The sequence below is a fragment of the Prosopis cineraria genome, unplaced genomic scaffold (assembly GCF_029017545.1).
Source record: "Prosopis cineraria cultivar Desert tree isolate PC_DT_omini unplaced genomic scaffold, ASM2901754v1 PC1, whole genome shotgun sequence".
In the NCBI taxonomy this organism is placed as follows: Eukaryota; Viridiplantae; Streptophyta; class Magnoliopsida; order Fabales; family Fabaceae; genus Prosopis; species Prosopis cineraria.
In genome coordinates, this window is record NW_026555332.1 from 5,195,985 (window position 1) to 5,309,642 (window position 113,658).

At 31.0% G+C, this 113,658-nt stretch overlaps 6 protein-coding genes and 2 pseudogenes across 12 annotated transcripts; 3 read left to right on the forward strand and 5 right to left on the reverse strand.

Annotated features, from left to right (window-relative positions):
* The first annotated feature begins 1,559 nt into the window (after positions 1-1,559).
* On the forward strand, positions 1,560-7,106 carry LOC129293626 (mannose-6-phosphate isomerase 1-like). Its single transcript, XM_054931689.1, has 5 exons — positions 1,560-2,246; positions 2,668-2,835; positions 4,336-4,548; positions 5,023-5,289; positions 6,462-7,106. The coding sequence occupies exons 1-5, from the start codon at positions 1,923-1,925 to the stop codon at positions 6,777-6,779; spliced, it is 1,290 nt and encodes a 429-aa protein (XP_054787664.1). The 5' UTR covers positions 1,560-1,922; the 3' UTR covers positions 6,780-7,106.
* Positions 7,107-10,385: 3,279 nt separating this feature from the next.
* On the forward strand, positions 10,386-12,887 carry LOC129285716 (40S ribosomal protein S7-like; annotated as a pseudogene).
* A 1,878-nt stretch (positions 12,888-14,765) lies between these two features.
* Positions 14,766-22,033, reverse strand: LOC129295622 (uncharacterized). The gene is made up of 9 exons (XM_054934160.1): positions 21,932-22,033; positions 21,399-21,842; positions 19,666-19,710; positions 19,414-19,543; positions 17,888-17,957; positions 17,730-17,778; positions 17,548-17,645; positions 16,224-16,362; positions 14,766-15,129 (listed from the first exon to the last, which is right to left on the reverse strand). The coding sequence occupies exons 2-9, from the start codon at positions 21,762-21,764 to the stop codon at positions 14,974-14,976; spliced, it is 1,053 nt and encodes a 350-aa protein (XP_054790135.1). The 5' UTR covers positions 21,765-21,842; positions 21,932-22,033; the 3' UTR covers positions 14,766-14,973.
* Positions 22,034-24,465: 2,432 nt separating this feature from the next.
* LOC129315549 (uncharacterized) lies at positions 24,466-31,682 on the forward strand. Its single transcript, XM_054959340.1, has 11 exons — positions 24,466-24,756; positions 25,379-25,571; positions 25,703-25,788; positions 26,365-26,449; positions 26,935-27,013; positions 27,160-27,290; positions 27,385-27,471; positions 27,633-27,745; positions 28,265-28,395; positions 30,001-30,114; positions 31,223-31,682. Exons 1-10 carry the CDS (start codon positions 24,704-24,706, stop codon positions 30,111-30,113), a joined length of 1,071 nt encoding a protein of 356 aa, XP_054815315.1. The 5' UTR covers positions 24,466-24,703; the 3' UTR covers position 30,114; positions 31,223-31,682.
* Positions 31,683-31,905: 223 nt separating this feature from the next.
* LOC129315557 (protein ABA DEFICIENT 4, chloroplastic-like) lies at positions 31,906-36,361 on the reverse strand. Its single transcript, XM_054959352.1, has 6 exons — positions 36,082-36,361; positions 35,221-35,422; positions 33,138-33,238; positions 32,721-32,849; positions 32,531-32,619; positions 31,906-32,229 (listed from the first exon to the last, which is right to left on the reverse strand). The coding sequence occupies exons 1-6, from the start codon at positions 36,127-36,129 to the stop codon at positions 32,082-32,084; spliced, it is 717 nt and encodes a 238-aa protein (XP_054815327.1). The 5' UTR covers positions 36,130-36,361; the 3' UTR covers positions 31,906-32,081.
* Positions 36,362-43,130: 6,769 nt separating this feature from the next.
* LOC129286100 (pentatricopeptide repeat-containing protein At1g62914, mitochondrial-like) lies at positions 43,131-54,219 on the reverse strand (annotated as a pseudogene).
* On the reverse strand, positions 53,976-59,818 carry LOC129307850 (putative pentatricopeptide repeat-containing protein At1g12700, mitochondrial). Of its 5 annotated transcripts, none has more exons than XR_008592493.1 (3): positions 58,056-59,818; positions 56,392-56,790; positions 53,976-55,142 (listed from the first exon to the last, which is right to left on the reverse strand). XR_008592493.1 is itself a non-coding variant. In XM_054948781.1 (2 exons), coding segments are annotated over exons 1-2 (1,671 nt in total). In that variant the 5' UTR covers positions 59,726-59,818; the 3' UTR covers positions 53,976-56,789. The 5 variants fall into 5 exon arrangements, 1 of the variants encoding a protein (XP_054804756.1); XR_008592496.1 differs by having other exon boundaries at positions 53,976-54,238; positions 54,964-56,790; XR_008592494.1 differs by having other exon boundaries at positions 53,976-54,257; positions 54,964-56,790.
* Positions 59,819-84,895: 25,077 nt separating this feature from the next.
* Positions 84,896-90,124, reverse strand: LOC129290654 (caffeoylshikimate esterase-like). Of its 3 annotated transcripts, XR_008588493.1 has the most exons (10): positions 89,873-90,124; positions 89,480-89,673; positions 88,456-88,485; positions 88,033-88,159; positions 87,791-87,937; positions 86,901-87,031; positions 86,129-86,266; positions 85,848-85,946; positions 85,571-85,696; positions 85,254-85,386 (listed from the first exon to the last, which is right to left on the reverse strand). XR_008588493.1 is itself a non-coding variant. In XM_054927510.1 (9 exons), the coding sequence occupies exons 1-9, from the start codon at positions 89,925-89,927 to the stop codon at positions 85,153-85,155; spliced, it is 1,155 nt and encodes a 384-aa protein (XP_054783485.1). In that variant the 5' UTR covers positions 89,928-90,110; the 3' UTR covers positions 84,896-85,152. The 3 variants fall into 3 exon arrangements, 2 of the variants coding, with proteins under 2 accessions (XP_054783485.1, XP_054783494.1); XM_054927510.1 differs by lacking the exon at positions 85,571-85,696 and having other exon boundaries at positions 84,896-85,386; positions 89,873-90,110; XM_054927519.1 differs by lacking the exons at positions 85,571-85,696; positions 85,848-85,946 and having other exon boundaries at positions 84,896-85,386.
* Positions 90,125-113,658: the final 23,534 nt, after the last annotated feature.

Here is a 113,658-nt window from a genome sequence, read left to right on the forward strand (position 1 = left end):
AAACGTCGTCGTCTTGTGAGAAAAAGACCGCGCTTTTTTCAATTTCTTGCGAGATAAATCCCATTCACGTGCCCATCATCATCAGACGTGGCTGTCCCTCTGCCGCTTTCTCAATTATCTCTGTTTTGGAAATGGGATTGAGGTCGGTTTTCTCGTTGGGAGCACATTTAAAAACTCCTTAAAAAAATTATTTACACAGATTAATACAAATTAAATAATTATTAAAATGAAAAAATAAATTATTTTTTAAATGAAATTTATTTTTAATCATTATCTGTGAATAATTTTTTTTTGAGGTGTTCTTGAATGTAATTCTTCCTTTCTCGTTTCTTACTCCTTTTTTATTTTTACAAAAAACTAGAATTTTTTATTTAGTAATATTACTCTGGCAAAAAAAAAAAAGAAATATAGTAATATTACAGTATATTGATTATGACTTAGTTCTAGAAACATTGTAACATGAACAAGAGGACATGAATGAACTAGATGAAATCTTGTCTGAGCTCCTTAAATATATAATTGAATAATTGAAAAAGCATCTTTTAAAAGACAGATCACATCTTAAATGAAAACCCAATATTCTTACACACTTGTGTTGGATGTGGAGGATACCAAAAAAGGTTAAAAAAATAACATTTATAGAATTTTTTTCAAAACAAATTTGTAAATTTAATTATATTTTAAACTACAATTTTTCTTTCCAAAGGTTTACAATATTTTTAAGTTAGAGTAATGAACTCAATATTCATTCGTAAATTCATAAAAAAGCTTGCTTGCACATAGTGCCATAATAGTACCTCCTTTTTAGTTAGTTAATATATATATATATATATATATAAAATAATGTAATCAAATTATATAATTGAGAGTTGATTAGGCGAGTAAAATGTCGGGTCTATTTTAATATTTTCGTTCTTTAACCCTTGTGTAATATTGGGATTGCTCTTTTATTTTTTGATTTGAACATGGGCTGATCTACTTGTATCAATGTTTCAATATTCTTTTTCTTTTATTAATATATTGCAGTATATTAAGTGCGTGAAATATAGTAATATTACTCTGGCAAAAAAAAAAGAAATATAGTAATATTACAGTATATTGATTATTGACATAGCTCTAGAAACATTGTAACATGAACAAGAGGACATGAAATAGATGAAATCTTGTCTGAGCTCCTTAAATATGTAATTGAATAATTGAAAAAGCATCTTTTGAAAGACAGATCGACGTCTTAGATGAAATCCCAATACTCTTACACGCTTGTGTTGGAGTGGAGGATACCAAAAAAAGTAAAAAAAAAAAACATTTATAGAATGGAAAATAAGTTATAATTATAATATAATAAATCATATTTTTTAATTGCACAAATAATTTTATTCAAAATATGAATGGACCCTAAATTCTTCTAGTCGATTTTAAACGTTGGTTCCTAAATCACATTATTTTATTATTATTTACTTCATTATTTAATTTCTCAATCTGGAATCTCCGTTATGCCCGGAGAACGAGCCTAGCTCTGTTTGTATAAAAGTCTAATGTTGTATATATAAAAAAATAAACAGTTTCTTTGGACGGAAATTTCCCTGGGAAGATTTATACTTTCCCTGGGAAATTTTGCGCCTATCGAGCAATCCGAGGGAAGGCCATGACATTGGATGATTGGAGATAAGAGAAACTGAAACTGCCTGAGGATTATACCCCACTTGCCCATTTGCTTTATCTTTCGAACGTACGATTCATCCGTCGCTTTCTGGCAAAAGTTTTCTTCTAATGGCAGCGTTCCAATTCCAAAAGCTTAAAAGAGCAAGAAGCAAGCAATGACGAGCGTATACCCACATTCGCATTCTATTCCATTCCTTCAGAATTCTTATCACTAGAATTTCACAGTCCTTTTCGATTTCACGGAAGCTGCTGGTTTTGCAATGAAGAACCCGCGGGAGGAGAAGCTTCAGAAGCTTCAATGCTCCGTCCAGAACTACAACTGGGGTCGATTGGGTCGAGACTCTCAAGTTGCTAGGCTCTTCGCTTTGAATTCTGGGTCACGATTCGAACCTGATAAGCCGTACGCCGAATTATGGATGGGTACCCACGATTCAGGGCCTTCGTTCCTGGTTGCCAACCACAATAACGGTGTCGTAGATGGTTCAGAGGATGTGACTCTTAAGTCGTGGTTGTCAAGGAATCCAAATGTGCTAGGGGAGAAGGTTTTGAAGAAGTGGGGTTGTGATCTACCTTTCTTGTTCAAGGTATGATTCTGTATCTTGTGTGTCACAAATCGGAAAGGAGATCGGAGAAGGGCGCTGTATTTTTGTCTTTCAGTTGCTTTGGGCACGTATTTTGTGAACTTTTGTTCGGCCTATTGCTGCCTGATCTTGAGGCAAACTTCTCTCATCAATTTTCTGTGTCCCAGACTAGAATTAAAGAGGGGATCAGAAAAACAGATACTGGGCAACGTTTCTTCTTCTTCTTCTTCTTCATTTTAATCATGGTCAACTTTAATGACCGAAACAAAGTCAAGGTCAACTTTGTATGGACTATTCCTCTTCAATCATATGGCGTACTGCCCTTGTGGCAAACTTACGATTTTTACTCTTATAATGCTACCTCCAAGAATGATTGCAGGCCAATTTATGGATTCTGTGCTTATAGGTTCTGTGCGTGTGTCAGGTACTCTCAGTGTCAAAGGCGCTATCAATACAGGCTCACCCAGACAAGGAGCTGGCCTGGACTTTGCACAAGTTGCGGCCTGATGTTTATAAAGATGGAAATCACAAACCTGAGATGGCTCTGGCAATGACCGACTTCCAGGCCCTGTGTGGGTTTATCACTCTTAAGGTGATTCATTTAATGTGCGGAATCTTTTCTATCAAATTTTTTAATTATATAAACGTGTGGTTTCAGCCAGTAAGTTCTAGATTGACATTGCTATAAACAATTCTTCGATCATGTTCAGCATAAAAAGAAGTATTGCTATTCTGAATTACGGTTTGGTGTATTTGCATTTTAGTGTTCTTGATGGGGTAGAAATTATTTGAAGTTGGAAACCCTTTTACTTGACTTAATTGGTTTTTGTACTTTAGATGATTGGAAGAGAACGTTCTCAATCTTCCATAATGATGCTACTGGGTCATCTTTGTTCCTTAAACCGTTCGTGAATAAGTTAATCATGTAACCCTTGTTCACCTGCACTTTTCTGATGTAACCTTTGATAGCCAACCAGACAGTGCAGTTAGAATATCCCGTGAGCATATTGAGTCACAAAAGTTTGAGTTAATAACTTAATATAGGAAATAAGAATCATGTACAGTGCAGAAAATGGAGTTAATAACTTAATATGAGAAATAAGAATCATGTACAGTGCAGAAAATGGAAGCTTCGCCATGAACTATAGATCTGTTAACGAGGGCCTTCCAGACTATTAGATTGCTTTTGCTTGCACGTTCTATTTGATGAGACTTACCATTGGGATTTTTTTTTTAATGATGTATTTATTAACGTGGGCCTTCTAGACTATTAAATTGCTGTTGCTTGCAGTTTCTATTGGATGAGATTTTTTTTAATGATGTATTTATGTTATGGTGGTTGACCTGGACCACCATTTATGCCCCCTGCTTTATTTGTATGTACAGATTGGTGTAATCACTGGAAACCTGGAGAATTTGTTCAAAATAGTTATTTGGCATGGGATAATGCCGCTACTGTGTTCTATTTGTACATTTCTTCTAGAAAGTCTATTAGTTCAAAAGAGCAAGATGAATGCCAAGCTTGGGTTGACTGCTTGAGCTTGAGGACCAAAATATTCAATTTAGAATCTTAGTGCAGTTTAACATGGATTGAGTTTCATTATCCTAATCACGTAGATAATTCACATATCTGCTTATTGTCCTGGAAGGCAAGTGTGCCATATAAGGTGCTTGGATTCTTCCAGAGCATATCACTGAATACGTTTTAAGCGCCCCCCCCCCCAAAAAAAAAAAAAAAATCCTAACTTTTTATTTTGTATTTATTCCATGGTTTTAGGCTCTGGGCTTTTCTTATTTTTTAAGATGCTTGTATTTTTATTTTGTATTTACTTTGGACATTTTGAAGTGCATAGTCATTTCCCCCCTGAAGTTTTAGTTGGTTCTGGAGTACATATGTATCAGGCTGTTCATGAGGCCATATTGTCAGGTAAAGAGCGGTTTTATTTCTATGAGCCACAGATTAGTATTTTTCTTTTTCGGGCTACATCTTTCTTATGGTAAATGTGCAGACATTTGTTTAACTTTTTTTAAATGCATACTTGTGCTGTCATTCACTTGGAGCAAGTGAGCTATAACTGTGTTTTCTATTCAGGAGCTAAAGGCTGTGCTTCATACTGTTCCTGAGGTTGTGGAATTAGTTGGCACTGCAGGTGCAAGCTTGGTCTTAAAAGTTAGTGATCAGGACGGTGAAGGGAAAATAAAAGCGGTTTTACAGGAAGCTTTCACCAAACTCATGTCAGAGAGTAAAGAGAAAGTGACTGAAGCAGTAAATAGACTGAAAAGTCGGCTGCATAAGGAAATTCAGGTTGGTAGATAACATATTCTCTTTCTTGTTACAATTTACAAATATATCTTGCATGCACAATCAAGCTTTTGAATGCAATGCACTTAATCCCATAGAATCAGTTCGATGTTATAGCAATTTTGTAAAACCAAAGCTTAAAATTTACCTCTATCATTGCCAGATGACATTACCTTCTCTTTAGAAAGGACCAGAAGTTTGCAGTCTTGTCTGTTATTATCTGAGAGTGGTCTCATTGATAATTGGATACAATCAGGCTGAACTCCTTGCTTCCTATCCTCCATATTGTGCGTTACAAAGATATAGGGTGTTAAAGCAGCTTTAATATCTAGCTGACATTGCCTTGCAGATGCACTAATCTCTTTAAAGTATTATGAATATTATAGATTGTTATTTTAATGATAATGTCTTTATGAATATATGTTGCCAGCACGAACAACTTGTATTCCATACCATAATATTCTCGTTTTGCATTAGGTGAGGCAGTTGACAGATAAGGAGAAGCTGGTTCTGCAGTTGGAAAGGCAGTACCCAGCTGATGTTGGTGTCATGGCAGTCTTCTTTCTTAACCATGTTAAACTCAATCCTGGTGAAGCATTATACCTTGGGGCAAATGAACCACATGCCTATTTGTGTGGTGAGTGCGTTGAATGCATGGCAACTTCAGACAATGTCGTGCGTGCTGGCCTTACCCCAAAGCACATTGATGTTAGCACTCTGTGCTCCATGCTCACTTACAAACAGGTAAGTGATAGATCTACACTGTGCTTGTCACTGGAGTTTTGTTATAGAAACTTTAGTTTCCTTGTAAGACTTTATCACAAGCGCTGGTGATATATGGCCCAAACATTGAGAATTGCTTGCTAACCATTTAATCCAGCCTTAACCCTGGTAGGATGATACATGTTAGGGATCATTTGTCTCACTAGGCTGAGGAATATGCGGAGACTATTCAGTTCTTTAATTTTATTAGATTACAGAACTGTGAAGCAGTGTGTTCTGAATGCTTCCTTTCCTTTTCCTAGGGAGGTGCAGGTGGGAAATCAGTTTTGTTAGCCATTTTTTGTGTTATTTTTTCTTTATCTAAAGAGTTAGTTTGCATAATTTGATTTTTGTTGAGTTGTACAATTCACTGTTCAACGAAGCTCCCCCCCTCAGAGGAACGGGTGGAATAGTATGGTTCTAGAAATTTTATTCTTTTTAGATTTGTCTTTTGTATTAGTCAATGCAAGTTGGAAAATATTTGATTCTAACAACTATGCTCTGAGAAAAATGGGATGATAGAGATCTTTATGGAAAGATCCCATGTCAGGAGCCAGTGTTCAAAATTTGTACATTCCTAGCATCTTGGAACTCTTTTTTTTTCCCCCTGATAATGAGAACTAATAGATAAATCAATGTAGACACAATATTTGTGGGGCTTTTGGTTCCTCTGATTTTTTATTTTTCAACTGAGCCTAGGTTTCTATCGGTTTGTCTGCATTGCACTTGGCAAAGAAGCAATACTTACTGCTGTGTCTTCAGAACCATCAGTCGGAAGGGACATAAAAGAGGGATTTTGATCTTCTCAGAATTTAGAAAATTGACAGTGTCTTTTTCAAAGAGAGGGGAAAAAAACATACACTGGACATGTACTCATCATCCTAAGAAACTAAAAGTGGGCATGCATTGCATAAAGTTCAAGAATTGACCTGTATCGTTTCATGGCTTATGAATGGTGTAGCTTGTTGTATATTTTACATTGATTGTGAGGATCCAAATCCCAAAAAAGTGGGCTGTCTGTTTTACTTTACCAACTTGCTCAAGCCCACAAAGCTTTGTTGCGAATATTGTCTCATTATTGATGTGAATTATGGCGTGAATATGTTGTGCTAATCCATTGATTTTCATTTTTCCTGTGTCTACTTTCGCTGCAGGGTTCTCCTGAGATTCTGCAAGGAGTTGCTCTAAATCCATACGTGACGAGGTACATCCCACCATTTGACGAGTTTGAGGTTGATTGCTGTATTCTTCCTAAAGGGGAAACAGTGACCTTCCCTACAGTTCCAGGTCCTTCCATCTTTTTGGTTGTGACAGGGGAAGGACTGATGAGTGCTGGCTCACTCGAGGGGCAAGTAGTCACCGAAGGGAATGTTCTCTTTGCCGCCGCCAACTCAGAGATTCGAATTACCAGTGCATCCAAATTGCATCTGTATAGGACTGGTGTTAACAGCAGATTTTTACAAGCTTCATAAGTTGCAATGCATGGCCGTATAGTTTTTGTCTGGGGAACTGGTAAAGCTTGCCTCATGCTTTATGCAGTCTGTGTGGTAATAGTGAATTTGGATTATAGTACTATTAGTTGCAGTTTGGTGTATATTCAAGGGCAATGAGATCATAGTATATTGAGTGACAAGTTCGTTATAGAGAGAAGGATAGGTGGGTTTTTTTTTTTTTTGGGTCCTCTTTTAGATGTTTTCGGTTTTGTTTCCCGCTCAAATTTGTTTCTTGTTTATAAAAGTGTACTTGATATGCCTTTTCTATGTAACGTGGTCAGTAAAATAAAGATTTACCCTTATGCATCCCCAATTCCTCATATATTTTGTTAATTGTGTGTGGCGTAATATTTTTAGTAGAATGCTTTGTCTTCGATTTTCTTCAAATTATATGGATTTTCTTCTATTTAACTTGCTCAGATGCTGGCCTTTTGCTATTAAAAGAAGTTTTCCAATCAAATTTGTCATGATTACGGTTTGCAAAATAAAATTATTTGTAAATAATTAACTTATCGCAACCTGTCATCTCCTTCCTCCTGCTTTCTTGTTTTTCTCCTAAATTTTTCGATATAAAGAGTGAGCAAATCTCTTTCCCCAAATTGAGAAAACAAAGTCTCTTCCAACACATTCAAATTTCTTTTAATGCAAGGGCACAGTAAAAATTATACAAAAAATAATAGTAATAATAATAATAAGGGTTAATGAGTAAATAGGATTTTACACTCTTACTTGAAAATCATCCTAAATCTTGAACCCTGAACTTTTAAAATATGCAAAATAAATTTTAAACTTTTAAATTTATAGCCAAAAAAAACCATGATTATTAACTTTTTTAAATACCGTTACTATCCATGCAGGTACTGTAACATTCAAGATTAAATTTGAAGGAAAATGAATTCTGAATAGTACTTGCATGAACAGTAACAACATTAAAAGTTAATGGTTAGGGTTTATTTTGCTATAAATTTAACAATTTAGAATTTATTTTACATAACAACAACAACAACAACAACAACAAGCTTAAGTTATATCTATGTACAAATGATTTCTACAACTAAGTAGTAGGATATAAAAAATCTGAATATCAATATTATTAGTAAAGGCTTAGTGAATATCAATATTATTGGTAAAAAATGTGAATATTACTAAATTAGTGCAGTTTTATAAAGACATGTTGGAAGGTGATTGCTTAGTCTTGTAACAAGCTTTCCGATTTTGTTGATAGTTTTAGTGCATGGATAATTTACAAAGAACTTGTTACAGATAAGCATGAGTGCTTTAATAAAGTTAGAATAGATATTGACTTTGATGAATTTTTCATTCTAACAAATGTTAAGATTTTTAAGAATACCCATGAGCTTCACGGCTTGTAGTAGTGTTAAGATGATATCCAAGATATTTAGAGAAGTCTTTAATCCAATTTCTTTGATCATTTTAAATGAGTCCACCACTAGCAAATACATTATAGTGGCTTACTAATTCATCAATATCAAATCTAACTCATCTTGCTTTAAGGAGGCACCATTTTTCTTTAAATTTGCCACTTCGAAGATTTAAATATTTGAGTCTTGTTGATTGAAGGTTAATATAACTAAAAATATTTTAGATACTCGTAAAAGTAATGTCTTTGTTGAGAGTGCTTTTTTCAAAATAGATGTTTTTACATATGTCTGTTCCAACATACATGGATGAAGAGTTTGCACCAAGAAATTTTTCTTGCACTCAAACTTCCTGTATCATTATTTGCATTTCAAAATATCAATTCAAAATTAGGTAATAAGTTATGATAATCAAATCTAAGCTCAAGTGGTAAAAAGGGTGGGGTGATATATAAATAACAAAAATAATGTAATAAAAATGTGCATGACCTTTTTATTTATCCTTTATTTCTTTATATCATGTAGATGCAACTGACCAAAACCATTAATTTTAGTAGTCAAGTACTCAAGTTAGATGAAACAAACTTGATTTTTTCTGGTAAGGTTTAGGGTTTAAATTTCATACATAAAAAAACTTGTGGGAAGAGTTACTTCTAATTTAGTTTAACAATACTTAAATTAAATTCAATTGACAAGACTCTTATCAAACAACTGTATACTTAAATTAAATTCAATTGACAGGACTCCTATCAAACAACTGTATGAAATAATAATATTGATTTTTCCCATTACTCTTGAAGTTTATCCTAGATTTGGTATTTTTTGTGTGAGTTGTATTGAATCTAAAAGATAATTAACAATATTTATGATTTATGAATAGTGAGTTTGGTTATAACTTTTATTTTTATATTAAAAATATTGATACTAGTAATATTTAGGGATGCCAATACATTTTATGTTTATATTAAAATTTTTTATTTTTTAGTTTAAATTTCTAATTATGCTTAATTTTGGTTCATTTCCATAAATTAATTTAAAAATCAAAATAAACCAAAAAATTTTTAACCATGACAATATCAAAAGTTTCAATTAAATAATTTTCAACTATTTAAGGTCCTGTTTGTTTAAGAGTAAAAGATAATATATAGTTTATCAATTTTATAAAAATAAATTTATTTTATAAAAATTTTAAAAAAGATAGGAATTATTTTATTTTTAGTTACAATAATAAAAATTTATTATTAATTATTTATTTTTAAATTTCATGATATCTTATTTGATTTTTATTTTATTCAAAATAATTTATTATTTAATTATTTTAAAATTTTATGATAACTTTGTGTATCCTACTTTTGTAAAACATTTTTATTTATTTATTTATTGCAAAATATTATTTTTAAAATCTATTTGAAATAGGTTCTTAAAATAATCAAAAACCTACTGTTTTTAAATTCTAATTATTTTTAAAAATTTAAACAAATATAATAAAAACTTATAAGATATTTTTTAAAAAAAATTAAGTGATTTGTTTTCATAAAATAAGTTGAAATTAATGAGCCCAAAGCCACTTTTTTTGAGATGGGCTAGCCCAAACCCATTTTGAGGAGTTTATAATGGTCAGGTTAAAAAGTTTTTTTATGTTAAAATTTCTCATTTTTCTTAATTGTTACAATCTCTGAAATTAAAATAATAAATTTTAATAAAGTTTGTCTTTTTTAAGAAAGAAATAAAACATTTTATATTTTTTAAAGAATAATAAAACAAAAGAAATGCTAAAAAAGAAACTACACATACATAGATATGCAAATGTTAATTTTATAGGAATTAAAATTTTAATATTCCTTCTGTTTTTATTTATAAAAGAAACCATCACTTTTTGCTTGTTTTTTATACAAGCAAAACCATATATTTCAAATAAACATTTATTACACATTTTTTAAATCACTCATCATAATTTACATTAATGAAAAATAATTAATGCATGTTTGTGTTGATTAATATAGAATATTTTAATTTAATTTTTTTTATTTTTAAACATAATTATTGTAATTAATTAATTTTTTAAAACTTTGTGATTCATTTGTTTTTTTTTATCTCTATAGAAATGTAGGGAGTATGTATGAAAGAAAAAAACTGCAAAAGAATTACACACACCAGGACAGGCCCAAAGCTCATAAAACATGATAAATGATGGTAAAGAGAAGAAAGGAGAGTCCAATATTCGGGCAACATCCACATGATAAAATGCTGTTCATATAAAAGCCTTTTTATCCGGCATTCTCCCGCCTGCTGAAGCTAGGTTTCATCTCAGCGCAAAGCGCATAGCCGTTTACAAGGCCTTGGCTTCGCCGTTTGGTACGTCATCCCTTATCTTCCACCTCTTCATTATTTGTTGTCTTCGCTTCACCTTCTGCAACTTCTTATTATTCTTTTTCTCTTCAAATCTCACTCAATGATGAAAATCGGGCATTTCTGAAGCTGAATTTACAGTTCTGCTAATTTTCTTTTCACTTATTTGGTTTCTGGGTGCCGAACAAAATCTCTTCTTTTCCGATGCCGGAGCACTTCGGGCTTCTTGATAGTTATTTTCGTACTAGGACTGATATTGTTTTAATCTGGTAGGTCTATTAATTGTCTTGTCTGCATGTGTATCTCTATTAACAATATAGTGATTGAACTTACGTTCAATTGAGTGTTTTAATTGTGGTTAAATCATTGTGAAGCCAATTGTATAAACGCTAGTCTGGTTTAATTCTGGAAATAATGGAATTATATGTATGACTGTTACATTCTAATGACTTTTTTTTTTTACGGTGTTCCTTTTTTTTGCATTTATCTGAATTATCTTTTTTCCTGTAAGATACTCCCTCTGAACTACAATGTAAGTTGTTTTCTAGAAGCTTTACTTGGTATAAAATATAAGGCATTGGATATGTGTTTAATATTTTTTTTCAATTACACCCTCTCTTTGTTGAGTAATTAATGAAGTTATTTTGAGTAAGTCAATTGTTATATTTATTACTTTCAAGGCACAATTGGAAAGATGTGGAATTTTTTAGAAAATCAAGATCTTAATCAACTTCTTTTGAGAAACGTAAATTAGTTAACAATAATTTATATTGTGGTCCAGATGGGTAGTAGTTTTTTAACCCTCTTATTGTTGCTTTACCAAACCTAAAGTATTTGATGTAATTTCTATTTAACCAAGGGTCTGTCAGATCTTGAACCAATGAGATATTTATGATGCATTGGTGGCTATGTTTTGAACTAATGAAATGTACTATGAAACAGATTGGCCAATATGTACACATCAAGGAAGAAAATCCACAAAGATCAGGATGCCGAACCCACTGAATTTGAGGAGACTGTTGCACAGGTTAATTTCATTTTATTTTTAGAATGTTTATTATCTCATCCTTTCTGGTTTTCCTCAAAATTAAAACTCTGCAACTTTATGCCTGAGCAGTATCTATTTGACTTGGAGAACACCAATCAGGAGCTAAAAAGTGATCTGAAGGATCTCTACATAAATCAAGCAGTGTAAGGGTGTTACTCCACGCACAGTATGGTTGCACTTGGACAAATATGATCTAGAATTTAGACATATTTTGACTTTTCACCTGCCTGTTTATACTCTAATTTGGCATAGCTGATATATGAATGCATGATCCTTTTCTGAATGTTTGGTTAAACCAGTCTGAGGGGAACTCTTTTCTTGCAGTCAAATGGATGTTTCTGGAAATCGCAAGGCTATTATTATCTATGTGCCTTACCGGTTGCGGAAGGCGTTCCGCAAAATTCATCTTTGACTTGTGAGAGAGTTGGAGAAAAAATTCAGTGGCAAGGTTGTTGGCTATTACTGATGGACCATTTTTTGGCATTAATAAGCTGTTAAACTTTCCTTTATCATTTCTGTTCTATGTTTTGTTATCCAATTGATATTAATAGTTTTCCTAGTTCACTATAGTGTATAACACAAGATTCTACCAAATGACAGGAAGTTGTCTTGATTGCCACTAGAAGGATTGTGCGGCCACCAAAGAAAGGCTCTGCTGTCCAGCGACCACGCTCTCGCACATTAACTGCTGTTCATGATGCCATCCTGGAGGATGTTGTTCATCCTGCTGAAATTGTTGGCAAGCGAATTAGATTCCGTGTCGATGGATCAAAGATAATGAAGGTATATCATTGCTTGTGAAATTAATGTGAATCCTAAGTTCTGGTTCTCTCGTTTGTGTCATATAATGTTTGAGCAACCCATTTTCCGTGTAATTTACCAATTTCCAGGTTTTCTTGGACCCTAAGGAACGCAATAACACTGAATACAAGCTGGAGACTTTTTCTGGAGTTTACAGGAAGCTTACTGGGAAAGATGTAGTATTTGAGTATCCCACCACAGAAGCGTGAAGAGCATCATCGTTTTTTTTTGGGCTGTGAAGATGAAGAGCATCATCATGTGCAGCGTTTGTCTGTTAGAAAATTAGAAGCTGTGTTAAATTTCACCCAAAATTTTGACTTTTTGGATTTCTCTTTATGCCTGTTTCACATCAAAACTAGCATGCAAGAGGCTTTTTTTATTTTATTTTTTTTGGGGGAATTCGAACGAATCAACACCCAACCTCATCCATACCACTTAGGCTTGTGTATTTTACTTATCATGGCACAAAGCTCTAGATTATTATTTTTAAACAAAAACGAGTTTGCCAAATGTATTCGTGAATTAATTTTACTTCTACCTTTGTTTTGGGTGTGAAGAAAATTAGAGTAAAAAGTACTGGCAGGAAAAACTTCTAAAAGTAGTTAATTTTTTTTCTTTTTGAAAGTTTTTACTTGTAGCATTCTTTCCTCTTTGTTTTCCTTCCATTTTTTCTGAACATTCAAATTAAGGTTTTTTCATGTTGATATTGCCACTTTATGTGCGGTAAGCTCGTTTCATTGTGTTTGAAGCGATGTAGTGTTTTAACTGCCAAAGAGTAAATATCATGGTTATTGACTATTTGGATTAATTATTATTATTAATATAATATACTATTTCTTAGCCAAGATTTTGGTTGAGATATGGAATTTATGGTTCCGTGGCCAAATCAATGAATGGGCTTGAGAATAACACCATTTCTTTCAGTAGTAGCGTTCTCATTAATAACAATACAAATGTGTACTTACCAACAAAAGTTATTTCAGTTGCTAAAAAATTTGACCTAATTCAAGATTGTGGGATCAAATTTTATCTTCTATATGAGGATTTTGTTGGTGAATATATGTATCTCAATTTTTTTAAGCCTACAAGTATGTCTTAATATTGTTGAATTTTTAAAATTCAATTCACCTAAAATTCTTTAGAAAAAAAAAACAGATATGTAAGGAACTTTTTTAGGTGGGTTCAAGTTGGCTCATCAAGTTTAATTTAAATTATCAGCTCTAATAAAAATGTATAAAAAATTAAAAATTACTACTTAATAGCATGCTGATTACAAAAAGTTTAAATATTGTTAAGTTGAATTGAAGTTAATTTTTTCCTTGTTATTTTATAATCATAACAAGGTTTAAATCATTGATTTATTTAAGAATAAATCTTTTCAATAATGACCATTAAAAGCTTTTCTTTTTTTGGGGCTCAATATGGCAACTAAAAATTGAATTATTTTTCTTTTGAAAATGATATAAATAAATTAAAACATTATTTCTTAATATTTGTATTTTTTTTGTAAGATTCAAAAAAGTATATTTCACCATATGGAGAAATCTATCTTTTACTCTCACTACTTTGAAAGATGATATGCTATTGACAAGATAAATTGAACTTTCATAAACTTGTTCTTTCTAATCAGATTGAAATGTATGGGTTAAATTTGAGTACTTGACCTGTTAACCTTTTCTAATATATATATATATATATATATTTGAAAAAATATAACTTTGAATTTCTGTACTTTATTTAAGTTTTGTTTTAAGTCTCTATATTTTTTGTTTTTAGTGCTCTAGGTTTATACAATTTTTTCCTAGTGTTTTAGGTCTCTCAAACATTAAAAAATAAAAGTATAAAGACTTAAAATATTAAATAAAAAGTGTAAGAATCTATAATAAAACTCAAGTAAAGTGTAGAGATTTAAAGTTAATTTTTTTTTATTTTTTTTTGAATAGTTGTAATAATGTATGGTAGTGGGTTATACTAGACCCGTTACTTTCTTCATTAACAAGTATCTTTTTATTCATTGATTCATATATTTTTGTCATATGTTTGTTTCATCAAATCCAGCCATTATTTGAATACCATAGCAAAATACATACAAAAACACTCACTTGAATGCTCATAAAAATGGAAATTCATTCATAATTGGCCACAGCTTGGAACTGCATAACCCAGCTCATAAACTCGCAGCTTGAACCACCTTCTACAAACTCTAATGTCTAGTGAGCATGTAATTCTAGAAAAAGAAAAGGTTTGACAGATTGGATTTGAATCTTCTTGTGTGAGAAGGATTACATGAAATTATCATTCTGCTTGCACCTCACTATTTAATTTTAATTTAAAAGGTACACAAATTGATAAAAAGATATCACATCAGATGATGAAAATATTCAGAACTAACAGGCAAAAACAAATTGATACGTATGTTTACGCAAAAACAAACATGCAAAGAGTCTAGACATGATTTAACCAGATAAAAAGGCGAATATTGGAAACCTTAGTTAACAACTGGTGTACTTTTCTAGTTTACCTTCAATTGAAAATAAATAGTGAGATGCAACAGAATGAGGGTAACATGATATTATTCTTTCGTTTGCAATTTCATTCATGCATCCTTCGTACCTAAATCATTTAGCCATGAAAGGATGACTTGTGCAGCCTTGTCCCAAGAAACGTCCAACATCATGTCATGGGCTACAGCTTCAACAAATACAGGCGGCACGCCATAAAAACTTGCTGTTTCTTTGAGACCCTCAGCATCCTGAAACCAAACAAGGATGGTGGAAGCTTAAGCTGAAGCAGTTCAAAATCAAGGCCAAAAAATATCAGTATCATGCAACGGATTTTATTGAAGAATCATGCATTAATAAATGGACAATATCTAGTGTTGTTATTATTCAGTAGGATATTCCAATGTTAACCACCAAAAGGAAGAAAGGGAGGGGGGGGATCTAATGTTGGTTTTACGCGTAATTGGATAAGGCTTCTTCTTGCTGGGTTTATCAGTGCGTACAGCTCTTCATCCTGAGTTTACCGTTGGGATGTGGCTATCTAAAGGTTCAAATTAGGTCTCTGGTATTAAGGTAAAGAATTTTTTTTAAAGTACTTTAAGAACCTATTAAAAATAGGGTAAAAGAGAAAATTGGCCCCTAAACTACATGTTTAGGAGCGTCCGGGACCTTAAGTTCATTTTTTGTACAATGTTTCTCTTTCACTTTTAAAAACAAAATAATCTGGCACCTAATGTTAATAAAAGTTAAATTTGACTGTTAATTGACCAAAAATGATAGAATAGGACTTCCAAAATTTCAAAAAAAAGGACTAATAAAATTTTTTTTGGTCATTTTTTGTAATTTTTATGTCCTTGTTTGTAATTTTTGTATCCTTTGCCATAATTTTTTTTTTGTCCTTTTCTATAATTTTTTGGTAAATTAACTTGTGTTAACAGTTGGTGCAAGTTACACCATTTCCAAAAGTTAAAGGGAAATGTTATACCAAAAATGAGTTTAGAGTCTTAGACATTCCTGAACCTATAGTTTAAAGGCTAATTTGCTTTTTTACCCTTGAAAATATGAATAATTAAATGGAAGTTTTAATATTTATACATCATATATGTCATGATTAATAAACAACATACAGATATAGGATTTCTTCTTTTTTCAATATAATATTAGATATAGATTTCTAAGTACTTTGATAATGAGCATGCCTGTCATGCCAGATAAAATATGCTTTAAGCTATCAAAATGTGGTTTTGGCAAAAGCAACAAGATGGTTCTACCAAAACATGGTTTTGGCAAGGTCCCAATGTGGTTTCAAACATGCTACTATTCATGTATTAAATCTTGCACTTACCACAATGAAGTCATCACTTGCGCCCACAACGAGAATGTCAAGAAACCCATCTGGCACTTTAGGCACTGGAAGGGATGCATTCAGCTTTCTTAAGTCAAACAATGGCACCCTTGAACTTTCTTTCATAAGTTCTTGATATCTGAAACAATAATAAATAATAAAGGAAACCAAAAGCTTTGGGGTCTAAGCAAGCTTGAAGGAAAATGAAGCTGATTTTATTTATAGCATAGAAAGGTCTAGCGATGGTTGCTAACACACACATCTAGACACTGCATTCACTATTTCTTTAAACCTGTGTACACTTTTTGAAATTTTGTCATTTTGTGTGCCGTGCAATATACACAGTGGAGGCTAGTTATTTGCAAAATGATGTACTGTTATAATGATGCCTGATGGGCATATAGTACACATAGACGACAATGTTTATGTGTCGAACTAAAGGCCATTAGTAACCAAACAAATAGGACTGAAACTTGTGTAAAGCAGTAGCGTCAACAAGATAATCCTAATGGCCACATATTACAACAAAGAAACACTTTTGAAACACCCAGGAAATTTCCAGTTAAATAAATCCAGATCAGCCATTATTATCATAGAATTAGAATCTAGGTCTTTTTGGGGTTTAAAAATTTAGTTTCTAATCATCAATTTAGACAAATAATTCTTTCATTATACACCATTTTAATTATATTTACTCCAAATAAACCCATAGTAAACTAACACGTTTCCACTGAAAGTCTAAAACAAAATCACAAGGGTTTCTTCAGTTTTGCATCTTGTACTGGCTCACGTTTTTCAAAAGGAGTCCCTTCCTTCTCTCCCCATTGCCTCTTTTTGAAGCTCTTGTTGCAATATACTCCTTTCGATCCTTATTGTAGGACATTTTCAATCACTTTATGCATCTTAAGAAAAGTTAGTTTTTTTTTTAAATCATAAAAAAAATGAGATGTACTTTCCTTTTTACTTAGTTTTAAATCATGTTACAATTACATTAAATACATTCATGTTAATCAAGAAAGGGTAAAATTTAAAAAAATGGTTTAATCATTACAAGGTGTCTTACGTTTTGGACCAAAATTACTTTTAGAAGATGTCTTATAACTAGGACTAGAGGGAGTACAAGGTCACATGACTTGATTCATTTCCACTATCAGTTTTCTATCGATTTTGTTTTGCCAAGATATTTTAATGTACAAAATCTTATAAAAAGCAGTGGTTGGACCCAAAAAAAAAAATCATATAAAATCCAATGAATATATTATTCAGCATCATCTTTCATTTTCAATAGATTTGTTTGTGGGAGAATTTTTCCAAAAAAGCAAACCTTTTAACCATAAGGTCCTCCATGGTGGCTGAGAAAAATGTCTCTCGACAAAGAGAAAGAGAGTTTTGAAAGGCTTTTGCCGCCAAGCTGCGTGTGACCTGCCAGGTTGGGCACACACACACACATTTTATATAAGCAAATTATTGAAAAATCATATTTCTTACAAAAGCCAGCTTGTGTACCTTAAAGGCAGCAACTGGCTTGGAAAAGAGATACCTCCAGACTAGCCCACTAAAGAATGTAAATAAAACTTCTCAGTCATGGCAATTGCATATACAGATTCTCTTTCTCTCTGTATCTCTAAAAAATATCTAAAAGCAGAGAGAGTTTAGTTAGTCACCTATTCCCAGAAGGTGGCACAGAGCAGATGAGGACAGCTCCTGTAAGTCTTGGGTACAAGTTTTTCATTTCTAGAATCAAGCCCAAAAAGAATTAGCAAAATAACTGAAAAGAAACACACTAAGGAAAAAGTACAGTGAAATTTAATAATACATCCAAAAAAAGACATCTAAACGGTATGTTGGATATGCTAGAATGACTTACAAGGGAATATGAATGAAAACAGGAATGGAAACATGAACGGGAATGGGATGGAATGGTATCACTTAATACCTTGTTTGGTATATTACAGGTAACAATATGAATGATTCCATAAAATAAAAATGCAACAAAAATATAAAATTATGTACCATTAAAATCTAATAAAATAAAGAATCTAATATTCAAAACTGCCCTAAGTATTAAATTGAGTTTGAATAAAATTGCTTTCGAGGGACAAATATTATATACTTGTTCCTTATCTGCACAGTTGATGGGTCTGGGGGAATACTGGCCCTGAGACATTAGCCCAACATTATAGTAGAAGGTTGACAAACAACATGGAGATCAAGGTGGAACCAGATTCAATTTTAAAAACCAGAAAAATGACAGATGGGAGGCTAGAAGTATTGGTTCAATGGAAGAATCTCTCTGCTTCTGACATAACCAATCAACAATTTCCAGATTTTCACCTTGAGGACAAGGTGAAGCTTGTTGGGGGAGTTAATGGGTCTGGGGGGAATATTCGGCCTAAGACATTAGCCCAACATTATAGTAGAAGGAAAAGAAAAACATGAGACAAGTTGGCAGGAAAAGGCGGGGCCAGTGTAACAAATTCTGACATAAAAGTGGTGGGGTGTGTGTGTGGAGGGGTAGGGAAAAAAAAATGTGAGGAGAGAACTGGCCCCTCAAATACTGGCATAAGGTGAGGCCTAAGGTTTCATTGTGCCTTTTCTTTTTCTTATTCTGTTTAAAATGGGTGTGTCCAAAAGCTTTGCATATTGGTTCTAGCCTTCTCCCGCTGAGGTTGAAGGCTTAATCAGTGATTTTGCTTCTATTAATACTATCACAGCATATATCAATATATTTCAGCTAGGTTTCCATCAACAGTTTTATTCCATTGATTTAACAAAAGAATGGTCACGCAAGACAAAACGCAGGCCATGATTCTCCATACATAGTTCTCCTTTCCTTTCTTTCTCATTCAAGCAAACCAAACATAACATAAAGCTCACACAAGACACCTTAAGTATTGAGGACAACAAGTGTATAAAATTATATACCCCATAAAAGAGTAGCTTGTATGCAGTACGAATTGATTGCTCAAGATCTGAGTTTAAGGATTGGCTATCTATGTAATGAGTTACTCATGATAAGAGAGAAATTACTGTCAATACCACAAATACTAAAAATTATGCCAATCCTCCAAAATAATTTCCCAAAAAGCAAAGTGTTTGTATTTTATCTAAGTCGCAAGAATTGATGCTGGGGTCTCATTCGCTATTTGTTTTCATGCACATGAAAGAATAATCTAGAAGGAGAAAGTACCTCCGAGTTGGTCACTGCCTAATGTGGCAATATAATACTGGATTATAAGCCCCCCAAAAGAATGCCCAAGTAATACAGGTGGTGATGTGACATTTTTATTGATGAAATCTGCAACATCTCTTGCGTGTGTCTACTGCAGAATTTGGAACAGACATGTCACCCTAAGCATCATCCATATGCTAATCTGTCCGGTCAATGAAAGTATATTCAAATATGTGAGAAACATGGAAAGTAAAAGGAGAGCTATTATACCTGAAGTGTGCCAGTAATTGAACCTAAAGGTGCATCACTTTCCCCCTGACCATTGAGAATATATGTCAGTTAGAAGTAAAGAATGAAGGGAATAGAGTGAAGTTTCCAAAGGTAGGATATAAGAATTGTGATGAAGACTTGATAGTATGGGATACCAATCCCACATTGAGTAGTATGGGACGCTCAATGGGGTATATAACTAGGTTGGTTCTCCCACTTCAACAGCTAGCTTTTGAGGTAGGGTTATCCATCCCACTTAGATACCCATCAATTGATATCAGAGCCTCATTGTTAGCGATTCTTGAGAGGGCTACCCATAGAGGGTTCTGACTGGAAAGAGACCAAGTTAAGTGCTATGGAATGCAGCCATTAGGATATCAAGTCCCACATTGAGTATGGGATGCTCAATGGAATATATAAGTGAGTTGGTTTTCTCACTTCAACAGCTAGCTTTTGGGGTAGGGTTCACCATCCCACTTAAGTACCCATCAAATTGCAAGTATGTAAATGAAGGTATTAATTTAGGTTTTGCAGCAGCAACCTGTGTCTAATCCATCTAGATGAAAAGATTAACCCTCAATGGTGACATTAAATTTACAGAAAACAACAACAAGAAGCCATCTTGCTCTATCAACACCAAATCTTTGGGTATATTGTTTTATTAAATTTAGAGAAAGTTTTATCAAATTCAACAGTATGTATTGGCATTTTTGAGTTAGCACTATCATGTAAATCAAATTTGATACATGCAACTTCAGTACCTTGCTAGCTACAAAAAGAAAAAAAGAGAGGTGGAATTTTATAACTTTTCTGCTTCCGCAACATTTGTGCAGGAAACCTGAAAACCAAGAGATTCTGCGCTATTTATTAAGACAGTAATGTTAATGTACAGATCACGCCAAACTCTTCATAACAAACGGCAACAAATGGTTGTCATAATGTCACACGCTCAAGACTCAAACTCATTCATCACCTTTGCAGCAGGTCGATTCTAAGATATTTCTTTCACAAGATCAATTCTGCGGGTAAATGTAATATCCTGTACCCTGTCAGACTAGGCATTAATCTTCAACACAAGCAAGACAAGGACACACCTTTTCACTTATGTCATTCCACTCATCAGAAAGTTCAAACTCTCAAGTTAGTACTAAAGGAGTGGATGGGGATCATCAGCTCATTTACAGGTTTCAAAATTTTTTCAAGGTCTCAAATTCTACGATGAGCTCAACTTAATTATTTTAGGAATACAAAGATTTATGCTTGACTTTAGTTCAACATATATCCTCGTAAAGATAACTTTGTGATATTTCACTTGGCAATAATGAAATGAACTGACTGTGCACTCTGAGTTCTTAATTTTAAACTCAGCTTATAATAAGCTTGGGGCTTCAGCAATGCGCAACATGCGGATAGTATGTCTTCATGAGTTACACTAAGACCTGATAAATTCATTTAAAAAGCCCAATTTGAAATGCTACATATAATAAGAGAGGAAACAATCCATTTTAAGATTGATTCTTTAAACCTTGAGACCGCACTCGCACGGTACAAATCCAACTAAGCTAGTATAACTCACATTTTGATTCATAAAATAAGTTCTAAATTTGGCACCGCATTTGGAATTTCCAAGTATTTTAATTATTGAGGAACGAGTTAAAGAAATTGGTATCAAGATAGGATTTTGTTCTAAAATCTACAGATTCTAGCCCGAGAGAGATAGAGAGAAAACCAACCTGTCCTAACAAGCTAATAGCATAACAATCGTACCCAGAAGCAGAGAAGAAAGGCAACCAGTGTTCAGCCCAGCACCAAGCAGCATGGTAGCTTCCATGAACAAACACCAAAGGTGGGTAATCTGTATTCTTGTCTTTTCCCCTTTCTACCTCTTCTGTAACAACACCCTTCTGCACAAGCACCTCCATGCTCAGACCGGAGGGAAGCTTATGAAAAATACGAGATTGCCCCTGCTTCAGATCGTACGGGACCTGCATGTGGTTGGATCTGCTAAGAACAGCCCGAGGCTTGGCGGAGATCCTTGAAGAGGAAACGTTGAAGCCGTAAAGAGAATGGGCTCGGAAGGAAGCAAGAAGAGAAGCCATTGCACAGAAACTTGCACTCCTTCAAAGTGTCGCTAGAATTTCAATGGCGAAATGCTTTCAGAAAATTGTTCTTACTAACTGTAAAATGAGATAGATGAGACAGTGCTAACAATCCAGAAGGAAAAGAATGAAAAAAATATATTTTTTAAACTGTTAAAGTAACTCACAGTCGAAAAAGATTCCCTCTTTATTGAACAGAAGGACACGGAAATTCGTGTAAAAGACTATTATTATGTCATATCTATAATCATGGGTCTATTGCATTCGGGAGACAAATTATCAAAAATACATATATTAAAGTTATGATAAGATATCATATAAATAAGAAGACGAGCGCATTTATTTGTTTTTTAGGGAACAAAAAAAAGATTCCCTCTTTGTGAAACTCCTTTGGCGTTTTTCATGGCAAGATAAACAAACTTTACAAGTGACATGTCTCCCACGCAGTTCCCCAAAAAAAAAAAACAAAAAACAAAAAATTTGAAGTATTGCATGACATAGCATGAAAATTCTAGTGTAAACCTGCACAATTTACTAAATACTTCGTTTATAAGTGGTTTTATCAAGATTCAATTACTATTTTGATTATTAATTCTTAAGCATACTTTAATCAGTTTAGTGACCGATTTGATCGTTCTAGACGCGTGCTATTGTTTATTAACTTAGTGAACAGTAATTGGCTCCAAGCTGCCAAGCTGTAGCTTCTCACATGGTTATGCTCTTTTATTTTCATTCTTTGCAGGGAAGTTAAATTTGAATTCTGAATGAAGTAGATAACAACTGACAACACATATCTTCCGTCCTTATCCCTGTCATATTGACCTGCCATTTGCCCCTCGTGTTCTGGCACCACTTTCTTCCATCCTTTCCTGTACCTCTCGCCAAAAATCACGTCTCTAGCAATATATCCCTCATCTCTCTTTTCCATTGCTCCGATCCTCCCATTCTCTCTGCCAAAATGGTTATATGTTGAAGTCATTAATCAAATGTATCTCCCCCTATTCGCAACTATTCGCCAGGTAATTACTCATAACCTATTGATTTTGTGCCCTCCTTTTTTTATTTAAAACTTCTCATTTTGTGTCAATGGTTATTTTTTATTTCTTTTTTCTTTCTATCTTTTTCTTTCTTGCAGATAGAAACAAACAGGCCTTTGGCTTGAGGATCACTTTCCCATAACATCAGCTTTGAGGATCATTGTGTTCGAACCCCTCAAACCTACTTGGAGAACCAACGATAGGAGCATCTGGCGAATTTTGGCAAAATGCATTGCACAAACTTGCAATTGTTGCCCTTTTAGTAGTGGCCAATTCCATAATAAAGGCAGAGCAAATGCCCAATTTACTGGACCTGATTCTTTAGGCTCAAAATACATATGGCTCGTCGAGAAACACCTCCTATGAAAGGGAACAACATCGCCATTGTTGATAGGTTGCATATTGTTAAACCCATCCCCATGTCTTGATTTAAGATGTGGATCGACTAAATCTTCAGGCTTATTTTTTCATCAATACTCCTTTCCTTTCATCTTTGTTAACCTTTTTCATCCATAATAGCATGCTTACCCTTTTTCTTCCACCAGTGTCTTCCCTTCTTCACCAGTGTCAATGCTTTTATCAAATAGTAACATCTAGCTGTAAGTTGGATCCGCATACTTCAAAGTCAAACTATTAAGCTTGTCTCATTCGTATAGAAGGGCAAATAAAAAATCACTTACAAATGTCATTTACAAATGTTTTCAGTTGCTATATATCTTATATTTATTTATTTTTGATAAAATATCTTATATTTATTTTAATTTATATTATATTGCTGATTTTGTTGATCACAAAAAAAACCTGCATTAAAATTGTAAAATAAACTAATGCAAGTTATGGTTGTGGTGGACAACTTTATCATAAGCCAAAAGAGTCAAACAAATTAGTATATTTTTATTATTGAAATACTAATGAATTAGTCCTCATGCTTTATATTATTTTTTAAATAGATCCCTATAGTTTAAAATTTTTCAATTTTATCCCTATTCAAACTGTAGCAAAGTTCTTGGTTATAATTTCTAGAGTTTGTATATCACTTCTTAAATTGATGACATGACTTAACAGTGTTACTAAACAAATGATAAGGTAAATAAATAAAGAGAATGATAATAAAGTCATAAAACAATAAATTTATGATAGTTAAGTTCTAAAAAATTTAAAAAATCAGTTGTAATTATTGATTCATATAGTCACAAATCTAGGAGTTACAATTACAAATGATACATTTAAATTTTAAATATAACTCTCATTTTATAGTTGGAGTTCCTATTTTCAAGTGTTTCAATCAATATTTATAATTTATTTTTTTATAAAATCTCTTTGGAGATTTAACTGCCATAAATTTTTAGTTTTGAGACTTTATTGTCATTATCTCAAATAAATAATCAAATGTTCTCATTTTCTTCATGTAAAAAAAAATAAGAAATCTGATGCGATTATCACATAAATTAACGTAGCCCAGGACAAGTGACTGAAAGAGCCCAATATAAGCCCATGATACTTTTTTTCGTAGGGCCCATTTGTTGATAGGCTCTGTTTTCTTCTCGTACTGGAACAATGGAACTGAACTGATAATTCACATTTCACAGGGAGATGGATGCCTGAATTCTACCAACAATAAGTAAATAAATAAATAAATAAAAAGATGGATGTCTGAACGCTGCGTTGCACAAAAAAAAAAAAAAAACTGAACGCTGAAACTTCAGACCAGACTGGTGAAGAAGTCTGAACCTTCGCAACCTGAGTTTGAACGGAGAGGCAAGGCCTGATTGAAGACACGATCTGTCCCGTCATGGAGTCTTACAACGGATTAATTTTTTGATTTTGTTTAGTGTTTACTACTTTCGCATGTATGCTACGCCGTGTTCATAGACATCGGCTCAATTTCTAGTGTTTCCCAAAATGATGTCTCCAAACCAACACTCGGATGATCGAGGATCTCCTCCTCATTTCAGGTAACAAAAGGGGAAAAAACACAGAATACTTTCTTGTGTGATGAATTTTGGTTTTGAACGTGAAGCAGTGTGATGAATTTTGGGTATAGTTCTGTTTCATCAGTTATTCTTTGGTGCACGGCATTTTAGTTGTTGTATGGACTTCGCTTTGTATTTAAAGGTGGTGAACAAAAATCTTAAAAGATCTTAGTTGCTGTAGCTGATTTAGTTTCTGAAGCTGTTTTTATAATTTAAAGCTGTCAACTTCTCTCGAGTGTTAGCCTAGTTTCAATTGAGACTGGTATGGCCAATGGGCTTTTATCTGTTTGTTATATTGGTGTTTTTAAATGTATTTGATATTGAACAAGTTTCTTTGGTATCCTTGTAGTTCATATCATAGAGTTTCAGTTTGGATTTTCAAGTACATTTTGCGGTCATTGGGTCCCTTTTTGGATCAGTCCAAGCCATTTCAAGGACTCAGTTAGCTGTTACTTTAGTACCGTACCTTGCACATTACTTGGCTTCTGGGCTGTATGCTTTGATTTTCATCTTTTATTTGTTAACCTAGCTTCTATGGGAAGGTTTGAAGTTTCATAACTTCGTTCATTCTCGTTATGCTGATGATATATTATTTTTCATGGAGGCACACACCGCTGCAGATGATCCATATCATTGCAAATTTCCTGAGAATATGGTCAATATACTCCATGTACCGCTACATATCTCAGACTGGAGCTTCAGTTGTTCTTTTTCTATTTGCTTGCCTGGCTCCATCATCCATCTTCTTTTTGATTTTGCAAAAGCCTTGGAAGGGTAGGCCACTTTCTAATACGCAGGTAAATTAAATTTTTATTTCCTGCGGAGAATATTTGAAAAGTATTAGAGACAAGATTTTTTTTTGGGTAATAAAGGAGACAAGTATTTTTATCATACCGTTGTTCCTTATTTACTTCCTGTTGTTTTACAGGTTGTGCCATCTGTAATAAATGGTGGTATAACAGCGTTGTATCTGATCTTATGGGGAAAGGGACTAAAGTCATGTGGACCAGTTAGGTTGGTTTTGATATGCTTGAAAATAATTATCATATGATAATTTAATGTTTCAGGTGCTTGATCTTGTTATTTAAATTGCTATAATATTGCTATGCATTTTATTCTTAGTGTGCAATATCATCTTCAAAAGTGACATGTTTCAGTTTGTAGGATGTTCATAGAAGCATAACTAACTATCTAGACTCTTGATAAATGGTTTCATTTTGCGGGAAAATTTGAACACAGTGGACATGGTTTAGTTGAAACACATTGTAAAGTGATTGATGGTTTGTGTAGTACCTATATTTTGAGCTCATATATAAGTGTCAAGTTTTAACACAATAGAGTTTTTGGGAAAAATTCAATTTACTAAATCGTTATTTCGAGTCACATGATACTTTGCCAAGAGCTCAGGCATTTTGAGCCCCAATATCCTATTAGTCATATGACAAGCACAATTTATGTTATTTATCACCGGAAACATAACCTGATCTGACCATAATTATATAGATATCTTCTTTAATTGTGCTTTGAGCTCATATTTGACTGTGTACTGAATATATGTGTATTTTGCCTTTTTCCATCTTTATCAAATAGAGCAATATTGGCTGAGTATTCTGGTGCTATCCTTGGAGTATTGTCTGCTGTGTTGTATGGTAGGAGAAGTCATTTGTGGAAAAAGGTAACACTTGTTTTTTTACCATATTCAAATAAATAATACCATGTGCTCCAAGTAAATTAAATAATTATCGTATCTTTAGATGTTCCAATCCTTCCTTGCCATTCATTGATTGTTTTACTGTGGCCAGTGGAAATCTGGTTTTTATCTTGTACTTCAAAACATCATGGTTATGGATGTAAATATGGTTGTTGTTGATTATTTATTTTTCAAATAACATAAAGAAAGCTGCGTCAAGTTGTAGCATTAGTTTTGCATTTATGATAATTTTCAGCCATTGTTTTGACTGATTCATGTCTTTGTAAGATTATTTATTTTCTAATAAGATGAAAATTTCTTATTTCCAACCAGATAGATTGCCTAATTGCAAAGTTGAGTTCTTTTTACCTGTTGTTGGCAGATGTAATTTGTCTTCTGTTATGTCTAATTAGTGTGTTTGAAAGATAATTCCTTCTCTAATGAGATAAAATTTTCTTATTTCTAACCAGATAGGTGGCCTAGTTGCAATGTTGGCATCATTTTACCTGTTGTCAGAAGGGTGGGCCACGTCAACATATTCTCCGTTCTATATCCTTATACATGCTGAGTTCTTTTCTCATGCCTAAAGTGTCTGACCTTTCAAATATCTTTTCTTCTGTTTATTCCTTTTCACATTTGTCATGTGTTTCATGCATTTTTCATATCCATGTTATTCAAACTTAACTGTAAATTACCATGGGAAGATAGAGATGATTCTGAGGCTCAGACTGAACAAAGTTTAGGGCTGAAGGATATGTTGGTTCCCATCTTTGCTGGAATTTTGTCAGCACTAAGAAGGGTGATTGCAAGGCGTGTTTCAATCAAGGTAATAACAATGACTGAAAACAGCTGTGTACTTCTTTGGTGTTAGTTGCTTTGTATGTATCTTAGTTTTGACTCTGAACATCTTGTGTCTTCAGAATCAACTTAAGAGGCGACTGCATGCTTTAACTATTGCATCTGCGACGTGTTTCATGTTTCCTATTGCCATGTGGGACATCATCATAGTGAGTTCTACAATGCTATTCCCAATCCCTTGTTAATTCATGCTTTGTGGAATGTTCACAACCCCCTCTCTCTCTACACGCACGCACATATTTAGTTTGATTGACATTTGATGATTTCTCTAACTCCTCTTCCTTTCCTTCCTCCCCTTGGAGTTCTTCAGGGATCACCTTCTGGCAGCAGTGGAAGATTGCCGTTCTCAACTTGGGCCTTTCTTAGCACTATTCTTTTCGGAAATATATTGATATTCTATGCTGACAGTATTGCAGAGGAGAGGTATGCTATGATAGTCTTGTCATAATAATATTTAAGTGAGTAAAAGGATGGTTTATTTGCATATTCATAATTATTTACCTCTTGCTGTTCTGACAATCAGACAAGGTTCTGCATGATGATTAATTTTCCTTCATCAAATAGTAATTTTTTCTTCATCCTAATTGGAAAGCTGGATTTATTTCTCAGTTTTTATGAATTTAGAGTCCATGCCCATGTACTTTTCACTATATTGTTTCTGAGATTATGCATGCCCAAAGCAATTTTGGTTATAGCCAAAGTCACGAAAGTTTGATCTGGTTAAGATTTAAGTGGTGGTTGAAGTTTGTTTATGATGTAAATAAGATATTGAGATATCATTTGTATATCCGAGTCCCTCCAAGTTAAAAGTACTCTTTTCTCTTCTTAATAAAAGCTCTTTTTAATTAAAAAAAAATCTTGAGATTTCATTTTCAAAGAGGACTTTTGACAGTTCTGAAGCTGGTTGATAGTCTGTCATTTTATTTTACTTTTGATTTGTAGATTGCACATGGTTTTCTCCACGCCAAGGCATTTAATGGTAGCTGTTGCATGTATCATTGTGATGGAGATTGTCTACAAGATGGACTTTTCCCTTTTCGGCTTCATGATTTGCTGCTTGATTCTTGGCTTTGGTATGCCCTGCACTTATTTCTGTTAAATGTCATTGCCGAAATTTTTATAGTTCCCGGATTGTACCTGGAGCTGAACAGTTTGTTAATTGTATGTTGTGCCTTGTCTATGATATATGATTCTTTTTTTTTTTGGTGGGGGGGTTTGTAGATTTTCAATTCAACTAGCCAGTAAGGATGTGGTAAAAGAGTCAAAGACTACTGAAGTGCGACATCCAATAATAATTGGAATTTTTCGTATAAGAACATCCAATTGTTTGGCTTATTAATGATTAACATGTAACTACTACCCATAGTTGTTTTCTTTTCCTTTTTTTTTAAACTCATTTTAGTTGCACAACCCCCGCTATTTTTTTTTTCCCCCGAATCACCAAAAAATATTTTCTTGTGGTTTCTAGCTTAAATTACAATTTAGCTTAAAAGGACACTGTTATTTTAGTTATAACTATAATCTTCTCAGCGTTGGGATTAATTTGCTCTACAAGACATGACTTTTTAGTTTTTACTCTAGGGAAACACTAAGATAAATTGATTGTTTATTGGGAAAAATTAGTGCCTGTTAGTTGTCAATAGCTGGTTAATTTAGTGCTAATGGAATTTCAGGAGACAGAAAGAGGAGGGAGAATTTGAAAGAAAGAGAGAGAAAATAGAGATAATTGAGAGAGAGATAGGAACGGCAGAGTAGTCTGTCTAATTTTCAGTCGGCAAAAGTGAATACAAATGAATAGTCTTAGGGCTTATTTCTGGAGCTCAAATCTTAGCCCTAGTGTGAAAGTGAGAATGTACAATTCTAAGAGATGAGATATTCTTTATTCAATAAAAGATAAATCTAATCTTAAAATAAACTAAACCCTAAAATTTTAAATTTAAGATGAAGTAAACTAAAGTAAACATGGAAGCATATTATTCATGCTAATAGATCTATATCCTTTAGCACAATGGTAATGAAAGTAGATTTTGTGCTCTCCTTCTGTAGGATCCCTTTTCAGGGACTGTTAGGATAAAACTCAAAGTTATCAATGGCTATCATTTTTAATTACTCTTCCCATCCCAAATTTTAAGACAATTTGAAACAAAATTATGCATACCAAAAAAACACAATAATGACACTACAAATTTTCTTTTTCAAAACAAATTTATAAACTTTCAAAGAAGCCCCTGTACACTTAATCATTATACTATAATATCATTTCAATTCTCTCTCCACTTCAAAGGTAATATTGAAAAAAACATCATTAATGAAACTTTATTTTTTTCAAATTGTCTTATATTTTCGAGTAACAAAATACCTTCAAAGTTGTCTTATAATCTGGGATAAAGGAGAGGAGCTTGCATCATCCCTTTTATCACTCTTGAGAACAAGATTTGTTAGCTATGTATACAGAAATAAGGTATGAGTTGTTGAACACTAAGCAGTAAATCTTGCCTTCGTATTGCATAGCTTCACCATCAATTTTGCAAGTTCTGAAAGTGGATATGCTTGTTAAAACTCATCTTAATATAAGTGAAATAGTTGTAATTGAAATTTTTCAGCCCATTTTTATGTGATTCAGTTCTGTTGTTTAGTTGATATAAACAATTCATTGTAGTTGTAATTATATTATGTAGGGATATATGAAGCAACTGCTGTAGAGCGCGGTAAAAAAGATTCTTTACCAAAGTCAGATTTATCAAATGGAGAATCATTGGACCCAATTCAGATGTCTCCATTACCCACTTGATGTGCGTATATTTCTCCTCTCAAGTTTTCATCTCCAATATTGGATCTATCTCTTCTATTTGTTTACTTCATAATGGTTCATTATTTGTCGTGCTGGAAGCATTTCAGTCTATAGCTGGAAACATCGTGTTGACAGAAACTTTTGATTTGAGCATGAGTATGTTATAACCAAGGAATAAAAACCAAACCAACTAGTTCAACTGGTGAACCAGATTGGACCAGCCATGTTGCTGGTCCAGAAGGATGTTCGATCTGGCAGTTTAGTGAACCGTTGATGAACTGGTTAATTCAGTATGAGACCATTCCAAACCAGAAAAACCTATGGGTTGACGATCAAGCCAATTTACATGATTTAAGTTGAGAGCTGCATGGCTGATGAGAAAGATAGAGAAGGAAAAGGAGGAGTAGAAGGCGACAAGGAAGGTGTTTGTTAACATACATTCTAGAAGCTGCAAGATAGTAGCAGAAGTTGGTATTACAACAGCCACAGAGAAAGATATAATACAGCATAAACATGATTTACAAGTTAAATCGAAGTCTCTCTTCATTTTAAAACACTAATGCACATGAACTAATGAAGGTTGAGTCTAACATAAAGGGCTAGCTCTTAATAATGTGATGAATTAAGATTCAAATTTTTGTTGATATGCTCATATTTAATGTCTAACAATGCTTTAAACAATATTGCCTCCAATTAAAAAACACTTGCGGCAATAAAAAAACACTAATGCATATGATCATTTGATGTTGCTGCATGAGCATTGCAGAACTCATTGGATTTTGATTTTGGGAGCTTAGACTAGGAAGAAGCCACTGTATAACGAAGCTGGTAAAATGAAGATGGAATTTGAAGAAAGAAGATGAAAATAGTTCTTTTAAAAAAGAGAGAGAAAAAACGATCGGATGATCTTGACAATTAAAGCAACAGACAAATTTCGGGCTCAAAACGATGCGTTCTATTCAGGTGAAAAGCGGCATTTGGAGATGCTGAGGAAATGTCGTGATTTTGAAGAATGGATGGAATCCTTAATTTGCCTTGACAGTTTCATTTTCTTGTACCAAATATAAGAATCCGCTCGCAGTATTAAGTATGCTCTTTTCTTTTGGCAGGTTAATTTTTTGTACTCACAGACATGATGAACTGTTGACCTCAAGCCTGAAGCCTTTTGATATCTTTAGAGTTGTACTTTGTCACCAACAATTTCATTTTGTGGCGCCCGTTGCTGAGCAGCCGTTACATCCTTTCATAGTCCTAGACTGCTAAGAATTGTGTTATCAACCATTCTGGAGACTTCCACTGCAGGGCTTGTTGGATTGGCAAAGGATTCGTTAAGTTCTTGATGATTGATCTGATCTTTGAGGAGACTGAAGTCATTATTATATGTTGTACAGGATCATTCATATCTTATAGTCCCTTGTAATGTGCTGAAGGATTTATTATGTGCTCAATCCTAGTTGACAGTTGTCCCAGTTTAAAAGTTATTTTGTACTTGTGATTATCACGACATCACGGAAATTTTATTTAAATTTTTCGATGCAAATGAATAATCACTTTATGCTGGTGCCAAAATCATTGAAATTATTTGAATGTCAAATAGTATCTGGTTCTATGGATTGGTATCCACGACAAGTATATGCACATTGAAACTCATCGAAGTGGTCAATAAAAAGATTGAATAAAAGTTTAACCAGCAATTTAAAAATCCAAGGGTAAACTATGCAGCCATATATATAAGAAGAATAGAACTAAATGATTGTTTCAGGTTAAAATTACTTTCAAGAGTAGATCTAAATTACTTTTAACATTTTCTAATTGATATTCTCTCAACAAGAGTTATAAATACACTTAAAATAGAATAATCAATCATCAAGGAAAACTTGCAAGGGAATTTTTAAATCTTGAAATCCAATCCTAACAGCTTCAACTTTCAAAGCAGTACTTGTTTGGTCTTACATGAGCAGCTGCATTCTAGTGGTGATGCTCCTTTTTCCTTGTAGTTCTGGCCAATCCTTTGGTGATAATGTGTGTAAGAATCCCAATCGGGCAAAAGAAAAGGCAAAGAGACACTGAATGCCTAGTCTCAATTTGATTCTCCAGCCCATCATGAAACACCTGCCTGAATTCATCACCAATATTTACAGTATCAGATCGATTCCTAAGGGATGTGAAGGAACGTAAAGCCAGTGTTAGATATTTCCAATCCATTCAAAAAGTGACTAAGTTAATTTCAGAGAGAAATAGATACGCTTTTTGTGGGGACTCACGTTGTGGAGTCCATTGAAATGAATTCTACCACTGGAGTGTATGTTATACATTATGTCAATCTCCTTTAAAATTGTAACCATCAAATTTTTGTAAGAAACTGAGGATCCGAATCTTTAAAGCAAGGAGGAGGAAAAGAAAATAGAATGCAGGACCTTGCAGCAAAAAGATCAACAGCGAGCAAGTGAATCCAGGCAGAGGCTAAGGTCATCTCACTGGTGAACATTTTTCCTATACTAGTAAGCTGCATCAAGTACACAGAAATAGAGGCAGAAGAAAGAGAAACACACGGTTGGATAGAACTGTTTTTGGAAAGCAAAATTTCATTTATGAATGAACACACACCTCCGGTAGTAAGTATTTGCTTGCAAATATCAGCTGAACAGTCTCAGGGGTCCAGGAAAGGTAAAGTAGATAGGCATACAAAACACCGAGCACAATGTACGGTATGCTACTCTCCATGGACCTTTTAGTCTGCATTTTGCATTTCGGAAAGTACATTAGATAATTTAGCCATAGAATCTAACCCTGTTTGACATGGAATCAGTCAGAAGAAGAATATTAAAATTTTACTAAACCAACAATTTAGGACCACGGAGAGAAAAGTTAAGAAGTATATAGTCTAAACTTAGGCATCCACATTGTTCACAGGCAACAGAAGGGTTATCAATTATCTATGCTTGTAAAACGATGTTTTCCATGGACCAAACAATCCAAGACAAATCGTGTTAAGAAAATTTCAGTTACGGTAAGAACACATACTATCTCAGATTTTGGAGCAAGAACCATGAGTGTGTAAAACGGGAGTACTGCTACTGTTCCCAGTGTAAAGACGCTGCTAGCAAGTTGAGGGCCAAATAACCCTGCAACATAGAGGTAGACGAATGAAAACAGGGAACTAAGAGGCCATCTCAAGTTTATTCAAAAAAGAATTAAAGAAATGATCACAGAGACTATGAAAATTAAAAACATTGCGTTGCATCTGTTAATAAATTAGAACGCCAGTTTGGTATAATGAAATACTTCCTCCGGTCCTAAATGTAGGAGCTAGATAAAATTAAGGAAATTAATTAAGTTATTTATGAAAAATGTGTTGATTTCCCTAAAGTATCCCTCCTTCTAATCATTTTCATTGGAAACTAGTTTGGGAGAAAAATAATAAATTTGGGAGTTAAAGAAGATTGAGGTCTTGTATCTACAACCAAAACAAACTCCTCAACTGGATTCTACATTTAGGATAGGAGGGAGTAATTAATAACATTTTCACTAAATTTTACAACAACAACTGAATCGAAGAGCTAGGCGACAATTTTACAAGCTCAGCTGCAAGAAGAGTAGGAAATTATGCATATAATACACTTAATAACCACAGAAGATAGAGGTCTTGTATTTAGGACCAAAACAAACTCCTCAGCTGGATTCTACATTTAGAACAGGAGGGAGTAATTAATAACATGTTCACTACATTTTACAACAATAACTGAATCGAAGAGCTAGGTGACAATTTTACAAGCTCAGCTGAAAGAAGAGTAGGAAATTATGCATATAATACACTTAATAACCACAGAAGATAGAGGTCTTGTATTTAGGACCAAAACAAACTCCTCAGCTGGATTCTACATTTAGGACAGGAGGGAGTAATTAATAACATGTTCACTACATTTTACAACAATAACTGAATCGAAGAGCTAGGTGACAATTTTACAAGCTCAGCTGAAAGAAGAGTAGGAAATTATGCATATAATACACTTAATAACCACAGAAGATAGAGGTCTTGTATTTAGGACCAAAACAAACTCCTCAGCTGGATTCTACATTTAGGACAGGAGGGAGTAATTAATAACATTTTCACTAGATTTTACAACACTAACTGAATTGAAGAGCTAGGTGACAATTTTACAAGCTCAGCTGCAAGAACAGTAGGAAATTATGCATATAATACACTTAAGAACCACAGAAGATAGCCAAATTCCTAATTCCCCAGCATGTAAAACCATGTGATTAAGGCTTCGCAGCTTGAATTTAAAAAAAGAAGGGGAAAAATTCAGAACAGTAATGATAGCAAATATCAGCACCTACATAAAATTTCTATACACAAAGATGCGTAGCAGAGGGGACGATGAGGATATCTATCTCTAAAACTTGACAGAAGAAAGCAGAGTAGGTCAAAGCAACAGCCATTCAAAACAGTGATAATGTCGAACATCATGCATTAACTGACCTCACATTGTACACATAAAGTATACAACGGAAAAGTGTCAATCAAAAATATATGATAATCCCTTGAGAGTTCACATAGACGTGATGATACAAAAGTATTGGTAACAAGCATAAGCTAATTTAATGAATTTATGCACATATACCAAATCATTTGTTTGCTGTCTTTTTATAGTTAAATGTCATAATGTATGAGATTAACATCAACTTATACTGGATATTTCAAGACCACCCTGTATTATTCCTAAAATTCTGCGATTCAGTTTTGTTCTGCTGGTAACCAGTTTATGATGTTTGTAAAAAAAAGTTAATGATATGACAACTTGTAATAAATGAAATTATATTGATGGGAATCCAGGGGCAGAATTCATGGGTAAAATTGACTGCTGAAAAGTTTAAAAAAAAAAAACTTTCAGCCAAAAGGAAAAGAAAAAGAAAACTTACAAAAGAGCCTGAAACTTCTGTTATTTAAAGCATACATATGATAGTGGCATGCGTGTGCAAAACCAAATCATTACAAACTTGAGTAAAGCCCTTGAACTATTTAGAAAAGCACAAGATGCATGAATCTTTGAATCAGAAGGAAAAATAAAAACAGAGAAGAATGTGTAGTATAAAAAGGAATTACATGAAGCATATGTTCTGCTACTTTTTCGATAAAGAGTGCTCACAACTTTTGGTTTAATAGTTACTCTTGATCCTCCTATGAAACTCCAGTCTCTGCTAGAGTTAAGCCTATTCCCCACAATTCCTGCTTTAGAAAGGCCATCATCATTTCTTCTTGCAAGAAAAGGAAACGTTTGTCCCCTCCCATTGCAAGGTTTTATAGTCTGCCACAAGTGAACAATCAGTAAGTGATAGAACCTTATTCGCAAGAAATCTTCTTGAGCCCCGAAATGTTTCATTATGTTGTTTATGAATAATAATGAACGAAACACATGATTGACGGCTATTTTCCATTAGAAGGAAACTTCTTTTCAGGGACAATGACTAGGCCAATCGTTGCAAGTCAGATAAACTGCAAAGCTTCGCAGCAAGCAGTTACACAATGAATTATTGATGTAGCAAAACATGATGATTAAAACAAAACAATTACTTCCAGTACTGCATGAGCTTAGAGGCAAGGAGACAGAGACAGAGAAACAAATTTTACATGATAGACTCCTTTTGAAACTACTATGGCAGTATGATGCACCTAATATAGATCCACAGAATGCCAAAAACACCGACATCAGATCTACCAAATTTGAAAGCAAAAACTGCACACAAATCTCACTGATACAAATCTTTACCAGACAGCCAATTTCAATCCTAAAACGAGTACAGAAGTTCGAAGATTCAAGGAAAAATGCAAAAAACGAGAGCCACGAAACAACGGAAAAGAACTCAAGTCCAGGGAACCTCGAAGGAAACAAGAAATTCATACACCAGCAAATAAAATTAGAAGCGGAAAGAACAAATCAAACAACGGAAAGCACAGAAACCGTACCTTGAATGCTAGAAGCGGAGAATGGGAAAGGCAAGAAGAGAAGGCCATGACTGACACAATGAGAGATTGGACAAGAATGGCCGCTTCATATATAGAAAAATGAACCGCCTAGGAAGCAAGCAACCGAGCGAGCAGTGACGCAAGAAATTCCTCCAAAGGAAGTGAAGAAGCAGGGGGAAGAAAGAGAGTGATGAGAGAGAGAGAGAGAGAGAGCGCACTAAGTGGAAGCGATGAAGCAGCATGGAAGGACATGGAAGACAGATACAGAAAAGCAGGCAACGTTCATCTCATCATGCCTGCACTGCCGTTTGTCTCTTTCTGCTTTTTTATTTGGGCAAAGTCCAGAGAATAACAAGTCAAATAATTAAAAAATATTTAACATCAAATAAAAAAATTTAATATTAAAATATGAAAAAATATTATAAAATTATTTTAAAATATATAAATAATAATTTAATTTTTCAAGATGTTATAATTTTTTAAAGTTTTTTAAAATTTTTTTATTATTAATAAATTTATTTAAATTATTAAATTATTCTTGTTAAAAATAAATGCTTTATAAATTTTGTTTAAATATTTATAAATTTTTTTATTATGTTTACAATAATATAATATTAAATCATAACTTTATAAGTTAAATTTCATAATTACTATTATATTATTACGAATATAAAAAAAATTATAAATATTTAAATAAAATATGTGAATAATTTATTTTTAACAAGATCAATTTAATAATTTATATAAATTTATTAATAATAAAAAAATTTTTAAAAATTTTAAAAAAAATTATGATATTTTTAAAGATCAAATAATAATTGATATATTTCAAAAAAATTTTATTAATTTTTTTTAAAAAGTATTCAATTTAAAAACGTTAATATTAAAAAAATATTAATTTAATATTAATATTTTTATGAATCTTACTTGTCATTGTCCCCAGTCTCTTTCTGCTTTTCGGATTTGGAGCCATTTTTCTATTGGATACCTCAACTCTATGAAAAGCTTGGACTACTTTTCTCTACACCCTCACATGTTGCTTTTCCACTTATAATTAATCATTTCATAATTGAATATGAAAAGCTATTATAAAAGAATACTACTTTTTCAAACTTAATATTTTGTGCATAAATGATAAATTTCATTAATTTTTGTTATTTGTTGACTCTGAAATAAAAAGGAGAGATTGATTATAAAAAATATATTTTACTTCTCTAATTAAATTAATTGAATTAGCATTCACAAAAAAAGAAACTTAATTGAATTAGCATCCTATATCACATAACAGGAGCACGTGACGCCCTAAATGTGCTAATCATTTCTTGATTTTGGTACAACTTTTTTAAAAAAATAATTAATTAATAATAATTACAAAGGACAATTCTTTTTTTTGGAAAATTTCAGTTAAAGACTACAAAAAAGATTTAATTATTGGTGAGTTTCAAAAAAAAAATCTTTTAATTCTTCAATTTTTAACTCACTTGTAATTCAGTCCCTCAACTATAACTCGCCGCGACTCAGTTCCTTAATTATAACTCGCTGCGATTCAGTCCCTCAACTTTTGATTCACCTATAATTCAGTCCTTATTTTTTAATTTTTTTGAAAAATTTCTTATCAAATAAGAGGGATAAAAAATGTTCATATATTATTCTAAAATACCTTCTTCTTGCTCATTGATGTGAGATATAAGTTAATATGAAAAAAAATTAACAAAAGTTTAGGGACTAATTTGTAAGTGATTCAAAAGTTGAGGAACTGAGTCATAAGCGAGTCATAGTTAAGGGACTGAGTCACAGTGAGTCATAGTTGAGAAATTGAGTTACAAATGAATTAAAAATTAAAGGACTAAAAGATCAATTTTTTCTTCAAAAAATTATGAAACTTTAGTTCAATCTAAGGAAAAAAGGTCAAAATAATTTCAACATTGAAAAGACTAAAATACCCTTTACTTATTATTCAAAATTATTAATTATTAATTTTCTTACTTCACTTCTTAATTAACTAATATCACTTATGGCAAGTTTATCATGAGACTTCTAACTAATTCTTTAAGAGCTAAGAGAGAGCTTACTAACAATCACTTTTATCCTTTTAAGTGTAACAGAAAGGAAAATATTATACATATACTTCGTGAGTATCTTAGAGCCTGTGAGGTTTGGAGTGTTAATATTAAACCTAACATGAAATTTCTTTTGTGGTGATTTGCAGGGTTGGACTGCTTGGAACTCACATCATAATCCAACCAACAGTAAATTCAGTCAATGGACATGGGTGAAAATATTTGATATAGTATGTTGGACTCTGTGGAAGATTAGATGCTGAAAAGTATTTGGTTGGAATTCAATGTCTACCGATGAAATTTTGCATGCCTGTTTTGCTCAACTCACAGAAGAAAATATCATCAGTACGATCAAGAACATAATTTTCCTTGATGCTATAGATTCATAGCTACATTGGGCTCTCCCACCACCTGAGTTTGTCCGAGTTGATGTAGATGCATTAGTTTAACAAAATCAAGAGGCAGCCTGTGGAGGAGTGATAAGGAACTCATAGGGAGAATGGATCTTAGGTTTTCAAAAAAAACTTGAATTCATAAATGTGGTTACTACTAAACTACATGCCCTTAAGACTAGTTTGGAAGTCTGTCAATCTCTCGAATTTATTAAGGTGAAATTGTTTTCAGATTCCTTTAAAGCTATCAATATTTTAAGGAGCAATAGGGGTGATGGACACAGATACAGAAATATTTTTGATACTAGAAATATGATTTTTGATGATTGGGAATTGAGTCTAAATCACGCCTAGAGACAAGCTTTGAAAGTTGTAGATTGCCTAGCAAAGAGTGCGAATGAAGGGGAGATGATGATGCGGCTGATTTTGGTCATTCCTGATGAATGCAGAATTTTGATGCAGGAAGATACAAATGCTATCAATTAATTGGTGGTTTTCTTTTGTGATTGCATTATAGGACTTTATTTTAATGTAATTCTCCCCAGGCTTTAAGCTTGCCACTTTTATTTATTTAAAAAACTAATATTATTTATAAATTATGTATATTTATCAGATAATTAATAACATTAGTTATTAATTTGCTAACTCTATTTATTAATTTATTAACATTATTTTTAAATTATAATTTATAATTTACAACTTATATTAGTAAATTAATAAGTAAATTTATCAATTTAACAACTGATGTTGCTGCTTATGATTGAACAACTGATGTTAAGTCTTATATAATTAGTAATATGTCAACTTAAATAATTTGTAACTTATATTAGTAAATTAATAAGTGAAGTAAGAAAATTAATAAGTAGTAATTTTAAATAATAAATGATGAGTATTTTAATTTTTTTAACTATTAAAATTATTTTATCTTTTCCCTCCTACATCCAACTGAAGTTTTAAAATTTTTTAAAACTCATCAGTGATTAAGTATCTTCCATGATCTCTAACTGAGGACAGGCTTTTAAACTTGAGGTTATTATTTGCCAAGTGTCTACTCGACCAACAGCTAAAAGGTCGAGTTTTAGGATTGTTTGATTTAATTTTGATAATTTTTTTAAAAGTTAATTTTAAGTGTATACTTTCAAAGAAGTTAATTTGCCAATGAGTTTATAATTGATATTATTTCTAAAAAGTCAGACTATTCGTTAAATAAATACAGTATATTTTAATGTTAGAGATCAAAATATTCCTTTCATTAAATTTTATTTTATAATTTTTAAGGATAAATTTGAAAAAAAATTAAAAAAGTATTACGGAAGAATTTACTTGAATTTTATTCCGCAACTGACTTCCTAATTTTATCCTAATTTTATTTCATACTCCCTCATTCAAAAATATAAAATATTTTTTTAAAATTTAAATATTAAAAAATATAAGATATTTTTATTATTTTAAGGTATAATTAATGGGTTTTTTCAAATTACTCTTAATAAATAAATTACTTTATATTTATTTAAAATGAAACATTTTATTAAATAAGGTGGATATGGAAGTATGATGTTATTTTAAAGATAACTAATTACTTTATTAGGAGATACAATTCCGTTAAAAATATCTTATGTTTTTAACAAAAGGAGTAAGATTTAATTAACATTTAACATTGTTATCTTACAAATTGTAAGAGGCACCAGTGAAGAGAATAATATGAATAATTTTAAACCTTGTTAAAAGAAATAGAGAAATGGCAAAGAAAGCATTTAAGAAAGTTATTGATCAAGATCTCTTAATTAACAATATTTTTCAAATTTCAAAGCTTGATAAATGATAGAATATGATAGTATCATATAATAGATATAATCAATACTACTTAATGAGATAATGCTTATTATTATTGTTGTCATGTCATTGTCTCACAAATCAAACTTAATTCAGTGTATGACTCTTTTTTTTAAAAAAAAAAACTTTAAAATAATTATATTCAAATTCCATTCTTTCAGTTTTAACATAAGTAGAAAATAATAGCTTTTTTCCCTAAATCCTTTATACATTTTTTTAGATTACAATCATTCGTCATAATACCAACATGAAGCTCGTCGAAAAATCAAAACACCAATGTGAGGCATATAAGCGCAAGCATTAGTCTACTTGATTAAATCTAGAATAAAGGAATGTGATACTTCACATTATGGTATAAAACCAATTTTTATTTTTATTTATTTATTTTACTTATTTTTTGGGAGGCTGTTTGCACGCTGTTTGTCTAGTTTACTGCCGGCTATGGAGACAAAGCAGCTCTGCTAAAATAGAAAACCATATCTGATTTAATTTTGTAATGTTTAATGTAGAGAAAATTAGCTCAATGGTTTTAAAAAATACAGCTCCTATAAATTATGGATGAGATTTTTAATTATTTTAAAATATAGCCCATTCATAAAATCAATTAAATATAACTTACTTTTTTATCCCCAGATTAAATTTATTATTAAAATACAATATATCTATTGTAACTAATCCTTAACTAAATGAATTATTCCTTTTTTTTCCTCTACATATAAAATTGTTGGTGCCTTTCTTTATCGTAGAGCTTTTTTTCTCTCTACTTCTCTGTTTTTTTTTAAGAAGACTATGAAGATGACATTAGACATAGAAGATAACTCTTTATTGCTGGAAGCAAAAGACTAGGCTAGAATTTATTATCTATCATCAGATTTTCACTATCTTCACATCTCTTTGTAATATCAAATTTTTTACAGATTATGTCTGATTCATTTTAGGCAAATAATTATGTATTTTTTATGTTGTTGATTTGTGATACTACATCATTGATATATGTATGTATATTAATGATAAATAAGTTTATGTTTAATTGTTTAGTTATGTTGATCTGCGACAGTACATCAGTGATATACAATAGTATATCAACAATTTAGTATTGTGAATTAATAACACAAAAAATACATAAGCATTCATTCAAAATGGATCAAATATAATCCACAAAAAATTTTAGACTCTCATTTTATCATATAGAGTTAAATACCTAAATTAATAAACTAAAAAATCATGAATTTATAGCTTCATTTCCCTATTGACGTGCTCCATTTCATCGAGTATTATTGATGTATCTCACCTTGCTTTTGTCTCTAGCAATCATAACTGTGGCTTGCCCACATTGCTTTGCTGTCTCGCATTCATCTCTCGTGTCCAATTCTATTTTCTCTCTCACATTCATCTTTAAAAAAAACCATATTAAATTATATATCTTGCATTCATTGTGTTCAATTCCAAAAATTTCTTGCGTTTTGGATCAATTTGTAAAAAGCAGATATTAAAATACCAGTTTTGTAAATTAATTATGAACTAAATATTAAAAAAGTTATTTTTGAAATTTAAAAAAAGATAGACTGTTTCTTTTATTTGGCCTTATGATATGAGTTATTATACAAAAGCCCCTTTGATGTATGGCACAAACTAATTGTAAGAAACAAGTGTAACTCCCCAAATACTGGGGTTAAAAAAAAAAAAACAAGTAAATGTTTCTCCCAAATTCCACACAAAGCTCCTTTTATCAGGAGGAAGGAAAGAAATATACTTGGGAGTGTAATTATACGGCAAGCATCATTTCAAAGCTAAGCTTTCTGCATGTCTTAGGTCCAACAAACTTTTTAAGCGGCTTGAATTGCCTTTTTTTTTTTTTTAAATACTCAAATAATTGTGATAAAAATACGTACAGTTTGCCCACCAATAAAAGAACTCATTTATTTAAAATAAATAAGTAACTTTTAAATAATTTAAAGATTTTATAAAATTTTTATAAAAAGCGGACATTATTTTATGTTTGAATATAATAAAAAAATAATTATTAGTAATTTTGAAATCTTATGACATCTTTAATTTTTGTTTTATAAAAATAATTTATTATTGTATTATTTCAAAATTTTATGATATCTTTGCATATTCCGCTTCTTTAAAATATTCTATCTCATTTACCACATTAAATTATTTTTAAAAGTTACTCAAAATAGCTTTTTAAAATAATTAAAAATATTTTTTAAAATTCTGATTATTTTCAAAAGTTTGAACAAATATAATAAAAACTAATAAAATGAATTATTTTTTTCAAAAAATAAGTAATTTTTTTATGAAATAAGTTAAAACAAATGAAAATTCTCATGGGTAATCCACGACCTTGTGAACAATCGGTCAAATACGTATCAACTATAAACTAATTTTTATTGGCGAACTACCTGTTTTCTTGTACAAATGTGCTTACAAAAAGATCTGTTGAAATATCAGACTTTCCATGAGGGAATAACTATGGGAAAGGTGATGTAAATCATGCTCGTTGAACCAGAAAATACAAAATTTATTGCATTTTTCTGGTAGGAACGGATGTTAAATTTTAAAGTTTAAACAAGAATTACGTAAGAATAAGCTTAGCCAAAAAAAAAAAAAATATCTAAAGTAATCAGCATTTGGAATGCGGACGCTAATCTCAAGACATTCAAAGAAAGTTGGAGAATTTGAATTTTTCCCTCCAACATTCGAGTTGAAAGCCTCAGCTATCATCATCATGAATTTAAAAAGCAAGGAACTCAAAATATGGAAAAGAAATTGATCTATTAAATCCTGAATGAACCTTAAAAAGTACCATAAGTTCTGTTTCTAACTAATAATATCAGTATGGATACATGAAGATCAAGCATTATTATTTTTGTTATCTTTGTATAAAAGACAGCACAGACAAATCCTAATATCAGCAAACTTCATCTAATTGCAGCTCACTTTCATGAGCAGCTATATGCATTTCTGAAGCAGTACATAAGCACAAGGCCATCCTTGTATGCTTCAACATGACAGGATGCTTGAAACAGACAGCAGAAAATTGTCAAATACTTTACAGATTATGAAAAGAATTGGAAGAAAGATTAATATGAAGAATAAAAATACAAACATTCAATTGGATATAAAATGATTGAAACATGCATGGGGCACATTTTATGATGCTTGCATAGTATAGATTACAACCACATATGGGGAAAAAATCAGAGAAGGTAAGGCGCGTACCTTTATGGAGGTAGATTACAATATATTATTCCCTCCCAATAATTTACTGCTATAAATAGAAGAATTAGGAAGGGAAAAGAAAAAGGGAAATGGCAAAACCAGAGGAATTGCACGCTGGACACTCTTTTGCTCATTTCTAAAGAAAACAGTGCATCGGCATAGAATAAAACAGTAATTTACCACTATAAACAATTTTTCAGCTAGTCAAACATTCTATTGCAAACCAAGCCAACAACATTTTTCCAGAGAAAACAACTACATGTATTTGAAATTTGTAAGAATTATCTGTCAATAAGTTGCCAAACATGTTTATCAAATTACTTAGGAATTTTGCAACATTTCAGCTAAACTTGCATGCCAATTACGCAAAGATACATGACACAATCCTCTTCAATTGATTTTGGCCATACCATCATCCTAATGAAAACACGGTAATTTAATACATAATAACAGTACACTTTGGCCAAAAAAGAAAATACGCTTTGCCCAACATAAGAACTGAAATTCCTAGTCAATCTACCAAGTGCTTCTTCTTCTTGTTTTTTTTTGGCCAGAAGTGCTTCTTTTTTTCATTCCTCTAACATAACTGCCTTACTCCTTGTTCTACTAGTTTGTTTTATTACAGGGAATTTTCACCATGCAACTCAGGAAGCTTGGTACTTTTGCATTTCACACAGCTATTTTTTTTAAAACTGAAAGCCAGAATATGCACATCTAATGTTAAAATTTAGACTAACAAACTCATTATAAGCACAGGACCAAGCACATGATACAACTTTAGTGGGAAGGGATTGAAGAATAATAATTTCTATTTTGCTGATACAAGCTATGATGGCATGAACTTAAAGTTGTTCTAACTTGAGCGTGCTTGTAACAAATTTCACTACAGTTACAAATATTTATTAAACCAGATGATTGCAAAAAAAGTCATTTAATTGTGGGGCTCAACTTCTCTACACAAATCTATGCAAGCCTTTGCCAACATTCAGGCTAGTTTAAACATAAATAAATATACAATATCTCACCTTGTTTTTTTCTTCAGCAGGCCCCTATCAATCATTCTCTGTAGCAGCTTCACTGCCATGTCATTCTCATTGCTTCGAAGAAGATATCAAATAATAATTTCAAAAGTTACAGAATTAGGGAGGCAATTGTTCTCTTCCATTCTGTCAAGCAAGGCTTTGGCTTCATCAAGCAGTCCCCGTTTGCAAAGACCATGAATCATAGCAGTATATGTACACACATGTCCTTGATAACCTTTGGCTAGAAGATATTGAAAAATCTCCCAGGCATCATTTAATCTACTACCTCTGCACAAACCGTTAATAAGTATAGTGTAAGTCTTGACAGTAGGCTGAAATCTTTGATTGACAATTTTCCTAAATAATGTAACTGCCTTGTCAAGATGTCCCCTCTTGCAAATGGCATCTAACAAGATATTGTAAGTGATTATATCAGGGTGAAGACCCCTTTCATGCATCTCATAAATAATATCTTGCACCCAAGAGATTCTTTGTGATTTGAGCAAGCTATCAAAAACAGAACTATAAGTTACAATATCAGCAACCAAATTACTAGAATGCAATTCCTTAAATAGATCCATGGCTACATCCACTATTTTCATCTTAAAGTATGCATTGATCAAAATATTGAAGGAATGAGATCCAATAAACAATAAAGGGACACATTTTGTGATGCTTGTATAGAATAGAATACAGCCACTTACTAAAGAAATGTTTGTCCATTTATGGAGGTAGAGTCCAATACATCAAACGAGGTAATATGTAAAGAATAAATAAATAAAGAGTAGTTTAGTTAGTTGGGGGTTAGATAGATTCTATGAGAATAAGGGGATGAAGGAGCCTACATAAGGGATCCTAAGTGTAGTAAGATATTATGCAAAATTGAAAACACAGAACATAGTTTAGTACCCTTCAAACAGCTGGATGTTGAACAAAAGGGAAGTCTTGAGTGTTGGGTCCCAGCCATTAAAGTTAAAAATGACTAAAACACCCTCTATTGGATCTGTATTGTCGAGTTCGCATCTGACACAAAAGGTTCTTTTCTCTCTTCATATAAAGAGGCAACTTCTGGTGTGAAAATCTTTAAAATATTGAACCCAGAAAAAGCGGGTGTGAAAATCTTTAAAATATTGAACCCAGAAAAAGCATAGCACAGAGCCCAAAATTTTTGTCTTTTATGCCATCAAAAGTGCTGCAGCCTGCAAAGATGGGTTTTCCTTTGAGTTCCCGTGCTTGGATAATTTTCAAGATGAAAAGTCAAAACTCCAGTCGTCATACAGCTGCCATTTTCAGAAACAAAAGCCGTGTGAATTTCCTTTCATAGGCTAAAGGAACTTCAAAAGTGGGTTACTCATGTTGGGCTGCACGATGATAGGGATGTTAGAAAATATATTAAATAAAAAGGCTGGATGGAAGCAAGGCTAATTGTCACAGGAATGTTGGTTCAGTGGAAAAGCTTGCCTAATAAAGAAGTCTCAATTTAATTTTCAGAGGCAGCTTCTAGACTTTCACATCTCTGACCCTTGAGGTCAAAAATTGAGGGGAGGGTATTGATATGTAAAAAATAAATAAATAAAGAGTAGTTTAGTTAGTTGGGAGTTAGTTAGATTCTGTTAGAACAAGGGGATGAAGGAGCATACATAAGGGATCTTAAGTGTAGTCAGATATTATGCAAAATTGAAAATACAGAACATAGTTTAGTTCTCCCTATTCTCTGTTTCCCTTTCTCTCTCGTCTTTTATCTCTTCCTCTCTCTCCTATTTTCTCTTCTTTCTTCCTCTTTCCTTCTCTCACTCCTCTGTTTCTCTCTCTCTCTCTCTCTCTCCCTCCCCCCTCTTTCAACCATAACACGAGGTGATGGCAACAAACTTTGTCATTCCATCCAAATAAATCAGCTAAGAAACCAAAGAGATTAAATAAATGCTATCAATTATTTTGGTGAAAAATGCTACTATCATTGAGTAAAAAAACCCACACAATGTATATTTCGTATTTGTTTATGTTCCTCAAATGCACTCATCCAGCATGGTTAAAAATCACAACTTTCATCCTCTTAAAAAACTCTAACTTCCGCTATCAATGGTAGAGAAGAAACTTGAGCTATTCCTGATAGAGAAGAGAGAGAAAATAGACAGTAAATGGCAAAACCAAGGGTCTTGCATGCCAAACATTCTCTTGCTTGCATCTAAAGAAAAGAAAACGGTGCATCAGCATGGAACAAAACAGTAAGTTACAAAAATCAACAATTTTCAGCAAGTCAAACATTCTGTTGCAGGCAAAGCCAACATATATATCTCACAAAAACCAATTAAATGTATTAGAAATTTGCTGGAGTTATTTGTCAATAAGTTGCCAAAGACAATTCTCAAGTTATTTATCAGGAATGCACAACATCTCAGCTAAACTTGCATGCCAAAGCGAATTACTTTCAGTGACACTTGATGTAATCAGAAACATGATACTTGACTACATAAACCAGTACGTAACCCCTAAAAAAAGTCAACCACAATAAACTTAAATTCCTTCTAAGCTTTATTTACAACCAAATGTAAGCCTAGGTACTCATAAGGTTAAAATTCAAACTTATAAACTCGTTTTAAGCATGGGTTAACAGTGTACAATAAAGTTTTATGAGGAATTTGTTGCTGATTAGTAAACTACCCTTTTTGATATCATAAGGCAGGCACTAAATAACAATTCCAAATTTGGTTGATACAAGCCATGAAGGCATGAACATCAAGTTGTTCTATATTGAACAAGCTTTAAAAGAAAAATTCCACAATAACAACAATACATTAAGCAATATTCTTGAAAGACCAGTCAATTAATTGTAAAAATTCACTACGAGATGTACAAGCCTTTGCTAACAACTCATGCTAGCTAAACATGAATATCCGTGGAATGTGAATGTGAGCTACAGTATATCACCTTGTATTATTTCTTCAACAGGCCTCTGTCAATCATTTTACGTAGAAGCTTCACTGCATTGTCATTCTCATTGTTTTCAACAAGATATCGAATAATAATTTCAAGAGTAAAGGAATTAAGGAGGCAATTGTTCTCTTCCATTCTATCAAGCAACGTCCTGGCTTCGTCAAGCAGTCCATGTTTGCAAAGACCGTGAATCATAGCAGTGTATGTATGCACATGTAGTTGATAACCTTTGGCCAGAAGATATTGAAATGTCATCCAGGCATCATTTAATCTACCACCTTTGCACAAACCGTCAATGATTATAGCGTAGGTCGTCACATTAGGCTGAAATCCTTGCTTGACAATTTTCCTAAATAATGTAACTGCCTTGTCCAGATGTCCCCTCTTGCAAAATGCATCTAGCAAGATATTGTAAGTGATTATATCAGGGTGAAGACCCCTGTCATGCATCTCATAAATAACTTCTTGTGCCCGTGAGATTCTTTGTGATTTCAGCAAGCCATCAATAACAGAATTATAAGTTACAACATCAGGAACTATATTTCTGTGACGCAATTGTTTAAATAAATCCATGGCTTCATCCACCATTTTCATCTTAAAGTATGCATTGATCAAAATATTATAACTAAAAAGGTCAGGTTCCAAACCAATTTTTCTCATTCTAATCAAAACTTCTGTAGCCTCAATGATATTATTAGTCAAACAATACCCACACATCAAAGCACTGTAGGTAACAACATTAGGTTTTTTATCACTCTTCACCATCCTTGCAACCACACCTTGAGCTTCTATGATCATTCATTCTTTACATAATGCATCAACTAGGATGTTAAAGATACAAACATTTGGGTGGATGTCCTTTGATATCATTTCACCAAGTACTTGATTTGCTTCTTGCCACTTATCCACGCTGTAAAAACCATGGATTAGACTGCTATACGTAACAACATCTGGTGATATCCCATGCTCAGTCATGAAATGACTGAAACTGCGTGCCTCAGTGAGGAAGCCATCTTTACAAAGTGCATCAATGATTGTGTTGTAGGCAACTGCATCAGGCTTGACTAACTTTTTTCCCATCATTTGCAACAATTTAATGGCAGATCTTGATTTCCCTGTTTTACATAATCCATTGATCAACGTGTTGTAAGTAAAGTGGTCTAAATGAAAGCCTTTTGCCATTATGTCATCACAGAAATCTAGTGCCTTACCAACGTTTTGATTTAAACACAGTCCTTTTACGAGTGTATTCACAGTTACCACATCTGGATAATATCCCATCTTGAAAATTTTACCCAAAACAGAGAATGCAGAATCCATCCGACCAACGTGGCAGTAGCAGTTCGTTAAGATGTTCAGGGTAAATAAATCCGGCGTGAATCCGTTCAACTCAGCTTGTGCAAAGAGTGGGATGGCAGCAGGATAATGTTTCATCTTAGCCATGGATCCTAAAATCTTATTAATTTGGCGTATGGAGGGAGGGGGCCGCTCATGAAGGACGCGGTGGAACGAGGCGACGGCGTCGCGGATGCTGTATGGAATTGGGGAATGAGAATGAAGGAAGGAGTTGAGAGTGAAGGAAGAAGGGAAAGAGAGAAGGAAGGAGTACCTTGCGGCAGCGGAAGATAGCATCTCGAAATCAGATTGAAAGAGGACTATCTCCAATGCTTCAATGCTTCTTCAGTTCACCGGCTTGAAAACGCATGCGTGAAGTTTGCCATCTGAATTCCCCTTTGTTTGGCCTGCCAAGAGCAGCCAACAAGAGAGTTTCTTCGTTAATGGCATCAACGGGTTCAAGAATTCTTCTCCTCCTAATAGGATAACACCCGTATCACTATCAAATAAATATTAAAATTTGATGTGTTGTCTTCAACTTAAATGCAATTTTTTTAATTACCCCTTTGGTTTGGATTGAAGTTGAATTATGTATAATCATAATTTTTAAAAGTGACATTAAGTGAAGATAATATTGATAAGTTATAATCATTGTTGATGTACTACCTTCATTTTAAATTATAGAACACTTTTAAAAAAAAAATTCATTCTAAAATATAAAACACTTTAGGCAGATTAATATTTCATTAAATGTAACAATTTTAACATTATTCTTTCTCTTTTAATAATTAATTTTTATTTTTTTAATATATTAAATAATGAGTATTTTTAAAAGTTTATATTTTTGTTTTGAAAAGATAAAGTTGTTAAGTGTATTTAATGAAATTTATTGGTATGTAAGATTTTTTTTTAAAGTGTCTTATAATTTGGGACGGTAGGAGTACTTTTTTAAAAAGGTGATTATAAAAAAATTAATTTTGTTTGGATTGCATTAATTAGAATACATTTGGATATATTATTATTACATAAAGGCCATGATTTTTATAAATTTGCTTTTTTTTTATAATTATAATCAAATATCATTTAATAAAAATTCAATGGTGATTTTCTGAATACAGAAGCACCTTCTGCTAGCTTCTACTCAACAAGTGATGAAAAGTCCTAAATTACAATTGGTTGAGGTTTTTAAAAAATTATTCAAATAATTAAAATAAGCTTCAAAATCTTTTATATAGATTTAAACAAGATTACATAGGTTCTTACTTGCCACTAATGTTGGCTCTAAGATGATTTTGAAAACATGATTAATGACCTCAATCAACACAACTTTCTTTTCTTCACGGAAGATTTACTCGTGAAGGTTGAAGGTATCAAACCTGAGGCTGTTTAGGGAAAAGAAAAACTATTGATGAGCAGTTTGTTCATCCGCTAGTAAGTCTAAGAACCAATGATTTCACCCATCCCGGCAAGGGTCAGGATTTGAAATGACCGTTGGGTTTAGCATTTTACGTAAGAGTCATGCTTTTGCACGAGATTAATTAGTTGGTTAGGAAGTTAGTGGATCGAAATCACAAATAATACTTACTCCGTTAAAAAATATGAAATATTTTTAATTGAATCTGATTTTTTTAATAAAATAATAATTATTTATTTTTTAATTAACTCTATCTTTTTATATTTATCTCTATTTAATAGAATATTTTACCTTAAAATAAATATAAAGTAATTTATTTAATAGGGATATTTAAAAAAATAATAATTATATCTTAAAAAATTAAAAATATTTTATATTTTTTAATATCTAACTTCTCAAAAAATACTTTAGAAACTTAAGGAGCAAATTTTTTCAAACAAAGTCTAAATTCTCAATTGAAAGGTAAAATTTTGTCCCCAAAAAATCAATAAAGCGAGCATTTTTTCCTTTGTCGCAATAATTTTTCAAAGATGTTTATGTAAAATTTGAAAGGTTAGACTTGTAATTAGTTATGTTCTTATAATAATTAACATTATCTTTCATGACTATACATATTTTATATTTAATTCAGTTTTTAGTATGATAAATCAAATTTTAATTTTTCATGAGTTTTACAACACATTTAAATTTATTTAATCTTCTTGATAGGAACAAGATTAACTAACGCTAAATGAAAATAATTATTTTATTAAGAAAAAATGGTAATAAAATTTTTTTGAATTATGTAAATGATATTTTGATTCCTCAAAATGTTATAATTTTTTTAAAATTTTTAGAGACTTTTCTGTTATTAAGAAATTAATGTAAAAAAATTAAATTTCTCTTAATTGAAATAAAAAAATATATTTTGTAACAAAAAATTATTCTATCTAAAATCTTAAAGGAAATTCAATTTTACGTATCATATATTGTGTTTCAATTCAATACAACTTATTAAAGAATTCAAAAGTTATTATAAATTCATAATTAGACGTTAAATAAATGTTACATCAAGAATGTATTAAAATTTAAAGCATTTTCATTTGGAATGTGAACCAATTTTCTCAAAACTTTTCTCGCTGATTATCTCTCTATTCATTTACAGCCCATACGAGAATGAAGTCCTATTTTGTTTTTTTGTTTTTTGTTTTCATATTAAACATAGATACTTATTTTTCTTCAGGCGGAAAATATTTGAGCTAAAGTACACTCTTTAACTTTACACAAAATTTTAATTTAATTTCTCAATTTTATAAAATATATTTTTGATCACTTAAAACTAACACTACTTTTCATTCGCAAATAATAATAATAATAATAATAATCCTACATTTAACTTTTAAATACCAAAAAAATATTCTCAAATGTTAATAAACTAAGTTTAGTTTTTTTAAAATAATAATAATTGAAAAAAAATAATCATTTTAAACTAATGGTGTTAGACTTAGAAAATTAAAAAAATACTTTATAAAATTAAGGGGTTAAATTAAAACTTTGTATAAAATTAAAGCATAAAAAATATACTTTAACCAAATATTTATATCATATATTTGATGAAGGCATTATAAAGTAACCATCCTGCATTTGAATTAAACATCGTTAATAAAGTTGATGTAAGCAAAGCAATCATTTGAAACTTTTCAGAACAAATTTGTATATATAAATTATACAATGAAAAAAAATTGTTTTTTTTTCTTATCATGAATCATCATGTCGATGAAATCTTGCTGGAGTATGAAATTACATGCATAGATTTTGAAAATTTTCATGGTACACCACATTAATGGTTTTTGTGAACGGCTGATAATTAAACAAATGCCAAAGATAAACATAAACATTAAAAGAAAAGGGCGCATAACTAACTGAAAATTATGAACTAGTAACCTAAAATATTTCTATAGCCAAGCAAGATAGTCAACCTAAATAACATCTCAGGGTACTGCGAGTTCAAACATAAATTCTAGCAAGGAAATTAGTTAGGCTCAACTGGACGCGTAATAGATTGGGTATATTCATAATTGTTAAACTTTTGAGTTGATCCTACGAGTTTAATACTTTCATATTTTCAGTTTACAAAATCATGTCAAATTACTTATAAACTCAGACTAAATACAAACTCGCTTAAACTTACAAGTTTATCTTTGAGTTTATCATTTTTATGTTTTTAACTTATAAAATTATATCAACTAATGTATAAGCTCAAACTAGATACAAGTTTGGTTAAACTTGTTAAACTCATTAATTTTTTTTTTGAGTTGAGCGAATTAAGTATATACTATAAAAAATTTAATTCATAAAAGTTATAAAACCTGATTCAAAGAAAAAATTGAAATGCAAAAACTAATATTAATAAAAAAGAAACAAAAACACAAAAATAAGTTCCTCTATTTTAAAAATTTTTTATATCTTGTATATAATAATTTAGCAATGTATACGGGTTTAATTTCAATAATCTATATTTTTAATGTATTTAAATTAAATTACAATCCTATTTTAATGACTATATGTTAATAGAGATAAACTCTTACGAGTTTATGATTTGAGTTTGTCATACAAGTTTATATTTTTATCACAAATTTACTTAAATTTGCGAATTTAATAACCTTGGTATATTCTGTATCAGTATGTTTATTTATAGCTATAGAATTCCCAAAATGGTTGTTACTGCCTATAATTAAAGATTCCTCAGTGAGATGCTGATGCATATGTCGCAACTAGACATAAGAGGAACATTGTAAGATTTGTTTTAAAAATGTCATCATCAGAATATGCAAGTCCTTGAAGTGAGAGGAAGAATCATATATAACCAGAAACTCAAAAGTAGCCTAATGTTACCAAAATTTCACAAAACCCGCTTCTGGTCCAATCTTGGAATCAGATAACCGTTCAGGAAGAAGATAAGCCATCCCCTGACCACTATTTAAAAAGCAATAAGAAAATGATTGGCACAAGATCTCAATAAAAAAGTCAACACAGTATCCTTCTTTGACTTCTAACCAGTGGTTAAGAGAAAATATTGCTCACATATATCAGAAAGCTAAAAACATGTAGGTCTTGTATGTTTAGAAACTGAATTGACTCAAAACAGAGATTTTCTTCTATAAATAAGAGCCAAAAAAATAAAGTTATAAAACCAACACTTTTCTACCCAAAAAACAAAGTGATGATTTATTTCACTGACAAAGAATTCGAGTTAACTTCACAAAGATATCTCTATAATGTTGGGCTTGTGGCTTTTTTTTTTTTTTTTACGTGTACCACTCTTTATTGTTTTTTTATCTATTTTAGGTTGCTGCAAACAAAATACTCCTTTTGATTTTTATTGTAGGACAATTTCAGCCATTTCAGACATTTTAAGAAAAGTTAGTTTTTTTTTTCTTGATATTATAAAAAAATGAGATATACTTTCATTTTTACCCATATTTTAAATAATGATATAGCTACATTAAATACTTTCATGCTAATTAAAAAGGGGATAAAATTTAAAAAAGTGATTTAAATATTTCAAGGTGTCCTACATTTTTGGATCAAAAATAACTTTTAGAAGGTGTCCTACAAATAGGATTGGATAGAGTATGATGTAGGGTTTGATGTTTTATCATTCTCCATTGTTCTTACCTATTCCACAGATGCAATATAAAAGTAAGCATAAACATTGTCAAGCATTAATAGAAAAAAGTGTTAACAATTATTTTCGTACGACTTTTGTAACATGGTAAGGAAAGATTTGAAGAAAGTAACCACATAATCAGATGAGCAACTCATAGTTTAACTCAATAACATTTAACTTGACAGGAAGCCGCATACCAAAGCTAGCCAGAGTGACATCAATAAGTCCACCATCACAACCAGCTGCAACAACTTGTCCTCTTGGGTATCATAGCCTCTACCCATGTTTATCTAAGAAGTATGATGTTGACTATACAGAAGTTTAGAAGCTGAAGTTCCAATGAGGCATACTTTATTGTCAAATCCATGAAAATATAAAAGATGCTACCATGAAATTTAGGAGGATGGAAAGAACAACATATACCAATCAAAAGAAGATATCCTGCAACCATAAGTGTCCGTAAATTCTTCGGACAAAATATAAAAATTGTCATTTAAGGTCCATCAAAATTTAGTCTTGATGACTAATGAGGACTGGTTTTTAAAGCAGCTGAGCTGTGCTAAATAATATGTAACATGATTATTCTTTTCCATGAAATTATTAGCTGCAAAATGAAAAATGACAAGTATAGTTTCTCTTCTAATGATAAAAGATTAAAAACTTTTTCATAATGATATTCTAGAGCAATCTATCCTAGTAGTTTAAAAGACCATGAAATCTCTTGACAATTATCATATCAATGACCATGTGCTCATTTGTAAAGGTGAATGAACGTTATTCAATATAAAAAGGCCATCAAAGAAGTGAAATTAATACTGTGACATTTCAACTTTTTTGTTGTAGTCTCTCAGAAAATAAGAACGAAAGAATTATAGGCCACTGCAAGAATACAATGGGATTGAACCAAATGGGCTAAAGATCAGATAATATCTTATCATGCAACAGAAACGCAGTATTATTTTATACAAGTATTTTAAAATAACATAGACACATTAATTTCAGTTACCGTTATTACCTGCTTATAATCGTCTTCGATTCAGCCTTGAGCCCCTCATTTAGAAGCAATCAATCAAGTACCCCTAACATGATGCTTGGGTGCATGCCTTCATATCTTTTAATTTCCATACATCAAATAAAAATTTATTTGGCAAGAACAAAAAATCTAGGTCTTGTTCTTTTATCTGGAACCAAGTTCTGCATCAGAAAAAAACTTACTACACCAATCAGCACCATAGAGAGCAGCCATGGTAGAGACATGCCATCATTGGGCAGAAAAGAATGATGTACAAACTCCTCACAACTATTTAAATTGCTTTTCATTCAACAGAAGATTGGCATAAAGCATGAAAATAGAAGCAATCCGTCAGATGCTTCATTCTACATGAGGAATGAGATCCAACAACCAATAAAGGCACACATTTTCTGATGCTTGTATAGAATAGAATACAGCCACTTATTGAAGAAAAATTTGTCCGTTTATGGAGGTAGAGTACAATGCATAAAACGAACTGATGGCAACAAACTTTGCCATTCCATCCAAATAAATCAGCTAAGAAATAAAAGAGATTAAATAAAAAGCTCAAGACTTATAGTTTTCACAAATTTATACTCAAGACTCATGGTTTTCATAATACTTTCACAGCATATCTTGCTACAAAGAAAATAGAAAGGAAATGGCAAAAACAGGGGTCTTGCATGCCAGAAATTCTTTTGCACGCATCTAAAGAAAAGAAACAGTGCATTAGCATGGAACAAAACAATAATTTACCACCATCAACAATTTACAGCAAGTCAAACATTCTGCTGCAAGCAAGGCCAAAACATATATTCTCACAAAAACCAATTAAATGTATTTGAAATTTGCTAGACTTATTTGTCAATTAGTTCCCAAACACAATTCTCAAATTATTTATGAGGAATGCATAACATCTCAGCCAAACCTGCATGCCATGATACTTGATGCGATCAGAAACATGATACTTGACTACATAAACCATACGTAACCTCTAAAAAAAGTCAACCGCAATAAGCTTAAATTCCTTCTCAACTTTATTTGTAACCAAATGTAAGCCTAAGTACTCATAAGGTTAAAATTCAAACTTATAAACTTGTTATAAGCATGGGTTAACAGTATATGATAAAGTCTTACGAGGAATCTGTTGCTGATTACTAAACTACCATTGTTAATATCAAAAGGCAGGCTCTAAATAGCTGATACAAACCATAAAGGCATGAACATCATGTTGTTTTACACTGAACAAGCTTCTTTGCCCAAAAAAAAAAAAAAATCACCACAACGGTAGCAATTCATTAAGCTATATTCTCGTAAAACCAGTCAATTAATTGTAAAAATTCACTACAAGACGTACAATCCTTTGCTAGCCATCCATGCTAGCTAAAGATGAATATCCGGGGAATGTGAATTTGAGCCACAGTATCTCACCTTGTTTTATTTCTTCAACAGGCATCTATCAATCATTGTATGCAGAAGCTTCACTGCCTTGTCGTTCTCATTGTTTTCAAGAAGATATCGAATATTAATTTCAAAAGTTACGGAATCAGGGAGGCAATTGTTCTCTTCCATTTTATCAAGGCCTTGGCTTCATCCAACAAACCCTGTTTCAAAGACCATGAATTATAGCAATATATGTGTGCACATGTAGCTGATAACCTTTGCCCAAAAGATATTGAAATATCTCCCACACATCATTTAATCTGCCATCTTTGTACAATCCATCAATAAGTATGGTGTAGGTCTTCACATTAGGCTGAAATCCTTGATTGACAATTTTCCTAAATAAAGTAACGGCCTTGCTGGGATGTCTCCTCTAGCAAAATGCATCTAACAAAATACAATAAGTGATTCAATTAGAGTGAAGACCCCTGCCATACATCTCATAAATAATATCTTGCGCCCATGAGATTCTTTCTGATTTGAGCATGCAATCAATAACAGAACTATAAGTTACAACATTAGGAACCAAATTTCTGTGATGTAATTCCTTAAGGTATGTTTGGATTGATGTATTTGAATTTGGATTTTGCATTTAAAATACCACATTTCAAATTCATGTATAGTGTAAAAAAAATTCAAAGGAAGAAGATATACAAGCTGAGATTCAAAGTCAGAATGAAAAATTGAGGCTCATGAGTTTAACTCTATTTTTCACTTAGCGAGAGACAAGAATGTAAGATAAGAGAAGAGGTGAGAGTGAAAGAGGCAATAACAGTGAAAACATGAAGCAAACAAGAGAGGTTGAGGGAGCTTAACTTTCAAATAACTAGGGTGTAGAGGAAATTTAAAATTATAATATAATTATAATAGGACATGGATTTGGACTTGGATTTAGAGCAAATCTAAATACATAGATATTTATGCATTAGAATGGGGGATTTTGTACAAATGCAAATCTCCATTCATCCAAACACAACATAAAGAGATTCATGGTGCATTCATCTTCAATTGATTTTGGCTATATCATCATCCTAATAGAAGCATGTGATACTTTAATACATAATAACAGTATACTTTGGCCAAAAAAGAAAATACATATAACAGTACACAGCCTCTAAATAGCCGCTCACAATAAGAACTGAAATTCCTCATCAATCTGCAAACTACTTCTGTTTTTCATTCCTCTAACATAACCATCTTATTCCTTGTTCTGCTATTTTGTTTTATCACTGGGAATTTTCACCGTGCAACTCAAGAAGCTTGGTACTTTTGCATTTTACATCCCTATTTTATTTACAACTGAATATCAGCCTATGCATACCTAATGTTAAAATTTAAACTTATAAACTCATTATATGCATGGGATCAAGGATACGATACAACATTAGTGGGAAGGGATTGAAGAATTATTTCAATTTTGCTGATACAAGCCATGATGGCATGAACTTACAGTTGTTCTAACTTGAACATGCTTCAAAAAATTTCACTACGGTTTGAAATATTTAATAAACTATATGCTTGTAAAAACAGTCATTTAGTTTTGTAGTTCAACTTTTCAACACAAAATATTTAATATACAAGCCTTTGCTGGCATTCATGCTAGTTTAAGCAGAAATATACGTGCAATTCGAATTTGAGCTTCAGTAGCTCACCATGATTTTTTCTTCAACAGGCCTCTGTCAATCATTTTACGTAGAAGCTTCACTGCATTGTCATTCTCATTGTTTTCAACAAGATATCGAATAATAATTTCAAGAGTTATGGAATTAGGGAGGCAATTGTTCTCTTCCATTCTATCAAGCAAGGCTTTGGCTTGATCAAGCAGTCCATGTTTGCAAAGACCGTGAATCATAGCAGTGTATGTATGCACATGTAGTTGATAACCTTTGGCCAGAAGATATTGAAAAGTCTCCCACGCATCACTCAATCTACCACCTTTGCACAGGCCATCAATAAGTATAGTGTAGGTCTTCACATCAGGCTGAAATCCTTGATTGACAATTTTCCTAAATAATGTGACTGCCTTGTCCAGATGTCCCCCCTTGCAAAATGCATCTAACAAGATATTGTAAGTGAATATATCAGGGTGAATACCCCTTTCATGCATCTCATAAATAACTTCTTGCGCCCGTGAGATTCTTTGTGATTTCAGCAAGCCATCAATAACAGAATTATAAGTTACAACATCAGGAACTATATTTCTGTGATGCAATTGTTTAAATAAATCCATGGCTTCGTCCACCATTTTCATCTTAAAGTATGCATTGATCAAAATATTATAACTAGAAAGTTCAGGTTCCAAACCAATTTTTCTCATTCTAATCAAAACTTCTGTATCCTCAATGATATTGTTTATTGAACACCAATCATCCATCAAGGCAGTGTAGGTAACAATATTAGGTTTTTGATCACTCTTCACCATCCTAGCAACCGCAGCTTGAGCTTCTATGATCCTTCCTTGTTTACATAATGCATCAACTAGGATGTTAAAGGTACGAACATCTGGTTGGATGTCTTTCGATATCATTTCAATGAGTACTTGCTTTGCCTCTTGCCACTTTTCCATGCTGCAAAAACAGTGGATTAGACTATTGTATGTAACCACATCTGGGGATATCCCATGCTTAGTCATTTCATGACACAAACCACGTGCCTCAGTGAGCAATCCATCTTTACAAAGTGCATCAATGATTGTGCTGTAGGCAACTACATCAGGTTTCACTGACTTTTTTTTCATGATTTGCAACAATTTAACGGCGGATCTTCTTTTCCCCGATTTACATAATCCATTGATCAACGTGTTATAAGTAAAGTGGTCTAAATGAAATCCTTTTGCCATTATGTCATCATAGAAATCTAGTGCCTTACCAACGTTTTGATTTAAACACAGTCCTTTTACGAGTGTATTCACAGTTACCACATCTGGATAATATCCCATCTTGAAAATTTTACCCAAAACAGAGAATGCAGAATCCATCCGACCAACGTGGCAGTAGCAGTTCGTCAAGATGTTCAGGGTAAATAAATCCGGCGTGAATCCGTTCAACTCAGATTGTGCAAAAAGTGGGATAGCGACGGCGTAATGTTTCATCTTAGCCATAGATCCTAAAATCTTGTTAATTTGGAGTATGGAGGGAGGAGGCCGCTCATGAAGGAGGCGGTGGAACGAGGCGACGGCGTCAGGGATGCTGTATGGATTTGGGGAATGGGAATGAAGATAACATGTGAGAGTGAAGAAAGAAGGGAAAGAGGGAAGGAAGGTAGAAGCAGAAAAGAGAAGGAATTTGGCGGGGGAGTAACTTGTAGCAGCCGAAGATAGCATCTTGAGCTCAGATTCGAAGAGGACCGCCCACGATGATGCTTGAAACTTATCACCACAGAAGCACAAACTGGTAACGCTGTAAAGCTTTCACGAACCAAACGGGAGGCCCAAGGCTAAGCGGAGGACCGAGGCTATAAAATGGGACTTTTCTATTTTGAGAAAATTGGGCCTTTCCGTATTATTCACGATGTTTTAAAAATTAAATCAATGATGGAATCGATAATGAATATATTAATTTAAGGTTTAATGATCGTATTATAGTTGAACCAATCATAATTAATTAAATACATTTGTAATTGTATACATTAAATATTAGATTAATAATAAAATTTTATAAAATAATAGTTCACAAATATTAAATTTATAAGATGAGATTAAAAATTTTTACCTTATTATGATATATAATGCTTTTATCACATAATATTGACTAGGAAAAATTTAAGAAATTACAGGTTAATGATAATAAAAAAATTTATAATGAGGTTCATTAACAAAAAAGAAAAGGAAAAGATAAGAGGTTAAGATATTGGCTTGTTTTTTAATTTGGCAAAGATAATTATTGATGTTCAAAAATATTGTAAACTTACTTAATATTTGAAAACACACGTTTATCATCAACCTACTTCTACATGCATTCTGATTTCTTATTGGTGTATTTTTTTTTTTTTACAATAAGGTATTTGTTTTGTATCACTCTTCCCATTTTCTCTTCAGATTCTCCTCAAAACATCCCCCTGGTCAATTATTCTATTTTCATTTCAAATTTTTAAAATCCATCCGTCTCTTCTGAATGAATTTAATAATTATTAATTAATAATAATTAATATTAATAATTTTTTTCATCTTATACGAGAAATGGCCATATTGATTAACCAAAGGCATAACCTTCTATACTACATATCAATTTTTCCTTTCATTAATATCCACATTCTTTAGAAAATTTGAATTTTTCTATTGACTTTTTTTGAACAGGCATTAAAAATTGGTATTTTTTCATGACAACTATCTGCTCCCAATATACTCTGTGGGTTGGCAAATATATTGACTTATCATTGAATGTTGCGATATTCATCCTTGCCTTCTTATAAGCTTATTATGTAATATATAAAACCTTAGCTCATTTGTTATTATTTCCATTCTCGTGATCATATCTCTATCAACTTCTTTCAGTCATTGTACTCTTTCAAAATATTCTATCTGAATGTCATTTGGAGAATATGATTTTACCCAGGACATCAGTGATTCGCGAGAAACCTAGTGTATTGTTGCTAGGATAGTACGTAAGTGGTCTCTAAAGCAGAAGGTGCCGCCCTTCCACGTCTGGAATATATCATTTCTCCTACTAGATGAGAAGGTTTTATAAATGACCTTTAACATCCTTTATGTTATTCATTCATAAATTTTTTAAACTGAACTTTTGTCTGCTTTCCATTGCACTAAAATGTAAAAGAAATGTTAAATATTACATTGACTACTTTTTTCACTTCCTTTATTCAGGGTGATGCCATTCAGGCTTTCTTTCATTCAAAACAACTGGTTCCATCCTTTGAAAATGAATTAATTGAAGGAAAAATTTATCTCATTGAGAACTTTAAAGTTTTACCAAATGCAGAGAAGTCTAAAGCTTCCAGTCATCCATGGAAACTTAACTTTCATGCAGATACATTTGCTCAGAAGCATGATGCAAATATTCTTGAGCATTATTTTGATTTTACTCTGACCAATGAGGTTATCCATTGAGCTGCCATATCCAAAGACAAGAAGAAATTCGAATACTTCCTTGGTCTGATTTCTATGTTTTTTTCTCATTATGTTATGCGTATCATTATCCTCAATATAACAACGTTGTGTTGTTTATTACAGATGTTGTCAGCTTCTTGCAAGGTTTTGGCTCCATTCAAGATAATAAGTTTGGGGATGAGAACGTAGAAATCAAGAGAACACGATTACACTTCCCCCTCAAGAACACAATTCACTTATCTCTCCCCGACAATCCCACATCTTGATCATTCTATTTTTATCTTTAATCTATTACGTTACTTTCCTCTCTAGTAACTAAGTGGCCCCTAAGTTATGTTTATAACTGATAATATCAGTGATAGAAGACAGCTGAACATTTTTCTATTTGCCAGGCCTTGAGCATTGAAGTGTAGTTTCCTTAGACGTCTTAACAGCAAAACACAGATTATCCCTTTAACGACTGGAATATACCTTAATTAATCGTATCTACAATGAATCGAAAAAAAAGTGCAAAATAGCTTTCGAGATTTTCGTACAATATTAACATAAAGTTCATGTTATTCACTGATCCCCACTAGGATGAGGGGAAGGATTTATCAAGATTAGTAGAGCTCATACAGCTTCTTGTTTCTGTGTCTGTCTTAATATGATTTTTTTCACAGCCTTTTTCATTCCCGCCTGCATCGTAAGTGAAGAAAACTTCATCCAACTGTCGTTCAATCTCACGAGTAGCTCAAAGCGTTTTCGAAGAATTTCCTAAGCAAAAGCTCATCCTAGTGAGCATCAACATGACAGGATGCCTGAAACAATCAGCAAATAATTGTCAAATACATAGACGGATTATGTAAAGACTTGGAAGAAACAAATTGCTTAGGCAGAAGCAAAGACGCTATAATGCCCAAGTAACTTCAATGTAATGCATGGATTGATGCCTTGAAAAGTTTTAATCTATTTAAACCCTATATCAAAACTAAATTCTGTTATAGAAGTTAAAAAAAAAAAAAAAAAACTGTTCACTTTTCTTTGGTTCTTCCTATGCTGTTTCAGTTAAATATATGGGAACTACCTTCCGAGTTGGAAAAATATGCTTAAAACATATAAGCATGTTTTCCAGATGCGCGTAATCAACTGTCAAACTGCTTGATAGGAAAACTGAGAATTTCTCATCAAGAAAACCAAGCTATCTATATTCTTGCATCCTTCAAAAGCTCATAATAAAGACATCTCATTTCTCTAATATGCCATGATTTCAGCAATCAGCAGGTAAAATCAATGAAACTCAGCAATTATCAGATAATGAACTTCCTTCTCAGTCAGCCAAGAGCTACTGATTGATATTCCCCAACCTCCTAAGCGTTACTATTGTCCTATTATATTGTTTCATTACAAGAAAACTTCACCTTCTAATCAATAAAACTGATCCAATTGTAATTTCCAACTTCTAAGGTGTACTCATAACCAAAATACAGCCTATATACATGATCAGCACCAAAATTTAGACTTAAAACTCCCAAGAAGCAATGGTTCAAATATATGGTACAGTTTTTCAGGAAGTAATCACTTGATACCATTACAAAACATGTTTAACACAATCAAGCAAACACTCGTGAATAGTTTCAATTTTACATATGTAAGCCACAATGCAGATAATTTACAAGTTGCTCTATCATCAAACGTGCATGTATCTCACCTTGTATTATTTCTCCAACAGGCTATTATCAATCATTCTAGAGAGAAGCTTCACTGCTTTGTCATTCTCATTATTTTCAAGAAGATATCAAACAATAATTTCAAGAGTAATGGAATCAGGGAGCCAATTGTTCTCTTCCATTATATCAAGCAAGGCATTGGCTTCATTTAGCAAACCCTGTTTCAAAGATCAGGAACTATATAGCAGTATATGTGTGCACATGTAGTTGATAACCTTTGGCCAAAAGATATTCAAATATCTCCCACACATCATTTAATCTACCATCTTTGTACAATCCATCAATAAGTATGGTGTAAGCCTTCACATTATGCTTAAATCCTTGATTGACGATCAATATATCCTTAATAGTAGTTCCACCAAGCCAAGGCTTGAAAAAATGGCTTCATGGCTATGGACACATTTTACTGTTCATAGAGCCAAGAAATATTTATTGGGCTTTATGTAATGGTAGCTTAATCTCGGGCATTGTGCACACAGGTTTATCATTTTTTTTTAATTTTTTTTCCCTTCTATCACTAGCTTTCATCCTTCTCTCATCTTTTTTATTCCTCTTCTTTTGCGTTTGCGCATGTTGCTCGCTTTTTCTCCCCCCTCCACTAATAATTCACCACCTCTATTATCTTCTTTAGAAGATGACTCTCTGATTCTTCCTTTCTTGTAGTTCTCCCGATCAAATCAGTTTAGTTGTTAGCAATATGAGCACAAGGCAGGAGTCCATATGAGAATGAAGTATGTAATGCCACTTTGATATTACCAGGACAATACACTTACGCACCGTTATGATAACCAAGATTAATTAAAATCCCAAATAAAAGTTATCACAATCTAAGGGTTTAAAAGTAATTAGTTTAAAACATTGAAATTCCAAAAAAAATCTTTTAAAATATTATTTGTGCTCAAACTATAGTTGAAAATGAGTTAGATCAAGTAACAAAAGTATGAAAACACAATTTGCACTTAAAAAGCACACTTAGAGCAAAATTGAAAAATCTAAAATTTGCACCGTCTGTTGTGAGCAAACCTAATCCACCATGGCGAATGGCACAAAGAGCCATGCCCTCACTAGCTCATGCGCCGCAACGCACTCCTACTATTATGATAGTACCCCGGACTAACTTTTGGAGTACGCCATTTCATTATCCGACTTCCGATTTGAGTGGTTCAAATGTCTACATAAAGCTTTTTGAACCCTCTAGTTAATGGCACGATCACATTCAAATAGTCATCCGTTAAAAAGATGGACACCCGAATTCAAAATGATTTATTTTCACCTTAAAACACAATCAAGGGTGTCTAATTCACACCAACTAATGCCATTAGCCCCGGAATCACTTTGACCATCTTAAATGGACCACACACAACATACTTGACCAATTATATCACACAATTAATCATCTATACTCAAATTGGTCACCAAACCCTCAATTTTCAACAATATAACGAGGTGGATCAAATTCAACCTAAATATAGTTTTGGTCAATTCAACATATAAACCATTACGATTATATCACTTGTACTAATATCTTAGCCAAGCACACTCATTTAATCACAATCACAACAAGCTTAGGCTGAGATACATGCACATTCCATAAATCCTCATATATGTGATAACAAAACAATGTAATGCTCTTAAGTTAGCATAATATTATGGCATATTCATTACAAAACCAAAACGACAAGGAGAAGAGCAATACAAATGAGCTCTTCACTCTTCAGTTACCCCTTCCTTCCTCTTGCCCCTATCAGAGCTCTCATTTATAAAATATAACCACTGAGTGAGATAAACATCTCAACAATAGAATAATTCATTACTATTAATTAACATGCACAACCATATGAGAGTAAAGCTTTTATATACTAAAACATACTTTTAATATAGTTCAAGATAGTCTTTTTCATAATCAATATTTATTTTCACTCTAGCATAATCATTCTATCATCCGAGCCTTCAAATCACCCTAACTGAAACCATAGGCTCTTGAGCCAAGTGCACATTCACAATGACCTGAGCTCACTTACAATAATAGGATCACTAGGTCAAATGTGTCCTATCCTACTTTCGGACTATGGTCTCCTACTATTGCACACAAATCAGAGTGTCAATACTCCAACGCCACATTACTAATGCTAAGAAGTGTCACTCTCCAACATCGTATCTTGTATGGATACTAAGGAGATAATCTCCAATACGGTGCCTCTCTAGACACTAAGAAGATATATGCCATATGGACTTCCACTACTTTTTTCTATGGGTAAACTCTCACCCTCTAACATGATCATGTTCACATAACTCATATATAGCACATAAGGATATCACATTCCTTAACTAATCTATATAAAACTTTTACCATTCTTATTGTTTGCAAATTGTTTTACATGCATAAAATCACATTCCACAATATGTAAGGGTAACAAATATCAAGTAGCAAATTAACATATTTACTCACAAGCAGTTAAATAATATAATCAAATAGTGTAAATTATTCTGTTACCTCAATCATTTATTACAAAAGGATTACCGTGATTCAACGTTGACTCCACACATTCTTGCTTGTACAATGACACTTGAACAACCCTCAATCTACACAATTAAGTGACAATTATTAATTATCACTCCTATAAAACCTCGAATTCACTAGATTTCAAGTATTCATAACTCTCAAAATTCCTTATTTTTATAACATCAATCCTTCTAAAACATTCCAACAATCCTATTAAGCATCCAAACAAATCAAAATCATCAACCCACTATCCACATTGTCCAAAAACTCCCAAATTACACCTAGTATTCATTCAAACCTCAACAAAAATTTCAAATCCAAAGTAAACCCATAAACTTAAGGTTGGAAGGTTGATTTAACTTCTCAAAACCTTATCCAAGTTAATGGATTCGGTTTAAACCCAAAGAGACCAAGATCAAAACCCCCATTACCCCAAAAGTTAGCATAAAGATGAGGGAGAGGGAATATGAAACTTACCCAACGAAGATTCAAGCTCTAAATTCCTTAAAATCTCTCCCAATGTTGAGCCGTAGAAGCCACAAGCTCCTCTCCGTCGCTCCCTTCGATTTCTCTCTTTCTCCTTTCTGATTTCGGTCTATTTTTACGAGTATGATAAAGGGTGATTTTGCACATGTGTTGTGGCGTATGATACAGAGAGCCCCACTATAATTTAAACTTTCCTCCGTGTCATAGCTCACTTGAACTTTGATCTTGCCTTCTTCTAAGGTTGTTCAAGGATCCAAAAATTATATTAGCCTATTGTAAATGTCATTAATCAAAAATTTATCTAATTTGAATAAAATACCGTTAAAACACTGATAATTCCCAAATTAAAAACTTTGGATGTTGCAAAGAAAGTATCTCTTCCTCGTGGCTTCCTTTTCCACCTCCTCTCTTGCTTCCTTCCCTGAGGTATCCCCTCTCTTTCTTTGCTTCTCTTCTTCTTGTTGGTAGTCTTCTTCATTCCTGTGAGTTTTTCTATTTGGCTGTAGGTGGCATGTCCAAAAAATTCAAACCTTGTGGGCTCTAAAATAAAATTCTGCATTGCTTGGCTTCTTTTATTTCCTTTTTCTTTTGCTTTTGTCTTTGTTTTGTTTTTTTCCCCAATTTTGCACCGGTTCTTTTCCCTGTTTCTTCTTCAAAATCTTCTTCTTTTTTCCATTTTGGCTGCTAGGAAAGGGAGAAAGGGAACTAGAACATGAATTCAAACTTTGAAGAATTAAAGATCCCTTTTTTGAATGTTTTGAAGAGTTAAAGATCCCTTTTTTGAATGTTCAGTGTTCCTTTCCACTGCCGATCAAACAGGTTTTCAGGTTCTCTTTCATTTATTTTTAGAAGTGTCCAGAAATTTCCATCTTCATCAGTATTTTTAGTTTCTAATGGATTTTTTCTGTTATTCTGAATTGTTTCTAGCATTAGGACCTCATTTTGATTGTCTTTTTTGTTTCTTTTCTTCCTTCCTTTTCACATATTTTAACAAATGTATTTCTTTGCAGGTCATTGTCAGAACAATTAATGCTTTCTTGGTTATTAGGACAATAATATTTTTAAGATATTTTTAATTTGATGTCTCTCAGCTTTGCAACTTTTATAATATAATTGGAATGAAAATAATATTTTCTAGCTTTGCAAGTTTTGGAGTAAATAATTTAATACATGTAGATATAATTTTTATATAAGTTGGTATGAAATGTATCGTTAAAAAAGCTTGAATAACGCACGCGCGCACTCAAGTATAGTGTGTAGAGATATTGTTCCTCTAGGGTTCTTTTTGTGTGTGATCATTGATTAGGCATTTCATTTTAGCTTGCTATGTACAGATACAGCATGGAAGTTTTTGAAGAAAATGAATATGGCAGGCAGAGATTTTCCACGTCGAAATTCTATCATTATGTAATAAAAACTACCATTAGAAAAATTGGTATATTACCTTGCTCTTTTTATTCTGTTTTTCTCTAAGCATTATGGAGGAATATTTTATCATACTAGAGCCAAAGTTGAAAAAGAAAATCATACCTCTTGCTGATGTGTTTCCTTATCATCAGGTGGTGTTATTTTATAGAGGTAATGTCTAATCCCTTAAAAAAGAAACCACAGAAGCTCCTATATATTCTTATATCCTTTTCCTTCATGTTTAAAAATGTTGAGACTAGTGTTTAAAAATATGTGAATTTGAATTTGACCTAAATTCAAATTCAAATCCTTTTTTAATTTCTTTGTAATTTAAAACTTTTTTCTAAACTCTTATTATTTTAAATTTCCTCAAAAGACTCTCTCTTCCTTGACATAAGTTCATTGACTTTGTTGCCTTCTCGACTTTAACATCATTAATAAGAATTAAACCACTGTCTCTAATCAGGATCAAGCCGCCAGTTGTGACATATAAAATTAGAATGAAGAATGAGATTTCATGTGAAACCAAGTCACAATTTTTTTAAAATTTATTAAAATAATGCAAATTAATAGGTAAGTACTAGTTAGAAATAATATTTGCAAAAGTAATAGGTGTTGAAAAAACTGGAGTAAGAAATGCAGTAAAGCTATTATTTTTATGCAAAAGTACACTTTTTTTCTACCAGGATTCAAAAGCATGCCTTTCATTATCTAATTTTATATAAAATTTTAATTTATTATTTTAATTTTATAAAAGTGTCTTTGCAATCTTCTAATTAAAATGCCGTTAATTTTATAAACAAAAAAAATGATGATTTTGCAATTTTAAACGCTAGCAAAAACATGTTCAGGTCCCCCCCCCCCAAAAAAAAGTGTCACGAATCGCATAGGAAAAGACAGACATACCAATCATTTGTTAGCATTTAAAACTACTTGGTCAACATAATTTATTAATTACAATACCAGTATTAGAATTAGAGATTAGAGAACTTGCAAAAAGGACTTCATAAAATTTAAGAGATAAAACTTAGATATTGTATAAAGTAAGATAATCAAAAATATATTTTTGCCTAAAAATAGTAACTCAATAACATTTCTTACTCAGATTCTATTTTCAATCCCCATGAATCTTGCAAATATCATCTTTAATACTATTACTTAAACAACCGGAAGGGAAGCATCACCATTATTAACTTAGTTGTGCAAGTTGCAACCGTAACGACTAGATCGGCTAAACAAGTGTTGAAGGCAAAGTGGGTTTGTGAAATGCACTATTTGGCCAAGAGAATTCCAATCGGAAGACACATGAACATGAAGAGTGTTGCTGAAGGGGTTGACAGAAATGCTAGCGTAACATCATTGAAAATCAAAAGCTTTGGATATTTTTCCCTTGGCATTACCAAACCTTCATCTTTTTCTTCACCACATAAGCTTCCTGTCATGTAATTTAGAAAGTTGGATGCATAGTTAGAAAGTGTAGGATAGGATGATCTCATGCTTTACAATTGTGATTGGTTTGTGTTTGTGTTTTTGTCTGAATGATCTTTGAGTTTCTTTTTCTTCCTCTTTTTTCTCACTTGTGATTGTTCCCAGGTTATGAGCAGAACAACGTAAAACATAAAAGAAAACAGTAAAACAGCACCACATTTAAAGCTTTGGTCTCATAGATCCTCCATTGTTATTTTCATGCTTTTCTCTAGGGAGTATTATCATTTGGTAGCTTAAGAAGGAGAGAAAGAAAAGCTGTTAATAATCTAGCCTTCCAAAGACTCCTTAATTTCTTGCCTTAAAATGAGAGATGAAGAGATGATCATGAACACTGTGACTGCTTCCAAGTCCAATGTCAGGCTTCTTGTCTCCGAAGTACTGCTTGAGAGCTCCATGCTTCACAACCAAACCAGACCCAGAAACCAAACCAGTAAAGTAGCCTCCAACATTCTGCAACACTGTGCCAGTACTCAGGAATGTCAGAATTGATTTTGAGCGGGCAAGCGAAAAATCTGTCATAGGTAACACAGCTGAACCTGTTCCAATAAAATTGCATTCCAAAAGATTAAACTATTTGAAGGTCAGAGATCTGAGCAAGTTTTATCTGCAGGACCAATATGAAAACATCTATAATAAAACTCAGAAATACGTTTTAAGTGTATTGAACCTCAATGTAAACACCATTCTGTAAAATAAACCCACTCAGAGGAACCAAAAGAGTATCTATCTTAAGCAAGATCTGGAACCTTAAACCACGATCTTTCAGCCTAGCATCGAGCCATAGGAACTTCTCAACTGATGACCAGTGTCATAAGCCACATCATACATATAATAACCTACAGGTTCCTTCGGTACGAAGCCCTTAATTTAATCTATTTACATATCAATCTTACTTGAATAATTACCAAAATGGAAAAGTAATACTCGAATTAAATATCCAAATGACAATTTAAGTGTTAAATATTATCAAGTGCCTATATCTTAGCCTATCACTACAAAAGATTCGGGGGGAGAAAAAACAGCGGAAGCAACAACTTAATAGAAGCTTTTAAGGAACCAGCAATCCCATTACTGAAAGTCTAGTGATGATAGCATACACAGACCAATAGGAAATAATCAGTTTACAATATTAAAATAAATTGAACTATCATATGTCTAAAGCCGAGAATAAGAGTCGGACCTGAAGAATCGAGCTTATAGACTCTTTTTAAATAAGAGTTTGTGCTTTAATTTTTTTTTTCAAAGAAACTGGACTTGAGGGCTTGGCCCTACGCGCGCGCGCGCACATTTGATTGATAATGACATAATTTGATTAATATTTATTGTAGGTAATAAAAAAAGTTATAAAGGTACTTAACTTTAAATTTTCACCTTCATATTCAACAAGTACCTTTATACTTGAAGGATCTAATGTTTTATTTGTAAAAAATGAGAATGAGGAAGATTTGGGTTTTGATTGATGAATGTGTGTTGTTTAAATTTTTAAATATGTTGTTTAATTTTAAAAATATTATGTGAATTTTAATTTTTTAATTTCAAAATATTTTAATTAATTTATAATGTTTAATTTTATTTTAATTTTTTTATTTTTTTAACAGGTTTTTGGGCCCAACCCTGAGCCCTTTACATAATGTTCGGGCCTCAAAAAAAGGGTTAGAAATGAATGACCAGATTCAAGGGCCGGTTCTACCCGTATTCTCAACTATACATATGTCTCTCAACAAGTGAATTTGGACATGCCATGATTTCAACAATCAGCATATAACATCTATAAAACTCAGCAATAATAAAATAATGAAATTCAATTTTAGCTTATGAAAATAGATTGAACACTCCTCTGATTTATAATCAGTTTACACTTTACAATATTAAAATAAATTGAACTACCACGTGCCTGTCAACGAGTGATCTTGGACATATCATGACTTCAATAGTCAGCACACACCAAGAGATGCTTATTAATATTCCCCTATATCCTAAGCATTTTGGTTGTCCTACTATTTTGTTTAGTTACAATAAATTCTCACCTTCTAATCAAGAAAACTAAGCCACTTGCAATTTCCAACTTCTAAGGTGTACTCCGAACCAAATGACAACCTCTATCCATCAAAGGCGAAAATTTAAACTTAAAACTCCTAACAAGCAATGGTTCAAATATATGGCATAGATTCAGTAGGAAGTAATTACTTGATACAATTAACAAAAGCAAAATTAATCTGGAGTTCCTTATAGTTTTTCTTAATTTTAAATTAGATCACGGTAATTTATTTTGTTTTAATCAAGGTTTTACAGTTTGATTAATTAAATATGTTAGACCTTGACGGTTAAAATTATTAGTGAATAATAAACTTTTCAAAAAAAAATTAAAATTTATAGAAAAATTGATATAATACTTTTGGCTGCAAAAAAGAAAAAAGAAAATTTGATTTAATACAATATATATATTTTTAAGGGATAGTAAGAGCATGAAATTGAAGTAACAGAGATAAAAATATAAAGATGAATGTGTTGGCATATATAAAAAAATAAAATTTGAAATGAGCATTTACGAGAAAAAATGGGCGTAGTATTTATTGAAAAAAATAGTAGAAAATTATTTAAAGTAGTTTGGATATGTATAGGGAATGCCGCAGAAGGCACCGGTGAGGAGAGTAAAAGAAATAATCTTAAGCCCTATAAAGAAGAATAGAGAAAGATGAAAAAGAATGCTTATGAAAATTGTTGAATGAGACCTCTTAATTAACAATATTATTAAAAGTTTAGTTGAAAAAAGAGCACAATGGCCTCATACAATCTATGTAGTCGATCTCATCTAGTGAGATAAAGCTTGTTATTGTTATTGTTGTTTATATTTTTATTAATTTTTTATTAAAATTCTATATGTATACATGTTAAGGACTTTTGCACATATAATCCATTTAATGGAATTAAATAAAGATAACAACCCAACATTGCAAATATTTTGCAATGTGGCCAAATTAATATTTAAGTTAAACTGAAATGACAAAAACACCCCTTCTCCTCATCTCATTCTCATTGTCAAATCTAAAATATATTATACCCACTAAATTGACAATAAAGTATTCAAAAGTCTTCAAATATTGAAACGATATATGGTTGTAAATGAAACATGATTATGATCATTCAGTTACAAGAGTTTTGCTACTCTACTACACAACCTTTTTTGATTTGTTTTGGGGATAACAAGGGAAAATTGCACCCCAATTGATTGCAAATGGGCCACATTTCATAATTTTCAAAAGCTTCTTCCATAATTTCTGATTAATATATTTTTCATGGGCCATGCCCCATTTACTTCAAAAAGCTATTTAAAAGACATAACCTAATAATATAAATTTTGAGTTATAAAAATTATACAATTAATTCTAAAGTTATATAATCTTTTATTAAAATATAAAAGTTCTTAATTTTATTTTTTAAAAAAGGAAAAATTCAAAAATTTTAGCACTTAAAGAGTAACATATTTAATCAATCAAATCTTGATAGATTTGATTAAGATAAAATAAACTACAATAATGTAATTCAAATTTGAGGAAAATTAGAAGGACTTTAATATTAATTTCCTTTAAAAAAAACATAACAAAACAAAACAAAAACAAAAACATTTTTTAACAACGTTAGGCAAAAACATTTGGCTGATGAAAGCCATAATGCCAGATACCTCTTAAGTTTATCTATCATCAAACATGATTGTATCTCACCTTGTATTATTTCAACAGGCCTCTATCAATCATTCTACATAAAAGCTTCACTACCTTATCATTCTCGTTGTTTTCAAGAAGATATCGAATAATAATTGCAAAAGTTACAAAATTAGGGAGGCAATTATTCTCTTCCATTCTCTTAAGCAAGGCCTTGGCTTCATCAAGCAATCCATGTTTACAAAGACCATGAATTATAGCAGTATATGTCTGCCCATCTAGTTGATAATCTTTGGCTAGAAGATATTGAAAAGTCTCCCATGCATCATTTAATCTAGCACTTTTGCACAAACCATCAATAAATATAGTGTAGGTTGTCAATTAGGCTGAAATCCTTGATTGACAATTTGCTTAAATAGTGTACTTGCCTTGTCAGGATATCCCCTCTTGCAAAATGCATCTAACAAGATACTGTAAGTGATTATATCAGGGTGATCGACCCCTGTCACACATCTCATATAAGATATCATGTGCTCATGAGATTCTTTCTAATTTGAGCAAGCCATCAATAACAGAATTATATGTGACAACATCAGGAATTATATTTCTATGATGCAATTTCTTAAAGAGATTCACGGCTGCATCAACCATACTCATCTTAAAGTATGCATTGATCATAATACTATAACTAATAAGGTCAGGCTTCAACCCCTTTTTTTCTCATCCTATTCAAAACTTCGTTAGCCTCAGCGATATTATTAGTTGAACACAACCCATCCATCAAGGCATTGTAGGTAACAATATCAGGTTTTTTAATCACTCTTCACCATACTAGCAATCGTAGCTTGAGCTTCTATTGTCCTTCCTTCTTTACATAATGCATCAACTAGAATGTTAAAGGTGCAAACATGGGTGGATATCTTTCGATATCATTTCACCAAGCATTTGATTTGCCTCTTGCCACTGATCCTTGCTGCAAAAACTGTGGATTAGACTATTATAAGTGACAACATTTGGAGAAATCCCATGCTCAATCATTTCATAACACAAACCACGTGCATCAAAAACCATTGCATCTTTACAAAGTGCATCAATGATTGTGCTGTAGACTTCTACATTAGGGTTCACCAACTTTTTTCCCATCAATTGCAACAATTTAATAGCGGATCTTGTTTTCCCTTATTTACATAGCCCGTTCATCAACGTCCCATAAGTAACCTAGTTTAACTGAAATCCTTTAGCCATTATGTCATCATAGAAATCTAGTGCTAGGCCAACCTTTGTTTAAAACACAGTCCTCTTATTAGTGTAGTCAAAGTTAACATATTTGGATGATATCCCATCTTGAAGATTTTCCCCAAGACAGAAAAAGCAAAATCCATCTGACCAACATGGCAGTAACAAATTAATCAACATGCCAAGGTCAATTAAATCCAGCGTGAATCCCCTGAACTCGGCTTGAGCAAGAAGAGAGATAACCTGGGAACAATGTTTCATCTTGAGTATAGATCCTAAAATCTTAGTAATATTGTGTCTAGATGGTGGGGGACACATGTTTAGCATGCGATTACGGAAGCAACAGCGTCGCAGATGCTGTCGGGATTTGGCGAAAGGAAATGAGAATAACATTGGAGAGTGAGGGAAGAAGTGAAAGAGAGAAGGAACGTAGAAGCAGTGAAGAGAGGGAATTTGAGGAAGGAGTACCTTGCAGCAGTGGACGATAGCATTTCGGCTTCAAATACGATGCTTGAAATGAGAGTAATTGATTTTTGGGGAACGATAGTAGAGTTTAAAAAATAATCAATGATTGCTAGGTTTTTATTAAAAAATTTAAAAAATAAATTAAAAATATTTATTCCAATAATTGCAGATAAAAATTTCAATTAAAAAATAAAAATTATATTTAAAATTTTAATGTCTTATTTATAATAAAACTTTTAAATTTACAATTTTTTAATTGATATTTGTAATTTATTTTTCAAAAAAATTTCAATTAGAACCTAATTATTATTAATTATCTCTTTTAAAACTTAAAAATCGTATAACATAGTCTCATCGCATAGTTTGTAAAGACTACTGCAAAATGTTTGACATAAGAATGGTTAATACAACAAACTTGTAATGATTACATTCGCATTAAAAAAGTAATTAAAAACATTTTGTATCATTAAAAATATCAAAACTTTTTATTACTTTTAAATATTACCCTATAGTTAAAACCAGTTTATCTGAATTACTTATACTTTCTTTCTCATTGATCTTTTTTTTTTTTTAATAAGAGCATATTTACAAGGGGAAAAAAAGCGTCAAACTAAAGATCCAACAAAAAACGAAAAATTAGAAAGTTCAACAAAATCGCCTACAATATCGCATCTAATGACTTTAGTTTATTTAATTAAACAGAGTATTTAATTTCTTCCTTATTTAATTGAAAACATAGTTAACAATGTGTGAAAATACAAATTTAAAGTTATTCTTTATTTGTAAATTTTTTATATCTAAGAAGCTTTCTAAAATATGTATTAGAAAAAAAACAAACTTAAGTACTTACCTTTATACATTTAAAGGGCTTACTTTCAACCGAGTCAAGGCACACGAATTTTTTGTATAAAATCATTTACATTATAATATTTTTTATTAATATTATTAACATTTTAAAATTAACTTTTGAATTTCTCTGAACAAAAATATTTAAACATATAAAACTAAATATTAAGTATTCCAAAATCGACATATTCTATTTATTATAATATCAATATTAGTACTAGAAAATAGGGGGAAAATTGTATAAAATTAAGATATAAAATTAAACCTCACGTAATATTAGATAACAAAGATACATTTTTGCCTAAATAAAAACTCAATCACATTTCTTACTCAGATTTTTTTCAATCCCTATGATTATTGCAAATATCATCTTTAATACTACTGCTTAAACTAAAAGAAGTAAAGAATTACCATTGTTAACTTAGTTTTGCAAATGTAAGGACTGGATTGGCCAAATAAGTGTTGAATCAAAAGTGGGTTTGTGAAATTGAAATGCACTATTTGGCAGAAACATCTTGTTTAATTACTTCACTTCCCTTTTCCATACATGATGCACAGTAACCATGCATGTACTCAGGAATTTCAGAATTGATTTTGAATGAGCAAGTCAAGAATATGTCAATGGTAACATAGCAGAACCTATTCCAATAAAATTGCATACCAGTATCATATGAGGAAGCCATTTGAAAGACCACGTTATTTGATCAGGACAAGCTTTATCAACATGACCAATATGAAAACATCTGTAACAAAATCCGGAACTCACTAGTGCCTGACCAAAGTTTTTATTAAAACAAGTGTTTAAAAGTTATTTTTATCAGTGAATTGTATATGAAAAATCAAAAATGATTCTAAAGTCAATTATAGATTAATTCTGTTCCTTAACTTTAGACATTCTCTCCATCATATTATAAAATATTTTTAAGTTGAAAGACAAAAATGACCCTTCGTATAAAAGTTGAGGAGACAAAAAATGTCATTTAACCTAATAAAAAATATTGAGATTCATGAATGACTAATGAATTTTAAGTGTTTTTAACATCAGAGTAATAATTGAAGGAAAAATTTAAAATTAATGGATAAAATTAACCCATTAAAGGCACTTGTAACCTTTCATGTAGAGTTAAAACAAAATTGATCCTTAGCCTTAGGACGAAGGCCTCATCGGTGTAGTCAAAGTTACCTTATCTAGTTGATAACCCATCTTGAAAATGTTGCCCAATATAGAGAAAGCAGAATGCATCTTACCAGCATGACAAAAGCAATTGATCAAGCTGTTCAGCGTAACTAAATCCGCCATGAATCCCTTCAACTCGATAATGTTTCATCTGAACCATGGATCGATAATGTTTCATCTTAACTATGGATCATAAAATCTTAGTAATTTGGAACATGGAGGTAGGTGGCCGCTTATGAAGGACGCGATGGAATGAGGTGACCGCGTAGCGGATGCTGTGTGCATTTGGTGAATGCGAATGAAGATAACATTTGAGAGTGAAGGAAAGAGGGAAGGAGAGAAAGAAAGATCGGAGTAAACAAAGTGAGAAGAAATTTGGAGAAGCATTTTGGCTTCAGATTCCAAGAGGCGTATTCCGGTAATAGCCAAATTAAGGGCATGGAAGGGATTTCCATATATATATATATATATATATCGTTTTGTTAAGGGGGGATTTAATTTTATCAATTAATTAATTAATTAATTTTAACAAATAATTTATTATCAATATATATATATATAAAAGTAGAGTTAAAGGTTACAAGAGAATGTCATATATTCATTTTTAAATTTATTACAATTCTGTGCTTCGTATGCTTTTCCTGAAATTCTATGTTTTACAGTCAGCTTTAAAGTTTAGTTTAGAATGGTATATTATTTTTTAATATATATAAAATATGTTATTCAATTTAGAATGGTTAATTATTTTTTAATATATATATATATATAATATAATATATTATTTAAGTTTGCAGGTAGGTTGAAAATGAACTATTATTCTTTAAATGTATTAAAAAACTATTTATTTAAAATTTAAATCTGATCATATTTAAATTTAAATTAATATTTATTTATTTAAAAATTTAGAAAAAAACGTGTTTAAAATTTCTCATCTGTCCTCATAATTTCTGAAAATTTTGAAACACCCTAATTATTTGCCAAAAATTAAGGTTCATATAACCATCATATAATAAATTTGAATAAAAATATTATTGATATATCTTGAGTGATTTCCGAAAATTTCGATTATATAATAAAGTGTACATATATATCAATTCAAAATTCAAATATATAGTCTTTAGTTATGGGATAAAATATTAATAAATACTAAAAATTAAAAATTACTCAAAATAATTATTTATGTTAAATATAATTTAAATTTCTGAAGATAGGCAAACTTAAATTTCAAAGCTTGACTCTGTTTTGAATTTTAAATTTAAATTACTCATAATAATTATTTATTATACCTGTTGATTATATTATAATAGCAATTTAAATTTAAATTTCTCTCTCTTGTTGATATTGTATTAATTATAAATAAATGTGTTTGGCTATAATTTCATTTTACACTTCCAGCTTTCACTAATTTATGGATTAGTTAAGGATGATATTTTGAATATTAATGAATATAAATTAAGAGAGTAGTTAAAAGATATATGGTTTTTAATTTTTAATTTTGAAAGAAATGCAAATAATGTAAATAATGTCTTCTATTTAAATGGCGACATTTTTTAATTCAATGAAATGAGGCATGGTTACTTTTGATATTCTCCCTTTATTCTATTTTTTAATGTGCCCCTTTTAGTGATTGCTTTTAAATTTTATCAAGGATTATGTGATTAATTAAAAAATTATTCTAGGTAATTTGTTTTGATTTATTGTAGTTACATAAAATAATAATAATATCAAAATATATCAATCTAAATATTATTTTACATAATTATAATCAATTAAGATGTTATAAATATTAATTTTTAAGATTGAAATCTAAGCATATCAAGTAATCAATTAAGATTTTTGTTAAGATTTTGAATTTTCTATTTGTATAATATGATTATATGTTATCAACATTAATAATATATTATTTTTAAATTTAATTAGTATTTTGAAAAATCTTTGAATAGTAGAATCTAATTGTATTGGGTTGATTTCAATGACAACTAATTATTACTCCCTCCGTTTAAAAATGTAAAGTATTTTTAACTGAATCTCAATCCTAATAAAGTAGTTACCTACTTTCCAACTAACTCTATCTTTTCATATTTATCATATTAAATACCCTATAATTAATATAAAGTTATTATTAATAAGGGTACTTTTGAAAAAAGACAATGATTATATCTCAAAAAACTAAAAATGTCTTACATTTTTTAACATCTAACTCTTTAAAAATGCTTTATATTTTTTTAACGGAAGAGTATATAATACAATTTTTTTATTTTAAAAAATTACATGATTATCTTAAAAAATCTAATCTAATTATTATTCATCTTGGATTTAAGATTAATAAATATTTGGATTTAAAATTTAAATATATAAACGAGATACGTTAAGGGTGCAAAACATTATCACAATCATGCATTGTTGGTAAAACGATTTTGCCAAATTATTCATATCTTCTAGAAGTATTTGAAATTTATATAATACTGTAATTTGAGTAAGAAATTTTTTTTATGAGATAGTTTAAGTAGGATATGTTAATAATGATATTGGTTAATATATTCAGTTATTTTAGATTTTCAACATAATGCACTTAATAATAAAAAAACTGTAGGTTTAAATTTTGAATTTTAAACTACAACAGTTAATAAATATTGATTAAATAAAATTGTTAATTTTAATTCAAATTTTCCTTCTACATACTCCCTCCATTTAAAAATGTAAGGCATTCTTGACTGAATCTCACCCCCAATAAAGTAGTTACTTACTTTTTAACTAACCCTATCTCTCCATATTTATTCCTTTTAAACATCCTACAATAAATATAAAGTTATTATCAATAGGGGTACTTTTAAAAAAAAATAATTACACGTCGAAAGATTAAAAATATCTTATATTTTTTAACATACAACTCCTTAAAAAATATCTTATATTTTTAAATAGAGGAAGTAGATATTATCCTAATCCTAATCATCAATATATATAGTCACACACGTCACATCAAAACATCAATGTCTGTAACCTATTGTAAGTGCTGTCAATGGGTACTGTAGATATACAATACCGTTCTGGCTTTTTTTTAGCTTTTTAGTTGTTTGACATGCAGCACCATTTTTTTTTGTCGGTGTTAATTTTTTTAATATGATATAATAAAAAAGTTAAAGAATAGTGTGGGTCTTATAGTAAAAGAGGTACATGTGGGACTTACAAAAATAAACTGTTAATATGAATAATTAAAAATAAATAAAATATTTTGTATATTTTTATTTTAATTAATGATATCTCTCCTCTATTTTTAAAAATTTATATGAACATTTCTTAATATAGATAGTTATAAAATACAAGCCTTTCTTTTATTTTTAAAATTTTATTTTCATCCACATAAGCATTGGTTGAATGTTAAGTCATATATATTGGATTAAAATACCCTTATTTAAATATAAATATTATCTAAAAATTATTTAAATGACCAAAAAATATTTTTTTTATTATTTAAATTTTTATTATTTAAATGTATTTATCTTGTAATTTTTTAGAAAACTTAAATATAAATATATAAATTGGCTAAAAAAATTTCAAAAACACAGTTTATGGATTTAATAAAGAGAAAAATAAAATAAAATAATTTTTAATAATTTGAAACAGTTAAACTAGCCTAAAAAAACTCAAAAGCTAGATGTCTCAATAGTCAAGCTTAACTATAAATTTTTTATGTATTTAGATATTTTAAACTTGATATGAATTAAGACTTTAAGGGTAATGGAGTGAATGTAAGATTTTAAAAAACTTAATTTTTAAAAAATCAGAGTTGTGTGGTTTAAAAAAAGTGATATGTGGGATCTACTACTAAAAAATATGGTGGGGTCTACATTTATAAATTTTAAAATTTTAAATAAGGTGTAAAAAATAATAATATTTTTATATTTTGAGAGATTATATAGGATTCATAGTAAAAATTAATGGTGAATATAAGATTTTTATTAAAATGATAGGCGTTAGATATACAAAATTTTTTTATATATATTTATTATTGTGGGATTGTTGCAGACATAACTCATATTATATGATCAAACTAAACAAACAACCTAATATTTATTATATTTTGCATTATGAGCAATTTATTATATTTGTCAATGACATACCATTATATATAAATGATAAATTTCTTGTAAATTTTAAATTTTAAATGAACTTATTATATATTAACGATAAACATATTATATATTAATGTTAACAAGTCATACTCTTAAATTTTAAAAAATTTGATCCATATTTTATGGATGCAAAAGTTTTGGCCATACTCCCAAAACTTGTGGCAACCCCTTGTGTAAGGTATAAAAATATATTATCTTATTATTTATATGTAAAAATTAATTATGCTTTGAACACCAATAAAAATATTAATGTAGTTATGTGTCTCAAGTCTAAGGAAACCAAATTATGAGCTATAAGTTAATTATATGATGTTAATGAATTTAAGTTAATTATATGATATTAATGAATTTATCTTCCACTGCACACATAATCTTTTATCAATAATCATTTTGTTACTTTTAATGATTGTACACATGATTGATGAATGGTATTATAATATAAATTATATTATTTGCTTGAGTTACAACTATTATAATTATGATTTATAAATAATATTATGACATAAATCGTAGTACGATTCATTATATTATATGTTTTGTTTTCCTTAAAGTGATACATGAGGTAACACATTTTGAAAAATAACATGTTCTATTATATTTCAAATTATAGGAAGTGAGAAATTTTAAAAAAAAATGCTATATATATATATATATATAAGTAGCATATTGCAAAATAAAAGTTGTTCCTTATAGGAATCATCCTATTAAAATTTTAATCTTATACTTGCTAATTGTGGAGATACCTTAAGGAACAAGAAGAAATTAAGTCATGTGTGTTGGACTAAAATACCTCTATTTAAATATAAATGTTGTCTAAAAATTATTTAAATTTAAAAAATAAAATTTTTTATTTAAATTTTTATTATTTAAATGTATTGATTTTGTGACTTTTTAAAAATTAAATATATAAAAAAATATTCAAAGACGCAATTTATGGACTCAATAAGGAGAAAAATAAAATAAAATAATTTTTAATAATTGAGACAGTTCAACCAACTTAAAAAAACCTAAAAGCTAAAGGTGTCTCAAGTTTAATTATAATTTTTTTATATATTTAGATATTTGAGACTCTACAAGTAATAGAGAGAATGTAAGATTTTAGTAAACTTTATTTTTAAAAAATTAAAGTAGTATGACTTAAAAAAGTGGTGCATGGAACCTACCATTACAAAATGTGAGTGAGGTTTACACTTATAAATTCTACAAATTTAAACAAGTTGTACAAACTAATAAGATTTTTATATTTTGAAAGATTATGTAGGATTCATAGTAAAAATTAATGGTGAATATAAGATTCTTAGTAAAATAATAGGTGTTAGGTATACAAAAGTGAGAATATATTTCAAATTGCAAAAGGTGAGAAATTTATAAAAAAAAAACAATGCTATTGTTATATATATGTATGTATGTATGTATGTATAAAAGAGTAGTACATTACAAAATAGAAATCGTTCCTTATAAGTATCATTCCATTAAAACTTTTGTCTCATATTTGTTGACTGTGGAGATACAGAAGAGGATTTTAATTTATTAATTTTCACATGGATTTTAGTTTATTAATTTTCAAAAGTTAATAAATTATAGAGTAAAATACATTGACATCCATTTTGTTTTGTTAAAGTTATAAAGACTTCTTCTTTATTTTTAAAACTTAAGTTTTAGTCTCATTTTATATCTATTTTAGAGTGAAACACTCAATTAAATAGTAAATGTGAAAAAGTAGTGCTATTTTGAAGACAAATATCTACTTCATTAGAATGAGATTCGGTTAAAAATATCTTATATTTTTAAAAATATCTACTTTATGTATTTTAAAGACAAATATCTACTTTATACATTGATGATTGGATGGGTGAAAATAAAAATTTAAAAATAGAAGGCATGTTTGTATTTTGTAACTCTTAACTATTAATTTTAAGAGAAATTTATATATATTTTAGACATAAAAAATATTTATAATTAAGTTAAAATAAAGGGAAAAGTAATATATTTTATTTTAAGGATATTAAAATAATTTTTTAATAAGGTTAACATATTGTCCCCACTCCTTGCAGAAGAAGTTGTAGGCTCAAGTTATGAAAGTGTTGTGAATAATGATGACGACATGAATTTACGTAATGATTTGCACTTTATAGATTTTTTAAATTCAATTACAATGATAGGCCTACCAAATTATGAAATAAGGTTGAAAGTTGGTGCCCCAATTATTTTTAATGTGGAATAGTGATAAATTTATGAGATTAAGCAACGGTACATGTCTCATAGTTATACAAACTAGAAAACATGTTATTAAGGCTTAAAAATGTTTGGGTCAACTACAAGTATAAAAGTTTATATAACGCGTCTTGCTATGTGTCCATTTGATTTCATGTTACCATTTACTGTGAGGAGGCAGATTTCTATTATGCTGGCCTTTGCAATAATCATTAATAAGAGCATATGCCATGTTGATTTGTACTTGCCATATCCTATTTGTATTTACAACCACTTATGCATTGTTGTTTCTTGTGTTTGAAGTAGGGAAGGTTTAAAAATATTAGTTATTGATGATGGTGCTTGGTTCGCAGATAGAACCTCTAATGTTGTTGATAGAAAAGTTTTCAATAATTTAATATAATTAATTATAAATTTTTATTAACCTGTTTCTCATTGTATCCATTCACACCGTTTGCATTTAATTTTTACCAACCATATGCTTAATTCTAATTTGCATTTTAATATTAAAGATGATAATTAGTTAATTACATAGCCTTACTATGTATAAGATGATATGGAGGAGGTGTTTGCTAAAAAAAAATTAACATTTATTTATAAAAACTATAGTATAAGATGTATGGGTGCGTTACTAATTAATATAACAAATAAAAAGTCTTCTGCTAGCTAGCAAAATGAAAGGAATGAAATAGGATTAAATGAAAGGAATCAAATGGGATAAAATGATTAGAAATTTTACATTATTGTTTTGGAGAATTTTTTTTTTTAAAAAGTGAATTCTTGAGACATCTTTAATCATTGTAAGTTCTTTTTTTTTTTTTCCAAATCCTGTTTGGATGATTGAGATGAAATGAGTTGGCATAAATATATAATAGTTTGATATAAGAACCGTGCATATACAATATTACAATACTAATTCTATTTTATCGTTGAAATTTTTTAGTCTATATAACTTTTTTTTTCCTTTCTTTTTAGTGGATCTCATTGTCAGCATTTTTTCTAAGTAAACTAGATGAATATTATATTATATTATCACTTTTTGATACACTATTATATATATATATATATATATATTAGTTGCACAAAGATGAAGAAAATGCTTGAGCTATGGTTTTGCTTGACTACGATGGGAAAAACAAGTATGTTAGGGATTCAAAAACAAGATTAATAGGAATGACTGTAGGTAGTGTAATATTAGAAGATGGTAGGAATATATATACATACTTACACACACATATATTATAACATTTGAATAATGAGAATGATAAATAAATCTCACTCAAATAGAAAAATGACAAAAAAAAACATGAATTGGAATAATTAATAATTATTTTAAAGTCCCAGGTGACTTGTTTGTTTTATGAGAAGATTCTATTTTTAATTTTTTTTTCTTCAATTTTTTTTGCTTCAGGTTACATTAGGAGGATTTGAACTTCAACAACACTTAACACGTCACTTCAATGTTACTATTTGATGTAGCATGTCTTGTTCATTGTAAAACCTAGCAAATGCTTTCCGATAATATTGAACACAATATACAAATTTTGTTTTTCATAGCTTTTTTCTCACTCAAAGACTTCCATTCTTTAATTTGCATTAACATAATGCTAAAAAAACATGTTTGATCTCCTAATTTTATAAAAATCAATTTAATAATCCCCATTAAAAATAATATCATTTTATTCATTATCATATCATTTATCCAAGACTTGACTAAAGGCCTGTTTGTTTACTATTTTTAAAAATTATTTTAATTTTTTGGAAATAAAAAATTTAAAAATTTGTTTGGAGAAGTATTTTCAATTTAATTATTTTTAAAACTATTTTTATTTTTTATTTTTAAAAACAAAAAAGATAAAAACAATTTTAAGTTGTTTTAATTTCATTTTTCTTATTTTCAAAATATATTATATTTGATTATTAAAAATCACAGTTATCTTAACTAATTTTTATCATAAATTATAATAATTAACCGTCTATAGCCATTACTATCTGTCTATTTTTTAATCCTAAAATTTTTTTTAAAGTTAACATAGCAAAACGAATTTTTATTTTATTTTCTTTTAAAAATTGCATTACAAAACAGTTTTTTTAAAAAATAATATTAATGAGAACAGGAACCACACAAGCCCTGATTTTCTTGCCTAAAATTCCATCTTCTATTCTTGAAAGATGCAAACATGAACTAATCTATAAACATGATCTAATGAATGACTTAAACAAATTACATAAATAAATGTAACTTCCACATTTGATGCCTCATCTCTTTTTATTGAAGGAACGATAAGAGCTTTCACTTTGAATTGCCATCAAAGCAATCTGAATAATCTTCACCGACGATATACAGATCAAAAGTCTTCATCAAGAGGAAGATGAGTTGTGCTTTGAGCTGTAATCATCAAGCCAAGCGATGATATCTTTGAAAACTTCAAGAATTACTTCATCAGGCTCACCCTCAAGAAGGGAATGGTAAGCATGATCGTAAAGTTTAAGCTTCTTCTCAGAACTGCTTGCTTTCCTGTGCAACAGTTTGCTTACAGAAGGATCTGTTACAGTATCAGCCTCCCCATGAAGGATTAACAATGGTAGTGAAACCTGCCAATCACAACCAATACATGTTAGGCTATTGAATTTTATTGCTCTATTCTTGTAGGACTGAATCCTCTTGGAGGAGATATTATTTATGTTCCAATTAAGGGTTCTAGGGAAATAAGATCAACCCCCGAAAAAACAATGGTTCCCAACTAAAAAGCTTGTTAATTTAGTTAATTTACTACACCGTTGCTGTCGTGGAATGACTATTGACCATTTTGATTCTGCCCATGGGAATCTTCTAACAACATCCGCAGTTCAACAGATAAACAATTGCAGAAGCGGTTGAAAGATAAATTGTCCAGAAACAGTACTGAGACAAGAAAAAATGGATCTTTAATGCAAATTGTATTTGAAGTATCTCCTAATTTAGGGAGCAGATTGTTCACTGCTAATTAAGGTGTAGTTTATCGTTTATTTTTTTAAAGAAAAAGAGATATAATCTAGATCAGAAATCAGCGTACTTCTTTCAATCGTCGTTCTATTTCTTGGGTTGTTCTAAGCATTTCTAAAGCAGTCATTAAGCGAGGATTATCCTTGTAAGCAATAACATTATAGGCTGTCTGCAAAGAGACAAAAAGAAAAATGTCAAGCACAGATTTCTAGGAAAAGAAAGACCTTGATCTGAAAGAAAAGAGCTGGAAGAGGAAAAAGCCATGACACCTTCAAGTCAATGTAATGCAGAAATTGTAGGACAGAAATGCAACTCAGGTATGTTTAAAAATGAAAAAATAAAAAGACAAACCAGTTCCCTCTTCTTTAATTCTCTGAATGCAGCCTCAGCTAAGTCTTTCTGTGGAACCAACTTCTGCTTTGGAAGCACGTTGGCCACACCAATCAAGATCTGAGTGAGTAACCATGGCGGAGTCATGTCATCTGCAATCTACATAGAGCTTGAGATTCAAAAGGAGATCAAAGAAACATATGCCACAACTCTTGGGTTATATTTGAATTTAGGATAAGACTCTTAGCATATGTTTGAATTGAGGATAATAGAAGAGAGGTGAAGACAAAACTGTTTAGCGTTAAATCTAAATCAAATTAGATGTTGATAAGTGCCTAAGTGGGATTGGGGATTCTACCCCAAAAGCTAGCTATTAAAATGAGAGAACCAACCCACTTAAATATCCTCTTAAGCATCCCATATCACTCAATGTGAGACTTGATATCCCATACTACCAAGTCCCCATCAATTTGCCCTCCAATGGAAAGCCTTCCATATGTATCCCTCTTCGAAACTATCAACAACTAAACTCTAATACCAATTGATAGGTATCTTAGTGAGATAGGGAACCCTACTCCAAAAGGCTGTTAAGTTGGGAGAACAAACCCACTTAGATACCCCATTGAGCATCCCATGCTACTCAATATGGGACTTAATTTCCCATACTACCAAGTCTCCATTAGATATACGAATTAAAAGTTCACTTCCCTTCTCTTTTATTCTCTTCAATTCAAACATACTCTTAGGCCAATTCAAACATACTCTTAGGCTGGTTCAGGTTTAGGATATATACTTTACACATAGGCGCAACAAGAATGGCACCATCCCATGCCTTGGGTTGTTTTAGGTGCATCTTCAAGACAACAGCTCCACCCATAGACTGTCCAAAGAGGAAGCATGGAAGAGATCGGATCTCTGGGTTTTCTGTCATTAAACCAGTAAAAATGTTAGCACGGATATTAAAATCAACAGTATCTTATGTCCCTCAGGCCTCAACATTGCTGTTTGCAATATACAATTTTAAGAAATTTTGTTGTTTACATGAAAAACACGCCTTCCTTGGTAAATCCACAGTTCTAATTGGCTGACTGCAAATTGCAATGTAATGAATGAAATTGTGTTGTTTACATGCAAGAATGCTTTCCTTGATAAAGCAACAGTTCTAATCGCAAGCCTAGGAAGCATATTACAACAAATTTGAGTCAGGCCTTTCTTTGAATACATAATGTCACTTTTTAGTATTTACTTAACAAAGGGTTTCCAGCAATCAACACATGTCCTTGTTTGTTCTCAAGTCTTAATATTATATTTCCAGTAATACCAACATTTACTTCTCATTATTGCTTCACATAGACCACTTTCACAAGGAAAACGGTGAAGAAAGAGTTACACAATCCAAGAAAGATATTCATTAGCACAAGGTCCCTTAACTCTTTGTCCAATGTGCACAGTACAACATGACACAATCTCCTTGCCCATGCTGAGAAAGAGAAGGGGTCCTCTTTTTTTTTTTTTTTTTAAGGTTTATCTAGCTCTTATTGAAATTTATTTAGCCTTAGTGATGCCTCCACTGCCACAGGTTCGGTTATCCCCTCTTGATCAAATTCATGCAATTCAAAAACTTTTCTCGTACAAAATTCATGCTGATAGGCACTAAGACAGGTTTCATGGCGGTTCAAGTACCTTTAACTTTGGAATAATGCTCAATCACATCATCGACGAGAGTATCAAAACTTGGAATATAGCAATGGAGGCCTTCTGAAAGACCAAATCCTGGATAATCCATGGCAAAAACTCCATATCCAGAAGATACCAGCTTTCTAGCTATTCCTGAAGATATATCCATGATAAAACAAAGTTGGTGTAATCAACAATGAAACTATATCAAATTACTTGTAACTGAGTTCTTAATACCAGCCACGTGCCTTCAAAGAAGAAAGTGCAAGTGTCTGCATAGCCATGACAGTAAAACACTGCTGCTTTGGGCTTAGAAGTTTCAGGAAGCCAGCTTTTGGTAAATATTTCAATACCCCTTGAGTTCACCTCATATGACTGTAATCATGGCAGAATTGAGACAGAGGGATGATGTAAGGGAAAGTATTTATTCTCTCTTCTGCAATTTATATTTTGACAAACAAAAATTTTCATCTGAAATTCAGAATTCAACTCGGCCAAATTTGAATAGATTACATATGACAAACGAAGAAATGCATGACAATATTGAAAATGAAGCCGACATAGGGATGCGAGAGTGGATAATGCCAAGGAGGCATTGAAGTTACAAGTTGCATATCAAGTAGACTCCTGAGTAATAACATTGCAAGTGCTTCAGTTTATAGACTTCTTACCTCCTTCATTTTCAGTCCATCGCAAGGAGTCTGCATAACACAATCAAGCACAAAGGAATAAGCACTAACATTTTAACAACATCAAGCTTCTCTAATGCTTAAGGAATATGAGATAAATTGTTAAATTGTTAATACCTGTAATTGATGGATTTGAAGGTTCATGGAGAGGAGAAATAAAAAAAAATCTCAGAAATCAGATTGCAAATTTAACGTTACTGTGCTCATTTTACAGGGAGAGGGAGACCAAGTGTCTCCAAGGTACAAGACTAAAGATTTCAATAGGAGACTTAAAATCTTAAAGCAGTTTATGTAGAACCAAAACCAAGATTTCAACTACCCAAAGGTTTAGTCTATAATCAGGATTATCTACGATCATAAAAGTGATTATAGCACATTAAAAGAGATTTTTTTTTTTTTTACACCAGTGCATCGAGAGAGAGGCCCAAAAAATCAGAGAATTGGTATAAAAAGGAGAAGAGAATCTCATACACAGTTACACTTGTTATTTCGTCAAGTATGAATGACTGTGTGATTATAGAAGATTGGATTTTGGTTAACTGGATTGATAAGATTATTTTGTATGTCACACCACCGATATTTGACTCCTCCAAGACGGATGCTAAAATTAAAGTCTTAAATGCATCAACCAACGTTGGAGCATATACTCTTTCCTCTATACCCCAAACCATAATGACCAGGAAAAAAAATTTAAAGATTTCAACCACCATATATGATATCATTAATGTCCTCAGAACTAAAGAAAAGCTAGGTTGAAAAGAACCCCAAAAAAAGAGATTTATTGTCGGTTGTATTCGGCCTACCTGGAAATAGAAAGAATCCATAGCAACCCCAAGAAAGGAAAATTAAGAGAGAACAAATTTTAAATCCCAAAACACATACAAACACACAAAACTGATTATATGATTCACATACAAAAACAAAATATACCAATCATTTTTCTGAGAGATACTGTATCCCTGAATTCAAAACAAGTTACTATAAATAAATTCATCGAACACCATACCTTAAACAGCATATGGTCAATCCCAAGCTGAAAATGCTTGAAGGCTTCACGAGCGCGCCTCCTGGCGGGAACTTCATCCATGTTAGCATCTAAAATCCTCTGCAATTCATCGTCAACTCCAGGAAACCTCATTCTCGACGCCAATTCTTTTAGCCGTTTCCTCCGACTTCGAAAAGAAACACTAGCCCTGAATACTACAAGCCATCCAAGCACTGAAATCCGCGGAACAGAACCAAACAAAGAGAAGAAAAAAGGAACAATGTGGAAAAATTTTGCGCGGTTTCCAGGAAGACTAATGCAATCGATGGGAACAGAATATTCAAAAGTAGAAATTCTTGCGTGTTTTGCTTTTTTGGCTTATAATAATAATAATAATAATAATAATAACATTACCATGAGAAAGTGGGGCGTAGTGGCGCCTGTATAGCTTTGAGGGCTTCAAATCCATGTGGCTTTGATTATTAGTTTCTTGCAAGCGAGAATGACCGGAAGAGAGAGAGAGATAAAAATCCGAGGGATCAGGGGAATCTGACCGAGGCAAAGAAATGAGCTGGAGGAAGATAGCGTCCGATGTGAGTGGACCATAATTTCAGCTAAAACTTATTCACACGCACACACATGTATGTATATATATATATATAATTAAGGAAGCTAAGATTTGATTGTCGTGTGAAAACCCTTTCGCGCTGTGGGTTTGGACTTTGGATTGTATTGCCAGTGGCTGGAAGACTCAAAGGAGGAAGAACGACAATAGGATAGGAGTGGTAAGTCACATGTGAGAGAACACGTGTACTCATTTGATTTGATGCTGTCACTCTCGCTCAAATGCAACGCTATCTCTATCAGCCGAGTTCAGACTTTTCGCCATTCAGATATGCTCGTACAAAATGAGTTTGTTGTAGCTTTCAACAAAATTTATATTTTTGTATAAAATTGTTGGAGAAATTCTTAAAAGATTTAGTACACCATGTTATTTATGATTTATTTAATAAAATTATATAAATTTAATCAAATAAAATATAATGTATAATTATTTTCAATGATCTTATTTTAAAAAATTATATATAAGTTCTATAAAAAAGATTTATTTACAAATAAGTTCAGTAAAATTCAAAAATCACAATTAAGTATAATTTAAAATTAAATTGCCAAGAAAATAATATTTATATTAAACATATATCACATTAGTCAAATAGTTAATTTATAATTACTTTATTAACACTTTACAATTATAATTTTAAATTTTTACAATTATAATTTCACATACTCAATAGTTAAACAATCATGTGTTACTAACAAAATTTAATATTAATTATTTGCAGCTACTTCATCGACAATTTACAATTTTAATTTTAATTTTTTATAACTGTAACTTCACATGTTTAATAGTTAAACTGATAAGTTTAATTAACTATTGAACATATGAAGTTATATTTGTAAAAAATTAAAGTTATAGTTGTAAACTATTTAACTGATGTAATGTATATATGTTTAACAGGGATATTATTATCTTTTTATTCTAATTTTAAATTGCATTCAAGCTTCAAGAGACTTAGTTATGGTTTTTATATTTTACAGTATTTATAAATAAGCCTGCTTCATAGGATTTATATGTGATTTTTCCTTTTATTTTTATAAAATAATGTCTATTTAATTCCTTATCGTTTCTATCTCTATTATCATTAATACTATAATCAATTTATATTTAACAGCATCTGAGTGTTTTGTTTCTATTAGATAAATCATGAATGATGTGCTGGATCCATTTAATAATTTATCAAATTATTATGGGCTAGATGGGTTATATAGCAACATATCGTTAAGAATACAAAATTTAAGAGAAATTTCATTAAAGGCCTTTGAATGTGACATTATTTCAATTAAAACTTAAAAAATTTTAAAATTGCACTGAAAGCCCAGAGAGATGAATTGAAATAAATTCTCTTAATTAAATGATTAAAATACCTTTTAATTATAATTAATATTATTAAAATAATAAGTCAAATTATGATTTTTATAAGTAAAATTACTGAAACTACAAGTCAAGTTACAAGCTTTATAAGTAATGTTATTAAAATAAACATTTCTTATTATTATTATTATAATAATACTTGTCAAAATTACAACAAGACTTTTTAGTTTAATAATATTACTTTTAAAAATTATAATTTAACTTGTTATTATAGCAGTGTTAATTGTAAAAATCATAACTTAACTTGTTATTTTATTAATATTATTTTTAAAAATTATAATTTAATTTATTATTTTAATAATGTTACTTATTAAAACTATAACTCAATTTATTATTTTACTAATTTTATCATAATTGAAGGTTTTTTTAATCAAGAAAATTTATTTCATTTTAGTCATTCGAGTCTTGTAATGAAATTTTAAAATTTTTCAGGAATTAATAAAAATAATGTCACACTTAAAGACTTTTAATGAAATTCTTCCTAAAATTTATAACTTGGCAGCTTTTACAGCCTTCCTTAAAAAATTTAAAAAATATAAAATATTTTTAATTGAATCATATTTTTCAATAAGTTAATTAATTAAATTTAAAATATTATTTTTTTAATTTTTTCATTTGATAGAGTGTCTTAGTTAAAGGTAAATGTAATTGAGTGATTTATTTATTAAAATTTTTTTAAAAAACTTATTAATTAAAAAATTAAAAATTAAAAATATTTTATATTTTTAAAAATTTAACCTAAAAATATATTATATTTTTGAAATTTTTCAAATTTTTTTCCTGTATTTAATAAAAATATTATGTTAAAATTTTTTCAGATATATATACCGTCCAGATAAAAACAAAATACTATTTTGACCAACCTCTTTGACTAACTATTGGGTAATTATCATACTGTTGCTCTAGGCATCACCTATAAATAATCAAAAAATATTATTTTTATTTTAATAATATCTCCTTCCTTTGTCAAGCTGTCATTCTCCTATTCCAAGTTATTATTTCTTTAAATTTAAATTATTATTTTCTAACATTCAAGTTGTTATTGTCTTCTCTAAGTTATTATTTTTACAAATTCAAGTTGTGATTTTTCTTTATTAAATTATTATTTTTACATATCCATTTTTTTTGCTTAATTGAAGTTGTTATTTTCTTACACCTGAGTTGTAATTTTCTTTTGCTAAATTACTATTTTCCTCTCCTCATGCCGACACAAGTTATTAAATATATACTCCCTCCATTTAAAAATATAAGACATTTTTTAAGGAGTTGAATGTTTAAAAATGTAAGAAATTTTTAATCTTTTAAAATGTAATCATTGCCTTTTCTCCAAAAATGCCCATATTGATAGTGATTTATATTTATTGTAGGGTGTTGAATAGGAGTAAATATAAAAATATAGGATTAATTAAAAAATAAGTAACCATTTTATTGAAGGGTAAAATTTAATTAAAAATATATTGTATTTTTGAACGGAAAGAGTATAACATTTTGTACTATTATATTGATATGCATAAGCAACCTAATGGTTATTAAATTGTTTGGGATCCATATGGTTTTGGGTTCCATTCATTGGAGCTCCAGCGATAATAGTAAATGAATTATATACATTTTGTAAAAAAAAAATGTAAGGGTATTTTTATAATTGTACAATGATTTGGAACTTGGTGGCTATTGATTTAGTGTAATTAAATTCTTTGGGGTGGAAGTTGATAGTGATTTTTTTTTTTATAGCTATTAACATTTTGTGTTGAGATTTTTAATTTGTAAGGGCCATATTTGTTTCGTTCAGAGTTTGTGGATATTAATTCTGAAAAGTAGGCATTAATAAATGGCAGAGGATGGTTTTCAAACTTCAAGTAGGGTTAATACATGAAATTGGTCACATTGTTGTCTTCTGCCTCTCTCTTTCTCTGTTTTTTTTTTTTCGTCCAAGAGTGGGCTTGTAGGCCCACCTTTTTAAGGGTAATTTTTGTGCTTTCATTTTCTGTGGTCTATTTTCTTGTGAGAATACGTTGTTTTTTTTGTCTGTCACTTTCTTTCTTTCTTTAAATAAAATTATTCATTATTTATAGATCAAGTCAAATAAAATTATATTGGTAACAAAATTCTTTCAATAAATATTTAATACAGCTGTATATTTAAAATGTACACTCAATACCATTAATTAAATTAACATAATTCCTTATCAGTTGAGTTATGTAATTATTTGCTGTCTGTCGCTTTTAAATTGTTTCTCTTTCACATGCAAACACAATCACTATCTATATTATACTTATTCATTGAAAAAAAATATATTAATTGGTTTTCATTCTAACGTGATTGGCATGAATATGTTCATTCCCTTTTCCAAGATATTTTAACTAGTTTATAGTTACCAACAAAGTTAGATAAAACATTGCTTTCTTAAAAAAAAATTATATTATATATCTTTTCAATTATATACCCTCGTTAAATATATATTTTGCATATGCTTTAATAAAGATTCCAACGCATTATTTATTTTCAAAAATAGCAATAATAAATGAAATTGAGATATGATTTGAAAAATAGTTATAAAAACTAACTAAAGCCCTTTATTACAGACCAGACAAGTTTTCTAAAAAATTTTGTCCAAAGAGAGTATTATATATGCTGAACGTATCCCAATAATTTGTCAAAAAGAAAGAAAGCAGAGTTGAATGAGAAAACCTATAAAATTCATTGCCACATTAATTCATATAATCACTTATGAATTAAAGTCACACGCATCCATTGTCACTTGATTTATTCTACGGCGAAAAATGCTTTCAAATTTAGGATATTAACCCCTTAATAATGAAATACATATACGTGCATTCATTGGTTGGCTTATCAATCTGACACCACCGTTAGACTTTTCAACACTCCTATAGTAATCTCTTGATTAATGCTGATTTGTCCTCGTGTGTGTGTGTGTATTCTTTTCACACATGAATATTGACATTGTAGTCCAAAAAAAAAACCTAAAAAATGTGATTTAGAAATGACTTGATTAAAAAAATAATAATTAATAGTTAATATTTTCATCAGTAAAACAAAAGCGTACAATACTATATAATACATACAGTTACCTGCAAAAAGTGAAAGTATCTATAAAACGCTCGTAGAACAATCATTAAACATCTAGCCCATGTAATCGTATCCAAACAACGTAACAGTCCTTAAAAGAAGGAAAAGCAAGACAAGCATGATCGTTAACCTCTGTGTGTGTTTGCATGCACAATATAGAATACTATATGTTTGAACACTTCTCTTCTTGTGGGGTACATTCTTCTTCTAGATCACAATATAAAAAACTGGTAATTATTCGGTTCTTAAAAAAATTAGATAAAAGTTTAAAATCTTAATCTTTTAGAAAAATTATACTGTATTTTTAAATTATATCCTCATTAAATGACCTATATAAATATTTTGATAATAATAATTGAAAGGTTGAAGTTTACTTTAGTCATTTAAATTTTATATAGTTTCAATTTGATCATATAATTTTAAAAAGTACATTTTTAGTCATGTAACTTAACACTGTTAAGAGCATGTTTGGATTACTTTGTAACTTAGTTAGGAAGGTCCAACTGAGGTTAGGATGAGAAAAGCTTTAAAAAATTTGTTTGAATTATAAAAAAAATTTCAACTTCATTTAGGGTTTGAGCTTTTTTACCCTAGCCAAGATTTCTAGCTTTTGCATTCACTTTAGCTTCTATGTTGATCTATTGGCTTATGTTTTCTCTCCCTTCTCTTCTATCTTGAATATTTAAGATTTTTTATTTATTAATTGTAATTTTAAGTTTAATATTTTTTTAGTTATAAATTAGTCAAAAAATATATACAAAAAAATTCACACTTATTTTTACCCTTAAACATTTCAATTGACTTTTAAATTAAATCATCCAAACAAATTTTAGTTTATCTAACTAATTTCTAAAAAAAATTCAAACATAAATTACATTATATTCACTGATTTTTTCTCCAAACTCAATTTGCTAACTTCAATTGAATTTTAAACTTAGTTGTAAATTTTTTAATCCAAATACACACTTAGTTTCAAATGACTATTTTTTATATCAATCATTGTTATTTTAAAAAAATTAAACTTAACATGTCAAACATGTTAAGAATATTTTGTTAATATTTAAAAATTTAATGTTTAAATTATTGCTGTGGAACTAACAATGTTAGGATTAAAAAATTTAAAAATATTATACAAAATTAAAGAATCAAAATGAAACTTTATATAAAGTTAAAGAATTAATTAAATATATATTTTAGCCTACCTAATTGAAATTCTTATACATCATTTTTTATAAAAAATGATAAATAAAATAAGATTATAGTTAAGAAAATAGTTATAAAAGTTACTCACTTCTAGAACAAAATTTATAAAAAAATGTCTTATATATCCTAGTCGGCACAAAGCACTTCCAAATCCATCTACATTTGTAACTCAATTTAAACTGAACTCTCTCAGTCGGTTCGTGGGCCCCACCGTTCATGTCCCTACGTGATCGTTTCCATCAAGCAAATTCCACGTTAAGTCATGATCTAATCATCATCTTCCCTTCTCTATTTCTCTTCGTCTCTCGATATATACAGTATATCTTCTCTTCACGTTCTCGTTCCTTCGAGTTTGACAGATCCAAATAACGAGAAGAGAAGACCCACAGGCCCACATCGATCTCGTTGTATCGCGTGGAGTAAAATTTTCCCGAGAAAATCGTAAAGAAAAAACTGGTCCATCCCCCGGGAAAAAAAAAAAAAGTGAAGTGAGAACTTGCACGTAACCTCACAAGTCACAAGGTGCGCAATGTGTGTGCGCGTATATATATTAACAGTTTCCCACCCTCACACTCCCATCACTTCACCAAAGAAATTAAATCTCACCTTCTTCATCATCTTCTCCTTCTTCTTTGAGCTCTGAAAATATGGATGACGTGCAGGCTAAGCTTGAGCAAGAAGAGAACAACAAGGTGGTGATGAATAACGCAGAAGATAATAATGCTGCAGCAGCAGCAGAAGAAATGGCGATTATTAATGCAGAGGTTGGTGGACAGAATGACAACATCGACGGCGCCGGCGCTGTCGTCATCGACGGTGATGTGTGGGAATTAGAGGACATAAAGGAGATGGAGATGACGGCGACGGAGTTCATGGGAGGGTACGACAATGTGCGTGAAGGAGGTTGGGGAGAATGGAAGCAGGAAGGTGGAGAGACATGGCGTGAGTGGGAATACTATCAGGAGATCAACGATTGGGTCATCGACGACCTATGGGTCTTCGATGATCATCATCACCACCACCACCCTAATGATCAAACTAATAATTTCAACGGTGGTGATGCTTCTGCAAACCCTAGACCTAGAGACCCTCAAGCTTGAGCCGTCTGTGTGTGTGTGTCTGTGTGTGTGTGTGTAGATTTCGGAGAGGCTGTGTGTTGTGTCTGATCTGATAGATTGATGTTAGTCTTCACTACTGGTTCAAGCTGAGTTTGGTTTAAAATTATGGTCCTTGGTTGCTAAAAAAAATATGAAAATGAAATGGGTTAAAAAAATCAAAACAAAAATAAATTAAATCAACATTTTCCTTTATGATAAATATAACAAAACTCAATATTATATATCATAAATGTAGTAATCATTATACTATTTAAAAATTTCATAAATTATGATTTCTTACTTCATAAAAATGAATGTGGTTCGTCTATTTCTTTCTAACAACTAAAGGGATTATCAAGTTTATGTTTTTGAGTTTGTAAATGTATTTCAAAGTTTAATTTGAATACAGTTGAGTCTAGTTACAGGTAGTATAGGTATGTTAATTTGTATCACATCATGAGAAATGCATCAAGGTTCATGTGAGTCATGAATTTGTATAAATGTTTTGAAAAGGGGATCGGAAAATGAATCAGAAAAGCCAACGAGTTATGATTCACGTGGTTGAACAATTATAGGACGACGTTGAACAGTGACATATATAATAATTAAATAAAAAATACTCTTTCAATGAAAAAATGAAAATCACTTTTTAAGAATTAGATATATAAAAATGTAAAATATTTTTAATATTTCAAAGTATAATCATTACTTTTTGTTCTAAAAGAACTCCTAAATAAATTATTTTATATTTATTTTAAATTAAAACAACCTATTAAATAGAGATAAATATGAAAATATAGGTTAACATAAAGACAAGTAACTGGGTGAAATTCAGTTTAAAAATGGCTTATTTTTTTGTAGAAAGGGAGTAATATTTATGCGCATACATAAATATATAAAAGAAATAAAATATTAGAAATACTCTGTTTACTTAATTTGTTCTTTTGAAATAAATAATTTTTTATTTTTTCTATAATTTAATTGATGTAATGCCAACAATTGATAAATTATGTACTCAGAAGTTTAGTATAACAAAACCCAGAATTAATTTGATAGTAATATTTTTAAATTGAATAAAAAATTTTATTACTAAAGTAAGAATGAGTGAAAAAATTCGCTTCATAAAGAAACGAAAGATAATAATTCATAACAGTCCAAAACAATCCAACCACTAAGTTTTGAGTTAATTTCAAGTTTCATCAAATCCGTTCGGTTCCACACGGTCCAAAACAGGCCAACAATCTCTAAAACGAGTTAACAAGTCAAATTGAGTAGCGTTTGTGCTCAAGGTCCAATCAGTTTGATCGTCCAAGTCAGTCTAGATCTTAAAATACTAATCTTATGTGCTTCTTATTTTTAGGATTGGCAGCGTATACATAGGAGAGGTTGGCCATGGAATTTATTTAATGCCTCATCCCTCTAATACCCCTTGTAGTGTTCTAATTTTTCAATTGGTTTTTTCTTTCATTTGATCTTATTTAATTTTGCATAAAATGAAAAATGTTTTAATACATATAGTGATAAAATGTATAGTTTTGGGTTTTTGTTATAATTTTTTTAAAAAATGCTTCTTTTAAAAATTGTAAAAAAAATAAAATTGCATCATTTTATCACCATGAGATATCAAAATGTCTTTCATTTTTATAAAATCTAATTATCAAAAGAAAAAAAAAACAATTGAAAGACATTATAAGGAGCATGCCGCAAATCCAGGAAAGTCACCATATGTATGTAACTGTTTATTCAAAGCTATCTGCTTCTTCCTTTTTGTTATTATATGTAACTAGCTGGTCGTATAAGAGCGTGTATATATATTAAATAATTTATTTTTGACGAACCTGTAAAATAATCAATGAATATCATCATCATCATCATCATCAATTTATTACCAGTTGAAATGCAAACAATTTGTAAGCATGTTAGATGTTGATATATCTTATTCAAAATTCAATTATATTATCACGAGAGAATTTTAAAGATGCAAATTATGACTTTATTTACAGAACACTATTGTGTTATAACTCACTTTTATTTACTCAATAAATTTATAACAATTACAGTTTCTCTGAAATTAATTATAAAGAATTAACTCTATAATAATATAGATTACATTTTAAGGTTGTGTTTGTAGAGTTTCCATCCTCATCATCAAAAATTAGTATTTTCAAATTTCCTCTATTGCAAACATGTAAAAATAGGTCAAGGTAAATAATCCAATCAGCAAAATTTTGTTTTTGTTAATGTCATATGAATTTAAGATATGGATTTAGTGAGTGGTATAATCATTGTTTTCAAAGCATATTGAACTAGAAAGGCCATCAGTTCACGGTTTGCATAATCAAACTGAGTTGAGCCAATAGCCGAATCAGTGATATAATAATTAGATTAAAAAAATTATATATACAATAATCTAAATATAAGAAATAATAGGAAATTGAAACTTAACTTAAAAATATATAAAATCAAATATTTTAAATTTATCATAACTTAACAAGTCATATAATACAATATAACATTAAATGATTAAAAAAATGGGTCATTTTTTAAAAACAAAAAAGGAGTAATTTTTTGAGCTATTCGATTTTAAGAAATGGATTCAGTTCTTGGCTCAACTGCTAGTCCAAAGCAATTTAATCCAACCTAACTCCTCAAATGATTTGTTTGGGTTGCCAAGTCAATGGTCCAATTATCGGATCCAGTTTGGTTTTGATCCTCTTCTATTGCATATTGTTCTTCTCATTCCTCCTCAGATCACCTTTATTGGAAAATTTCATGTTTCTTGTATTGTATTAATAAATATATCATGACATATGACACGAAATATAATTATCCTTAAAAAATAGATTAAAATATGTAAAAAAGTTTTAAAATTTAAGATAGTTGAATATAAACTCTCTCATTTTTAAATGTATAAAATTAATCCTCATAACATTTAATTATGTTTTTCAAAGGCTCCTTTTGTTAGGAACCGTGTTATGTCATTAACAAATTTATCATGCCAGTTTAAAAAAAGTCATATAGAAGCTTACCTAAGATTTTAGGTAAGCAAGCAATAAATTTATAAAAAATATATTATTTTTTAAATATTTACTTTTGTATTATTTTTAAATATTTCTTTTTGCATCAGTTTGATTCATTTTTTTTGTTATTAATGGTGCATAGCTTTTTGTATTAGAGGGTAACTTTTTATTTATATAATTATTACTTCCTCCATTCAAAAATATAAGGCATTTTTTGAGGAATTGAATATTAAAAAATATAAGACATTTTGAGTCTTTTGAAATATAATCATTATTTTTTTAAGTACTCCTATTGAATATATTACTTATTTTTTAGGGTGTTTAATAGAAATAAATATGAAAAGATAGGGTTAGTTAAAAGATAAGTAGTTACTTTATTAGGAGTGAGATTCGATTAAAAATACCTTACATTTTTGGATAGAGGGAGCATCAATGATAGCTTTCAGATTTTTTATTTTTTAATATAATAAATGTATAAAAATTACATTATTTTTTAAATATTTACTTTTGTATTTTTTAAATATTTATTTTTTATTAGTTTTATCCATTTTTTGTTATCAATGGTGCATAGGTTTATTGTGTTAAAAGATAAATTTTTATTTATATAATTATTATCAATGAAAGCTTTCAGATATTTTTATTTTCATTTATTTAATATAAAATGCTATTTTAATTGGTAAAGAACAATAAAATTACAGTTTTTCTATTAAATTATGTAAATAGTGAATAATGAGAATAATGTTGCTCAGCTAAAAAAATGTAAATATCATCATATGTCTTAAAAATAAAAATTATAATTTTACCCATCCTTAAATTGTGCTAAAAAGCTCATAAAAATACTTTTTCTATGTCACATATCATACGTATTTGATTAGTTTGACATGAAAAACTCTATTAATAGCATAATAAAGTAAATTAATGGTAGGAGCCTTTGAAAAATAAAATTAGAAGTTAGGGAAATTAATTTAAAATATTTAAATTTTATGTAATTGTGTTAAAGTTTAATATGTTTTATACATTTTAGCCAATAATATATATATATATATATATATTTCATCCATTTTTAAATATTAGCAAAGCATCCATATGGTTTTTTATTTTTTTATAAATAAAACAATAATTTCTAGAAAAAAGAACATTTATGATATCTTTTCTTAATGACCCTTCATTAAGTGATAGTATTGTTAAATTTGGAAAAAAAAAATAAAGGATTAATCACAATGACATACATATTCATTGCAACGATTTAAGCAACAATTTAATCCTCTTCTATTTCTCTTGACTGATGTTGTTCTTCTCATTCCTCCTCCTATCACGTTTAGAGAAAAATTTCATGTTTTTTGTATTGTATTAACCTATATATCACAAGATATGGCGTATGAAATATAATTATCTTTAATAAAAAATATATATAATTAATCTATTTTTAAATATAAGCAAAACGGTCATATGATTTTTGTCTTTTTATAAGTAAAGCAATAATTTTTTAAAAAGCATTTATGGCGTCTTTTCTTAATTGCCACTTATTAAATGATAGTATCTTTAGGTTAGGAAAAAATAATGAAGGATTAATTAGAATGACATATTCATTTCCATGATTTGAACAACAATATTTTGATCCTCTTCTAATGCTCCTAACTGATATCGTTCTTCTCATTCCTCCTCCCACCACAATCGCGTTTATTGGGAGCAGAAAGTTGGAAATGGCCTGCTCAGGAAAAAAAAATAAAAATCATCTTTGGAAATCTGCTTGAAATCATCTCCAAACAAAAATAATCACATATGATGAAAATGGTCCTTGCTAATGAGTATGCCCTTGATAGTGAGTATGCTTTTTGGCTGCAACATTTCAAACTCCTCTGTCCACGTCTTGCATGATTGCGCTAAATCTCGTGAGGTTTGAATGAAATTAGTCAAGTATTATAAACTAAATAATTTCTTTTCTCTTCCCATACAGAACTGAATACTATGGAATTTCAATGATGATGTGAGAAACACCTGAACACAAGAACAATTTTTTTGTTGGCAGTAGGTAGAAAATTCAAGTTTGAGTTGTGCCATGAGGACACTATTCTTAAGAGTTATTTTACCACATCAATTTGATAACATAGCAGCTCCCCATAATTAAACAAACTCTTCTTGCACGGTTAGTCAAGGGCACAGAACAAAATAAACTAAGCAGGAAATTAACTCAGGCACACAATGTTGAACAGAGAGGAGGAGAGGAGTAGCTCGAAAGCTCAAAGGCTCATGCAATTGTTCTATCTACATGCAGGCCTATATATAGGCCAACCTAGACATGACTGTTGAGACCTAAAATGCCGAATTAAACCACCATTAACCAACCACTGATTACAAGCACATAAATTACCATTAAGTACTTGTTTGGAGTCGTTTGGAGGATCATTATTCTTAATGAAATATGTTTAAAGCTAGAAAACGGATGAAGTTCAAATTCAAATTTCAAACAGCCAAAATAAAAGGTTTTCTAGTAAGCAATTTTAAATCAATAATTATTCATTTTCCCAAAAATAATCCAGTAAAAAGCATCCTAATACTACCTTAACTCACGTGCAAGGGGGAAAATTAGTTGTTTTCAACTGCAACTGCCTTACATTAGCCTATTTTGTGCGTGCGAGTTCACTTCTCCTTTAAACCCATTAACTAGCTACTTTCACTCCTTAGTACTTATACCCTTGGAGCTTCTCTTGTGTAAACAATGTGGGACTTGTCATTTTGACATACCACTCTCAACTATTACAACAATCCCCTACATGTGTCAAAAGAATTACTATCATCTGAGTTATTTGCATGAAAAATAATTACTTTGAATCTTGTGTCTTTAGATTTGAACCAGACTTAAACTAATAAGACTTAGCCTATAGAAAAGTTGGTGTAACTTCATTATTAAACTAACAAATCTTGAATGTATATTAGAGGTCTTACTAATCGGATTATATTCCCACAGTCTTTGCTATTAATGATGGTTTTGCACATTATCAGTCATGCATGTGCTTGGTTTTAATAAATGCTCCAGAGACTTCGCCATGATCTCATAAGAGTGGCCCCACTCCACATTTATATATGTGCTTTCATCAAGCGTATCTATAATAAATACACCATCGATAAGGACTATGAAAACCATTAAGAGCTTTCGCTTTGCTTCTGATCAATGGATTCTGGTACTTTCTCAAGCCATAAGAAAGGATAAAAAATTTAATGCTAGTAGAACTAACAAGTGACTTGTTCTTACCTATTGAACCTTCTTCACGGGATCTACAATTACAAAGATTGGGTTGCCGTCACCATTAATTTCAAATAGGCTTAAGTCCCATTCCCCTGGAAGTTTCAATAATAAATTTTTTCCCTAAGGGTTTTGTTAATAGATCCGTTGGATATAACTCTGATCTTACATAATTAATTGAGATAATCTCATCTTTGAGCAACTGCCTTATAATATTATGTCTCAATCAAATATGTCTACTTTTGCTATTAAAGATCTTATTTTTAGCCGTCACTATTGCTGACTAGCTATCATAATGTAAAGACACTAATGGTATGGGGTTTCTACCTATTGGAATACTCACTTAGAAGTTTTTCAGCCACTCAACCTCAGTTCTAGCTAGCTCCATGGTAATAAATTCTGAATCCTTTCGAGAATTTTATATTGATTGTTTGTTTTGCAAACTTCTAAGTTACTACACCACCGCTAAGAATAAATATATAACTATTAGTGGATTGTCTCTTATGAATTCAAGATCTAGTTAGCATCATTATATCTTTCCAATACAGCAGGAAACCCACTATAAAATATATCATAATTCATGATACTTTTTAAATATCTTAAGACTCTTACTAGAGCCTCTCGGTGTTTACTACTTGAACAGTGAGTATTACTCAATCTGCCTACAGCATAAGCTATATTAAGCCTACTAAAATTAATCAAATGCAATAAACTCCTAATAATTTGTGCATACTCAGATTCTTTTTTAACTGCATACTGAAATCATAAGGAGTTCTCAGAGGAGCATCTTCAAGATGTCCAAGCTTTCTAAAAATTTTCTCAACATAAAGTAAAATCCCATTATCTTTCCTTATGATCTTCATACCCAAGATTACCTTGGCTTTACCCATATCTTTCACATCAAAATTTGAAGAAAGAAAATTTTTGGTTTCATTTACAACATACATACTGGAGTCAAAGATTAGCATGTTATCCACATGTAAGCATATAATCACACAATCATTATTTATAAGCTTTGTATAAATACATTTTTCTATTTCAACATTAGATAAACCATCATTTGTTAGAACTTGACTTAGTTTTTCATGCCATTATTTAGGTGCTTGTTTTAAGCCATATAAAGATTTGATAAGTTTATAAACTTTATTTTCTTGCCTAAGAACCACACATCCTTCAAGGCTGCACCATATAAGTCTCTTCTTCCAAATCACCATTCAATAATGTTATTTCAATATCCATTTATTAAACAAAAAGCTTGTAAATCGAAGCAAAAGCAATAAGAATTCTTATAGATGAAAGTTTAGTCACAAGAGAAAAGGTATCAAAATAATCAATATTTTCATTTTGTGTAAAACCTTTAGCCATAAGCCTTGCTTTGTATTTATATATAGAATCATCTGGAAAATATTTTTTTTCTTAAAAATCTATTTACATCCAATAGTCTTTTTTCCTTGAGGCAAATATGCCAAAACTTGGGTTTTATTCTTCCTTAAGGAGTCAATTTCAATATCAATTGGTTCTTTTCAAAACTTAATATCAAGAGAAGAAATAGTTTCATAAAAATTTATAGTTTATCTTGTACCAAATAAGTATAAAAATCATCTTTAAAATTCCATTCTTTTCTTTGTCTTTTACTTCTCCTTAAAATCAAATTCTCATTTGAATTTTATTCAAAAGTAGAATTCTCAACAGGTTTAGAAATATGTTCAATTTTTAAAGGAAAAATATATTTGAAAAATTTAACATATTTAGTCTCAATAATCATGTTTTGGTCTAAAATATCACTTTTTAAAACCAAAGACCAATAAGCTGTACTTTGTTAAGGATAGCCAACAAACATACAATTAGAAGTTTTATAACCAATCTTTCTCTTTTTTAAAATTACGCAATAAAACTTTTGCTAGACACCCTTATGCTTTCAAATATTTTAAATTTGGGGTAAACCCTTTCCATCATTCATAAGGCATTTTCTTTATTTTCTTATGAGATATTCTGGTTTGTAAAAAACATGCAGACAAATAGCTTCACCCCATAAGTTATCAAGCGCAAAGGAACTCATAAGCAAAGCATTTATCATTTATTTTAAGGTTCTATTTTTCCTTTTTGCAACATTGTTTGACTCAGGAGAATAAGGAGGTGCCTCCTCATGAATAGTCCCCTTTTTGCTCACAAAAATCATTTAATAAAATATATTCTCCACCTTCATTAGATCTGACTCTTTTAATCTTTTTATTTAACTAATTCTCAACCTCTACTTCATATAAAAGGAATTTTTCAAAAGCTTCATCTTTATTTCTTAACAAGGATACCTTAGTACATCTCGAAAAATCATCAATAAAAATGATGCAACATCTTTTACCATCTCTAATCATGGTTTGTTTTAAATCATCCAAATCAGTGTGAACTAAAAACATCAACTCAGATTCTCTTTGACTAAAAAAATGAGGTTTTTTTTTTTACTTTGTTTGGTTTCTACATATACTTTACATTTTCTAAAATTATCATTTTTAATTTTAGAAAAAAGTTCAAATTGTCACGTTTTATTTATATAACCTTTACTAGTAAGACATAATCTAGCATGCCACAAGTCAAAATATTAAATCATATAAATAGGCATATACTCAAAAGATGCATTATTATTCATTCCATCAACATTCATAACAAAAATCCTTAATTATAATACCATTTTTTCACCACCCATTTTTTCACATTAGAGATTAAGAGAGCTTGAACGCCATCGTCGCAATGATGTCATCATTCTCTTTGAACCAATTTTACATTTGGAATAGGAGGATTATCATGATTTTCTCTCTTTTTGCACTGTGCTATATAATGTCCTATTTTACTATAGACAAAACAGCCTCCTTTTTTCTTAAAAGAGGGGTTAGATGAACTAGGTTTGTAAATTAGATTTTTTTTATTCCTTTTCCTATCTTTATTTTTAAAGTCATACTAAGGCTTTGTCTTTATTAGATTGGCTTTGGACATCATTTATTTGCTTCTAGCTATATAAATAGCCTTTCAGTTGGTGTCTTCAGTTATGATGTAAAAGATTAGGTCAGTTAGAGACAATTGTTTTTGTTTATGTTTTAGTTGCTGCTTGTAGTCATTCCATGATTCTGGTAGCTTCTCAATTAAAAATTAGCAACACACTCATATGGCAAGTTGATATTCTTAACACGAAGTTCTTCTAGTAGCTTGTGATGTTCGTTTATTTGCTCTTTCATATCTTGTTCTCAGTTATCTCCCATATATAAAAGTTTCCTATAACAAACTTTTGTTTGTTAGCTTCTTCAATAGTATACTTTATCACTAGAGACTTCCACATCTTATTGGCTTCAGTAAAGTCCCACCAAACACCTCGGACTTCGATTACTGCAACCACACATCACAACACAAATACATTATAAGCTCTTTAAATTATTTTAAAAATGCAAGATCCCAACTTCATTTTAAAACATATAGAACATATAATCAATTCTTGATAAAAATGGCTTACAGAAGTGTAGACACTATACCTACACATAAGAAAAATAAATAACTATTTTTCGTAAAAGTATGCCATGCAGTGCGACATGTGGTATAGAACCATGCAATTTTGCTCTGTGTCATGTGCTACAGTGCATGTATTAGAATTTTTTGTCAAAACAACTTTTCTGGTATGAACTTCTACCACAAGCCATTTTCATATACAGCATCCGATCAAAGTGATTTAGGAGCTTGTGATATTCATTTATTTACTCTTTCATATCCTTTTCTCAGTCATCCCCCATATATAAAAGGTTCCTGGGATAAACTTTTATAGTTTCCTATATATAAAAGTCTCCCATAAAAGTTTCCCTGTGACATTCATTTATCTGCTCTTTCATATCTTGTTCTCAGTCATCTCCCATACATAAAAGCTTTTTTAAATTACGAGAACACAAATGAGTAAAATGTGTGCTAATAATAATTGAATACTTATTATTATGGGTAATGGACACTTGGACCCAACTAGTTGATTGTATTCTTTAATATAATTATAAGTAAAACATAACATGCTTTGTAATGTCCACCTTGACATTACCAAAATTCACTACATAATCACAACAAACAATCATAATTAGGAGCAAGAATTGCTCCTAAGCTCACATTAACTATATAAAGGTTTAAATTAATATCTTTTAAAAATAATTGTGGAATAATTGAGATCCCATAAAAATCCTTTAAATTGATAGTTTGAGCTCAAACTTAATGTTTTAAATAGGCATTAGAAGCATGGAAAAGTTTTGGGAAGCAAACTACTTCAAAATACGGTCAAAAATGTCATTTTTGAGTGTTTTGGTCCATGCGCCTCGGCTCGTGGTCGGTGCGCCGTGGCATGTGGCACAGAAAGATAAGTTTCCTCACTGTACCGTGTGCCGCGGCTTGCTTGAAATACGCCACGGCGCACCTGTCCATGATAGCAATGCTGTCATGACAGCTTTTTTGGACGAACTTCGAATGCGCTCCATTTTCACATCCAATGTTCGATTGGAGTGATTCAAGCGCCTACGCGAAACTTATTCAATAAGCTATCTAATAGTTCAAGTTTCATTACAATTCGACACCGTATGAGAATTTTAAATACTCAGATGTAAAAGTCAGTTTTTTAAAGAAATTTTCAATCATCCAAGTACCCAAAACTCATAACTAATACTATTAATTCATTGTGAGGCTTAAACCAAGTCTAATAGACTAAAATACACTTGAGTGACCAATCAAACACACAAAAACATACCAAATATAAAATTTAGCCACTCAATTGCCATTTTGTCCAATATGGCCAAAATGCATAATTAGCACTACAAGCACTATTTGGCCTCTATTGCCACATAATACACTATCAATATATTATCACTACTTAGATAAAACATTCCTTACACTTGTATTAGTATTTTAGCCCATCACCACAAAAATTACCACATATTTACCTCATATACAATATTGGGCTAAAATACACAACAACATAGTATGAAACAAGTGCAACCAATCAAAATAATATGCATTCCTAGTTGGCAACATATAATATCATATAACAAGTTTATGTACACCACTCAAACTAAAATCGAGCTTTACAAAGAGTGTAGCAGATATGCTAGCCCCTACCCGATTTCCTCCCTGGCTCAGTCTCACTGGTAGCATCTGTAAATTAATAATCCACAGGGTGAGATAAAAATCTCAGTAACTAAGATGATCTACATTATTGATTAACAAACTAAGTTATAAATAAGCATTAAAATAAGTGACATAATCACATCATATAATATCACCAGAAATTTGCATACATGATCCCTAACCATCCGGTCCTCCAATACTCCTGACTGAACCAGTAGGCTATTTCACAGAACCAAACCACATGTATGGTCCCCAAGCTCACCATCCATGGTAGGACTACCCAACCAAGGTGTCCTAAACCACTTCTGGATTACTTATTCTCTCTATTATAAGTAATTGAGGTGTCGTTACTCCAACACCACATCCTACGGATGCTAAAGAGCATAGTCTCTAACTCCGCACCCTTTTGGGTACTAAGGAGAGTAAGTCTCCAATATTGCACTCATTTTCAGGCACTAGGGAGAGTAAATGCTACACCCGGCGTCCCGAGGTGCCAGCAATGCCATATGGACTTAAACTTCACTATCTCCACTAGGGTGACCTTCCACCCTCTAATTTGTCACATTTCACTATATATCTCCACTTGACCATGCATAAACAACTTTACAAACCAATCTAACCAATCTTACCATTACTTTAAAAATATAGAATTTCACAAACCAATACTCTACTCATTTTCTAAAATAGTTAATTTTCAAAGAATTTATACATATATACTTAACAAATCATAGAAAAACACTTGAGAATAACTTATACAAGGTAATAAACAATGCAAATTATCTAATTACCTCAACCCCTTTATTACTAAAAGGGTTACCCATGGTACTAATTCTCTTCTTGTGTCAAGGTAAGTCTTCCCACACCACAATCTAGATCAACAAGTACTATATGTTAATTTTCAATTAACACAAGCACCATTAGCTAACAATAACCTCCCATTTCTCCCACTTCTCACTCAAATTCCTAACAAATAGACTTGTCAAGATTAGAATTTGTTCACTTCATCCCTTCAAGTCACTTTCTAACTTTATCACAACATAAAACTTAATATCTTAACTTATTACACTTCAACACCCTTGATCAAGTTGGGGCTTGATCCAAAATTCATTAAACAAGAAACTAGCTTCCTATTACCATATATCCAAGATCAATAAACCTAAATTAAACTTTTAGAGTCAATAGAAACCTTCAAAACATTGACTCATGGCTTAATCCAATCAGACCAAATTCTCACTCTTTTAAATCCCATAAAAAATGAGATGAAAAGGTAGATGAGAAGGGTAGGAAACTTACCCAAGAGTTTGAAGGCTCAAATAATCTTCAAAATCCTTCCAAATTGATGCCCTAGCAATACCGAAAGTTGCCCCCTTCGTGCTCTAGGTTTTTCACCCCAAAAACTGTCCATTTCTGATGATTTCCAAAAATTTAAGTTGTCTGCTGTGCCGTGCGCCGCAGTGCACACCACGCAAGCCGCGGCTCATGGTGCAGTGAGCAAAAACTTGATTTTGCTCCCCCCGATGCCTCCCGACTTGATCCGACTTTCATCCTATCTCAATTTAGAGCTAAATATGACCCAAAAATTCAATTAGCCACCCAAAAACATAATTAAATAAATTAATCATATTTTCAACTAATTTATCCCTTAATTAATTTATTTTTTCCAAATTTAAAATTTTAGGATGTTACATGCCTCAAGCACAATTCAACCTCTTAATGTCACTTTATACAATTGTGATCTTATATGAGGCATCACATATAATCATAAATACGCTATTACAGTTGTTTTACTTTCACATCTTTGACTTTCACATATGGGGCTAAGCCACCATGTAGTGAGGATTCATATACTTGACTTACACAAATAAGCTTAAGCCTCACCATTTAGTCAAGTTCCACACACATATATACAAGCATAACCTAAAAGTTCACATATAATAATAGTGGAATAGGCTAAACAAAATACATTTATAAACTTGCTTGAATAACATCTAGGCCTACCCACGTATTTACCATTATAATACCCTCAATGAGATGCAATATAAGTTATACAAGCAAGTTACCAAAACAATTCAAACACATGAATGTATCTAGTTGGCAACCATAATCCATAACATAAATATACATTCATTACACCCCAAGGTAGTTATACCACTAGTAGAAATTAAGTTATTCCTTTTATGCCTCCTTTTTCGGCCTTTTTGAACTCTCTTTACTTGTACGTAAGAAGTAATAAAGTGAGACATATGTCCTAGTAACTTGAATAAACCTAAAATATTAATTAGCAAGCAAAACTAAATACAAGAAATAGAGTAACACTATTTTTCAATAAAAACAATATATATACGAGCACAATGCAATGCTTAGTCAACCATTGTGAATATGTACTCCTAGGTCTTACTAGTAGAGAATACTTAATACATAAACTAAGACTGTCTAGCCTTACACGAAACAGGGCCCATCAACTACTGCCTCAGACTAGGGTATCATATATGGGTAGTTATGCTCTTCTTGTGTCCCCACTAGTGGATCAAAATCAATACTCAAACCACCATAACTTCTTAACCTTATATAGAGTAGGGCCACCATCCCTTACCCTAGTTTAGGGTAAACTAGTGGATGCATTCCTGAGTCTTACTAGTGGATAAGATCAACACTCTAGAGCACTAAGACTTTTTAGTCTTACATAAAGTAGGGTCACGACTCCTTACCCTAGTCTAAGGTACATTCTTAGATGCAAATTCACTTGCACCATCATAAACAATCCAAGAAACTCTACTCACACACACTTGTATTACTTTCATAAAAATGTTACTCTATTATTTTATAAAACATGACACATATATTTTATATAAAAGATTTGTAAATCATTTTACATGCTAATAAATAAAAGGGTTAATTCAATTACCTCACACCTTTATTATTAAGGGTTGCTATTTCACTAAATCTTTTGAAATATGTAGACTTTTATAAGTAATCCTTGAATGTTTAATCTACACAATCCCTTGATCAAGTTCCAACACTCAATACAAGGTACTAATTTGGCTAATGCATATTATCTAACCCATACAACAATCTCATTAGCACCCTTTGGGTTCACTTAGCCTATTCACCATACCTCTTTAAGCTATCAAAATGACCAAAATGCCTCCTTACCTACTTAACTAGCATTTTCACCTTCTTTAACTTAACCATTTAAGTCAATTTGAGTCTATATCTTTAAGGCTCAATAACTAAATCTTAAACTAGTCACAAAATCTTAGTTTCATATTTTAAAGCCCTTTCCCAACCTCTCACTCAAAGTTTAATCCCTTAAAACTCCCTACTTTAATTTCTCTACAACGCAAACTTAAAAAAATTAGGGTAAAAATGTAGCATAGGGTGATAGAAACATACCCGACAAGTCACTAATCAAAGCTAACTCTTAACACTCTAAAAACTAAAGCCTTAGCAAAGAAGCCTTCCTCTTCCTCTCTCCTGTGCATTTTCCCTTCCTTCTCCTCTATTTTTCCATGAGCTGGCATATTAGATTTAAGCAAATTATGTGCCATGTGCCGCTGCATGTATGGCATAATGTAGCAATTCTCATTGCTGCTGGTGCTTTTCATTTTGAATCAACTTTCTACTACTCGATCATATCCATCCACTTATCAATCAACACCAAAGATCAACCCATCATTCCAAAACTGCAATTAATATGCTAATCACTAATTTACCCTTATTAACAATTAGTTTCTTAGATTAAAATTTAGGATGTTATGACTTCCTTATAGATGCAGTAGATATTGAACAAATTATTAGATAAAGTGCTAATGATAGTGTGTCAACATCCTTATTTGCAATAGTCCATGCAATCCTATAGATCTAGTCAACATTAACAGGGTGCTCAGGCTGAGTAAGAGTAGTAGCTACACCTTGCAAATTAAAGGTGGTGAAGATTCATTCTTGCTAGTGCTTGAAGTTCTTGCCATCGAATACTTTTATCTTTGAAATGTTTAGGAATATCGTCAGTAGGGGAACAGTAACAGCTGCAAGGATGAACGTATCTCCACTGTAATTACAAGGAACATTTTTAAGGACCACATTTTAGCCATTGGATGCTATATTAACTCTTAATATTGTTAGCAGTAGGTAGAAAATTCAAGTCTGAGTCATACTATAAGAACACTATCCTTAAAAGCTATCCTGCCACACTAGTTTAGTGACACAATAACTCCTTAGGATTAAATAGACTCTTCTTATGTGATTAGTCAGGGACATAGAACAAACGAAACTAAACAAAAAATTAACTCAAGAACACAATACAGAATGAGAGAGGGGGAGCCTAAAAGCACAAAGGCTCATGCAATTGTTCTGTCTGCATACAAGATTATATATAGGCTAACCTAGATATGAATGTTGAGACCTAAAACTAGAGATATGCAATGGGCAAGATGGGCTGGCCCGAGGGGTTCCCTACAGACCATCCCATTTTGTGCAAAATGAGTTGAGCCAGCTTGTACCCATACATGGTCTGTTTTCAAACAAGCTGGGCTAACCCGTATAGATATGGTCAGGTTAAGTGTAACCCATTTTGCACACCAGCCTCATTTTGTTAAAAAAATAGCAAGAACCTATCTAATTTCCAAAACTCTTCAATCCTTTAACAAAGTAAAAGGAAAAATTCACTACTAAAAAAAGATATTGGAAGAGACCAGAGAAAAGACAATTATTTCTGAATAAATTTTAGAAAGCTTAGAAATAAATAAAGCATTGTTTGCCAAATCTTAAATTAACCTAGATCAAATTCAAATTCATCAAAATATTCTGAAAGTATAATGATTGTTCCTAAATTACAGCCAAGCTAAGTACCTAACAATTCATCAAAGTAATTCATCAGCAAGTTTATTATCCTTTAGATCTAGATAAAGGTAGAGCAAGAATGAGCGAAGGAATCTGATGCTGAATGAATCAAGAAGAGAAGATGAGCACTAATTGGATGAAAATGGACATATTGACGGACAATGGAGGGAGACAAGGCAACTGGTTGTCCAACAACAATGACGGATGTAACATCCCAATTTAAATTTTAATAGTTAATTTGGGTTAATAAAAATTTTGAAAAGTATTATTAAATTATTATTATAAAAAAAAGGTATGCAAAAAAAAATAAAATAAAATAAAAAAAATAATAAAAAAATAAATAAAAATAAATAAAAAATAAAAAAATAATAATAATAAATAAAAAATAAAATATTATTAAATTATTATTATAATAATAAAAAGAAAGAAAGGAAAAGAAAGGAAGAAGAAGAAGAAAACGAATTTGCTTCGTCCGCCGCCTCAACAGTAACAATAATAAAATAATAATAAAAAGAAAAGAAGAAGAAGAGAGAGAAAATAATTAAAAAAAATGTGGGACCCACTGAATTTTTATAAAAACT

Excerpts from the sequence above, each read along its gene's own strand:
- LOC129307850 (XM_054948781.1), bottom strand. The coding sequence starts at position 59,725 with ATGCTATCTTCGGCTGCTACAAGTTACTCCCCCGCCAAATTCCTTCTC.
- LOC129290654 (XM_054927510.1), bottom strand. The coding sequence starts at position 89,927 with ATGGATTTGAAGCCCTCAAAGCTATACAGGCGCCACTACGCCCCACTT. Across the intron at positions 88,160-88,455 it reads ATGGACTGAAAATGAAGGAG|TCATATGAGGTGAACTCAAG; the intron begins GTAAGAAGTCTA and ends CCATGATTACAG. Across the intron at positions 87,938-88,032 it reads TTGCACTTTCTTCTTTGAAG|GAATAGCTAGAAAGCTGGTA; the intron begins GCACGTGGCTGG and ends ATATATCTTCAG.
- LOC129293626 (XM_054931689.1), top strand. The coding sequence starts at position 1,923 with ATGAAGAACCCGCGGGAGGAGAAGCTTCAGAAGCTTCAATGCTCCGTC. Across the intron at positions 2,247-2,667 it reads ATCTACCTTTCTTGTTCAAG|GTACTCTCAGTGTCAAAGGC; the intron begins GTATGATTCTGT and ends TGCGTGTGTCAG. Across the intron at positions 2,836-4,335 it reads GTGGGTTTATCACTCTTAAG|GAGCTAAAGGCTGTGCTTCA; the intron begins GTGATTCATTTA and ends TTTTCTATTCAG.
- LOC129295622 (XM_054934160.1), bottom strand. The coding sequence starts at position 21,764 with ATGGCTTCTCTTCTTGCTTCCTTCCGAGCCCATTCTCTTTACGGCTTC. Across the intron at positions 19,544-19,665 it reads CAATTACTGGCACACTTCAG|ACACACGCAAGAGATGTTGC; the intron begins GTATAATAGCTC and ends ATTCTGCAGTAG. Across the intron at positions 17,779-17,887 it reads GTGCCACCTTCTGGGAATAG|TGGGCTAGTCTGGAGGTATC; the intron begins GTGACTAACTAA and ends TACATTCTTTAG.
- LOC129315557 (XM_054959352.1), bottom strand. The coding sequence starts at position 36,129 with ATGGCCTTCTCTTCTTGCCTTTCCCATTCTCCGCTTCTAGCATTCAAG. Across the intron at positions 35,423-36,081 it reads CTCCGCTTCTAGCATTCAAG|ACTATAAAACCTTGCAATGG; the intron begins GTACGGTTTCTG and ends CACTTGTGGCAG. Across the intron at positions 32,230-32,530 it reads GTTGATCTTTTTGCTGCAAG|GCAGGTGTTTCATGATGGGC; the intron begins GTCCTGCATTCT and ends TGATGAATTCAG.
- LOC129315549 (XM_054959340.1), top strand. The coding sequence starts at position 24,704 with ATGATGTCTCCAAACCAACACTCGGATGATCGAGGATCTCCTCCTCAT. Across the intron at positions 25,572-25,702 it reads GGCCACTTTCTAATACGCAG|GTTGTGCCATCTGTAATAAA; the intron begins GTAAATTAAATT and ends GTTGTTTTACAG. Across the intron at positions 27,472-27,632 it reads CCATGTGGGACATCATCATA|GGATCACCTTCTGGCAGCAG; the intron begins GTGAGTTCTACA and ends GGAGTTCTTCAG.